We start from the raw sequence: 120,547 nt of genomic DNA on the forward strand, positions 1-120,547 counted from the left end.
TATAAACCTATATAGCTAAAAGCTATAACTTAAATAGTTATAAAGCTTAATATAAACTATATATTATTTATATAACCTTTAAAATAGGTATTTAAGTAATTATTTATATTTTTAAAACTTTACTTTATATCCTTTATTATATTTAGATTCCTTAGGTAAAGTTGGAAAATAGGTTTTACCCCGCACTTGACCTGATTTTTTATTTTCGCACTTTGTGGTAGTGGCCCACCGTAATGGTCAGCATCTAACGAGCATTGGAATGCGCCCCGCCCGATGGAGGTTCACGATTTAGGTGTTTCCTATTGCGAATCTAGGTGTACTAGCGTTCTGCTCCTAAACGGCTAGAATGCGCTTACAAATGCTCACCCGGAAAAAGTTGCTTCAAGTGGAACGCGCCAATCAAGGACTACAATGTCAGCTACTTCCTTATAGTCGAACGATGGCAACTCATGAAGTCGCCAATAAGTCGAAGTTAATAAAAAGGCGGCTCCAGTCCAAGTAACTTTGTCCGATGTTAATTGTCAAACAAACCCCTCTTCACCATTAGAAACTCGGAATTAACACTCAATCGACTCGAAACTCCGGGCTTAGGTTCTTTCAAGTTCTAATCATTTACATTCATATATACTGGTTCTTGGTAATACGGTGTAAGCTTGATGCCGACGGCGACATTGAAACTCAGGACGAAATCGAGGCACGGATGTTGGACGTGTAAAGGTTGGTAAATTGTGCTGCCTAGAGGGCATATACTAAACAATCCGCTTACCAACGAGCCTCAGCGCGAAAGGTCCAATGTGACCAAAGCGTGCCCACATGTCGGAGGTGTACCACAGCTCATCGAGAGTGCGAAGGTTACGGACTCCGCCTGTCATGGCCAAGAGACAACGATAGGAAGCGTGCGATTAGGCTGGATTTGCCGATTGCCAGTACGCGAAGACAGGTGCGACATGGGGACGGCAATCCACTCATTAATACGACCTTTAAAGATATTGAATTCTATCAGTATCTGTCCTCTCCAGACGTTCCAAAGCCTCCGTGCACCATCCTTCCTGGCCCAAAACTATGGAGAAGCCCTCAGTTAGAGGTGCCTCGCAAGGAACTGCTATTCTACTGTGAGCATATGCCAGCATATTCTGGATTAGAAGATATAGTACTCATATGATACACCGCATCAGTCCGAGAAGCTGCTCACTTTTCGCTGGTAACGTTTAGTGCAATCACGGCGCATATTCGCGATGTAATCATGCACATGATATTCACGCAAGATACGCTGTCAAGACAAGCCCTCTTTCATGCGGTACTTGGCTTTTCATCTCTTCACCGCAGTGGAGCGAACCGCGAAGCGATGGCCTTTAAGGTCGCTGCGCTGGCGGCGCTCTCCGCTTCTGCGAAAGAAGCCGCTCAGGGGCCAATTGAAGCTGCTCAGCATGTTGCCGCCTGTATGGTTCTGTGCGCTTTCGAAGTAGGTCTTGGCATAGCTGGGTGAGACTAACAATTTAATGTACTGACCTTGTATATAGATTCTGCTACCGTCGGAAAACTCTGGCGAGTGGCTTCTGTATATCCGGGGGGCGGTGGAAATTGTGAAGCGCGCTCAATTAGATAATCAATGCAATAATGGCGACCTCCTGGACTGGGTTTACTTCCACGATTCAATGTCTCAATTCACGCTATATCATTGGCGACACAAGAATCTGACAGCAGAGGTTACGGAGACCACGGTTAGCCCCGTGCTGTCAACTAGTCAACGCTCACCTTCAGTAGAGAAGAGAACTGTAAGTCTGTTGGGGGAAACCTCTATTAATAATACATACTTGCTAATCTCTGAGTATAGGGCTCACTCTTCCATAACCGTCCTCATGCGATACTAGACGTATTGTCCGAGATATGCGAAGTACTGCTAGATCCCCATGACCCTAGAAGCCATGAGATCGCGTACCAGGACCGTCTCAGAGCCCTGGAGTGGAAGGTAGACAATCTGCCATCGCTTCCGTCTTCAGTCATTGAGCTAGACGAGACGATGAATGATATTGAATACACGGCGCAGCTGTACCGGCTATCCACCCGCGTGTATCTCGCCCGTGCTTCACAAGATCCACAGCAGCCCGTTGCAGACCTGGACGCTATAGTAGAAAGTGCATTCGCCGGGCCTGTGCGAAACTGTTACTGTCGCCATTTCTTCCCATTGCTGATCATCGCGGGCGAAGCGCGTACAGATGAACAGCGAGTAGCCATCATGAACTTGATCGACCGAACTGAGAAGAACGGATATGTGCGTAGCATGAAGGCGTTCAGGGCACAGGTGCAATCGTTCTGGATACAGCAGGATCTTCATGCGGATGGCGAACCTATCCTTGACTATCTTGGGCTGATGAAGGGTATAGTTAGCTCCGACCGTGTTCTTCCGTCATATGTATAATTTCAACTTTCTATCAATCATAGATTCTCGTACATAATGAGCCCCATAGAATATACTGCGTCAGCCGAATAGCGTGTCATTTAATAAGTACTTACCAAAAATATGATTTTGATTTGTGTCTGCTCTGTCTCGGAACATGTGAATTTATAGAAGTCGTCAGCACATGGTCTCACTAACCGCTACCTAAGTAATGCCTGAACAGTGCTAACCATTGTACGCCACTACACTACTGACCTACGGCTTAAGAATTCATCTACGTACGAATACGCCGCGACTGCAATTCAACGTCTGGACCGGAACAGAAGAGAATATACGTCTGGAACATATTAAAAGACTAATTCTAGTTTCACCTTTACGACTGCTTATAACTAGGTAGGTAGGGCGATACGTGGTAGTGCTTATTAACTGACCGGGAAATATCAGTGCCAACAGCATAGACACAATGATATACACACACATAATTATCGTTCGAATACCATCAAATGGTGTCTTTTCATTTCACAGCCCCTATGGTACAGTGACCAAGTCTTTCCCTGTAAATCGAAATCTGGATTCAAGATGACTTCACGGGCTCGGCGCCCGCGCCTCCCGTTGCCTGAGTTTTCTCCGAGCTCGCCGGCATCTATTTCTACCAGGCAGTGCATTCGACACTTAAAAACTCTTTCCGATGTTATTACAGATCCAACTTCGGACCACCCTACCAGCCTCTGATTCGGTCATCTACGCCAACGCTGCAGGACCTGGCTCAGACAATGTTCCCTCAACGGTGTCGGCCGCGCGTGAACCCCTTACTGCCTCCCCGCTACCCCGCGTCGATCGTAACGAGCTCGACTCGCAGCGCCTATCATAATCCATCATGTTGTCGCGAACAGCCGGCGTAGCCACTGTGGGCTACTCGGACGCTGTAAATATACGTACGGAAGCCTGAGTACACTAGTTCGGCGTACCGCAGACCTTTTGGCATTGACTCAGTGCTATACAGGTCGATCGCCGGGACATATATACAATTGAATATCAAGTATGGCTAATAGTAGATTCAACACGCCATGACTGACATCTCGATATCTGGCCCCATAATACCATTTGTCGAATTACCCAATTCGACGTTGATAAATTAAACTGTCTTTTCTTATTGGCTGAGAGCTTCCCCGGGCTATCTACAGTTGAATCGTACAGAGTAATTTGCAGCCGAGGGGCTAGCCAGCGTTTCATTGCTCGATTGCTAAGATGCCGTGAGCTAGGTAGCGGGAACTATCGGTGATAAAGACTAAAGTGACGTCGCTGCTGCGGATTCGTACATACATAAGTATGTAGGTAGGTAAGTAGGTATTTATTCTGATCCTTTCTTCCCACTCATGCCCTGGCTACCAGCTTGCAAAAGAGTTGAACGAGTAGTGGCTATATTCGAGCTTTGGGACATGATGCATTTTACCTCTCGCCATCCCTTCACCTACATAGTTTCCGAGAATAAACCTAAATAGACTACGTAGATCGTTGAACCCTACCTGTGTAACTACTTCATTACTGCTTTCCAATTACAGTACTACTGCACCGCGGGCCGGAATGCCTCTGATGGCAATGGATTGACGTCAACAGCTGTTGTGATTATCCAGCATTCTTCTCTCATTGTCCCATCAGCAGCAAAAGAAGGAGATCGGGCGAATAATAGAGGCTCGATTGTTTTCAGGTGGAGCAGATCTGGACCCTGTAGATTCTCCAGGGTGCTGTGTCGTCTCTGAGTCCTTCAGTGCCCAAGATCTGCCTCTGATCTGCCCAAGCAGACCTGCCCTAGTGACCATGACACAAGATTGCGGGCTCTCCGCACTCGGATACTGTCATCCTATGGGGACAGAATGGGGATCATGACCCAAGTGTTCTGAAGTGTATACGGCCACTGATACGGCCTGGTTGGGTCGGTCAGAGTCGGTGGAAGCTTGGACCTGCTCGGCGTCTGGACTCACTCAGCAGGAGTGGCCAATTAGACGCCAATGCGTCCAGACCGCTTCCGGTCCATTATCTGATAAGACTACGCTAATCCCGATATGGAACAGAAGCAAAGCTTGTGGAGACAGACAAAATTCTGAGTAAGTCTCCATAATAGCTTGAATAAGAGGCTTCTGAATGGCTCGGCCGTTCGGGGTGGCCACTCCCAGAGTCAACCTTTTCCGGGTCTCTTACGGGGCAGATACAGGGGGTACTATGTACTATAGATACAGGGGCGAGAGGGGCAGATACAGGGCAGATACAGGGCAGATATACTTAGGGCAGATACCTAGGCGATTCGTAGTGGTTCGTGGCGATTCTTAGGCGGTAGAGTTGGGGAAACAATGCGCTAAGGCCATTCCTAGTCAATGGTCACAAGCCAATTCTGGCCTCCATGCGGCCTGTGCATAAATTTTTTTGGCTGGTCAATTAAGAAAAAGCACGCACCCGCTTCTTCTACTTTCTCTTTTGTGATCCCGACACTCCGCAATTTAAATCAACCTCTAATCACCTTTTGTTTTATCAGCCCAGCGACGAGAGGCATTCATTAATCTGTTAATTTGTGTCTCTGCCTCCTTCGATAGCATTCGTGCTTCAACAACCCTCGCTTTGCCGTCGACTTTTCCTTCGCATATCGTCGCGTGACCCGGATATCCGAACGGTATCCAACCAAGCGACATTTTGCCGTTGGATAGACAAACCTGCAATCCACATTGCAGAATCACCACACACCCAGAGTATAATCTCACAAGCGATCCGAAGGAATCTGTCCCATCCACAGTCGAAACTCGATTCGCTGCAACCATCTAAAACCCCCAAAAATGAAGGTTTTCTCCAACAAGTGCACATTCAACTACTCCTGGGAGGAAGTATCCACTGCCAACTGGCAGAAGTACTCTCCATGGAACGATAAATCCACACATGTCATAGCCGTCGACACATTATCGCGAAATGTCGACGAGGCAACTGGTATTCTTCGAACCGAACGTCTTATCACCTGCAAACAGTCCGTGCCCGATTGGCTCAAGACCGTTATCGGCTGCACCGACTCCAGCCAGGTCCTCGAGGTGTCTTATGTCAACCCTGCCGAGAAGACCGTCACTATGGTATCCCAAAATATCACATGGGCGAACCTCGTCAGAGTTCAAGAGACAGTCGTCTATCGGCCCATGGGCTCCACGCAGACCTCGTTCGAGCAATCTGCAAGAATAACAGCCTTGTGCGGTGGCTGGCAGCGGATAAAGAATAGCATTGAAGACTCCCTTGTCACTCGGTTCAAAGAGAACGCGATGAAGGGCAAGGAAGGCTTTGAGTGCGTCCTCGAAATGAGCCGTCGTGTTTTTGCCGAAGAGCGCGAGAGGGAGCGGCTGCTTAGCCAAGCCAAGATGCTTGTATAATCACAGCATCTACAACTCCACTCCCACCGCTCAATCATCAACCTCTTATCCCCATTCACGAACTGTGTATACAACGAACTTCATAGACGATGCGGCATTTTCAAGGGAGTCAAAGGGGTGATACGATTAGGTTGATGACAAAAGTTAAAAAGCATGGCGTTCCGGGATATCCACCTGATTTGGTTTTATTAGAAGTTTAGATTTTCTGCCATCGGCCTTTCTACGCCCTCCTTCAGCTGGGCACCGCCGTACATAGATGATAGAGATAGATGTTGGACGTTAGACACCTACTGGGTAAACGATAATCTTAGCTCTTCTCAAGGCATTTCATCGTTGAATTTGGACAGTGATATATGCAACTCATCGAGTGTCAAGTCTCACGTTTGCAGTGATACGATCAATTAACTTGTATGTTTTTTATCGCGGCATTTTTTCTCATAATACACAAGGGTCTGGAGGGTATCGTCATCCAACTTTCCCGTCCCAGCATCATCGTCTATCACAGATCTGGCGAACCGTGCACCCTCGGCAAACCGCCGGAAGAAGTACAGCTCCTCCACAGCATGCAGCAGGGCCTGTGCCTCGGGCTTAGGGACCTGCGGGCCAAGTGGTAGCTGCACCGTCGTCCATATCTGCAAAATCAAGAAAGTTAATAAGCGCCCATCCCATGCCTTTGTGTTTCCTGCATACAGGGCCACGTAAAGCTCAGTCAAGTTACACGCGGCAAACTTCGCGCATGAGTCGAGTTTAAGCGTCGCGGCGAGTATCACATGGCCCTGAGAAACATGTGGAATGCTGGCTGGAAATAGCCGGAGTTAGGGACTCGTTACCTCTCCGTTCTCGACCTTGACGTGATATGTCCGCTTCACCTCCTGGAAATCGGCCTCTGACTGGCCTGTGCGCGCCTCTTGTGACGGCTTCTTCGACGACGCTTCGTCGCCAGGCTCAGCATCTGAGTCAGAGAGCGCGATGCCTAAGAGTCCCGAGTCGAGATCGTGGGCTCCGTTCATTCTCGGAAACGGGCCCTTGCTTGGATCGTCAATAAGTGGTAATATATAGGTGTTCGTGGTATCGTCTGAGGGGCGCTATCTGAAATGATTGATATTGAGGATGTAACAGCAATGCCGGTTATGAGATATCAAGCTCTCATATCCTCGTGTGTTTGGGTGTGGATCGTGGTTATTGAGATAGTGAGGAGAGCTCAAATTGAAAGAGTTTGGAATTTGGTATGAATTCGGTACATCGTCATGCTCTAGTGGGGTTATGGAGGGGCATCTTTGTTCATCAACTGCCCCATCGACCTTCTTCAGCACCGCATTTCATACCAAACCACTCATATAATCGTAAAATCATTTTCAGTTGTGCTTATTATTATTATTCAACTAATTCATTAATAAACCGGGCTCACCAACGAACAAATCCTTTCCGGCGTTATTTAATAATCCCCAACGTCGCAATCCAGAGCTGGCACCAAAATGAATGACCAAGTTGGCCGTCTGGTTGACAAAGCCTGGGATAGGTTTCAACAAACACCAGCAGATCGCCGATTTAGTAAGTCTTGGATCATTGAATCGCTCTAGCCAATGGATATCTAGAATCATTAGTCGATTCTTCGGAGAGAATTAGCCATACCCATTATCCTCGAAACCCCTCACTAACAACTGTAATAGTGATAGCAATCGGTGGCATCCCCGGCTCAGGTATCCAAACCACTCCCTTTCATTTCTCACGTTTATGAACCTTGATAGATAGCTAATACCGAATAGGAAAAACTACTCTCTCACAAATCGTAACACAAGCCCTCAATACCCGGCACGCCAGCCAGCATCCAGGCGCAGAGCCCATCGCCGCATTTGTGCCCATGGACGGGTACCATTTAACGCGCGCGCAGCTCTCTGCGATGCCAGACCCAGCAACAGCGCACGCACGTCGCGGTGCCGAATTCACATTCGACGGGCCTTCGTTCCTATCTCTCGTAAAAGCTCTCCGGGAACCGCTCACGACGACCATCTTCGCGCCATCCTTCGACCATGCCGTCAAGGATCCCAAGGAAAACGACATCGCGATCCAGCCGGGGCATCGCATCGTCGTGTTCGAGGGGAATTACGTGGTTCTGGATAAGGAGCCTTGGCGAGAAGCCGCGGGGCTTATGGACGAGTGTTGGTTTGTGGAGGTCGATTTTGAGGTCGCGAGACGGAGGCTTGTGAGGAGGCATGTTAAGGCGGGTATTGCGAGGGACGAGGAGGAGGCTGGGAAGAGGGCCGATGAGAATGATTTGGTTAATGGGAGGCAGATTGTTGAGAATAGGGTCACGGTGGATGAGGTTGTTGTTAGTCGTGATGATGAGAGCTGGAGGCCTGAATGAGTGAGCTGTATCGTCGTCGATATTATAGTGATTATTAGAAGTACGAGATCAGAATTATATGTCAATCTAGGACTCGTCTACCAAAACTGGTTATTCTCAGTTTTCATCAATTGGCCCAGTATTGTGCTGCCTATTGACTCTATTTCACTTTGCATCTATCAAGAGATATCCCGCCTAAAGTAGTAGCAAGAAGAACTATCAGCCCAAATTTACTGACCGTGAACCGTTTAGACTTTCAGGCCCGTATACAGGCGAAATAGGGGAGAGGTTAAATTCTTTGAGGTTCTCAATGCTAGCATTGACTTAGCATCCGTTTAGAACCCATTCCGAAAACTAACTAGCTTGCAATTATAAGTTATTGAGTACCTATTCTCCTAAGGACTGTTGCATACCTTGGACAAGATATTCATAGAGAAGATTGAGACTCAATTGAGAATCTTTTGTATAATTCATGGCTTCATACCGCTATATGAATAAAGAACTACCAGTTGGATTACTAAGATATATGAATGTAGTAGGTAAAATGTGTTCCGATATATGCATATATACTCATCTTTATCTTATCGGACCCAGAAAAATTTCCAATATCGAAGACTCAGGTTCATTTGATCAGTCTTGTTCAGGTTTCGAGGGCGAGACCAGCAAACCCGACTTGACGGGCTCTACTAGTCGGTCCTAAGAATTACACTCACTTCATTCATCATGGCCGACGAAGTAACAGAGCAGCCGGCATCACCGGTAGACCTCTCATCTTCCTCCAAAAAGCGCAAGACTCAAATGGAGGAGATCGAGGTAGATCTTGCTCTTCCAGAGCCACCCTCGAAGAAAGCGAAACGACTACTGAAGAAGGGTAAACCACTACCTGTGAAACCGAACAGCGACGACGAAGCCGACGATGGCCTTGACGTACCCAAAACTAAAGACACAAAGGATAAAAAGCGATCAGATTACGGAATCTGGATAGGAAACCTCCCTTTCACTTTGACGCGGCCCGAACTCTTTAAGTGGCTAGTAGATTGCTCCGGAGGCATAATAAAGGAGGAGAGCATTACAAGGGTGAATCTACCTACCAACAAGGAGCGCAATAAGCAGGCCAGGCAGCAAAATGGAGATGTATCGCAACAGAGCAAACCCCAAAACAAGGGCTTCGCGTATGTCGATTTCGATACGGAAGGCGCGGCCGTCGCTGCTATGGCGCTTACAGAGACCGAGCTTGAGGGGCGAAAAGTGCTGATCAAGAACGCTACGTCTTTCGAGGGCAGGCCCCAAAAGGAGGCAGCTGGTCCTGCCCCCGAGGGCGGCGCAACAAATGGTACAGAAGTAAATGGCGCTGGGCCAACTGCTGCTCGACAGCAAAACAACGCTAGCCGGAAGATATACGTGGGAAACTTGTCGTTTCAGGTCACAGAGGATGACGTGCGGGCGCAGTTCGAGAAGTGCGGAGAGATCGAATGGGTGAAAGTCGCCACGTTCGAGGACAGCGGGAAATGCAAAGGCTACGGCTGGGTCAAATTCAAAGAAGCAGAGGCCGCGGCTTGGGCCGTGAAAGGCTTTGTCAAGATTAAAGAGGAGATTGAGACGGAAGATGACTTCAGAGATGCGGATGAGACGAAGGATGATGACGATGCTGATAACGAGAGCAAGGATAAGGCCCGGAAATTTCAGATGCGCAAGTGGTGGGTTAACAGGCTACACGGACGAGAGCTCAAGATCGAGCTCGCTGAAGATGACCAGGTCAGGTATAAGAAAAGGTATGGCAAAGGTGCTCCCGGTAGGAACGGGAATCCTCAGCAGAACGGGAGAAGACCAGCAAGGCGAGAAGAAGGGGCCGACAGAGATAATTCGGCGTCTACTAGGACTTCGTCTGCTCCAAAGTACGGTGAGGCATCTGTTGCGTCGTACAAGACTGGTGCGGTTCAGAAGTCAGAGGGCAAGAAGATCACTTTTGACTAGCTTATGACTTGGATAATACTATTATGCTCACGACAGGATGGATTCCTCGGTTCTTCATACCATTGGCCTCTTTACGTGTGCGTCGAGCAAGATTTCCGGACTAGATCATCCTGTGTTAATGCGATAAATGAAGCAGATTCCTGGAGCCCAAACACCGTCACTGTGCCTTTCGGCGTTTGGAAATGCAATTTCATGGACATGGTAACACTGCTGCTCAGGGATTGAAAGTATATGACATTTGGCCAACCTTATAGCCTATCGGTTGAAGCGATTGTGACAGATACGACGGACGATGCCCTTTGATCATCCTTGCTGGTATGGTTTTGGGTCGCCTAAGGCACTGAACGCTCAAAGGCAAGGCAGAATCGGGCACCGTACCAAGGCGATCAGCTAATAGGCATCTTAATTGTCAAGTGCTCGACGGCAATTTTCCCCGAGCTCTGCTAAGACCCCTAACGAACTTGTATGCCCGTCGCCCAGGTGACTGCGTTGACTATGTGACACAGAGAAAAGCCTACTTGGTTGAAGAGCAGCCCCTTATATCAGCGGCGAACCAATGGAGACGAGCCAAGCTTTGATGCTTGCATGTTGTCGCGTATTGCCTGCGTATGTTTAGAAGACTGCTGGTGACTCTCCGGTTGGCAGAAACCAGTATCGCTCATAACTCCCCATCGTGTAATCAATTGCGGCTGAGATCAATCTCCGTTGCGACCCGACTGAGAAGTTGACTATCAAGATCATTCCCCTGGACCGGCATTCCCAAAAGACACTGTCAGAATCGGCGTCGAGGGCCCAATGCGACCTCAGCTTACCCTCGTTGATATCCCGGGCTCGATACAGTCCACCACAAAGGGCGCCACCGAGGCTGACATAGAAACAGTGGCTGCCATCACCGATTACTACGCCCGACAGTACATACCAACGGACAGTGCAACCCCCCATCTCATTATGACGTCGAGACATAGAAATTCTCATGCTGTCGGGTCTCATTTGCCCGTGATTCTATCCCACCAATACCGAAAACCCCCGCGAGGCTCTCGTGGTTCATTTCGGCGATGGCTTGTAGGCCGATTGCGATCCCCACTCCTGCTTCTACGTCGCTGGCCACCAGCCGGTCTGTCGTTACCCGTATCTTCGTCAGGTTTCACAGCGGCATAGGCGGTCACCGTTTCACTTGGGAAGCCTAGGCCCTGATCACCATAGCGTTGCCGCATAGGGCTCTTGTTATCGTGGCGTTGGGATTGCAGGTGACCTTGCGGATAATGGTCTCTCGTGCTGGACTGTTCCCGATGGTTCCTCAAAGATGAGCTCGAACTGCTGATGCCGTGCAACTTCTTCTTCATCACGGATTTCCGCTGTCTGTGCTTCTGAAGGCTTGTTCGGGTGCTTATTAAGAAGCTTTTGTTTGGTAGCATTATGCTGCGTAAGATCGCCTCGTATTTCATTGAGGCCGTTATCAAGAAGCAGATATCTAACGCTTTCGCCGTGGTTAGGTTCCGTGGTCTCTGGCTGCAACAGGTAAACTATTGATTCATTTCTCATTGCCTGTGCTACATCTAATGGGGTCTTTTAGTTACCACTCTTCGCTTTGATGTCGACCCCCTTTTTGAGAAGCAGCTGTACTAGGGCATCGTTACCCAGCAGCGCGGCTAGATGTAATGCTGTTAGTTCTGGGCCGACTTCAAGGTTGACTGTAAAGGCTGGATCTATATGATTCTTTACACCAATGGTGCCCGGGCACATCGTATTAACGTCGGCTCCGTACTCCAGGAGTCATTCCACTATCGCAGTTGAACTTTGCAACGCGGCTATATGTAAAACCATACCCTTGCCACTAGCGTCGAAGATGAGGCAGGGCCGTCAACTCCAAGCTTGTCAAGTACTTCTTTAAAGAATTCTGTTTTCCCGAGCAAAACTGCGAAGTGTAAGGGTGTTAGGTATCCATTGAGGACTATGTCGGCATGAATGTCTCCCCTGATGTTGCAATTGACTGTTGTGGAAGCTAGTGTATCAGGGTCCACATTTTCGGCTAGAAGAAGCCGTAAAACATCCTCTGATCGGTGACATGTTGCGATATGCATTGCTTTAATTATAATTACGACTAGTTTATATATGATTTGTATGTAAAGTTGTTTATATAAATATCTTCGAACTTTAAGAAAAGTAAAACTTGACGATTTTATCCATGTTATACTTCTAGAATACATGGCTAGAAAAAGAGAGTGGCCAACAACCCCCGACAACCTGTCATAGCCCAGACCCCGAGTTAGGTCTGCGGGAGCCGGAAGCATCGCTGCAGTCAACTTTAATATTGCATTTGAAGTAAATGTTCGTTTTATCGTCCAAGTGTTTGCCACCCATTACAGGTGTTAAGGCGCTATCGACCTGGATGTTACCTATCTCAGTTGGTAGATCGATGGTGGGCGACAATGGTGTTTGCATGCAGAACAAACGCAGAAACCTCATTGGAGCCAATCTTATGCTTCAATTCTGCACTCCGCGGAAGGTTGACACCTGTTTGGTCAAGGGATCCCCCCTTTGTAAGCAATAACTGCGCCATGCCTTGGCTACCCAGCATAGTGGCTAGGTGTAATGGCGTCAATACGGCAAAAAGTTACACCCTTTCTCAGGCAAAGCTCGTACCGCTGCCTCATGACTCGAAATTATAGCCAAGTGTAATGGTGTGCATTCTGCTGTTGTATAACCCCATAAGGGCAGATAAAGGATGGCTTGACATTTGCTGTCGATAGTAGAGTCACAATCTAGGAGCAGCTGTACCACTGCCTCGTGCTTACACTTCAAATCACATCGCCGAGAAATGAGCTGGTCTTGTATCGCAAGTAGATGGAGAATCTCAGGCTGTGATGCTCTTGGGATGATGGCATTTGAATGACCCGTGACTCCCTCTGGGCCACTTGGCACGAAAGTATCATTGCTCATCTTCCGGGTGATATTAGAGCAAGCTTGTTCTTCCAGGATATTCAAACTAATACAACTCCCTATGGCTATGAGCTGGAGCGGATCCGATTGCTTCTCAACATGTAGTGGAGCTGAAAATGCATTCGGCAATTGATTAATAACTAATGGATTTGTGTTGCTACGCCTTCTCAGAGAAGCCGCATGTAATGCTGTCCACCAGGCAGTGTTGGATCTGTGTTTATCTGCCCCTTTGCCCAGTAGCATTTCCACCACCAATGTTGCTCAATGAAAGGCCATCCGATTGTACCGATCTCTTGTATCAGGATTTACACCATATTTGGTGACCAGAAATTTTACGACTCCCCAGTGTCCATTCAATGCGGCTAGGTGTAGAGGTATTTGCCAATGGTGGTCCCTCTTATCCCATGTCCCCGGCAGCCTATCCAGGAGCAACTCTGCTACTTTCAGATAGTCCCCCTCGGCGGCGATGTGCAATGCTGTTCTGCCGTTAGTATCTGCCTCACTGATGCCATATTCTTGGCCAATCGAGTACTCCACAATCATCTTTAGGCCAAACAAGGTAACCACTTGCATCCTTGTCATCCTTGTCATCCCTTTAGTAAAGCCTCCCTTGAGGGGAGCCCGAGAGATGGTTGGTGACGGAAGTGGAGTCCCAACTAGTAGAAGAAAAGGGAACCGTCCTGAAGGCTTACTTAGATGGGTGGCTTGCCACCAAGACTCAATACTCATAAACCTGCCATGCTATCCCCCCCTTTCAGAGTGCATCTCATCTTCCCTTGTCCCCTTTGCACCGACCCGTCATCCCGTTTTCAGTTTTTTAGTCTCTATATATCATTCATTTGCATAGATATTATACCCAACAGCTCGCAATGTCAGATCCGTTAAGCATTACGGCCGGCGCTATTGGTATTGCCGCCGCTGTTACTGCTTGTATCGATTGTTTCAACTATGTTCAATCGGGGCGTCACTTTGGACGAGACTATGAGACATGTGTGCTACTCCTAGAGGGTGAAAAAGTAAGACTGGCTCGCTGGGGTGAAGCCATTCAGGCGGACGAGGATGCCATGCTAAAGAAGCCGGATGCGAAACTTGAAGAGACTGAGATGGCGAAGAGATTCCTTCTGCAGATCCTCGTCCTTCTTGCGGACACCGAAAAGCTCTCAAAAAAACACAAGCCGAGTGCGAAGGCCGGGACCGATCTGTCAACCCTCACAACAAATGAGCTAGACCTTGCCGTCGTATCGTGGACCACCAAGATAAAGGAAATGTCAGTGAAGAGACAAAAAAATACCAGCTTCCTGAAGCGTACTGTCTGGGCTATATATCACAAATCGGAATTTGAGGAGTTGATTACCAACATCCGTCAACTAATCGACAACCTTGAGATGTTTACCCCTGTCCTTAAAACCCAACCTGAACCTGCCAAAGAACATTCTAGTCAGATCTCTAGCGAGCAGTCTCCGATGGGGTCCATTCCCGGCCACCAATATGTCAACGTTGCCGTCGATGGGATGGCTCGAATTGGCGACACTTTCAGTGGTTGCTGGCAAGGCGCACAAGGCGCATCCCATACATATCATGGTGTCGTGGTTAAGAGCTCAGGTAAAGCTTTCATGGGAAACAACTACGGAGGGAAAGGTTTCTGGGACGACTAGCCGAAGCTAGATTTTGGCCAGAGGATTGAAGGGCGGGCACGTCGTGTCGGGAGGCTGTCATCTCGAAGACGGAGAGGAGGAAATGGGGCGCTCAGTCTATTTTATACTAAATACAGTATAGTTGGGCTAGTAGTGGAGCTTGAGTACTTGACAAGGCGCACTTTATTCAACACGGGAGAGTAAACATGGGTGGGCTTATTTAGGATGACCCCTGGCGATTTTGTACAGTTTTGTATAATATTTCGCCATTTGACCGCCTGGGCGTATGCCTATATAAGAAGCCTTGGAGACTTATTCGAGGTGATCTAGATAGTTAGATATATAGATCAATATCGAGTCTCGTTTCTGGCCCTGTAAGTGCCCTGCTTATGTCCGAGATGCTACTATTTCCAGAGGGGTATGTCTTGGGCATGCCAAAACCTCAACTTGATACCGCTCTCTTACGAAAAACTGATAATTCGAGGCGATTCTCTAGTCCGTCGGTCATTCTCAAACGTTCAAAAACGACGCCGTTAGACGTGTGAAGTCCAACGGTCATTCCAACTAAGAAGAAAGGATAGCAGGATTTGCCGATACCTTCTTAATGTTGGATTTATAAAGGAAATAAAGTTTGGTATAATGAATGTTATGAGTCGGTAGATGCGGAGAAAAGCGGACTACTGAATGGCAACCCAGGAGCAGAGAAAGCAAAGGAAACGGCAAATGAGATACAATCTGGCATTGCGAATCTATCCGTGGCTCCCCAGGAGACCCGATTTTTTACTATACATTATTGCACTTCACAGCCGAATCAGCAACTTTGAGGCTGCATACTCCTACGATGGGTAAGAACATCAAGGTATACGCTTATCGTTCCTTCCTATCTGCTACAATCAGGCTCTTATCTAGCAGGGATATCGGGTCTATCGATGTTCCACTCGACGTCTTCTATAGCGCAAACAGGATTAGCAAGCATGAAATTGAAGGAGAATTCATACTACTGTCATCAATTGTCGAAAAGAACGACGACAGTACGATAAAATCTGGTGACCCAAGATACAATATCATGCTTCCGAGCTGGGACGAGGACAAGAAGATTGGTTATCAAGTGTCATGAACAGATATCGCGAAGTCTGCTTGGGACGAATGTGAAACACGGAGGAAAACCATCAATTTGGGATAGCTTTAAACTAGAAGGTGTCAGCTCTTCTGCATTCTCAACTTACTGGAAATACACGTAAAGGGAACCTAAGCTACAGCTGTAGAGCCATTTCTATCATTGATCTCTTGGGGGACTTCCCTTGGTTACGATGGAAACGGAGATCTTCACTTCCGTAATCACTTAGCCTTATGAGACAAATTCTTTGAATTATGCTTCATATCAGCCCATTATAGTGCGTTAATCTCGAATCTCTACAGCCTGATCTAGTCTCCTTCCTTCTTCATCATCAATATACTCGTTATCCTCTAGTTCTCTTTACCATTTTCATATAACGCATTAACTTGCGGCGTAACCTGCGTTATATAAAGAGGGATGAGCCGCTTTGTATGCTCTGGTGGCAAGGGGTTGGCGGTGAGTTTCAGTCGGGCCAAAAATCCACTGCTGAGAAGAGCTGCTGCTTGGCGATTGCAGTTCCTTACAGCTTGAAATGCGCATTGTATATGTCTCTCATCATTGTCTATCTGGGGACCCCTTATATAAAGGGACTACACCCGCGGCCACGCGTAGCCAGCTATACACAGCGCCACCCGCACCAAGTGCAACAGGCTGGGCCGTACTACTGATAGCCTACGTTTAGAACTTAAGTAAAGGTTCACACTCTTCCCCAATACATACGACAGCGTGTCACGTCCCTATACCCTTGCGGAGGCTTGGATAAGGTTACTACGTAGCATACCCTCACGACGTTAAACACCAGCAATCAATCAATCAAAGATATGCCGACAAAGAAGCCAGCGTCACTAAAGACTAAGAGAGGCACGCATTCTCAATACGACTCTCAAAACTCTTGACGACGAGATGAGGAGCTAATAGGGTGAGTGTATTCTCAGCTAACGTAGGTAGATAAGATTGACCAGGTACGCCATTATTCATCTAACCAAGATAGGATGGATGAACAAGGGTTGCTGAGCGTTCAATCATGCGACAAAGGATTCGGTTAGTTGTTCCAGCTAGTCGCAACTGACTAGGCGTAGGTATATAATTAGACACTCCGACACGCCACCCAAGAGTCCTACATTGTTGCTCGCACGTTTAATTGGTGATTTGAAGGGGAATTTGAAGAAATGGGATTCAGAATAACTCACAGAGAAGCCGGGAACTTTTGCTTGTAAACGAGCAAGAGGGCATGTTTAGCCCTTATTCAAGATCAGGGTCAAATCTGCAGGTATCGGTCTGCCTCAGCTTGTCGGCCATCAGCAGAGTCTTGGTGACAATAACAAGGTAATTATCTAATGGCTGACACTTCGGAGCCTGCATGCTGAAATACAGCTTTCGTGGTGAGTGGCGCTAGAGCTGTAGTTCTGTTTTCATCACCATATAGGCCTCTACTTACTCCGGATGGGGCGGGTTCCAGTGGTGCCCAAGCCCTCAGAGCATAATCCCATTGTATACCGAGTGCACTTCTTGCCGGCAGATAGCAACTCATTATGACGGGCAAGAAGGCTCTCCTGATAGCCAGCCCATTCGGAGGCCTGCGCGGGCCGATGAATGATGTCGAGAGAATGGACAAGGTCCTTCAAGGCATGGGCTTTGAGATGTTTTGGTGCAGCGGACGCGACGCGACTCGAGCGGGAATACTCATCAACAAGGTTTGCGCGGATGACGCCGTTGTCGTCTACTATTCCGGGCACGGCGGGTTAGTCGCGTCTACCGAGCCTGCCAACCGCTCGTTCGACGTCCCAGACCCGCCAACACCCACAGGTAGCGGGTTCGGCTGACCGATTGCCGTTCCAATCGCGCGAGTTGGTCAACGGAGCATTTCATATCTGAATGGAGGGCAACAGCACGAGATCGGCTGTCATCCTCGGTGGATTTCCAAGAATTGTAGATAAGGTGTATTCTAACATCCCAATATAGGTTAGGCCCGCACGATAACAGCTACAATCTATCTACTCTAGGCAGCTAATATCCACGTCGTATTTCGTTCCCAGGCTTCAGCTCAGCTGCTACAAGCATTCAATCCTACAATTGCTGCATCACACTTAATTTAAATAAGATTGCTTTGCCTCAACCCAAAGGATGCATTTCTTCAATTCTTCAATATTTTCTCTCCATCGGCCAACGAACCAGTTGATTGAAAGCCGATAGGAGAGCCAATCCAATATGGGTGAGTATGACCAAGAAACCCTTCGACGAACCAAGACAAGACTCTAATACTAACATGAACATCATGAATCTAGACACATACTCATGTCCCCAGGCCTTCACCATCTCGAGCCAGCAAGACATCGACGCCAGTACTACCGGCCTCGCACAGTGTACGGGCAATGATGTTTCCATCAACATCATATCACCTACTACTGATTTGATCTTCCCGCCAGGGCTCCTAGTGAACAACATCTCAGTCACCGGTCTGGAAGACCATCTGAACTTGGATCTGAATGCAACCGACCTTGTGGAGAACTTGTACATCGAAGAATTTTACAACGGATCCTTGATTTTACCCGTCCCAGTCGAGCCTTTCGGTGGAGCTGTCCGAGCTGTTACTTTGGCGAACAGTCGCCGCAGTCAATGGACCTACGATACTGTGCAAGTATACGGCAACGGGACAAGCGAATGGAGACAAGTCAATGGCTCCAGACTTACTACATTTCAGGACATCACGTATTTGAGTGTATTGCAGCTTCAAGACACAGCGATCACTTCTCCAACACTGAAGTCAATCACGGATTTGGAAAGTGATGGTGCGGTTTTGCGCGTCCCTCAGTTAGCCTACATCTACAACGCGACGTTCACGAATTTTTTCTTTCCTACTCTCTCATCCCTGTCACTCCAGGTCGGAGGCGATCTCATGGTTCAGCATAGAGTTCCCCTTGATGATGATGACCCCGCGAAGGACTTAGTAAACTCGCTCTGGGACGTGCAGTCTGTTGATGGCAATTTTGCCGTTCAGGATTGGTCTAATGGAACGCTGGATCTGTCAACATTAACCACTGTGGGAAAACAGCTGTCGGTACGCGATAGTATCAATACCAAATTCGTATTCTCAGACCTCAGCAGTGTCGGTAATTTGGTAATGGAAAACAATGGCGAGAGTCTCTTACCTGGAGATTTCCGAAACCTGGAATTTGCAGACTCAATTCAACTTAAAGGGAAAATAGATACGTAGGTACCCCTTTCTCAGTCTTACAACGGACATTGTTGTTTAATAATTACAGTTCCTCATTTGGGAATATCTTCCCATCCCTGAAACTTGTCAAGCAGTCGATTACCATCGAAGCGTCGAATAACGACTTCAACTGCTCACACTTGGTCTTTCAACAAAGTCAGGGTCTCATTGGCCAAGTAGATTGCAACGGACTTGATGGCGATGACTCGAATATGGACCCTCCATCCTCAGCGACCATGAGCGGTATATCACGGGGTGTCTGGGTCGGCATCGGTATCAGTATTGCAACCGCCGTGTTGTTGAATGCATGAATTTGTCGGTATTGTTGTGACAGCCCACGGGCTATTGCAGGTGGCTAGCCAGTCTGTCAGTTCAGTTGGTCAGTTGTGTGTGTGGCAAATGGTACGTACCTGCGCAGGCTTTCGAACTATATTGGATGACACACAGTGGAGAGAAAGAGGAAGACGAAGAATACCAAGCATTACCGCTCGATAGGAAATCTTGAGACGTGGTTAAATTGTTAGTTGGTAAAGGGGCCTAGGAGGAACCGTAGAGGTCATGGTGCGCTGCTTTTGGTCTGCCAAATAGCTCGAGCTTCCTTACTTCACATACGTTGGGGGATGAGTTTCATTCTTAAAATAATCAACTCTTATTTCCACTAGTATCCCTTGATTTGGGTTATATATTAGGTTGATATTACTACGCCTAATCATATCAAAATGAAAGAGTTAGACTCTTAACCCACGAAACCTAACCAGGGCCTTCAGCATATACCTCTTTAGGAAGTGTTGTCACGACTCGAGTGTCACATATAAGGCAAGGCTCATATGGGGCCACCATCTGTATAGGTAGGTATTATTGGTTATAAGATAGAGAACAAAGGCCTCTGCTAACTCATTGTAGTAGTCCCACGATCCCGGTCATAGCTGCCAAGCCTCCGTTTTGCCATCAGCGTGTTAACCCACTAGGGCACCGCATTAAGGAAACCAAAGCTCCTCCTGTCGAATGCCTTCGTAGCCACTTGCAACTTGAGAAGCTTTTGGATTATCATATGATAGACTCATGATGATCCTCTTCCGACGGACCATTATTCTGTAGTCTTATGGCAGGACAGTAGTCAGGATCTTAGACTATCGAGGGAGATTTTTCACCAGACGGTTCCGACGAAAGCACCATTTATAACGCTGACGCCGCATTTGCACAACGCTCAATTCAATTGCTACCTGTGAATCTGACAAGGCGCGGCTCTATATGGAGCTAGAATCATACATGTCGAGCAATCACCAACAAGATAATCACTTAGTATTCGTTGAGTGGCACGACTCTGCGCTCTCAATTTATCCTCCAGGTCCCTCCGAGGACTTATCAAGCATGTGACTGTTTATGAAGCGAGCAATATCATCCACACCCTGAGGTTCATTGACCCAATGCCCGCCATCTTCATATTCCTTCCACTCGACTTGAAGCCGCCGTGACTGGAGGGTATCCCTGAGGTCTCTGCCGTTTTTGATTGGCACGACCTCGTCGTCTTTGGAGTGCCCGAGGAAAACAGGTGTGCTGCGGTTCAATTTCCCATCCGATGCGCGTTCAAAGCTCTGGAAATCCTCCGCGCGTAATGCGGCCGGCATCCAGCTGCATAGTCCTATCAATCCGGCGAACCTCTTTGGCGCAGCAGCAAAAAGGACCGCTATGGCGGTCGCGAAGCCTTGACTAATCCCAGCGAGGAAGATTCTTTCCCGTGGCACTAACATCTCTTCTTCCTTAATGACCCCGAGGATTTGTTTGACGCTCTGATGCAGTCCAGGATGTTGCAGCTCCGGACGTTCTGCCGGGTTTTCCACGGACCACATGTCGAACCACTGCGACATGTCTGTGCCAAAGCGTTCGGACTGCAGTGTCGGGGCGCTGGGAAACACCCATCTGATGCCCGGGAAAAGGTCTGGCAGCGTTCGCGGCTGGTTAGCTGGCTCGGAGGCCTCGCTCTCAAAAAGCTCGTCGGCAAATTCCCTGCAGTTGCTGTCACGGCCATGCAGAAAGATTACCGTTTGCGTGTGCGCAGCCTTGGGCCCAACTGTGTATGTGGTATCGCTGGCCATTTTGGACGTCGTCGATCCTGAGTTGAATATTCGCAAAGCTTTCTTCTGTTCGTTCGTGGAAAGATGGGCTATACAGTACCAAGGTTTCCTCTATATAGACCCACTATGTGCCTACTGTTGGTGGACTATTAGCTAATGTTTGCTTACCTGAAGACAGTGCGCGACCGTCAAGAGCAAGTCCCTTATACTTATTCCACCTTGATCACATACATCAACTCTTCGCACCTTGAGTATTCGTCACGCCAGCATTCTATGTCTTGCGCTCGTCTTGCGCCACCGGCGATGAATTCTCATCCTCAGACTGAACAAGCCCACAAAGCAGGGAATGCAGTGGTGTATCCTATGTAAAGGAAGGCGGAATAGCCTCATTTCCCTATATGAGCTGCATAACTTGCTTCAATTGGTTGTACGGTAGAAGCCTGTAAGCGCGTCGTATATGTATGTGGGCGTACGAAGGTGCTCAGCGCGTGAACCACTCATGGAGGTTAAGTCAAGAATATTATTGCGACACTTCCGCCCCGAATACAGGTACTGTTGTCCCTATCGCTAGATGCGTAGTTCACGGTGCAATTGCTATTCCTTGGATCGCATATACAAGGGCGTGGTTCAGATGATGTGGAGTTCACCGCCAGGATCAGAACTGAGTGTATAATTGGGTTGATCATATTGCATGCCAACGACGGAGAGCCAGCGTCAGTATGAACCCAAATTCTCGGGATCCGCACGAGACACTGAGTTCGAATAAATTGCGACATAGTCGCGGGACGGGACGGCTTCCTTTGTCACAGGCAATTGACTCTTGCTCGCAAGCTCCCGGTAGGCGGCACGAGAAAGCATGACACTTTATTTTTCCACTTTCCATGCGACCACCACCGCGTTGCTATCATACGTCACCGCCTAATTCCTTCATCCGGCAATGCGCCAATAATCTACCATTAAAGGATCTTTATCCTAGCAACGTAATACCTTAGGGCCCTATCTTACGGTGTAGTGCTGACCTCTGCGCCGCATTCCCTCTGTATCTAAGACGTGTCTGGGGTTTTAAGATGCGGGGAGACAAGCGTGAGTTCTCCGCGCCAAGTTTCTACCTTCGTTAACGTTGCCGTCGGAAAGTATCTGTGCTGCGCTCCAAATAGTCATAGTTTCCGGCACTAAGAATAATGCTTGTAAGGTGTTCGTATATATAGAAAACGGCCGCACTGCGCCTGCTACCTATGGGTTGGATGCGCTCCGCTCACGCGTTCAGATGCGAGGTTCGATAGACAGTCTGAAATTCTATCATAGGAGAATGCTTCACCGGCTTGGCATTGTCCTAGCACTCGGGAGCCTCATTCAGGGCTGTCTAGGCACGACTCTTCTTCTTCCCCCCATAACGGCCTGCTCGTCGTTGACAGTCACGCCGCCTGATGGAACTACTCTTATAAATGTCACGGCGACAGAGCGCTACAACGTCACTTATGATCTGCCTACCTACAATGGCGTGGCCGGCCATGTCAATATCTGCGACGTTGAGGTGTTCTTAACGCATGACGATGCAGGCGACGCGGTTCGCTTTGCCATCTACCTCCCGCTCGATGGGTGGAATGGGAGGTGGCAGGGTACTGGAGGTGGCGGCGTGAGTTCATCCATCAAGGCCCCATTGCTGTCATGATGCAGATCTAACCGAAATCGCAATGTGTAGTTCGCCGCAGGCGAGTTTGACTTCGAACTCGTACCGGCCGTGACCAGTGGCTATTCGGCTGGAGCAACAGATGCCGGAGTCAACCTGGAGGGCAAGACGGAGCTCTGGTATAACTCAACTCAATCGGTCGAGAACTTTGGTATGAATTGGCAAGATATGACATTCAGGGGTGAATAGCAAAAAACTGACTTGGTATCTTATAGTACACTTGTCTTTTCACGAAATGACGCTCATTGGCAAAGACTTGTCTGAAAAATTCTACGGGAAGAAACCGGAATATAGCTATTGGTTTGGATGCAGTACTGGCGGACGCCAAGGGATGAGTGAAGCTCAGCGTTATCCAGAAGATTATGACGGTATCTTCGCAGGTGCTCCTGCAATCAACTGGGAGAAGTTTGCCGTGGTGGACTACTGGCCCCTCGCTGTGCAGAACCAGGTCGGCGAGGTCATTTCCTCGTGCAAGCTGAGTGCCATGCAAAATGCGAGCATTCAGGCCTGCGACCTGCTCGACGGCGCTGCTGACGGGTTGATAAGCAATCCGCTCAAATGTGAATTCAACGCAATGGAGGTGGTGGGCATGCAGCTACCATGTGATGGAGATAGTACAGTTATTATCACGGAACAGGACGCGATAGCATGGAATAAGATCCGGAATGGGCTAACAGATGAATGGGGCGAGTTTTTGTGGTACGGGTTAGAACCGGGCACAGATGTCGAAATCTTGGCAGCACCACCCGGCTTTGACATCTCTACACGATGGATCGCAGATTGGTTACTGCAGGACCCTGAGATCGATGTCAGCAACATCAAGGAGGCCGAGCTTGTGGAATTTTTCCGTCAGTCCGTGTCTGAGCTTGGCGATCTATGGGGTACCGATAACCCCGATCTGTCGGCCTATCGTGAGCGCGGTGGGAAAATATTGACCTGGCACGGATGGGCCGATGAAATAATTTCTCCATTGGGCACCGTGGACTACTGGAAACGGGTCGTGGAGCTCGCCGGTGGTGAGGAGAGCACGGATGAGTTCTACCGCATCTTCATGGCTCCTGGCCTCGGCCACTGTGGCAGTGAAAATGGCTATGGGCCTCAAATTCCAATCGACAATCTTGCGCCTCTCGTTGAATGGGTTGAAAATGGCAAGGCGCCGGAAACGATCTTATTCTCAGGAAATGGACAGTCTAGAAACATTTGTAAGTTCCCGAAGGAACTACAGTATCGCGGGAGGGGGAATATTAGTGACGCGGCGAACTGGGAATGTGTATGAGCCGGAGAATTATCGTGACATGTCGTCGAAACGCCTATATGGGAGCTCGCGGTATTACAACTTTTTATTCAACTTATATCCATCCTCTACTATAGATACCGCCATGTACCTAGTAGGTTCTTATCCGTTTATATGTACCCCTTCCGTCTAATAAGAGAATCATACTGTTCAGGGCGGGTGACTGGCAACCAAGGTCCATGAAAATAGTATCTCAAGAAAGTGAAATTTGAGAAATTAGGGTCTGATAATGAGATCTTGATGATTATGAATAAAGCGGAATGCCGCGGTGTCACTACTTCTAACGCAGTCAGGGGTAAAATAGCATGCTAGCCTAGCATATGAGAAGTAGTCATGATTGCAAACCTGCTTGCCTGTGATTTATCCAAGAGACTAAGAATGACTGAACAGCCGGTATGCAGAATAATACCGGTATGTCAGTTCAAAGCCCGGAGTTGGCCCACGTTGATACGATACTGATACATTATTTTAGCATTGGTTAGCGGTGTGCTATTCAAAATTACTTTATTCACCTTCTGTAGTTTCCCAAGTTGCTATCATTAAGAATCAGACAAGAAGTCGCAAACCATGTTGCACTCATTATACTTGAGTCCAAGCTGAACAGATTTGATAGACACATTATTCTTATTGTTGGTGCCAATGTAGCAACTCGAAAATACTGCGCAGTGAACATTCACTTCCTTGACCCAGTAAGAGTAGCACGCGGGACTAACTATTACAACAGGCGTATTCGTCCTACTTATTACTTTGACCAACAAGCCAATATTATGACTTATTAAGCACTGTCTAGTATCACTCTCATTCTCCTTCCTTGCTCCTGATTTCAGGACTCTCAGCTGAAAACATGAGAGCCACTGGCCTTTAAACACCCTCTCGCCCAACTACAGCTCATCACAAGTATTTCGGTCGATTGGTGCCATCTGCTTGTCTCCCGGTCTTTAAATGGGATCTGCCTCAAACAATATGGCCTCACGGGGTTGCTCGAGGTAACATAACACCATGCTGATTGTAACAATGTGAGTGGCATGCACTGAGATGCGCGGACTGTTTCACCGCTTTCGCATGACTTGGGGTACTAACGGCTATGCAGCGATGATCATCCGGAACCCTATATGACGCGATATATACGTTGGCGGACCCTCCGATACGCTGAGTTGTCTTCCAGAGTCGCAGTGGTTTTTACGTCAAGCTTAAACAAGCCTGAGATCGACTGTTACAAACACATTCGCCGCGCAACAGTGTTGCAGTGAACGAACAGTCTCTGTCCACCGTCTGCTTCTTTTGGCCTCCGCCGGTTCTCGCGCCCGAAGCAAAATTTCGCCGTGGTGCAGTGCGAGCCGGGGGCTTTACTCTGTGAAGCGTTCCTCGGTGCCGAATCTGGGGCTCTTATCGGATATCTGGCTGCGTTTCAAGGGTGCTTTGTGCCGGGGGCCATACGAAGTACTCCTCCTGCCACAACCCTGTCATAATACCGCATATATTGCGAACGAAGTATATGGTATCTTCATGTGGTTCGACCGACAGGCCTTTAGTGATATCAGTCATAACTCAGTGTTACTGGAGTCTTGGACAGGACAAACGTGCACTTCTCGCATGTAATACGCTCCGGTGGGTTTTATAAAGGGCCATGCATGACCTTGGTAACGCAAGATCGGCGGTATTGCATGGCGGCGAACTTGAAATGATATTGACGATTTGTGTACAGCGAGGTTCCTCCCTTCCTAGGCTGACACTAAGTACGCCGGTATTACTACCTAGCTAGCAGTGCAGTAGGCATTTGACGTTTTGACCCGATGGGTATGCCTGACTGACATAGGTAAGCACATGTAAAGCTACACGGCAATAATGTAACCACCGTAATAACGATGAATCGGAAGTGCTAGGCATAAAGAATGATTTCAAGCAATAGGCAAGGAATACACCAGTTTTTTTTTTGAATGTCCCTTATAATTACATTCGATTTGACTGGGCCGTTCGGACGACCTTAGCTCACACTACCTCCCCAATCTGGCATCGTGATGGATGCTGTAGGATTGCTAATAGTATCTTGGCGGCTTAATTAGTTACACCCGAGACACCCTACTCGCCTACCTAGTGTATTTGGCCATCAACTCCTCTGTAAAACTCCACAGTAATAGCATCCTTTCGCAGATGGAAGATTCGATCTCCTACACTAGAACATGGACTCTACGCTAGACTCAAAGATGTGGGCCGAAGCAAGAATAGTCAATACCTCTAGGCACTACGATGCGCAGCCCTGAGGGTTTGGCAACTTGAAAAACTTGGGCGAAACAGAGGAAGATATACGCCTCTCACCTTAACAGCATAGTTTAGATCTAGGGAATCTGGGGGACTGTTAAAGCGCGTTCCTGGCTAGGTACAGGCGTGCTGTAAGGCGCTATTACTATCCCTGTTCAAGTAACATACAGTATCGAGAAAAGATCAGCTTCGACTCATCTGCTGTCTGTCAATATCCCTGCCGGATACCTACATTACACATCAACCTTCGTACGATGGTACTGTACATACGCTACCAGCATGACGCTTTCAAAATTTGATTCGAGCCGCTAGTTGCGCGGGATGAAGCAGGCTCTGAAGCAGTTGGGGGTGTCGCAGTTCTCAACATGGGTGATCTTCATTCTTTGGGCCATTGACAGTCTTGCGACAAGAACTTGGGTATTAGTATACGTAAGCAGATAGTAATAGCGATGGGCGATACTTCCCCATTTTGGCCCTCGCCAAACGCACTTCGATCCATCGTGTCTCATTTGAGGCAAAGGCAGGAGACCAAAGATCAAGTCTTTCTATGTAGGGACCACGGCCAGCCCGCCTCTCTAATCCTTACCCGCATATGCGAAGGATCTCTTACATACAGGTGCGTGATGCCGGGACGCTAACTTTCGAATGGCCAAGGGATGCCCCCATCTAAGTGGATTTCTGTCAGCTCGTCCACATCAACGGGATCTTCGATGCCTTTTTTTCTTTTATACATTTCCCTTCATCCCTAGTCTGCTGCATTCCTCCTTTTTGTATCTATTCTCCATTTCGTACAACCCCGCATTCCGCCATCTACCTGTCTATCCTTTGGGTGCGGTTCTCCGATGGACAGCTGAACAACAGCGAGCTCGACCGGACCGGTTCGCTCGACATCGGTTCTATTGCCTACTTACACTGGATCGAGAGAAATGGATGCGGATCAGCAAGCCGCACCTGCTGGGGACATCGGGAATCATGTTTTGCCGAAAGTAATCGTCATTCTTACAGGTGTTATAGCCTTGCTCGCTCTGATAATTCGCCTTCTTGCGAGGCACATAATGAGGAAATTGGGCATCGCCGATATATTGCTGGTCATATCAATGGTACATCATGGCAATAGCGCATATAACTTGTTATGAAATACGAAGCTAACCTCTTATTGTTCTTTAGATTTTCTATATTGTTCACCATTACAACGCGTATCAAGCTGCGATCTACCCCGGGCTTGGTGTACACCAGTGGCAGTACAATCCCACGCTCGCTGCTGCGTCGCATTATGTAAACAGGCGAAGTTCTTGGATGTATGGAGTTGCATGGCTAACAATATTTCAGAACTTTAAACTTGGAAGTGTGTTTTTCGGCCTCAACATCGTTTTCTTGAAGATAGCTGTCCTAATCGACTGGATTCACACCTTTGTGCCAACAGGTACACGTAACGGCCTATTCTGGATCCTGCATACTCTAATATGGACTAATGCCGTTTTTTATTTGATTGGAACCTTTATCGAGGCATTCCAATGTCCGCCTGAGGATGTTAACACCTCAAGATGCAACCTGGACGTGCCCAAGTACAACGTGGCCTCGGGCGTTATCAATGTCATATCTGACCTCACCATTTTGATCGCACCGCATTGGGTTATATGGAAGTTGAATTTATCGACCGTGAGGAAGGTCGGTGTGTCGGTCCTGTTCGTGATAGGCGCCCTGTAAGTGCATCCCGTGCTTGGAAATGCGTGGCAGGTGGGCAGACTAACATGGTTTGGATAGTGCTACTGGCAGTGCTATAGCACGCGTAGTCTACGTCTCCTCGGCTTATCGGACAGGTGATATCTTATTTCATGTAGTGACTATCAATCTCTGGGCAATAGCCGAGCAGACATTCGGATACCTCGTCATCGGCATCCCAGCTATCCCGAAAGTCATACGTGATTTACCCTGTGCTAGACACTTGGGGTCACTCGTGCGATCTAAATCCAAACCGACGACGAACCCGAGTCGTGGCTATCCCAATCAAACAACTTGGCCAAACTGGCCATCGCGGCGATATCGAGAAGTGTGGGAGAACGGCGACGTCGATACACATGTTCTTGTAACAATAGAAGCTGGAAGAAACAAGGATATCACAGTACCCGACGTAGCTCAATTAGGGAAGGAAGAGAGCCGGACTTCTTCGGCAGATGGATTGGGAATGGCAGTTACTAGATAATGATGGATGACCTTTATACCCATTAACTCATAGTGAAAATAATGACAATAGATCTAATATACCCGTAAAGATTGGACGACTGTTCACTCTCCATGCTTGTATTCTTTCTCAGCTAGCTGCCTGTGCATTTAAGCATCGCAAGGCCCATCTGGTTGCAATTCATGAAGTACTCTTTTTCTGGACTCCCAGTTTGAACACCAATTCAGCTCCGTGGCCTGCCAAGAGAGATTTGGGCCAATGAGACTTGCTAGATTTCAGTACCTAGGTTTACACATAAGTTTAAAGGCAATGTACTATGATAACAGCCGCTACTTAAAAGCTACATATCTTTTCATTCATCAAGCCCATAATTTGTAACAAATTGTAGTACCAGTAATGTCTATATGTTAGCAAGGGTAGTATGAACCTAGACACCAAGGTTAGAAGGTTACAGAGCTAAAATGGTGTTCAAAGTGATGACTAGAGTAGAAATAGCGTATAATCAGAATTAGCGGAACTAGGGGAAGCAACTAACTAATGCCGGAGACCCCGGCGAAAACTAAGGGTGTTGTGCCTGATTTGCAACAACAGTTATAAGTATCATCCACAGATGAATGAGATCTTCACAGGCCCAAAGCGATCAAAAAAGACAGGATTTGCGACAGTGGGAATGCCGTGACGAGCAATTAGCAGGACGAATGGTTCAGCCCTCATCCGGCGCTCTTCATAAATCCTGCCTATCTAAGGGCTCAAAATTGCCACGGTATCCCTTCCATTGAACCTTGTCTAGTATGTACCCTTGCGTTGCTCCCAATATAGCTCTAACCGCCCATGATTCCATTGACCACAGCTAAATTTACACCACACTACTTAAGTAGTAGGATCTGGGAGGAGGGAAGCTATGGTCACACCATAGAATTGCCGAGCACTATCTTTACTCGGCAGAAAAGTCGGCGAAAGTGGCTTTCAGCAGCTTTCATTCCAACATAGAGAGCATCGTCAACCAGGTTCTATATTTCTAAAGACTCATTGATCGAGCTTCCTGGAAAATTTTCCACTCTTTCATACTAGCCGCGACGCCTGCACCTATCTGTTCGATACTATAACCGTACATTTTTACTCGCAAGTGTCCCAACTACCTATGTTGACGGTGATTGCCAGCAAGGGGTAAGGTCGCAAGGGATAGGTGAACTATCGTCTACGGAACATCGAGCCCTTCAAGGCTACGTTCCTCATATAGAATCTCTTTACAATTGCTAGGATGATAGGTTTACTCTGTCAGTGTGCACTGTTCAAAAGCCCATTTTCGCCAAGGGATACCATCAGGATGACCCGAGTGACCATCCCCGCGTTGTGTACGAGCTAGTACTGATTGTACTATGTATGTCGAGGTCGTTCAAGAATAGATGTCGTGGCGTCGGTCAGCTGACTTTATTGAGGAGGCAGGGACTATTACCCTTCAGTTACTTGTGGCGGTGCAAGTGAATGTTCAGCCCACGGGGTACGGAGTAGTAGGCAGCAAATTCTAACTTTTCAATTTCCTAAGATTACCTAATAAATTATAACACGTGCGCGTGCCGTGAGATGCAGCAAAGCGTAGGTGTACCACTTCCGTTTTCTTCTCGGTCAGCATATGAAAATATGGGATTATTCTGCTGGTACCGCTATGCACCGAGAAACGGAAGACTCCTTTTCATTTTCTAGCTGCTGATAGGTACAGCTTCTGAAATTTTGAAGCTCTTTATATCCCGAGCGGGAAGCTCAAAGATAGGAGGCTATGAGACTCTCCAGGGCGTCTTGTTTATCTGTAAATAACGAAATAGCATCATTTAATTTTGTTTCACTCTTCCCATCTTTATCCTTACTGAAAGCCAGGCGCCAGGTCGATTCGTCTTCGGTGTTGACAGCATCTATATCTTGTGCTTCTGATGATGCGGTCTTAAAAACCGAGCCCACGTCCCCTTTCCAAGTATTCGCAGGTGTTTTGGAAAGTTCATAGAGTAAAGGCGGGGATACGGTGATATGAGCAACACCCGCAAGCATCATCACCTCTTGAATCGAGGTAAGGCTAGCTGCAAGGACTTGCGTACGCTGTCCATGCTTTCCATAGAATCTATTAGTTGCTAATGAGTATGATGGACTTCTCTCCCAAGTATCCTGCAATAACATACCTTTGGGCCGAATTACCAACATGGAAACCTTTATTCTCATCCACGTATCTGTCAAAACAGTGAGCATATGTAACTTTATAGTAAGTCTATAATAGGACTCACGACGCATCGAAGTGAACTCGGAGATCATTGATATACAGGCCGATGTAAGTGCATCCAAAATTTGAAGCTAGAATAGATTGCGGTATGGAATTGACAGCAGTCGCAAGAGTGGCAATGCCTTGTTTTTCCAGTTCTTTGCAAGCTTGGACACCCTCCCATGTTGTGGGGATCTTAACGCACAACCTTTTAACGTCAAAGCCCGGATCGAGATCTCTTGAAATTGCGACAAACCCTGAAGAAAGTTAGACTCCGTGATCTTATATTCTTGAGACAACTCACGCAGAGCATTTGCTAGAGTCTTTTGTGTGTCAAACGAGTACTTGGGGTTCGTCTGAACATGAGAATATCCTGTCAGGTAAGGGGCAATGCTGTGAGCTAATTTGACTGTCGCTGCCTCAACGGCCACTTCTTTAACGTCGACGTCTGCGAAATCATTCGTCTTGGATTTCGCGTAGGCAATGGAATCCGTGATAAGTCGCTGGTTTATCAGATTGTCTTCGACATCGGTCTTAGTGAGTTCATTATACGCAATTGCCTTTAATTGTGATTAACAACCTGACTAGGTAGTAGATAATCATGATTATAGAGAGGGTTTGTTCACCTGATTAGAAGTACAATCGACAAATGGGCCTAATTGTTTGGCAACTGTGGAAGGGTAATTAATTAGCTGTACAATGCTAGCCTGGAGACAGTTCGCTGGAACTCATACCTTCAACATCCAAGGTATCGCAGTCAACCGTGGATAGGGTTCGTAGTAGATCTAAAAGGTTCTGTGACGTTGAAGACATTCTGAGAAGACTTCCTGGTTGCAGTTCATCTGGATGCACGGAAATGAGAATGAGAGAGGGGGGTTACTCATGACAATATCGGAAGCACTACTTATCTCACCATTTGCCTAGTCGTGTGATGTGAACTACATATTAAGTATGTAACACTAACCATCACCAACCTTACCCAATACTTGGGATGCCCAAAGATGAAAGATTATGGAACCAGTGCTACCAAAAGCAGCAAAGACCCCGCTCTCCTTAACAACGTACAGGCTTGGTTAGAACATAACCTCTCCACATAAAGATTCTATATTGCTTCACGGTCGCATAGCTGATGAAGCTCAGTTGGAGTTAGTAAAACCTAAGGCCAATTGTTTCTGACAAAGATCAATTCTCCGAAGAATCCATGCGCGGCAAGCTACGGAAAACTATGTATGTAACCTTAGGTTATCAACAACTGACGAATCTCTTCGACTTACCGGTACATCCGGACACGTTGCTATCTCCACCCATGCTATCCGCATATTCGAGATCCCTGGAATTATTTCAGCTCGCATTTGACCAATCACTTTCAGTACCTTAGGCAACGCAGGCTCGCAACCTACTAAAAGTACGAGCAATATGGTTATTCGTGAAGAAGATGTAGATCCTTGCATTCTTTTCACCGGTGGTGATGGGTATATAATTGACTAAATTTCCAACATCCCTAAATGCGCTCAGCGAAGGCACCACCAATAGTAAACACAGAACGCAATGGCTCCTCGACTCTCTGAGAAGGTTGCTATTGTTACGGGATCCTCCTCCGGCCTGGGCCGAGCCATAGCGCTTGCATACTCCCGCGAAGGAGCAGCCGTTGTATGTGCGGACTTAAACCGGGAAGCTCGGGCCCAGATCGCTGAAGAGGCAAACATCTACACCGACGACGCAATCAAGGCAGATGGAGGACGGGCTATCTTCGTCAAAACTGACGTTAGCATAGCTCAGGATGTTGAGAATCTAGTGGGTGAGGCTGTCAAGGCATTTGGCCGCGTAGACATGTAAGAGATGATCATCAATGCGGATGAAGCTATTAACATGCAATCCAGACTAGTGAACAATGCTGGCATCGCCATGGAATCGCGTCAGGCCCCGACACCAGTGCATGAAACACCAGAGTCCGTATGGGACATTACGATGGCCGTGAACCTCAAGTCAGTATTCCTTGGTTCAAAATATGCAATCACGCAGATGTTACAGCAAGAACCCCATAAATCTGGTCACAGAGGATGGATCATCAATATCGCCTCTGTCCATGGACTCGTCGCAGGAAGGGCTATTCGTAAGAATCTCTATCAATACCGATCAAAGCAGAATACAAGTATGTGTTGACCGACCCCAGCTTCATACGCGGCTTCCAAAGCAGCGGTGACAAATCTCACCAAGCAAGTCGGTCTAGACTACGCGAAGCACAAGATTCATAGCAATGCGATCTGTCCCGGGTGTAAGTACTACCGCACGTTAACAAAGGAACCCGCCCAAGTACTCATTTTTTGACAGATACTAAAACCGCAATTGTCAAGGATGCAATAGCCAACATCAACAATTTTGAAGCTATTGAAGCAGCGCATCCCATGGGTCTTGGCGTGCCTGGAGATATTGTGGGAGCAGCTGTGTTCCTCGCAAGTGACGAGGCACAGTGGATCACCGGTGCGACTCTGGCAGTTGATGGGGGTTATACTGCACAATGATCGGACATTCATTGTACGTGGAGCTTTTTGGAGATGACGACAAGGGGGATTATGAAGACTGGATCAACTAATTACCATTGATTATGATATCTCGACAACATGAAACTTACACTTAATGTGACGGCTGGTGCCAAAGTGACATATAGCTGGTCCATATACTCTGATTCTCATGGAAACCTAGCTTCTCGATCATAAAGCTGAAGAGAGAATCAATCGAAAGATGTCTCATGGCCAAAACCACAAGAATGAGGCAGGCTGCAACCGTCTCGACTCGGTGCGGGGAATCTTGTACATTGCACGCGCGTCAAGCGGGGTACATGTGCGGGCTTCTTTGGTCTCATAACAAGACCCGTTCCAAGAGCGGGATACTATTCCTAGTAACGATCCGAGGCCGTGGCCGGAGGGGACTCGCTCGGAGTTTGGACCTGCGCTTGGTCCAGCTAACCACCAAACCTCAATATATCAGAAGGGCTTATAGAAGGAAGGCGATCAGTTTATAGGCAGTGTCTTTCGCGTTTCTCACTCCTTCAATAGCGCAATCAAATATACAGCTAAGACTACGAAGCTCATATTACACCGCTAACATGATCGATGATAAAGTTGCAATGGAATGTAAAAACTGAATAAATGTGTCAATGAGTGTATTCTATAGAACTAGCATCACCGCTTGCTGTGCGAAATGGCAAAAAGCTCTAGAATGCTATCCTCTATCATATCCTTCTCCGATGGTATCACAAACATGCATAAAGCGACAGACATACTCGTCAACCCCCTTCCCCCAAGGCTATACAACCGCCCGCGTCATGACCCGCACGACAGCAAAGCGGATAAAGTCCCATCTGCGTCCAGCGCAGGGACTAGCCCCCCGTCCTCTATCACCCCTTATCCATCGAAAGCACAAATTTGCTTCCTTCCCGTTTAATTGAACGACCAAGAGACCTGTGTCCGCCCAACCGACATGTCGGCCAGCGACTTGAACACGGTGGAGGACACATCGATAGCTCCGCTCGCGCAACTCGGGCACTTGTCGACGACTTTGGCCGTAGCCGTCTGGCCGTCCTTGGTGATGGTGATAGTCTTGCCGCAGTTGCCATCGTACTCCGTCGGCGAAAGCGCCACGACGGTCTCGCTGTCCGAGCTCGTTTCGCCACAGGCGCCGAGCCCAGGCTGATAGTAGGTGATGTCGCCCGTGAAGGTCTGCCCAGCGGACCGCTGCTCCGTAGTGACGGCCGCGCTGGTGTTGGCAAGGGGTGCTGCGAGGGCGCTGCCAGCGGCGCCGAGGGCGATCAGGATCTGAGCGAAAGAAGGCATGTTTGTAAAATGGTGCTTTGTTCTAGCGACTGAAATTTTGCTCGTTGCGTTGAAGTTCCGCGGGGTGCGTCTGCGATAATGGGCGCAAAAGAATGTGGTGGCTAACTCAGGCAATAGTTGCGTCTATTTAACCCGAGAAAGACTGGGAAAAGGACTGGAAGTGAAAGTCTGGCGAGTACGGAAAAGAAAGTCGACCCGCGAAAAGTTGCGCTTAGGCAAATGAATGATTGTGGTGAGTTGACAATGGGATGTGAACTTGTAGATTTTCCAGAATTCAAGATCGAGAGTCTCCGTGTCGGCCTCTTATAGACCTGGAGGCCGGGTGTGGAACGGCGGACCTGACTTAGTGCCGTGATCGCCACATCAGCCCAACGGGCCACGGACCCGCTTCGCCTGAGTCGTCCTCAGACGCATACTCCATGACACCCGGGGTTCTTCCGCTTGGGATCAAGACGGACCGGCGGATGTCAATGGTCTAGAATCTCAAGGTGCTGATCACGGGTTCCAGTGATCTGAGATGACCGGCCTATAGGAATGGTTTCATTAATTCCAGTTTTCAAGCGATCGTCAAGGGGAGCAGATCGAGTCAGATAAACTGGGGAGACAAGTTTTGCTAAACTGACTAATGTGCTCATAAAAGTACGCGCAAGCTACCCAAAGGGGAAGTTTTATCCCTTAAAGAAAGATCAAATGCAGGTACCGAATCATGTTTATTGGGTCGGCATAGTAACACGTGTGCCTCACTTCATATCTCTATTCGACTTTCTGACAACTGATCAACGCCTAGTCTAGCGGGATCTCTGTCAAAATCCTCGTGGCTTCGGTGCCACTAGTCAGTAAACCACTCAACTATTAGAGCACGTACGTAAAACACACACTAAGTAGCCGTGTATGTAAAGGTATTGTTCAAATTCAAAGCCCAGAATGACTCCCTCGTCTTCGCTTGTCTTCGTGATACGTAACTTTTTCCATAATTAATATTTGATAATGCTATGTCAAAAATCGTCTATAAATGCTCGTTTCGTGAGTCAAGGCTCGCCGTATAGTCATTTCCCCAGTTACTCGTGGATTCCGAACCAGTTCTAGGAACAAGATGTAAACCAGGATATGAAATGTAGACTAATAAAATTAGTGTCATGGTGACCATGTTGGGGATACGCCGTTGACCGTTCCTAGATAAAATCTATATGCAAATGCTCCCTTACGCCGGCATTCAATGACATGACTCGTTCTGACATCAACCAGTCTTATGTGTATCTGATATGTGTGACTGACTAGAAGTGGCTTTTCCCAGCGGAGCTGCATCATCTAACAAGTTCACGTCTGAGAGGTCACCTTGTCTGCCCATTGTACGATACTGGTCCGTAGACATCTCAGAAGGCTGGCGTGTCAACGGCATCGGTCGAAATGTTGATGGGGGGTGATAACCGGTTGGATATGTGGCACCTTCGTACTCTGACTCCTTTGCAGCGTCTGCGTGACGTGGCACGGACATGTTCGAGTTAGAACGAGAATACTGCCAAGGGGCAGGTGATCCGGATCTTGATGATGGATTGCTAAACAAATCACCATCACCGCCAAACTCGCGAAACTCTTCCCGATCGCGGAAATGTTCAAAGTTCATTTGCGACTCATTAACAACTTCAAACGTAGTGTTGTTACCTGCACCGTCGATTCGTGAACGATGTGTAGACAGCCTCTGCATTCTGTACGTATCGCCATAGTGGTTTGCATCCTCGAAATCCGGATCTGCTTGGTCGCGAAGGATCTCCTTGAGGATATGGTTGGCCTTTTCATGAACCAAGGGTACCATAAGCTTTTTGTACAACGCCGGATGACCAAAACGCACCGCAACGCGATCATTTTTCGGCTTAGTCGGCAAGTTCTCCTTATCTATACGATGCAAGCCCTTCGAGTAGAAATACATCTCATCATCAAAGGTGCGCCGACAGTACCACTTGAAAGCTGCTATAATAGCGACTAGTGGAATCATCAGAATAACTTGAGTAATTGATTCGCGCCGAGCTATGATAAAGATGGTTGTTACTACGTTCGCAAGTAATGTTGCGAAGAGTAGCCTATTAACAAGGACGCGCCAGAATGTCCCACCACTTTCATGTTTCGTTACGAAAACGTATCTATATCAATAGTGTTAGTGGAGAATCAAATCGCACCCGAAGCGCCTACTTACAGCAGCAGATAGCTCTTTGTGTAAACATCAAGTGCGAAGTAGAGTGCGGTAACAGGGAGCACCAAGGGCTGGAAAGGTGCGAAAACTAAAGCTATTGTAGTGTAGAAGAGGAAGTTGTTGTAGTAGGCAGCGTAATCAAATGGTGGTGGCGCTGAGAGCTCAATGCGTTCGCGGGGGGTTGGACTAAATAACTTCCGCGTAACGTATCCTTTCGTCAATTTGAGAAGCTGTGACAGATCCAGTGCAGCTCCAAAATTGCGTTGAAGAAGGTAATTGAGCCAGAAAGGCGAAACGTCGCAGAATGCTGTGAGCAGATTACCAAATGGATCCGAGTTGACGATAGCCGACCAAACATCCCCATCGCCTTCAGCTTCCATTACAGCAGCGACGTATTTCCAGGCCGTGGAGAAGAGGGAAAATACGATAAGGTTGTTGAAAATGAAGAAGCCGTAAAGCTTTTGAGTGACGTGTCTTTCGCGAGCAGTCCTCGAATAATCACCGGCATATGCAGAGAGTCGACGGAAAATGACGGGAAGGACTAAGTAGAATAACGTTGTTACCAGAGGTGCAAGAATACCTTGCACCGCGCCCCAAGTTTTGGGATTCTTTTGAAGTTGATCCTGAAATGTAGGCCACACAGATCCAAGATTGCTCAAGTTGGCGAGGAAGACAGCTATGAGCGCATTAGGCACCGTCCAGACTACGGTAAGAACAATAACCCAAAAATTATTCATGAAGGCACCCCACCGCCGGCGGTGGCGGTCTAGAGGGAGATTCTCCCATATCAAATCGCTTGGCTTCGGGGCAAGTTGGATCGTAGTGTCTTTTGGGTGTTTATTCCTGGCAGCATATGCGACATCGTGCGCTTCTTCAATGCTTGGGTAACTGGCAAATCCGTAAGAGAGTGCTTTCTGTTGATCAACCGACTTCCGCTTTTCGACGATATCTGCCTTCAGTCGTTCGATTCGGGATGTAAGGTATTCAATTGCGTCAATTTTGGTAACTTCGCTATAACATGGGTCTCCTTTCTGGGTCTTGCATCGAGGCCGCTTAGCCGGTAACTTATCAGGATTCTTCAGGTACTTGGCGAGGATCGATTCCAGTTCTCTGACGGCCTCATCATGCTCTTCAATAAGCTCTGGGAGGCCTTTAACGTTACGGGCAACAATTCCGAATTGATTTCCAGAGCTGTCAACTTCGTCGATAAGTTGTGAGATACCAGTGTCAGTTCGGTGGGTGACAGGGATATCGGTAACCTACAACGATATTAGCGAGGCATCGGGTACAGTTATTGGAGGTGTTAGGTGGTACAATAGTTCCTACTATTGGGGCACAAGCCTTCTACCTGTCCAACGTACCATTAGTGTCCTCGCGTGCAAGCTTTCTTGATACTCGGGGCTATCGAAGTATCCGCGCCGAAGGTGGATAACTGCACGGTAGTTCCACCAGATAAAAAGACATACGATAATGTCGAACACGTAAGAGACTGTGACATGCGCCCAGCAGGCAGCTCCCCATACACCCAAGGGTGTGAGACGGATGAAAACGTTGGTATGATCCAGTGCGCCGTTCTTGGTGTTTTGAACGAGGTTGAGAGGGATATAGACACCTAAGCCGATGACGGAGAGAACCACCATAAGATTGCGAGACATCTTGGTGAATCGCAAGAAAAGAGTAGCATCAACACCTATCTTTTCAGCGAGCACTTGTTCGCGTGTTTTCACCACAGGCGATACCCAGCTGAAGACACCCTTGTCCACCGGCGGCGGTGCATGTTTTTCATCGGCATGTTTCAGCCGAGGCGCATATACAGTACCGTTGTACGGGCGAAGTATACAGAAAAGAAGGGCAAAAAGCACTACACTCTAGGTCAGTAATTTCAATTGCCAACTTTTAGCTCATTTGATGAAGCGATTGACATGATGAGAAGTTCCTAGGAACGAGACGAAGCCAAGAAGTGAGCTCGTCGTGCCAAGTTGCCGTTCATGAACACCAAGGAAATGTCTCTGGGTGTTGCTTACACGCTGCGCCGAAAGAATAACCAAAAGATGACCAGAACGCCTTTTCACTCAACTGTAAACCCGTTAGGCCCAACCGCTGGCAGTCGTGGTGACATGTGACGTACTGATGTATTGAAGGGGTTCTGTATAAGTTTGAGAAACTGGTCAGTCCCGTCACGCGGGACTATCCCCATGCCTGACGTATAGTGAGGCATGTTGGAATGTCAAACCCCAAGGGACGGGTGGATTAAGCGAGTGTCGAGTCAAGAGATAACTTTTCAACAATCCAGGCAAAGATATCTAGTTTCGAACTTTATAAAACGTCGAGATCGAAGAGACCAGTATGACGAGCAGTAGCGCGAGATTGATCAGCGAAGTGGGTGAGCCTATCGCCCAATGACGTCAAGCCTCAATGAAGAGCTCGGAGTGAAAACGATCAAAGTAAAAATAAAACGAGAGTGTAGGCGCAAATTAATTGGACTGGGCATGAAAGACGGACTGTTTGGCCTGGGAAACACAAAGTGAAACGAAATGAAAGAAAAAGGAACCTGTTTGCCCCTAAAGCCTGTGACAAGGGAGAACAAGGTGCTGATATTTTGTTCGGCAGCCCATGCCATGCCAGGGCACAAGGCCAGGGCAGCACCAGGGGTTCATGGATGACGGCGATTGGGAACCCATAGCGGACCCGTAGCTGACGACGGGCGACGCCACGCCTATGGATCACGGCTTTCCCTCCGACGGAAGACTGCGACACAAACTGCCCCATAAAGTTCCTATTCAGTGCTAACGGCGCTTGGATAACAGCTGGGTCATGGCCGGGGGTTGTGAATCGGGACCACAGGCGGCTCCGATCGGGTTAGAGGATCATGTTCTAGAACTGTGCAGCGCGTCTGAAGAGCAAGCTAGGAATTGGTTGGCTCTCAGGCATCGAGACCTCAGTCAGTAAAATTTATACAGCCGGGGCTGCCACGAAAGAATAGATACCTATGTATGCTACTCTTGTTGCGAAGCTATCGTGATATCTCATAGTACCCTTGGTACAGGTGGACAAAGGCTTCGATTGAATCCATGAGGTAGCCTAAGTCGCCGCTCTAGGTATCCCAGAACAGACGAGAAGCAGTTGACGGCGCGTCTCGTATGCCTACTAAGTAGTGCCGACGTCCGTTGTGGATTCCCCATTGACCACTATGATAGTCGAGGAAAAAGATAGCCAACAGATGTTTTTCAATTAGTCACAGAGCAGAGTCGATCCACAAAGAGGGCTGTGTACACGTACCTACACGAAGAGCTAAGAAATGCTTGTTTTTATTCGACTAAAGAGTCGAGATCTCTATCTTCGAAGGGTTTCCCTGTTGATATTTGTTTTTTGCAACTATACGAAGTATTCGATTAAGCAGCTGACATCAGTGTGAATCTATAATCACTGTAAGCATATGATGTAGTTTGCGAGAGTGGTTACACTGGGGCTCTTCGCTCAAGCACTCACTCACTGATTGGTCCTCGGATGTCGAGGCACAGCCCCAGAAAGTAATAAAACTTCTCGTATTCTAGGACTTTGTGTTATGCAAGGAGAAGAGGTTTGCTATGTTACTGATACGCAATTAGACAGCTATGTAAGCATGAATGACGAGGCTTCGAGTCTCGAGTCGGATACCATCATTTGTATCGTGGTGGCCGAGTGCCCCAAGCGCCTGCACCCAGCTCGGGTCTAGCAGGTAATCGTATCATGAATCAAATTAGATACCTATCACATCTATATAAGATATTCAAGGTGGCACGGGCTACCTACTTCTAAAAGTCATTGTTCAGTTATTGACACATCGGCGGCGCAAATGAGCAGTATTTATTCATACAGGTGCGATTCGGCCGACGCGCGCAGCCTAACCCATATAATTCAACTTACACGTGCGGTTTCATGAGTGATGGGATCATAGCATTTCGTTTCGTTTGCGCGGAAGCAGAGCTGTTTGTCGGTAGAAATCAATCATTACGTGGCATTTCCATCATCAAGACATACCTATTACAACGCTCATCATGCTGCTAATGGATGTAGGTATTCTTCACTGAGGACTCATTCGTTTGGCCGAGAGCACATAGAAGAAGGTTATCGTTATTGAATACCTACTGCATTAATGCCCGCCCCTGCTCACGGCTGCTTACCTACCTTAGGTACCAAGTATCTGGTTTACGCCAACGACTTCTACATATTAATTAAATCTCATGCGAGTTTCATGTAGCTTTTATTACTTCGTTTCACCTTTAGGCTCGGTGGGTAAAGTCAAGCTGAGGCGTAGTCTAGTCTGTCCATGACATACCCACGTGTCATATTTTGGCGAATCTTGACAACATACCTAACCTACTTACATGCCTATCTAATATGCCTACACACCTACCAGAACCTACCTAAGGTATCTGGTGACCAGGTTATTCGCCCGGGATCGGTTGGCTTGTCCAGGCAGTCCTCACATGCCGCGTATCCCGGGGTCCGGGTAAGAGGTATCAATGACGCTAAGCCGGGAGTGCCACCCTCTCCCGTCGCACGTCGCACATGCATGCAAGCAAGCAAGACATGCGTCGGTCCCGTCGTATTAATTACACATGCCAATGCGATTTGGGGTCTGACTAAAGGCGCGGATCAGCCATTTCGAGCCGTGCCATGTAACTTTGCTTTGAGCCTCATCGCGCATCGCGCATCACTCATACCTATAACGTTGCCGCCTGTGCGGGTGGAGAGTTTAACGAACGTCAGTGACATACCGGTATGGAGGGAAAGTCTATCGCCGCACAAAACACTATTGTTTGTTCTTCCATCTTGGCTTCATTATGAAGAGTGAGTAAGTAGGTAAGGTTTTGGCTTTGGGTTTGGTCTTAGTTTTGGCTTTGTTTGTGAACGCCTTGCTCTACTCTCTCTGTCTCTCACTCCACATCTCTATCCTTTCCTCTCCTTTCCCTTCCTTTCCTTTCTTCTTCACAGAGTTGGAGTTAAGCCTAGGTCATCCACATCCACACACACAAAGACGCTTGCGGCAGGGCTGCGACGTCTTTCGACACACGCATAGGTACATCTCTCAATTCTAATCACTATTACACTGAGCAGCTCAGTACCTACCTACGCTCAACCGCTGAAGCCCGACGACCCCTAGGCCAATTTGTGGCGGTGCCCACCCCAGGCGATCCACCGCAATCACAAGCCAGAAAGCCAGAAAACCAGAAAGCCCAGCGCAGGACCTGCAATCCCGCCAAAATCTCACGCGATTACCCACCTGGGCACTGTCGCCAACTTCCCCAGATCCACATCCGCATCCGACCACAGCTCACCTACACCACTAGTCGACAATGTCCCGCGATCATGGTGCTAGTGGACCTGGTCCTCAAGCTAAGACTGATGCGCCTGCGAAGCCAGAGTGCCGCCACCGTGATACCATCAACAACGACAGCAGCAACATGAAGCACAACAAAGACAGACCCCACAAGAGTCACGCCGGCACCAACGGCACCAACGGCGCCAGCAATGCCAGTCGTCGCCTCGCAGACCTACCCGAAGACATCCTGGAGCAGGTCTTCAAGACCCTAGCCGAGAGCACGCCAGGCGACCTCTGCAGCGTGTCACTTGTCAACAAGCGCTGGCATGACGTCGCCGACTCGGTTTTGTACGAAGACGTCCGCTTCGAGAAGCCTGAGCACCACCTCACTTTTGGCGAGTCGCTTACACGCCGCGAGCGCCGCGGATCCGCCATCCAATTTGCGAGCCTCGAGTATCCCACCAGCGAGCTGTCGCACTTAAGTCTCAACGGCCACATCGCCAACTCGCATTACACGCCAGCGCATTTCGACAGCCTCGTGCGCACCATCTCCACCATGTCCAACCTGCAGGAGCTCGAGGTGTCCGTGCCTGTAAACTTACTCGACGGCATCGGCGCCCTGTTCAACGGGCCCTTCGACCTAGCCTATCTCAAGTCATGCAGCCTGTTCTATCAGTGTCCAGACAACGCCTACTGGGATCTCCGCGACAACATACACATCTTCGCACACCCGACGCTCGAAACGCTCATCATTCGCAGAGCAAAGCTGGACTATCGCGGGTTCGACTTCATCGAGCGGCCCCACGAGCTTCCTCTGAAGAAACTCCATCTCATCGAGTGCGACATCAGCGACGACGCTCTCGGCGATGTTCTTGAACTACCAAAAGCAATGGAAGAGTTCGTCATGACGCAAAGCCCAGAGCCGACGCCCGAACTGGAAGAGAGCTCCGACAACATGGGCGACTACATCGTCGCTCTACGCTCACAATGCGAATCCCTGAAAAGTATCACAATCGACTTCCCCACGATGGGCAGCCGACGCTCACTCCGCATGCGCGACTTCACCGCACTAAAAGTGCTTCGCATCAACTGGGACTGGCAGCTCTTCGGGCGCAAGTCCAAGAAGCCGCGCCTTGACTCCTTCGGCATCCCGCCGAACCTGGAGAAGCTTGAGTTCTTCAACGAGCTCGGCACCGATGACGAGGTCGCGGAGTTGCTGGACTACCTCATCCAGACAAGCGATGTCGCGGCGAAAGCGGTCAAGACCACGACCCTCGCCAAGTCGGTCAACGCAAAGCTAGCGAACCAGCGGCCCATGTTACCAAGAAATCGCCGAGACAGCTACACCATCACGATAGCATAAACATGCAACGGACGGGGCGTTTGTTCATTGATTCAGTCTTTCAGCCGGTTATCCATTCAGCGTTTGTTTATTTATACACTGCCTTACTACTAGACAAGACACGACACGACCCAAACGACACTTTTCGCATTTTCCCAGTTTATCTCCCAAGATCTGGTTTAGACGGGGCGACAGTTTACCATTAGAGGATAGAGGAAGACCGAAAGAAAAGAAAAATGTACACCGAAGTACCTAGAGTGGGAATACCTAGATCGGACTTTTGAGACTAGATAGACAGAGGTGGAGATCTAGACTAGACAGCAACCTACGCTACTTTTTTTTTTTTCTCTCTTCTTGCGTTTGGTTTGGTTTGTTTTGGGAGGTTTGCTTTTCACTTTGATAGAAGTCTTGTAGGTTGGTATACATCAGCATTTCCGGGTTGCTGGTCATAGACTCAGTCAGCGATATAGACTGAAAAGTCCTGACTTTCTTCCTTCATACCTACTGCACGCTCCCAAACGAGTTACCAGCAATGATTGCTTCAACCTACTTCCTGATCCTGTACATCGGCCACCTGTTAGTCTACGTGCACCTACTACTACATAGTATGTATGTAAAGTATTTTGACCGCCTTTATCAATGCCGGTCACATTTACCAGGCAACAAACACTACCTACACTAAGAAAAAAGCCGGCAGTCCTGTGGGGCAAACTAGGTGCAGCTAGACCCTGGCAACCAATTAATTGATTCTAGGGTCCGAACGCAGGCCAGTTTTTCGAAAGAAAGAAAGCCAGAAAAAAAAAATCCTATATACCTACTACTCTGCCCCTCCTCCGACCTCAAGCCGTTGCCACGTAAGGAGGGGTGGATTACCTACAGTACCTAGTTTGGTGTAGGTACGTTGTACACGATAGTTTTTTTTTTTTTTTTTAATTGTCATTTTAGTTATTTTATTTCATGTGATTGGTGGCAACAAGACAACGCGTCTCATCAAAATACGTGAGAATCAAGTCGCGTAACAAAGAGTGTTCATGTATGTGCAAGATACTTACCAGTGCAAGCAAAAGTTTTCCTTCTCCGCCACTGGAACAAAGCTGCCAGTTCCCGTTGGCTTACCCAATTAGGTAGCGTAGAAGAAGACAGAGGCTCTAGGATGAGCAGGGAGGTTACTGGGTATGTGGTTAGTTGCTCTGGATGCTAGGTCGCATTGTCTTTTTTTTCTCCCATACAGGTGGGACCTAGCTGTACCCCGCCAATGGAGATTGGGTATCACCGAAGAGATTTTTTTTTTTTTTTTCCTTGAACCCCTCCTATTATGAAATCGAAATAAGTGTTTGCGTTGTCCAGGTGAACAAGTGTTTGTTCGGACACTTGTTTATAAGAGCGTGTTCTTCAGGTCGAGCTCCTTGATATATATTTCCTCCTCTTCTGCTCCTTTGCTTTCCCATTCCTCTCTTCCTTCATCCAACCCACCACAAACACTTCTCCATCATCACAACTGTTCCTTGCCCACCATGTCTTCATCCGAGGCCGACGTTGTTATCGATCCCCAGACCATCAAGGAGCTGCACCTCTTTGAGGCTGCCATCTCAGATGTCGACACCGAGGTAACTGCCAAGCAGTACCTGATGTCCCGCGACATCTTCGCTGCCCGACAAAAGACCATCGCCAAGATCCCCAGCTTCTGGGCTGTCACCTTCGACAACGCCGCCTCCGAGCTTGAAGCTGCTGTCACCCCCAGCGACCTTGAGGTCTTCTCTGCTGCCCTCACCTCCCTCGAGGTTACGAGACCTGAGATCCCGGCCTCGGCCAAGCCCTCCGACCTTGGTCTCGACAAGTTCGGCGAGCCTCGCTCTCTGCAGTTCACTTTCCGCTTTGGCGACAACGAGTGGTTCTCCGACAAGGAGCTTACCAAGATTTTCTACTTCCGCTACGGCAAGGACGGCTCTGCTGGCCTTGTTTCGCAGCCCATCAAGATCAACTGGAAGAGCCCCGAGAAGGATCTTACCCAGGGTCTGTCAGATGCTGCCCTGGCATTCTGGAACGCCCAGAAGGCCGACTCTTCCCAGAAGCTTGACGGTGTGCTTGCCAACGACGCCCGCCACGCCCGTGATGCTGCCGCCAAGAACCTTGCCGAGTACCAGAGCCTCGCCAAGAAACTCGAAAGCTGTGTTGAGGGTGCTCTAAGCTTCTTCAACTTTTTCTCATACCGTGGCCGCTGGATCAGCGCTGCTGAGCACGTCGAGGCCAAGGCCGAGTTGCTCGCCAAGCGCAAGGCCGCTCAGGCTGGCCAGGACATGGATGAGGACGATGAAGACGAGGATGATGACGAGGACTTCACTGAGGAGGCTGTCGAGACATTCCCTGCTGGCCACGAGGTTGCCGTCACCATCGCCGAGGATATCTATCCTAATGCCATTGATTACTTCATGGGCAACACCATTGATAGCGACATCGAACTTGATGACGATGATGATGAGGACGAGGAAATGGAGGGTTAAGCGCTTGGATTAATGATTTGATTTCTTTTGTTCTAACCTCATGACACGGCATGAAAAAGTCTGGCCCGTGAGCGGTGCAAGTGGTTTCTTTATTATACACTTAATGATGAAGGTCAGGCTAGTAGCCAGGAGGCTGCGATGATGATTTAGATAGATACCAGTTCAGCAAGCTGAATGTAGAGCGCCACAGCGGCTCATGAAAATATACACAATACATACCATTGGAGTTCTGTGGTTAAATCTTCTTCCTCTTGGGCATTTCGTGATCGCGTAATCGGTTTCGACCTTTCCCGGAAATCATATTTCGGCGAAATTGATTTTCCGTTGGGTTCTTGACAACTAGGTTATTGCTTACCACTCAACGCCGAGAATACAAAGTCTTCCCAGCTCAGATGTCCACCCAAATGTTAATGTGGCACGGGAGTATAGTAGATGTGCTTCTAGGTCTCTAAGCACATTTGTGCCGAGTACAGACATATCCTTCCACGATTGTGCAACAATGTTCCCTCCACACTGTTGCGCCGGTGCTCCAAAAAGGAATTGAGTCCAGGCGTCGTCTTTCCATACGAGCTTATTTCCGCTAATCATCCCACTTTCGTCAAGCAATGCGCCGAGTAAGCGAGGATTCAGCGAAAGGTCTCGCTGAGAATCACAATTCTTGCAAACCGCTGTCATTTTATTGGCATAGAGTGGTATCCCGCAACTACATCCTAGTCAGCTGTGAGCATGTCGCGGATAGGATAAGAGTAGCTTACCATTCAGTACAGTAGGTGGTAGCTTTGCGCCAGTTGTCCATTAAATTCATTTCGAAAACAATTACACTCAGCTTCCCACTGAATTTGCTCGATACATCTTGGTTTCGTACTTGATCTTCAAGTTCGGCAAGCGTATATAATGTAATATTCGGACCATACATAGCTAGCTGTAGGTCCCAGGTATCATCGGGGAAAGGGACAATGACGCTCTCTTTCTTGGCCATATCCTGGATCTTGTGGCGTAGCCATTTAGCCTCTAAGTATTCAGGATTAACATCAACCATAGAGCTGTATCCCAAGCCGATCTCAGCACGGCGATTGGAGCCCTCATTGAGGCTGCAAGACGGTTGGGAAATGAGCAGAATGGTCTGGTTAGGTACCCATGATTTCGCGGAGGGAATCTTTTCCTGCCAGAGCTTCAAGACGCTACTTGCAGTGTCGTCGTAAATGCCCACTTCGACCAAATTATATTGTGCTTCTCTCTTCCTCGAGGCCACACTCCGTCGGGGCCCAATGCTTCTCACACAGACGAGAACCTTTGCTGCTCCTATCTCATAGCCGCCACAGAGTAACGACTTCAGTGTCATGAGACCAGGAAGATGGTCACCGGGCCTAGTGCCGATGTCTAGCGGCGAGCGTAGCGAGAGGTCTTCTTCAGAATCGGCCTCATCTACGTGGAATTCTATATGGGTTGCGCCGTTGCGGCCTGGATATATCGTGGTAGCTATGGAGCAAAATGGAATGTGCCCTATCTCGGCCTGATTTCCAGCAGAGATTGCGGTAGCCCACACAGTTATGCGCTGGCCTAAGAGTGGCTGGTATCCGGAAAAGCTGTAGTACATCTTGATCTAGAAGCATAATGAGTTTGTATCCCATATAGGTTCCGTTGTTTGCACATAGTAAACTTACTGCCATCGCAGCGGTACCATCGGATAAAACAAGGAAATAGTATCCCACAGCAGAAGAGAAATTGACAAGCCTCCCGGTAATTCGGTAGTTATGCATTCCTGTCTGGAGCTCTGCGATGAGGCAAGCATCGTAGTGCCTTGAAGGTCGAAAGGGCCGTGAGAGTGGGTTCAAGGCTGCTTCTACCTCTGAAGGCGTGAAGCCGTCGCCGGGATTGATAGGACTAGAAGAGCGATCGGCGCCTCCCGAGGCCACCTCCCTCGAGTAGAAAGACTGAATAGAGGGGAAAGGGGTAGCCATTCTGATAATCGATTGCACCTAGACCTGATCTTTCGTAACCTAGTGAGGTCCCTTAATCTGCACCGCTTGCTACGAGAGTCTAAGTGTCGCTATCTATTCCTGACAGATTGCAGTTGCAGATGAATAGTGACGGGTAATCTCACTTCAGCAAACTTGACGACCCTGCCATTGTACAAGACAAGACAAGAAACAGGCAAGCACCATGCTTTCTGCACGGAAGACCAGCGTACCTGCCAACTACCTACTGACCCGAATCGCAACACAAGGCAAGTGCCTACGATATTCTCGTGCACTTGCCATTTTTTCCTGTGTAGCGTTGGCGACTGACACACCTTGCTAAATTGTCCCCGTGATGCCTGGGCTGGAAGAAGATGCTACCCGCACGAGTGAGAAAAGAGGGAGGACTGCGTTGTAGACGTATTGTAGATTCCTAATCGCAATCACCTACAGGCCATTTACGACATACCAGGTGCAGCTTGTAAACTATGCCAAGTGGCACCTAGAAAAGCCCTCGCTTGTCAGTTATCATGTCTTCCATGGTCGACCGGGCGATCGATATCACGAACATCCAGCTGTCTACTTAATTAACAGCTCAACCCGCGCGTTTACCCCGCGATCCACTTAGCGCCAGGTGGACGCCTAGCGGCACACGTTTAGTTAGGCTCTCCACGTCAACCATGTTAACTACACCGAGGATTAACATGTGTAAATAGCAATCCTTTGGATAGGTAGCTGATACAGACCTTGGTATATCAAACTACCATGATTAACTTGTTGCGTTGTTCCTAGTGAGGAGTGTGAGACTCTCTTTGCCAATAGGTACTACTGTAAGATGGCATGATGAAACATACATGGAGATAAGAATGAGGGACCGGACTGTCTTGATCTCATCTTGCTTGATGTCTGATATAAACCGATAAGCTCCATCAATTTCAACAGCTCACGTCACCAATACCAAGATTAGGTGATCGAAGCAGATTCAGCTATGCTCCACCTTATCGACAAGACACCGGCACCGGATGCTTGACGTGTCTACTCACTACTCACCCAGCTCAGTGAAGGTATCTAATAGCTTATTGTAATCTACTCATGTTGGCACTAGTAATATTGACATCGCATCAAATCATCCTAGAGATAGACACGTCGCCAGCGGTGCGTTGATAAGTATGTCCGCCCCACTGCCGCAATAGGCCGTTTGAGATGTATGACTGTCTCGTGTCTGCTCTTCGGTGGCTTGACCCCTCCTCCGCGACAGATTCAGGGGTTCAAAACATCCCCCACCTTCGTGGAACCCCCTCTATGGGGCAGCAATGCATGGCATTCTGCGCTTGTTCAGGATATGGCCCATCATCTACGTACTAGGTACGTAGAGAACTCGGCGGACTGATAGGTACCGAACTTTGACCGAAAATGGCTGTCAAGGTACAAGCGCTGAAGGCGGGGAACATGAGATGAAGTAAGGTTCAGATCACATACCGGTACATGATTATATGCTGGTATGACTTGCGTTGAAGATATTGCCTAGCTTGGAGGAGTATAGCCGGACGACTACACAGACCAGGGGGGAACCATCAAGGTCAACCAGGTGTGGTGGTGAAGTGAAGCGGTGACCGATGGAAGCGCAACCCAACACAAGGCACGAGGGCAAAGCCAGTCACTTACGACATGCGACATTGTTTGCTAATTGATATACCACCTGGTAGGGACGACGTGCATACACGCTACTAGGAATAGATGATGCATCTGGATCTATCCGTGTGGGTCGAGAGATTGGCCCACACAATGACAGGCTAGGAGGACTCATCATCCCCGCGGCCAATCTGCACGACCAGCTGGCACGAGGCGGTCAAGACAAAGATCTCCAACACTCCTGCGAGGGACCGCGTCGTGGAAGGGAGGCCGCTTTCGGATGCTTGATGAGTCGTCTCAGTAGCCAACATGGACAACAAACGTATAAATTGGTCCGCCGCCTTTGTCATTTCATGTGTGTCCTTCTAGATGTATACCCGTTACTCGACATCTGAATATACATAAACTCGCTTCACAACGATAAACCGACTCTTCAGTCTTGTATATCCTGCGTATTAGTACAGACAGGATTTACAATGGCCGCTGCTTCAGTCCTCATCCCCCTTTCCGTCATCAATCAGAACGGAGGTGTGCTCCCGCCCAGCGCACTTTCACAGCAAACCCCACGCCATGGACGGAGTAGAGGTATGAGCGTGAATGGAAAGAGTGCAGGCGGCAAGGGCTACCGAGTTGTTGAGAATGCCGACGCTACTGTAGCCAAAGCGGTAGCGTTCGTGCTGAAACGCGCGGTCTCGCAAGATGAGCTTGACTCTGAGGTGGAAGATGATTACCTTATCTGTGACACAGACGGATGGGTTGGAGTTGCAGACCTGGTACGTTTTGTTATCTTTCTTTTGAATAAAGACAGTGTGACTAACGCGATGCCATAGCTTGAGCAACCAAGAATGAAGGATCTCGGAATAACGCTCAACGACATCCATCAATCTGCGTCCTCATCAAAAGCGCGGTTCACACTCCGACAGAAACCTGAGTCAGATACAGCGAAGGCAGAGTCGTATCAGGTGCGACGAGAGTCGAAGCGCGACAGCGCATCCCAAGCTCCTTTGATACCAGAAGGCGAGCCACTGAAGGCAGATACCGAGAATCTGCCAGAGTACATCGTCTATGAGACGACCTATCAGAACTATCCGCTAGTGATTGCATCTGGTACGATCAAAAAGGCTGATGGTGCCTCGCACTTGTCCTTCCTGCCCGTTGCCGCTGCAACAGCAACAAGTCGCCCCAGCAAGGCGGATGTCAGCATTTGGATCCATCTTCGCACTGCGATGGAGCAGGCTCCGGAGTTGAAATGGCAGTTCACCACATCAGGCCGTATCGTGACCATTGCCGAGGAGCTGCCGCAGCGTCTGTGGAAGAAGGCAGTTGCTCGGCGCCCAGATATTGGACTGCTGTTCGAGGATGGCGTGGTGCACAAAGAAATCCCTGAAGGATTAAGAGGAAAAGGCGCGAAGGGAAAGGCGAAGAAGGGTAAAGGGATGCTGAGGCAAGAAGGCCAGGGACGCGCTGACAGCGAGTCTGACAGTGTTGAAGAGAGTGTTGAGGAAGAAGTGTAAACTGCTGTATTATATTATTATCATCCTTGGCCCGGACGAATCGGCTATGCACAATTGTGATAGCGCCCAAAGATACCAATCGGCCCATATAAAGAATAGAAGAACATCCCAGATATTGGGCAAAGTCACTTGTCTTCCACTTCGCCAGCTAATAGAGAATAGGACTGAGCAATATGGGTGAACTGGTACCGGCCTTTTGCCTGCAATGCTGGTTTGTCGAGGTTAAAGTCACCCGCAACTCTGTCAACTATGCAAGTTCATCTCAGAGCAGACCCAAAGCACGCATCGCTTGGAACCCAAGCTTACGAGCTGGGCGCCAAATTCTCCGATCACCACCATATTTCGCATATGCTACTCCTAAACCGAGGCCACCTAGGTGGGACGCGTGTGCGAAATACAACCCAGGATACCTCACAAAAATTCCAACCGCATCAAAAAGAGCAATCCACACCATTGCCTCGTCAATCCTAATTGAACCGGGGAGGAGGATTATGCCGACTTGGGTACTGGGGAACGACACGCCGACAATACCGAGCAAAGCGAAAAGTACACCACTAGCACCCAAAGATGGCGCCAAGTAGCCACGTCTCAACCACACTGCACTTAGGTGCTGTGCAAGTCCGCTCATGATTCCAGCAGAGAGATAGAACGCCGTAAGATGGGCATCACCTCCCTTCAGCACTGGCGCGGTCGATGCATGGGGCATGAGGTAGAACATGCCATAAAGATTGACGCCTAGATGTAGCAGCCCTGTATGTCCGAAAGTCGACGTGAGCAGGGTGAAGTTGCGGCTAGAGGCAGGCACATGTTCGAAATAAGTCGTCATCAAGGGTTGAGTGCTGTATGAGATATGAGCGGCTGCGGTCAGGCCCATGACGCGCGTGGTGAGCGAATAGGGATCATAAGCATGGTTGGGAAGGGAGAACTCGGATCGCTCAAAAGTTGATGGTCGGCCGGAATTTTCCAGCTCCTCGAACGATTCCAAGGCTTTCCCGCGAGCTTTGACGCGTTGCACATCGCGATAGACATCATACGACGCACACGAGAGATAGATGGCGCTGCAGGCACCGATGCTCCAGATTATTGGGCCCAAAGAGCGCAAACGCAGGCGCTGTACGTGAACACCACCATTTTGCATGCTGTACGATCGGTTCGGCGGCCTGGATTTGGATACGAGCCCCCTCAGTGGAATGGATTGTGCCCGAAACATCTTGCGTTGCCTTTTGAGACGGATGAGGTACAAAGCAGGCGAGTCAGCACACGTGGGATGCCTCGTTCGCTTTTCCTCCCTACCTACCTAGCTATGTAGGTCTGCCAAATTGGCTCCTGATGCTTTACCTGGGAACTGCTACCTACCTACCAAGGTACCTACCTTGGTTAGGTGTCATGTTCACCGCCACAGGCCACCCCGTAGCGCCACAATACCTACGTAGATGCCTTCCTACATACCTAGGTAGGTACCTGCTTAGCGAGCCTAGGTACCTAATTAATATACCTTCAACTTCGATACCTTCACCTTTAATACTTTCGCCGTCATTTTGCACAGAAAAGTAATCGCACGCAAGGAGTTTACCTAGAGATATTGATTCAGCTATATTATCATTTTTCTGACCTTGTCTCTCTTGCAACCGTTAGAAAGAGAGAGAGAGAGAGAAGTATATCGTAAGTCATAGCGGTTAAGATGACATGCACCCAGAAACAGCCTGATAACGGCAGATAAAGTTGGCTACAAATAAATGCCTGCTCTCTCATCAAAATTATAGAGCCGGGATGTGCACTGGGCTTGACCACTATTAACGAATTATGTTGGAATATTCCGTGAGACGTAAGATATTTGATGCGAAAAAGGAACACAAGTAAAATAAATCTATGTGAGAGTCAGCCCAAGAAAGCTGGAGCAGTAAAGGAAATTCTATAAAACCATACAGGTTCTCATGTCGTTGGCGCTGGCCCCTAAGCATTGAAAACCAATTCCGAGAGGAACCGACGTATTCCTTCGTCGCTCTCGGCATAGGCGATATTCCCCCATCTGGAAGCATAGAACTGATGATCCCTTTCCCTGATGCAACCCGCTACGATATTGTACAAGCGCGGCGGTCCAATTCGTTCATGAGGCAGCGTCGCAAGGCAGGCGCACACTAGGTGGCGTAGGCCCGCGTCGACCAAAGGGAACGGGTCTACACCATCGGCGCCGGGAAGAAGCCTGTGGCCGTTTGTCAGTACCCGGGGTCCATTCTGAAGCTGGAAATGCCGGGCATCGCTGACCGAAGGAAATATCCCGTCGCCTATGTGTTCATTTACTGTAATGAGCCCAAGCATGGTCTGCAGGGTAAGCTGAGTTAGCTATGATACAATTAATCCGCGGAGATGATACACTTACAATACCCATATCGAAGACGTTTTCGCGAACGGCGTGCCTACACATAGACTTTGTCAGCCAAATGGTGCATCCTTACATCTGAGGTTTTCCTAGGACAGGACTTACACTTTATCTTCAATGTTTCTCATCGACCCGAGGTCGATCAGTTGCAACATTGGAGTGACTACAATGCTCTAAGTTAGTGCTAATCTGACGAGTCGGAATATCTGCAAGGCTCTGTTCCTACAGGCAGTAGAGAAAAACAATGTGTTTATAGAGATGACTTACGCTTGTGCTCCATTCCGGGATCAGTTGGTATCAGGTCTCCAAGCATAACTGGGACCAGGGTTAGTTTTTAGAGTCATGCAATGAGTTATATGTTTGTATCGACTTACTGTTTCCCTCGTGCATATCATGATGAATCAGTCCGCTACGCGGTAGTCCCTCAATTTGCTCTATTATCGGTTGAGGGTTATCTCCGTCTGGCTTTGCAGGTGGCCAGCCCATAGCAATAATCATTCGGATTACTGTGGGTTGCATTGACGCAGTTAGAGGACCTACTGACCTAACTTCAGATGAGGTATTAGACTTACAACACATGAAAAACCTCCAGAGTATCCTGTTCGGAATCCGAAGTCTCCTTCCGCGAGCTCGACGGATCAACTTGAAGAGGGTCCCACTGAGGAATTTGTTAGCTAACCTGGACAGAACGGTATATGATCCATCTGCTTACTTCTCTATCCATTCCGTGTAAAGCCAACTATCGACTAACACTGCGATATTCAACATTAGTATCGAATTCCTATTGATTGGATTGGGGCGGGTAGGGGTCTAAAATGCTTGAAGCATTTCAACTATATGAGTCGCGTTGTTGCGCAGGGGGTTTTGGTGCGTTACTTACTATTGTGTGGCACAACACCATCGAAGACTCGACGTAGGGGGTCATTCTTTATTTCTACGCCACTAATAACATGTTTGGCCCATCGTAGCGCCTTGCTAATTGTTAATAAAGCTCATCATATAACATGTGGCGTGTAGGGGAAGATAGAGCAAAAGGGGATATGCCGATGGTATAAACTTACTTTTAGATATTCTCTTTCATCCAGCACCGGGTTCTCTAGCCCAGACATATCGGAGTCATCGGGATCACCATTATAACGAACCGTCTTCACTAAAATAGGGGTTTAGTATGTAAAGAGCTGATACGACTGATTGGGATAGATATCTCGATTGTTGGAAATGACTTACAGATAATGTATCTAGAACCAGATTCTGCAGATTCTCTATACTTGAGCTTCCATGTGATACCGAAGAATCCACTTGCAGCGACCCCAACCATTTCAAAACGTTTCTCTTCATCTCGTTCAAAATACTCTGTGAGGCGTTCTTGCTCCCGCCGGACCTCATCGATATCACAACTATAAGAATCGGATTAGTTAGCGATTGCGCGGATCATTTTTATGACAACTAACATCTGCTTTCATGTGCACTTGGAGGGAATTGCTAGGCTGTACATAGCAGTATACGGTTTGATATTTAACGTACCCGTTGTCCCGAAGAAGTTTAACAACTTCTGGATTCATTTTGTTGGCAGTAGGAGTGGTCTGTATGTCGAGCGACCGTCCGAGGATCTGGTTAAGTCTATTTAATCGTATTTTTTCATCCCGGTGACACTTTGATTTCAAGATTGTGCCTGCCCACCTGGCACTTCTCCAATTTTAAATCGATTCCGCTCAATGGATCCCCGATTTCTTAGACTGTTACTTTGATTACAGACAAAGCAGATCAATACGGCGCGATAACAATAACGTTGCTTGAATGACTTGTGTGTAAATACCTAGCACGCTTTGGGAACCCTTTCAACTTATCAACATCATTGTAAGTCCTTTATGAGTAGCGCCTTGTTTGCACTGATTACTACACAACGTATTGTAATGTAGGGCCTATCAAAGATTCTTTTCCCGATTTTCTAGATAAACCGATTGTAATCACCTATTGCGCGGCACATTAGCTGCTACTTATCGCTTTTTGTCATGACCGGACCCTGAGGTCCCAAATATAGAACTGTTGTAGACAAATAGAACTTGAGTAGCTTGGGTACCTGAATAAACCCTTAGTACTTTCAGTATGTATTGGACACATAACCTATGAATCAATTCCAAAAAATGGGAGGCACACCTTTCTCTCCTCTTGCTTTATCATTGGTATATTCCGTTGTGCTATTCAAGGGTATCCATTTCTCACATGGGTTTAGGTGCTTGTCAATCGATTACATCGACTGAATCAGAACCGGGCGAATGAGTTATATTTGATCAGCTCTATCATAGTATGGGAAGTGTCACTAAAGTATCTGCTGCTCTTTAGAGGTCTCATTGTTCATTCTGAATGTTCCATTCTCAGCCGATGTGTAACTTTACTACTTTTGCACCTTGCTAGCGCTCACCACAAGCTCTCCAACGAATTTCACGGTTTTATCTCCAGCAATATCACGGACTGGCACTTGCGCTCCGAATTTCTTGTTGATCCAGTTGTGCAACTCAACCGCAACTAGAGAGTCCACACCAAATGCATGTAACGGCTTATCTGTATCAATCTCCCCGGGGTCCACACCGAGTGCGCGCGCCAACTTCTTAGCTAGTGCCTCAACAACCACGGTGACCTTCTCTTCCGCTGTTTCGGCTAGGTTGAACAATAACGTAGGGTCATCGCTATCACCTGGGTGCGATGATTGAATGTTCATGCGAGACTTGCTAAAATGCGCCATTAGTGGTCGGTTCAGTGCCTCGGCTGGCTCAAGGTTGCGATGAAGTAAGTCCGCTGGAGTGACAAGACCGACTGTAAGCTGGCTATGGCAGGCTACCGACTGGTCTGAGCTGCAGCACATCTCCAACAGGGCAAAAAACTCTTCTTCTTCGATCGGCGCGTGACCTTGAGACTCTCCGAATCTTGTCTGGAGAGCTGCAGTTTCCGCTATCACGCCGATAGTTCGCATCACACCCAAATCCAAGGAGATGGCAGTCTTTCTATTGATGAAAGGAGACGAATTTCGGTGAGTGGCCAGAGCATCTTGAAACGTGCACCCAGCCGCATAATTAGCTTGTCCCATATTTCCCAGAATTCCCGCATTCGACGAGAGCAAAATAAAGAAATCAAGATCATGCGGGAGGAGTGCGTGGAGATTCCACGAACTCTGCACCTTCGACTGAATGGTCCCTTCCCATTGATTGTGTGTCATATTTTCAAATATGGAGTCCTAATAAGACGGTTAATGACTGAAAGAAATTCTGAAATGAGAGATATTGCATGCAGTCTAAATGAAAATTGGTGTTTAGAGACGGATAACTTACATGAAGAGCCATGGCAGCGTTGATACAGCCCCGAATAGGAGGCATTGATTCGCTGCATTGGGTTAAGAGGTTGGAGAGCGAACTTGTTGACGATACATCACATTTCGGGGTGATTATTGTGACACCGCTTTGTCGGAGCGACGCTACTACTTGTTCTGCTTTCTGAGACCCCGAGGTCCCAGATCGTGACGGGACGATGAGATACTTGGCGTTTCTAGTAGCCATCCATTTCAGTATAGATCGTCCGATACCTCCTAGGCCTCCAGCAATGAGATAGCTAGCGTTTTCTTCGAATTTTAAGTCAATTCGATCAATAACGAATTTCTATAGATTGAAACAAGTCAGCGTTTGTCCCATTCGCAGGATTCGTAACACAAATTACGTAGCATTACCTGTACTAGGACTGTGTCGTTGATCCTTATGACCACTCGTCCGGTGTTTTTGCCGTTTTGAATGTACCGAAATGCGTCTTCTACCTCGTTTATCTCGTAGATGCGTAGAGGATCCGGGCAACTTATCTTCCCTGATTCGGCAAGATCCATGGTTTCAAGTAAGAGTTGTCTTCCCAGGTCTTTTCTATGCAGCATCATATGTCTAAGATCGACCGCCGCAAACATAATATTCTTTGCAAATCCGCTCATAGGTAACGAAGAGTTGGCGTAGATATCCGCTTTCCCGATTTCGACGAAACGGCCGTACGGCGCAACACAATTCCAAGATGCCAGTAGACTTTCGCCGGCCAGAGAGTTCAATACGAGATCCACGCCGGTATCATTTGTCATCCGCATGATGCCCGCTGCAAAGGTAGTATTCCGACTATAGAATATATGGTCGGCGGGGATATTGTACTTTTCGATAAGCAGCTGTTTCTTAAAGTCGTATCCAACTGTGGCGAATATCTCAGCGCCAACTAGCTGCGCAACCTGTATAGCTAGCTGACCGGTGGCTCCAGATGCTGCGTGAATAAGTACCTTTTCTCCCTTTCGCAAACGTCCGACATCTATGAGTGAATACCATGCAGTCATAGCCGGTCCAACGGTCCCACACGCCGTCTCGAATGAAACTGAGTTAGCGATCTTTACAACCGCGCTCTGGTCTGCTCTTGGGCGGGCTCGCATGCATCCCATTGAACACATATAAACCCTATCGCCCGGCATTACAGATGTACATTCAGATCCCACCTTCGTAACCACACCTGCACAGTCAGATCCAAAATCGGCCTCTTCAAGTCGCCCCAAGGCAATAAAAACGTCACGAAAGTTGACGCCCCATGCTTTAGCATCGATTTCGACCTCGGTGGGGCCTAGGACCGCGGTAGCATCCGGGTCCTCATTGAAATGAAGAGTTTCCAATGACCCACGACTCCCGATACTTAGCATGACAGGTGGACCAGAAGACCAAGCTTTGGTCTTCATTTGAGGACGAAGAGAATCTTGGAGCATATTCTGAACGCCAGCCACTTCAACTAGTCTTCCGGATGAGATTATTCCATCCTGAATTATGTACTCAAGCTCAGGCAGCTGAAGCATAAAGGCTTTGTTGAAGATAGTGGATATGTGCTCGACGTTTCTGGCAATTGCATGGGGTGACGTATCTTCTAGGGTGAGCGAAACAATTTGCTTGTTGACCTGCTCCGCACGGAGGGATCGCAGAAACCCATCTTTCAACCCATGATAAGGCTTCGAGAGGGAATCGACCGCCTCGGACTCCACCTTCGCCACCCCAGTTACCCACAAGATCTTATTAGATCGTAACATCCAGTCCTGAATCAACCGAAACAAGGATGGTGTCACATCAGAAAGGACTGGGTTGCCTATATCGGCGAGCCAAATGACTATGTCTTCAGCCCCTATTGCTGCCTCCGCAAGCTGCGAGATAGTGAATATTGTCGTTTCATTCTCTGCGACGCCGTCTGCTAGATTGGATGCTATGTTCCTCTGCGTTTCGTTATCACTATCATTGACAACAAGTAACATCTTCCTTTTCGTGGCAGAAAGTGTTTCACTATCTTGTTCAACACGAGCTGAGATTATAATACTGGCCTGATGAGTGTCGGCACGTTTGCGGTCTCTGATAACCATGTTGTTCCCTGTGAATCCATTCTCTCTGAGAATTTCATCCCATTCCGGCTCAGAGAAAATGAGACTGCGAGGATGTGACAAGAAGGACTTCTCATTATCGTCGGACCACCAGTTTGGCAAGATCCCAAGACCGAAGTTCATAGGAATGCTCCCGGGCTCGACTACTTCTCGCAGAATTAGATGGCCTCCGGGCTTGAGAGCGTTTGCAAGCATTTGGATCAAAGCTCTAGGGCCATTCGAGATACTTCCAACATTGTTGACAATAATTAAATCATACTCCTTCGATCCGCAAGTTCCAGTAATATCCTGACCTTTTTTGCCGAGTGAGTGAAATTGGAAGCGATCTTTGAACTGCGCAAATCGCGCAAGAAATTCAGGGGCTTGTGTTGAAAGAAACACGTCGTTGTAAGTATATTGAGAGAAAGCAATACCCCCCGTCTCATTCTCGACTTCTTGAAATATAGAAAGTACGTGCTCAGTCATGTTACATGGACCAAAGCCAAGCTCTAGGACCTTTTGGTCTGGAATTTGGTGTGCTGTGAGTCGTAGGTAAGAGGCGAGCTTTTTCTGCCACGTATCGTCGAACGCAGCCTCATAAAAGTTCTGGACAAGTTGTGGAATGTTTATGTCATCGCTGTTGACTTCTCCCCGGACGAGATGAGTGAGACTTCGACTAACCTCAATGAACAGCTTCCACGAAGGCCTTTTATCTACAAGTTCTTGCAGCTGATTGTCTGAATCTAGGGTTGCTAGATTCTCTTGTGAAAGAGACGCCTCTTGAAGCTGCATCTCCATCCAAGAGACATAATGTTTCATGCCTATTGGCGCAGTCGACCAATCTGTTTTTCGTAGCTCATCTATGTCGCGCCATATAGTGGCATAAAGGGCAATTTTCAGCTTCATATAATCGCTCGCAAGCTCACCCTCATCACTTGAGAATTCATGAACCTTGCAATAGTTCTGCAGTTGATCCACGGTGATAAGGGATAGTTGCGGCCGCCTATTGATGGCGTGTATCCTCGTTTGTCTTTTGTCATCAACAGTATTTCCCGCAATAGACAACAATTCAAGACGCTGGACGTGACAGAGCAGCGACCCATCATCAGCGACTGCGGTTATGGAGCAATTGATGCCGGTTTCGTTCGGTTTCAATTGTGACACAGAATGCACTCCGAGCTGGCCCTTTCTTGGCCACCTATTCGCTGAGATCCATGCATCCTTTATAATGTGAGGAACCATTGTTGATAGCGGCTTTGAAATGCCTTGAGTCGGCGCCGTTGCAGAGATCTGAAAGCAGGCGTCGAGAACACCAGGATGGACAACCCCTTGAAATAGGCCAACCCCTGAGGTATCAATATGCGCTGTGCATGTGTCCCGGTTGTCCCATGCGATATCCGTTGCTAAGGAGAACGATGGGCCATATCTCAGGCCTTGATCGTCCATGAACGAGTAGAATTTGCTTTTATCGATGCGACTCGTAGAAATCAATTTCGCATGTTCGTGTTCACGAAAGAACTTATCCGCTGTAGCACGGGCTTCATAGCCGTCGTCTCCTTGTCCCGAGGTCGCGGTCAGCTCAGCATGGATTACTGATTTGAAGCATTCTGTCCAGTCGGAGGATTCAGCGGAAGATATGAATATTTGAACTTCGAAATTCGATGATGTTTTCTCATGTGCCCGTTGGAGAGTTCGACATTGTGTTATAGCTTCAACGTTCAGGTCCTCTCGGAGAGTGATGGGATTCATGAATGTTGCTTCCTTGACACGATATCCGTCAATTGCCGCGTTGAAACCAGCCCTTGATCGTAAGGACTGGCTCACGGCTTCAACGGCTATCATCAGCATTCCAGTAGCGGGAAAGAAGATTTCCTCGCCGATCTTATGATCCAAAAGCCAGGGATATTCATCAATACTTAAGCTCTTCCGCCAGCGTGGTTCTAGCGGATTCCAGTCGGTGACACGCGAGCCAAGGAGACTTGGCGGAACCTGGCCACGCAACCTCCAATTACGGCTCAGCCGTGATTCATGCCAATATAACTGGGAGTGATCGAACGGATACTCTGGCGCGTTTGCAACAGGCTGTAGCCCAGCTCGCTGAGGCATTGGACAATTCGTAGCCTGGATGGATACGGGGTACCCATCTGTAAACAGCTGACCCACTGAGCCCAGGACGCTTTCCAAAGGCAAGACTCGCCTTCGTAGAATAGAAAGATATTTGAAGTCTCTACCACCGGTGGTTTGAGCTGTAGTATCTTTGATGGAGCGTTGAAGTGCAGAATGGGGACCGATCTCAACAAAATGTGATATTGGCTTCATTCCGTCAGCCCGAGGTGCGGCGAGTACGGCATATTGTAGCGCGTCGACAAATCGAACAGGGGAAACCAGGTTGTTAACCCAGTACTGCGGCTGACATAGAGAATTGACATTAACTCTCAAGCCGGTCACAGATGATACCATCAAAGTAACCTCGCGAGGTGACTCTCCTGGGGTAAGGTTCCCCAGGCAACTTAGGTAATCCCCTGCGATGGGACTCATAGCAGGTGAGTGATATGCGACACCTGTATTAAGCTTTTGCGCAAATATGCTTTCCTTGTCTAAGTATCCCTTAAGAGTGTCAATAGCCCTCTCATCTCCAGAAAGTGTCACATTGAATGGGCTGTTAACACAAGCAATGCCTATCTCCCCGTTTACCTGGGCTCGAGCCAAATAAGACTGCACTTCAGTTTCATGAATGTTGACCGACATCATAGCCCCGGGCTTCGAAGTAGACCTGATAAGTCTTTCGGCTAACTGACCCCTGAAAAAGGCAACCCTACAGGCAGATTCAAAGGAGAGGGCGCCAGATGCGTACGCGGCTGCTATTTCTCCGGACGAGTGACCGATAACAACCTGTGGGCGAATATTGAATGTCTTTAGCAGCTCGATCAGGGCAATTTGAAGCGCAGTACAGATTGGTTGGCTCAACTGAGGCGCGTCAATACTTGTCCCGCTTTGAAGCACATCTAGTTTTCGATGTGTCAGTACATAGCGACCACATATAAAGAAAACGAGTCACTTACCACACAATGACCATTCCGCGCCGAGGACTTGAAAGACATCGCTTGCTTCTTCCAATTTCGCCCGGAAGGTAGGATAACAACACAAGTCTATACCCATCTTTGCATATTGCGCACCCTGGCCGGTGAAGATAAAAGCTAAGCCCGTGTTTCGTGATGAACGCACACCTCTCAAAGTGTGAAGGCTCAGAGAACCCGATGAATCATCGGTACTAACTATAGCGTATGACCGCCAGGCCATACGACTCCGGCGCTCAGCAAGAGTATATGCCAATTGACTAATGCAGGAAGCCGAACCACGCAATTGCGAATTGTAGAACTCCTCATATTGTTGATGAACGCGCTTCAAAGCGTCTTCATCCCTCGCTGACCAGACCAACAGCTGGTACTTAAGAATAGTTTCTTTCACTTCTGTTGTTACTTTCATGGAAGCATCTGTCGTCGGGTCAGCAGCGGAGCTTGGACTGGTTGGGTCCAAATCGCCACGACGTAACGTCGAGCAGCGACCGTTGGAATTAGCTGATACTTGGCAAGGTGTTTCCTCAATTTCAAATACTTCAGTTTTGTTCATGTGATCTACATTGTTGGAGAGTAGACTTGAAGGTCTCTTGCGGTGGGACGGTGAGTAGGAATCCGGATGGTGCCCGTTCATCTCCCCATTGTCCCCTGTAGCTAGTACTGAGGCGCGAAGTGATGAGCAAAGAGTTTTCGAACTCGCATTCCTGTTTAACAGCTCAAGTGTATGGAACGCATCATCCATGATAATGTGTCCATTAGAGCCTCCAAGGCCGAAAGAGTTGATGGAAACTCGGCGTAAGCCATTGCTCGGCCACTGTACGTTGGATTTTGGAATCTAATGGAATGTCAATGATCATAACGCACAACTAATTATAGCTGTCTTTCACTGACCTGTATATTGTATGATTCGGCATTAATCTTGGGGTTCACAACCTCTAGTAACGCAGTGGGCGGAATAATTCCTCTTTCTAGAATCATAATGCACTTGATGATACCAGCAAGCCCGCTACATCCCTCTAAATGACCTATATTCGATTTTATAGAGCCACTAAGAAAGTCAGCATAGTCTATTTACTTTGTGAGATTGACCACTTACATATACAGGGGCTCCTTCACTGATCGGCTCTTCTTGAAAACACGACCCAGGGCCTTGGTTTCTGTTATGTCGCCAATCTGCGTACCGGTACCTTTTAAAGTGTTAGACATGAGTGTTACTTTTCTGTGAGAATACCGAAGTTTAGCATACCATGAGCCTCAACATATCGCGTCAGATCAAAGCCCAGATTGCAGCTTGCATATACCTGCCGAATCAACTTTTCTTGGGCATTGAAGCTGGGTTGCGTGATTCCTGGAGTATGTCCATCTTGATTCGTGCCAGTTGCTCGAATTACTGCACGAATAGAGTCACCTGCTCGTATTGCATCGGAGAGTCTCTTCAGAACAAGAACAACTACTCCTTCGCCCCTCGCGTAGCCATTTGCCCGTTGATCGAAACTATAGCAGAGGCTATCCTTTGAGAGAAAATTCATATTTGACAAGTAGATGGACGTTTCAGGGCTCAAAAGTACATTGGAGCCCGTAGCTAGTGCCTTTTCAAAATTGGTATGTCAGAATTGTCTTGACATCCAAAACTATAGACTAGATGATTGCTCAGAGCTAGTGAAGAGATCTCTTACCATTGAACACTGCCCACTTTGCACACTGCGACAAGCAAGGTCCATTGCAATCATGCTTGAAGAGCAGGCCGTATTAACTTGAATACTTGGTCCTGTCAAGTCAAAGTACCAGCTCAGTCGATTGGCTAGTATGCACGGTGTAGTTCCCGTAGCGGTGTTCATGGGTGCCTGGTCTGGATCTTTGGCAACTATTCTCATAAAGTCTTCGGCCATGGACGAAGAGAACACAGCTGTGTCAGTTCCAGCGACACTTTCCACAGGTATACCAGCTGCGCGTCGTAAGCGATGAGATATGAGCAGAGTTCTTCAAAGACTCATGATTGAGGGGTTCATACCATTTTCCAGCGCTCGATAGGATGTTTCTAGTAGCCAGCGCTGTTGAGGGTCCATAGAAGCTGCTTCTGTTTCTCATCAGTTAGTGGAGAGCTGAGAGACAGAATATACTTCGCAGGTCTTGCCTTTAGCCGTGATGGAGAAGAAAGGGGCGTCAAATGCAGTTGGATCATCCCGTAAAAAGTGCGCCCCTCTCGAAGACAGCTAAATCATACATTAGCGGATTTAGACTGTGAGACCTTCAATCATAAGATGAATCGTACCACGTTGAGTCTATTGGAGTCTTGGTTATAGAAAGCATCAATATTTGCTCTTGATTCCGGCCAGGGAGTCATGACATTTCTGCGGCTCTGAAGCATTTCCCAAAGACTTGACTCATCTTCAGCCCCTTGTGGAAGCCTGAAAGAGAGCCCAACTACTGCAACCGGTTCCATTTTCTGAAGTACGTCAAGCGATGGTAGGTCTCTTAGTGGACACCTAGAACAATGATTTCTGAAATCAGGAGAGGGACATAGGATATCTTAGGAACTCTAACAAATATGAGGGAGCGAGCTGTTTATAACCAGCGATAAACTTGATTGAGTGCTTTAAATAGTATTATACGTACACGATGTCGCAGGCACGGTATATATGAGGGTGAGTTAGATACGAAGTGTGTACATGACTAACTCATAACTCTTATTCAGCCTGGTAAGAACATCAGAGGATATAGTGATGCGTGGCCAAGAGCCGCAGGTGTTCCTAAATCCGTGGCTATTATGTCGTAAGACCTATGACACTAAAATTGTTGTGCAATTCGCCGATCTTTAGGTTCACACCCCTATCATACATATGACTGTTCATCCGCAATAGAATTTCCACTGGGTGGGTGGTAGTGTTATACCTAGTGATAGGTAGACCGGAGATCCTTTTGCCCACACTCTATGTGTGCCAGTGTTTGATAGGGCGCGCAACCTACATATTAGGCGCCTATCTGAAGTGACCTTGATGTGACAACGTCTAATATGTCGTTTCAGCTGAGGAAGACTCCCCTGTAGCTAGCTAGCGTTGGCTGCTAGAAAAGGCGGGGACAGATCATCATTGCCAAGTGTAACTCAAAGCCATGACAGGTTTCCATCAACGTCGTTTTCATCTTGTTGGTTGAGGACATTGCTGCCTTGAGCTGACACAGCCGACAAGCGGAACTCACCAATACCGATTGCCTCAGTTGTTGAAGGAACCGAAATCCAGCTGCTACCTCGTTGCCAGTCGAGGTGTATAAGTTGCGATTAACACTACAAGAAGCGGGCCGCTTCTTTCGCCCCCATGCTTCGTGGGTGTTTGTAACAACTTGCATAATACCTAGCAGAGACTCTCTGTCTCGGCCTTAGAAGCCACGGCTAATTTTATCTACTTGGTAGGTAGGCAAGTGCCGAGTAAATAAGACAGTCGAACATTGACTTGCATAGACCTGCATTAACCATGACGACTAGGACTCTCGATAAGTTCCATACATGTCAACAGCCATGGAGCCGAGACCAGTGGAGCCAGGCGAGGTAATGAGCAAAAAAAACTGGCACTACCCTCCCCCCAAAACACCACCTATTCAACCAGCTAGAGGGTGGAGGTAGTGCCAGTTTTTTTCTCACCGCCTCGCCGGGTCTCACATCAGGTATTTGGGCACAGATTCAGACTTGATCTACTCAGCTGCATCCTTGAATGTCATACTGCTTTGTGTTTCTAAGTATGTAGCTGGCCGTGAGACCTAGTGACAGGACGCCCTCGCAAGCCATAAGATTAAGCCACACACCCACCATACCCCGCTATTTTCTGCAGGAAAACTATCTATAATACTTGTGGTATAGAGTCCGGGGCTAACCTCAAGACCGCCCTCATTCCGATGGCTCGGCTCAGGTCAGCAGAAGGACCTTGGGCGTCGAGATTGAGGAGGTCGAGGCGAAGCATAAAGGAGGCGTAGAACAGCTTACCGTTATACGACGGCCAAGTACGTAGTACCAACTAATGATGGTAACCCAGAATGCCAATGTCAGCAGAAGCAAGGGTGGGGTAGGAATATCCATGTCTGATTTGTCTATAATCGCTTGGCTTCACGGAAACACTCCAAGTACCTGCCTGTATAGGAGTCCCTCGAACACACTTGCTCTATTAGGGATGGTTTAGCCGTCAGCTCATTGTTGTACGTATCTGCGTAGGTTCTCAATCACGTAGCAAGTGCCATGCATGGATATCGTGGTATCTAGCTTGCCTCTTGAAATAGAAGAATCACGCCAATCTATGTATTAGCTACATTATTATAGATATAGTAGTTTGCCGCCCCCGAGAGTTTTCCCGTCTCTTATGCATGTCAATCTCCTAGCTGCATGTAGGACCACGTCGCTTTGAGATTCCTTAACTACCTAGCTGGTGTAACCACCGCTCTAAATCACTCATGATGCCTTCCCCTAAAGTCACATCGAAAATGCAATCCTGCCAACTTCCTCCCACTGTGAGGCATTCACCTGTCACACTCATGGGCGAGATCATTATGGCGGCGGCGGTAGTCTCCGCGCTTAAGGCAAATTGTGCCCTACGGAGGGACCAGACATTGGGTTCGACTGCGGTGTCAGCCCGCGCAGGTAATGTACCAAGACCAGTGATCATCCAAGAAGCCGGTCGCGGGCGTTTGGCTGCTTGTTTCATCTGAGCCTTCCAGTCGGGAACAAACTTCAGGGTACCAACGATGTCGTTTTTGACACCTGTTTCTAATTTTTTTACGATTTCTCCCCGTACTTTGGCTGCTGCAGACCACACGAGGTCCGCAATCTCAGTGGAGAGATCCTGATCAGCCACATCTCTCTCGAGAAGCGCAGAGCGAGTTTGAGAGACAAACTGGGGATCAAACTCATGATTCAGTTGTGTTACATAGTTTCCTAGGGTCTCATGTGGATCAAGCCATGGGAACTTGGAGGGGTTACGGGGCAAGAATCGTCTTAGGTCGACCGTCGTCACCCCCCGAAAAGCAGTAGTAGTCGTCTCCTTGCCTAAGCGTGATACAATAGAGACCAGTGTGAGTCCGTGGAAGAGGCCGGTGAGTGTCGTATGGTGCGCTCGGCAGGCCAGCAACAAATTGTCAAGTTTAGTATTATCGATAGTAAAGATACGAAACTGAGTTTTGTAAGGTGAGGTAATAATAGGAGCCCAGTCCGCCTGATAAGGACTCCTGCAGAGCAATTTGGGCTTGTTCTCTTCCCATATAGTGTTCAGCGTCCATTTAAGCTCAAGGGGTAGTGGTATAATATGATCAATTGGCGGTGCGAGCTTTGGTGTTGACTCGGGGAGTCGAATGACACGTGACTCGAACCCCTGAGCTGTCGTGGCTGCCTCCGGGGAGTTGAGGCTCTGGAACAGATGCCTTTGGAATATTTTCCCGCTCATTCCATCGCAGTGTGGATGATTCCAATTAAAAAGGATTTCGAGAATGTCCGAGCCGGATTGGTGCAGAATGATAATCCTCCATCCTGGCCTCACCTCCAGGTCGGAAAATGGAGTGTCAAGTTGGACTTCAGTTAGCTCCCGCAACGTCTCTTCGAACTTGGCTGGATCATCGACAAAGCGCCATTGAATGTGATTACGCAAATCAATGCTTTTCAGCTGAACCCATGTAGGTTTTGAAGACTCGGCTTTGTGAATGCCGACATGCAAAACGGCGTGTTTAAGAACGACATCAATGATTGCGACTTCCACTGTTTGCATGAGTTCCGAGCGCGCATCTAACCCAACAAGATGAGATGGTATTGCATAACGACAGGACACTGAGGTGCCACGGTATTGGTCCAGGGTGTACATGGCCAGCTGATAAGCTTCACTGTAAAACGCAACGTTAGCTTTAGCTGCCGGGCAATCAAACAAAGAAAGGGTATGACTAACTTGCCGCCAAGTTTTCGAAGAAGCTTGAGTGGCGGGTCCTTCTCCGACACCACTGTAGCGACCTGCTCGGCCATTTTGCAGACAGGTCGAGGTTGTGGGAAGATGGGAGAGGGATAGATCGGAGTCAAGCTTCTGGAGGATTGGTTAGCGACCCGATAATGGATAGGAGAATCGAGGGAGGTGAACTTTATTGTCTTGAAGGGAATGGGGTCGATTCCGCCGCAGGCGATGAAGAAGAATTAGCGGACAGATCATTAAAAGTGCACTGTCACATAGACCAAAGTACTATTACCACTGTTACTCCTATCACACATGACTGGAATGTAGTGGTACTTGCCAAGCACATCTCCTGACAATGATTGGCCAGAAGGCTTGGCTCAACCACCGTCAAGGGTCACCAACATGCTAACAGTCTTTCCGCCGTCGGGAAAAGAGGCCAGTGCATCGTCTTTTGAAGCAAAAGTCTGTACATAACGCAATGAGGGTTACAGAGGATACGTCGGAATCCTAGCAGGATTATACTCGGTCCGAAAACCAGTAGCCAAGGCGGCCGACATACACGGGTTACGATGTTGGTAGGTTGCCAAGGAGGGATGATCACGAAGGGAAAGGTATATGCATAGACAGGTAGATCATTCGCGGTAGGCTGGGGCTGAGGGCGGCATTTTCTATTCATGAAGAAATAGGCTGGGGGTGGGTTGCGGGCGAGGATTCGTTGGGTGTTACCTACTAAACCAACCAGCATACATTGAATTATGCAACGGCAATGTACGTCGCAACCGCACCAAAGGACCACGCCCATCATCACCGACGTTGCTTTGCAGGCTCCTTGGTGTCCAGCGCCGCCCTCACGATTGCATGCACCTCAACCCTAGTCGCGCCGTCAGCGCCAAAGACGGGGCCCATCAGCGGAAACCGGTTACCCCAATGCCACGGATCCTTCCGTAACAGTCCTTACTTCGTACATTGTCTTAATGTGCTGCTAATCGCTGCTTATGCGCCGCCCCATGAATTCCCAGTTCATGTCATGAATTTTCCCGTCAAGCTTTGTTCCGCCAGGCAGACTTGACGGTATACACTGCCCTCTATCACGCCCCCATTAATCCTTTCCAATGTTGTCGCTACTGATAGCAGAGGAGCAAGGGCCAAGCATGGAGGAACTCCTTGAAGGCGCTGCTCTTGATCCGCCGCCGGGACTTACATCGGACTTCATGAACCCGGGCGGAAGTCACTCACTCGGGTACGGTACCATCATCACAGGGGCTGTTCTCTCCACCCTTGCTGTTCTGTTGCGCTTGAGCTCCCGGTACACTCTTCGAAAATTTCATCTCGAAGATGCGTTTCTAGTCATCGCTCTTGTGAGTGTTCACTAACTAAGGGTAGTTGAACAGCTATGACTGATATGTTAACACCAAATGGTGCAGGGTCTCTTCGTTGCTTACATTCAAACGATCTATGACACTTCGATATTCCCTGGCGTCCAGGTGCACCAGTGGAATATTCAGTTAAAGACCCTTAAACATTGGCTTTATGTAAGCATACGCTTAAACGCTCAACATCTGGCAATTGCCTTGAAGCTCATCATTCGAGTAGGAAACCCATCTCGCTTCGATATACTATGGATTATCTATCTTGTTCTTAAAGCTTGCTATCCTGATGGATTGGCTCCGTATATTCTTGTTGCCCGGTCAACGTAACGCCATCTTCTGGTCCATTCACGTCCTCATCTGGAGTAATGTTGTGTACTATGTGTCGGGCACCTTCCTCGAAATCTTCCGATGTACACCCCGACAGAAGATTTGGGACCCCTTGTTCGTTGGAGGTGTATGTCCCATCGATATCGACGCCAACAACTTCGTGTCTGCCGTCATTAACCTTGTTTCGGACCTCGCCATCTTGGCCGTGCCTCAGTTTGTTGTTTGGAAGTTGAACATGACACGAGCGAAGAAAGTCGGTGTTTCTTTCATCTTTGGCATTGGAATCTTGTGAGCTCGTCACCATTGAGTCCGTCACCGTATGCTTTACATACTAACGCTTCTTGGGCAACTAGTGCCATTGCCGCCGGCATAGCTCGGTTAGTCGATTTGCTGAAGATCTTAGAGTCATCAGATGCCTTCTACTATATCACAGAAGTCGGGCTTTGGGGCATCGGGGAAATGACAGCTGGTTTCCTTATCATTGGTACGCCGGCGGTTCCTCGAGTCGTTAAAAGCCTGCCCTTTTCGGATTCTGTTGTATCACTACTCCAATCGTGGACAAGGAGTCGCATGCGCAACAGTGGTGACTCGCCTGGCTACTTACGAACATGGGGGAGGTCAGTGTCGAAGAAACGACGTGGCTTGTGGGAGATCAGCGATCTCGACACCTACGATCTAGCACCAGTGGGCACTTCAGCTCAACAAGGGAATCCGCCGCCGAACTCTATTACTAGAGAAGTGCGTATAGAAGTGACGGACGGGAAAAATGCCAAGGCAGATAAGACGAATCAAAGCTTGACATCTACGCAAGTATTAGAATAGTAGGAGGGGGCCGTCTGACTTGCTAAACAGTCAGGGGGGCGAATCTGAGGAACCTATACACTCTGAATAATTATTACAGTTTGATTCTCAATTGAACATACCTATGCTCTTGCCAGTGCACGTCAGACCGTATCCAGTAGACAAGGTGATTGGTCATCATACGCGCAGTACGACGCGACACGCGCCAATGTTAGTCACAACTCACTATTAAACACTTCCTTATTGACAGAATGACTTTGAAAATCAAAGCGGACGGAACCCCTCTTTCGTGTAACCTGTCATGAGGATGTCACACCCGCTTAAAGCCACTCATCCTGTGATATCCACAATGACAGCGACGGTATTTGAGATTGCGCTGCTTTTCTTGGTATTACTGCATATGCAAAGGCATTTTCCAGTGGGGGCCAGAGGCGCGGGGCCGAGTGCCGACTCTCACTGCCCATTCCGCAACGTATTTAGCGATGCCAAGGTCATCATATGCGGTAAGACTGAAGCATAAGTGAGGCGCGTGCCAGATAGATCTGCATCAGCTAGACCCCATCTTGTCGGTCTCACCAGTAACAACGTGAAAATACTTTGGCAGATGCACTGTCCATAAGCAGAGACTGTCGGAGATGTAATTAGCTTCAAGGGGGTGTGTGCCTATGAAGTGCACAACACAAGCTAACTTATATGTTGATGCTTTACTCATGAAGATTGAAATAGACGGACATAGAGAAGTTTACTAAAGTCTAAGGTCGTTTCATTTGCAAGACATGGAAGGCACTTCTCACTCTGACTCGTTGCTTTCCCACAATGGCACTATCATTACGCGCATCCAGGGAAACCGTGTGCGTCCCAACTCGACTAACACCCTTCCAACCTTTTACCAGAACTTAGAAGATGCTCTAGATATCCGTAGGGCGTCCCATAGCTTCTACTCAGTTGTACAAAACAACTGGCAGAATAGCGATGCAGTTGACTTCTGCTCTGGAGATATCCTCTCGTTGGGCAAAAGCCCGGACCGACGAGCCGAGTTTCTCAAAGAATTTGATCGACACCCTGATTTCAGCATAGGATCAAGTGGCGTACGGCTCATGGATGGAAATCATACTTACCTTGAACAGACTGAGCAGGAAATCGCTGATTTCCACGGTGCGCAAACGGGACTCATTGTAGGCTCGGCATACGAAGCCAACATAGCTGTATGGACTTCAATTCCACGTCCGGGGGATGTCATCCTTTATGATTCCCTAGTTCACGCTAGCACACACGAGGGGATAAAGCAAAGCCTGGCGATGAGCCACGTCGAATTCCCCCATAGTGACATCGAGAGCTTCCGATCTACGCTTCTAGAAATTCTAGATTCGCAGTCTCTTGTGCGCCAGGGTAAACGATCCGTAATTGTTGCAGTGGAATCCATATATAGTATGGATGGGGATGTGTGTCCGCTAGAAGAACTCCTAGAGGTAGCGAGAGAAGTACTCCCCGACGGAAATATCCAGTTCATCGTCGACGAAGCACACAGCGTCGGGGTGATTGGTCCTATGGGTTCAGGTTTGGTATGTAAGCTTGGGCTCCAAAAGGACATCGCGGTAGTGGTTCACTCGTTCGGGAAAGCTCTCGGTGCGACTGGAGGTACGTTACTACTCATTAGAACTCACCATATCTTCCTATTCCTCATGGCAATCTCCAGATGGTATTGCCAGCTATGACATAATCATCGTGAGATGTGAGTCTGAGCTAGGGGTCAGTAGCTGATTTTCTGCAGCTATTATTCTTGGAAACCAAACGGTCAAGAGCACAATAATCAACTTCTCGCGCTCAGTGATGTACACCACTTCACCATCATTTCCATTTGTGGCGGCAATTAAATCTGGGTATACGCTACTCAAGAGCGGTTGCATGAGCGAGGTAATACGACCCCTTACATGTACCTTTTCAGAGATGAGGACATAGTTAAGCTTACACTATTCTACAGGCGCAAGACCACATTCAAAGACTATGTGTACTTTTTTTCGAGACTCTCGAAAATCACCCGCTGTGGCCTTTAGCTAGGGAAAGGGAGCTGCTGTCGGTCCCCTTAGCCAGGGGCTGGGAAGATCGCCCTTTCCAAACTCATATAATCACTGTGTCAACACACCAAAACTACACGTACTGGCTCTTCTTCCACCTTCTATCACAATCTCTTTGCGTCTTCCCTGTGGAGCATCCCGTGGTGCCAGTAGGTCAGGGGAGACTTAGAATTATTTTTCACGCTAATAATACTGAAGCGAACGTCGAATTTCTGGTACATGCGATTTTCTTGTGGATAGAGGAAATGTTGGAGGTGACAGAAGGGAAGGGGGCCAAGAGAGTTTCTACAGCGGCTGGGCGGGTATATTCATGGATGAAGGAAGAGGGTCTTACAGGTTTCGGAATGATTTAGATGTTGTAAGGCCTGTTTCTGTTACCCCTTTTCTGCCGGTATCTTTTAGATGATCGTGCTTTGCGGCATCGCACAGCTAAGCATATCACCCAAGTTGTGAATTTCCTCCTCCATACATGATCCTATATCAATCATAAGAGTTCGAAGAAACTCTACGCTTGAGAATACCCATCTACTAAGGGTAGGTATCCCCTGCAAACCTGGAGGTGTTCGTCTCTGATTTGTTTTTTATTCGTACTTATTCGCTCTTTAAAATTGGGGCATTAAGATTGATAATTCATTTACTCTCATGACATTCAATAAGATGTTCAATCAAGTGTAACATAGCCTCCTCCTCAGGGAGTTTCATTTAACATGAATTTTACAAGCGCTATAAATGGAGAAGCTATAGTGACATCGTGTTTAACGGAACACTCGAAGAGGGCGCAATCAAGTTCTTCAGCTAATGAGAATGCCGATTCGGGGGGAACCACGTTTGATTCTTCGAGGTCGACTTTGTTTGCAACAATGACGACAGGTGGCCGCTGATCTGGCGGCAGCTGCTTTATCCTTATGATCGTGTCATAGAGTGTCTGAATTCGTTGGAACGAGTCTCGATCGGTAACGGAATATATGAGAACAAATCCTTCCGCATATCTGATCGCCTCGTCCACCATGATTGCGTAGTCGCTTGCCCCTAACCCTGGTGTGTCGGTAATCCGGAGTTGACGTTCCTTGCCGTAAACACAAATAGAGGTATAATAATCGAGTCCGAGTGTAGAATACTTCTCCGTTTGTTCCGGGTCACCATAACAGAGCTATTAGACATTAGGGAGTCAAAACCTGAGATTCTCATCAATTTCTGAGAGCAACTGAGACGAACCGTTGTTAAAAGTGTAGACTTGCCGACTTCGCACTCTCCTAACACGGCAATGTTGTGGAACTTATCTTTGTATGCGCTATCCTTGGCAGCATCTAATTGATGTGGTTCAATGAGGGCCAGATTTGGTCGAGTAGATTCTTTATACCAAATGCTGTTGGATACATCGTTAAGGGTTATCGGAAGAGCGATGACAGAAATATTGGAGATTTGACCTAAACTCAACCCGGATAACATACTCCAAAGTCCGCTGACTTGTTGAGTTGTAAACGAGATGTCGCACTCGGTACGTTTCACTCGTGCGTAGACCCATGACTGCGCAAGCTCATGTTCAAATGGCATAAGGAAGCTGGGTTCGTAAAGGGAGGCTGGTAATCCAAGAGCAGAGCTTACTGGGATGGGTAAGGATGCACTATAAGGATCTGGGGGGTAGAGGATAGTTTTGGACTCCGAAATGGTTGATGCACCGTCATCGTCTAATCTGATTACTCTTGTAGTTGACTTCATACTGGATGGGGATTCTGGGCGCCCGAAAGTGGTGGCTATCGAGGGCACGGAAGTTATTATCGAAGGCGCAGAACCCATAAGAAATGAGCCCAGATGATCCACCCGGGTGCGTAATTCTCTGTTTTCATTTATGACTCTTTCCATCATCCCGTGCAACGAGAGTTGGTATTGCTGAGCATCTGTATCAGACTCGCTTTCCAGCGGCTTAGCGCTCTGCTTACTATCGACTAGAAGCGGTGGGATAGAGCCATAAAATATACTCACCATTGCAGAATGTTCAGTACTAAGCTTATGGAGAGTTTATTTTCCTGGAGTCTCGTGTTGAACCTAGATATTCTTTCATCTTGGCTAGCTAACTTCCATCGCTGCCACAGCGATCTTTGCGTCCTTGTAGCCCATGGATTGACAAACTTTTCTAGCTCCGAGAAAGAAAGGACGGCCTGCGTCAGGCAAATGATTAAATGGTCTAGTCGGACGAGAGCGCGGCGCTTTGGTGGGTATTTCAGAAAGTCGTCAATCAGATCTGATACCGACTTGAGAACCATTCGCATCTCCGAAACGCTGAGGAGGAGGGCATGCGCGGATTGAGGCGGGTGTGCAGCACGCTCTACGAAGTCCCCGACTATTTTATAAATGCTCCCCGATAGGGCGATGAGACCAGCAACTGATGCCGCGATGCTCAAAGGGTCAGCCATGGCTGAGCTGTGGGCTGCAGGTACAGGGCGTTATACATTTGGTTTATATTGCAATTGACTAATCCTGGCGCATGGGACATGGGAAGATGTCAGACTTATAGCAGGGAAGAGCAGAGCTGAAGCTTCGCCTCGGCTGACTCTGTATGCCTTGCAAAGTTAACATTGCGACCTAGTTGCCTGGCTCGAAGCCACATGGTCTCGTTTGCCGCCTTGATAGCCCATCTACGCACTTAATTGGTAGACTCGACTTTGACTCCAATTCGCCCAGGTACCGAGCAGGTGGAGAAGGGGCTGAACGATCTGTAAAAACGTGTTCCTTCAGGTCTACGGCTCCTTACTCGGATACAGCTTCTCTCATGCCACCTTGTTGTGGTTCACGTATCTCTCTCAAGGCTTTGACTGTAACTATAACCATGATTCCCGTCGGTTGTTGTACGAGAGGCAGCAGAAGTGACAATTCAGTTAGTTCTCGGACAAGATAAGCAGCAGTATACTTATAGGTCTATATGATTTGACGAAGAAAACAGGCGCTTTGCTTTTTTATTGCCTGCGTTCTGGCAATATTTATGTCTGTAAGATATAAGGCATCTCAGATCTGTCAAGGATCGCAGCACGTTAGACGCGCTAACCTGAATGACGTAGCATAGCACCTAGGTAGAGTACTTGGACTCATTAATCTTTGCACTGCGCTGCTCATAGGTGAAAGCTGTAAGGACATGAACTGCACGGATGGGAGAAAAATGACTTGTGCCAACCTACGAAAAATAACAAATAACAGAGAAGAGATGTCTATGGCGGTGAGGTGATAAAACTGATGGACCGAAGGCCCTGAAGCTAACGCTGGGTACCTAGGTAGGCTTGCCCTGTACGGAACCCTGTAAATTAGCGCTGTAGCAGGCCTCCAGTGGGTATTTACAGGGTACAGCAGCTACAGCACCACCTGGCAGACCTGGCGAGCTGGGTACCTAGGTACTCATCTAACCCAATCCGGAAATTAGGCGAGTCCGTTGCCGGATCAACGCGCACAGGTGGATCTCGAGTGAGCCCAGCATCAACTTTGCCGTTTATTTGGATTGCCTTCATCAACCATTTCAAGTTCATAGTTTATTCAGTCCAAGTAATTCAATTGCATTCGCTTTGACAATACATCGGCCTAGCCCTTATGGATTGAAAATCTGAAGATCGGGTGTATCTATCCAATTGCCTCATTGAACCAGTCCTCTTCTGCATCTCTTTGGCAGAATGGCGACGACGCCTACACCACTATCTTCGACCGACAGCGCGAGCTTGAACATTGCTGCCATGTCAAATCCTACACCTACTATCTCGCGCCTCTTCAGCGCCGGCGCCGATACCGACAGTCCTTCTGATCCTGTCGACAGCCGTCTCACGAAGTCTGACCCTTCGCACTTCCCTGCTCAGAATGGCGAGGAAGATGTCAAGAGTCAAGATCAAGAAAATGTGTCCCCGAGTAAAGCTCGCCATAGCCGCATCTTATCTGGCAACGGACTGTCTCCCCTCAAGATCCTCGCATCCCAAGACACTACTAGTCCCGAGTCACAATCGCCTCAAAGGTCATCTGCGGTTAAGAGCCCCAAGAAATGGAGCCCCGACAAGCGGTTCCCTGTAAAAGTAAACAGCGCTGTATCTCCCGAAAAGCCAACGATACAACACCGCGAAATAACCCTCGAGGATGCCTTGGCCGAGAATAAGGGCCTTGCCCACGCTATCGACATATTCGAGGATGACGATACCATGATGGAAAATGCAGATGACGGGGTCAACGACACTTTCATGTCAATAGGCCAAGAAGGAGATCACGTCGTTGTCGACGACGAGCAACCCGGCCCAGACGACACCATGATCAGCACCTTTAGCACCTTCTCCGCCGTGCCTAACTTGACCATGTTCGCTCGGATCGGTCATACCCCTACCAAATTTGCCAATGTCGACGCTACGCCCACAGCGCGCAACCGCGTAGACTTGTTGTCCCAGCAAACGCCCCGGCCCGGTACTGCGATGCGTGAGTCTGGAAATACTACTAATCTTCTCGACTTCACCGAGCAGATACAAAGCTTCTCTTCCCGATATGCGGAGCAAATGTCGAATCTCCGAAGAGGCTCGCCCGCAAAGTCGTCGGCGAACACTATTGCCGTCACACCTAAGAAACGACACACAGATCTCCTTGACTTTGACATTCCTCCCCTGCCCACACCTCGCAGTATCCCCACTATCACTCCAAGAGAGTTGGAATCACTCAAGTCGGGCTTCTTGTCTGAAATCAGCAGCCTCAAGGCATCTCTAAGTGGCAAGGAGGCAGAGGCCCTGTCCCTTAAGACTGCCGTCGCAGATGCTGAGAAGCGCGTTGGTGAGTGTATGGAGGAGTTGCGTGAAGTCAAGGCCGTTAAGGAGTCTCTGGTTGAACAGCAAGAGAGCTGGGAGCAACGAGGTAGAGATATGGAATCTGTATTGCGCAAGGTAAAGGAAGAGATTGTCCGCAGTCAACGCGAGCGCGATCAGCTCGAGTCCAAGTTTGAGGAGAGCGAGAAGCGCCGAGAAGCGGCTGAGATTATGGCGCAAGAGGCTGAAAGCAAGATGGCGGCTATGCGAGCTGGTAAGACTAGCCCGGATGCTCCGTCAGATCCTGCCAACAAGTCGCCCGAGAAGAACAAACTCGCAGGTTCACGCGAGGTCGAGATTGCCGTGGAAAAGGTGTCCCGCGAACTGCATGCACTGTACAAGAGTAAGCATGAGAGCAAGATCACCGCCTTGAAGAAGAGCTACGAGAACAGGTGGTCTAAGAAAGTCCACGAGCTTGAAGCCAAGGTTGAAGAACTGATCGACGAGAACGAGAAGATCCGGGCCGGCCGGGACGCCACTATCACCAAGGTGGACCCGAACCAGTCTATCATTGATGATGAGCGCAAAGCCCAAGCTGTGAAAGATTCCACGCAGATCAAAGAGCTCAATGCAGAGGTCCAGAAGCTCAGTGCCGTCATCACTAGTGTCAAGTCTGATAACCAGGAGCTTCGACTGTTACTAGAGAAGGAGCGCGTCGAGAAGGGCGAATTAGTACAGCTGGCTGAAGAAATGATGTCAATGCAGAGCTTTGTCCAGACGGAAGCGCCGCAACCTCCCCCCTCTGCTACCAAGCCGCAATCTGTAGCGCCGAAGGACTTCCGAAGCAGCGTGAGAGGCGGGTCCGGGCTACGGCCTCCAGCATCTGCGAAGAAACCTACTGAGAGTAGGATTGGCGGCCCCGGTAGTGAACGCAAGATTGGTGGCCTCCCTCGCCCTGGTAGTGGAACGGGTAGCAGGAGCGGCATCATGAGCTCCATTGAGAAGATGGGCAGCTATCGTGGACGTGGCGAGTGAACATGGCGTGGATTTCGTTTTGCTTTCCGCGATTTCAAAAGTGAGGATCGGCAGCGGGTTTGTCTAGCTGGTTGAAGTGTTTCAATAATCTGGACTAGAGGAATGGCGTGTCATGGAGATCTTTGAACGACTAGCGACTTGCGCTGTTTAGATGCTAGTTACATTTGCACCTTGTTGGCGTCCTGGTTAGGTTTAACGATGAGATGCTCTCAATACATAATTCTTATGACCTTGAATTTTTGACACTTGTCCTTTGGTTTCACGCATTTGCTGTAATGACTTTCACATTAACTAACCCATTACCATTTAATTTAGCGTTGTGCGGTATTCTCGATGCTGTCAACATCTGACTAGGTATTCCCAATAATCTCAACTCCTAACACCATCTCTCTCATGATAAACCCACGTAACACAATATCAGCAAATAGCGATCGAAGATTGTAGCCCAAGCAGCACCCAATCCCTTCCTAGACACCGGAAAGAAGCCCTTGCGCACCGAGTAGATCGCAAGGATCCTGTCCCCAACGAATCTCCATATATCGCGCGTGCCGTACGGCCTCATACACCCTCTCAGCCTGACGTCGATAGCTTGCGAACGCCCATTCCATCGTCACCCTGCCGGTACTATTATCAACACGTTGTCTAATGTACTCGAGGTCGAAAGAACAGAGTTTCTGGAACTCCGCGCAGAGAAAGTCCCAATTCACCACTTCTGCCGGGCCTGAGATGAAGAGAACGCGGGATTCTGGGCTGGGCAAGCGGGCCGCCGTGCGGTTTCGGTTGGGGATGACGTTGGGGAGAAATCCGCTCACGGAGAATGCGCCTGATGCTGCGTATGATAGCAGTCTAGTCTTGCCTTCAACGTCGAAGAAGACGATTTTCGCCGCGGACGTCGCGTGGTTACCTCGAGGCGGGTGAATTACTGTGGCGAAGATCTTGCCAGTGTGTCCTGCGTGACGCACGCTGAGGAGGAGCTCGGCATATGTGCATGTTGGTGGGAGATTGGTGATCCAGACGCTTGTGTTTTGTTCCTCTGGGATGTTGACAGGTTGGTCATGAGCTGATGGGCAATTGCTCTGGTTTGGAGGCCATGTTACTTGTTCCAGAACTCCATTTGGACCCATCTGGACTATTGGCTGAGGAGTATTCAGAGGTCTTGAGATCATACTTGACCCGGAGTCGGGGCTCTCGGTTGGGAAGTGAGGATTGCATAGTGCTCTGGGCTGTGGGATAAGAGCGTCGTAGAGAGGAAGTTGATTCTGTAGATATTGAAGTAACAAGTATTTGTTCAGAGTTGCCTGTTGTTGATCTGGTGACGAATTTTGAAGCTCTGATACTGGAATCAAATGACTTCCATCTTCTTCTGAAGCCATGGTAGGCCTTAGTCAAGTTTGAGGTTCTGAATTACCGACTAGGAAAGCAAGTATTAGTAATGAGGAGATTCGCCCCCAAGAAACATGTAAAGGCTATTTCAGATGATAGACTGCGATAAAGTATGAAAAATTTCAACTTACACTGGTATTTAGATGTTGTTCAAAATGTGATGCTAAGAAGGGTTGTGGGCTAGAGTATGGGTGTAGATCCGGTGGTAGTAGTAAAAGAATCCAGGTCCTGTGAGGAAGAGAACGCGACTTGTTTTAAGCCAAACGCGCATCGCAGCCGTTTCCCAGTCATTGTATTCCTAAGGCATCATTTTTGACATGAGGCTCCCTCGAGCACATTCGGTTTCTATGATATGACTGCACTCTAGGTTGTGACAATTACATAATACAAGTCACCAGGCAGCTAGCTGTGGTAAGGGGCAACCTAAGCCAGGCTACTATATTGACAACTCAACCATACTTATGAGCTACTATTATTGGAAATAAAGTGAGATATTCTCGAAAGAATGATATTACTAGAATACTCTAGAGTTGTCTATAACACTAAATATTCTTAGCCTGTTGAACCTACACGCCTCATATTCCTGTTCTTTCATACGACCCTCTATTGTAGATTGTCAAAAGTCCATTAGAATGAAGTTCGTATGTCTTGGTCAAAATAAAGATCATTCTAGAGAATTCAACATAATCTCTTTGTTCGTTCATCTTCTGCGAAAGCATAGTTCAGTTTAAGGGACGGCTCATTCTAGGCTGCCAAATGTTGGGTATATTATACCCTCCAATAAGCAATCTCTCCTAGGTACAAGCATTTGATCTTGCAATTCAGCATATTCCAGAATATCCCCCTTTTGGGCATTTAATATTTTGAATGTGAGAACTGTATTGAAGCCTCTATGCTAAGGCGAGTCGGCTCGGATCGATGCCCTTCCCATATATATGCGAGACTCTCTTATAAATCACTCGAAAATGATACGAATTATATGAAGACTCTCGATTCTTTGACTATACGCTTCAGTATTCTGGGAACAGATAATCAAAAACAGTGCCGCTGCATCTTCCTCAAAGGCTCATCGTAGTTACCAAGTCGATCACGCTCACGCTAACATAATTCGTGTTACTAGGTGGAAGATGACCGGCCCCGATGATCAGCATCTTGCTATCATCGTCTTGGAAGAGCACCATGCTTCGCGCGTAAGCATTGGGCTGCGGCGTAGTGTACTCTACCCAAGAATTCGGGTCACCGAGGTTCTTGTTGGTAAAGATGTTGGAGGTGCTGCCTCCGCTGAGAATGATAGTGCCGTTGGCTCCGCCGATGCTAGACCAGATCACGAACGGCGAACTCGTGGTTGTAGAGCCGGCCGTAGATTTAAGGAGGTGGCTGGGTGCCGATATGACTTCTAAAGGGTCGCTTGTCAGCCGATAATGAACTCGGCATCCATCTGTTCCGCAAGCCTTTCGTGGGAATACACGTTAGTAGCAGGCCTTTATGAGATGGACCTTAAGAAAAATACCTCATAAGCGAAGATGTAATCATCATTCGGGAGCTTCGTGATAGCAGGCATGCCAGGCCGTGCCCCGTAGCTCCTATCATCATGGACGTCATCCACGAGGGAGCCCCACGACTTTAGGTCAGTTGTTGTCTGGTGAGCAAGCTTCTGACCGTATTTGGTATCCCGCTGATCAGAATAATAAATGACAAGTTGGTCGTTGTAGACCCTGTGAGACATCAGTTTGTAAACGAGAAGCCACTAAAGTCGACATGTGAGTTGACTCACATAAGGAGGGGTTCCCAGACAGGCGTCTCTCCATTCACCGGCCGGGCTACACCGCCACTGGCCACACTACTGATAAAAGACCAAGTGAGACCCTCGTCGCTACTCGCATAAATGTCGATCTTAGTCTGGCTAAGATCTGTCGGGATACTATTGCCCGCAACAAGCAGCGTGCCAGCCGGATAGCTTCCAATAGCAATTGGCAACTGATATATGAAGGGCTGATACCGTAGTCCCCATCCATTGACTGTGTCTTGTACTCGACTGATCTCAGTCCAGGTCGCACCCTCATCTGTCGATCTATAGATGGGGAAGTATACCTGAGGCGGCTCTGGGGAGTAATTCTCCCAAGTTGCAAGTAAGGCACCGGATGTCAGCTGCACAGTACGAGGGTAAAGCACGCGGGGGTCTACCCATCCGGCATTCGTGGGCGGCGAGAATATAACTTTATTGGAGATTGTCGCGGTCTGTCTTTTCACTACCGGCGTCGGACTTGCCGACACTTGTAGTGATAAAAGTCTTGTGAGACTGATGATGACACTGTGGAGCGGTCGCATGATTCTTCGAGGTTACCGTCGCAAACAGAATCCTGAGTATTATGATAGTGTATCCTTCATGTATATGATCTTTGGGGGATCACCACCCGGCATAAACTCAGGCTTTTATACCCAAGAGGGTGGATAATCAGCACTTTTGCCGCGGGGAGAAAGCAAGGCATAAACAAATGTATACGCACTAGACCCCTTGTCATCTACGACGATGCAACTCAGTAACTCCACGTGCAATATAATTCTAATCCATGAAATAAATGCTGTTGTACCAGATAAGCGCTGTTCTGGGTCGTCGAGGCTATTGGCGCCCCAAGCCAAGGCACCGGGGCAGCCCGCATTAACCCCAAATCGAACGGAGCGATGTGATATTCCCCGGAGCGGGACCAGCATCAACCACGGTAGCTTCCATGAGTGCGGAGAAGCATAACTAGGTTGGTTAGACTACTCGAATATTCGGCGTTTGGACTAAAAGAACTCGGGTAATAGGGCTGGGCGCGTGAGATTGGAGCGCATCCAATTCCGAGTTCCAAAGCCAAGGTTTCAAGACGGCCACATACTATTGATTCAGCTTAAGCTGGTCATAATCGGCTTTAGAAGAACTGATGATCGCTAGATTCCCTTCGGTTGCGGAGAGTATAAGCTGATAGGTAACAACAACAAGTAGCTGTAAAGTCTATGATAAGTTAGACATAAACAATTCATATACGGCTTGGAGGAGTAAGAAGAGGTAAGATGTTTGGACTGGAGTTCATTATGAGTCTATTGAAGCTATCGTGACTTTGAGGTTTTCCAGAAGCAAAAGAGACTTGATATAAAGAAATTCAGTATTTACCATTGGAGATGTGCCTTGAGAACTTTGCTAAACGCATTCTTGAGTCAACTAACAGAGCGAAACATGATACTACTCTTCACCAGCTAAGACAGCTATAATGCAGTCTAGATGTAGAATGTGGGCTCGCATAGTCTATCATGGAATGATGAATTGGTAATAAAACCTTAAATAACTAAAATACATTATTTAAAACCAACGCCACCATATATGCATACATGCTTCCCTATCCTTCATATGCAACAACCAAATCTGACAAATATTTAATGACCCTAACTCCTCTAACCTTGCTCTTTTATCGCCACCTTCTCATCCATATGCGACTTAAAAGCATACTCCAAAACAGCATCAAACTCATCATCCCAATCATGATCTTCTGCAATCTCCTTCAATTCACAACTGCCAGCATAACCACACCAAGTGCCTATGCTCTCACCGAAAATCTTAAGCAATGGCACCCGCTCGATAAAATGCGGCAACCCTAAAATATAATGAAGAATAAACTTACACCGATTCAAGTCTAGATCATCTTCAGAAAGGATTTTGGTAAGCTCATTCTGCGCCGTCTTGTTCCAGAGCTCGACCGAAGCTTTTAGCGGTGGCGCTCGCTTCTCCCAAACAAACGGGTTAGAAATGGTCAACCCCGAGACGTTAAGGGACCAAAGCGCTGTCGGGAGGAGCTCAACTATATCGCAGGCCGGGCATACTTCAAACTCGCCATCTAAGAAAATGACATGAGTGTGCTGGACCTGAAAACAGTGCATGCCGAAGAGACAGAATTTGTCATCTGAGGTGGGTGTGTCATCCGGAATAGGCTCGTCGTTGTCGCCGTAGCTTCGTAGGACTTCAATCACACACATTTTGTTCTCTTGCTTGCTATACTCCTTAGTTGGTGCGTTTTTGAAAATTAGTTTACCCCGCCAATGGTGATGACCGTGACAATTTGTTGTGTTTTGTGTGTCAATAGTACGTTAACTTACACACAGACATGGCAAGAATTTAAGCAAGAGAATTACATGGCTAGAAAGAACAATTCATTATCGAGGCTTCAGAGATACTCCGATTGTTACTATTTCAAGCTTGACAAAGAACCTTTGTTTAGAACAAGTAGGTGTTTGAGCTAGTGGAGAAGTCGAGAAGCTTAAGGGAAGTGAAGTTATTGTTTTTGATGATAAAGACCGTAGAAATGAGGTGTTTGTTTAGACTGTAGTCTATGGATATACCACTTGAGCTTGCTCTTCTAGAAGAAACGCATGCTGATAATCTAAACCCTATTTTCAGTTGGTCCCTGCGCCGAACTCAGGGCTGATAACAAATGCTATTGTTTCCAAATGCAGGTCTACTCTACGAGGCTAGAGCTCGGTCGACTCCTACAAGAGATCCGAAATAGTACGTAAAATCCCACAAAGGACTTTGGGGACTGGCAAAATCAGGCACAGGTGATTGCGTCTTATCAGCGCCACCCTCCTGGCTCTGGCTTGGTTCGTCGCTAGAAAGAAAGCAACCCTGGCTGTCAAGCCAAATTTCAATGCATTCAACCATTTTTATGGACACGTGAATCCGATTGTGCTTGTCGTCATCTGGCCCGTCTGGTTTGTAGCTGGACGGATTAGCCATTGCAGCTTCCGCAAGCCTTGCGGCTCTAACCTTGCTTGCTGCGGTCAACTTATTTTTCAATTCCATTAGCACAGGCTTGAGATTCATGGCTCGTCGAGCTTCCTTGAGATCCCAACCTTCTATGCAGACTACAAGCAATCGTGAGCTAGCGATAAGCATAAACATAACATCGGCGAGTGTGGTGAAAGGAGCGTACAACATCGCATCGGGACTGAAAGACATCACTCTGCTGACAAACGCACGAGCCGCTCGAAGGCAGTGTTGCATGCACTCTAGTTGTATGCGGCAGACTGTTTCGTTCTTTGGGGCAATATACGTCATGGGCAGATGCAGCTGGACAATAGCGCTATTGTGGAGATTCCAAAGCAACACTGTTTTCAAATGAGTATGGATGCAGTGAAAGCAAAGAGATATGAGTGGCATACGGAGTTTGGGATGATTGGAGGCTATATCGCACATAGAATCATCAAGTTCCTTTGTAATTTTTCGCAGTTCATCGGAAGCATCTTCTGAAATCTCCCGGCACCAGTTTCCATCGCAAATGCCTTGATACACGCTTGGGACTCGACCAATTAACTGTCGAAACTTGACTAGTTTAAGAAGGAGAAAGTCCGTTGCGAACTCTGACGATCGCTCAAGTGAGTCGATGCAATGCTGAACATAGCTATCTGAGAGCGGGTTAGGTCGACAGAACTGCAAAGAGTTGCTGAGTGGATGGTTAGCGAGAGAATATTCAGGATTCGGTACATTGTGGGCTGTCGGCACATACAAGGATGTAATGTAGTAGCAAGCTAGAAAGGCACGGTGCTCTTCGTTAATTTCACTTTCTTTCCTAGCTTTTTCATTTCCAGGGACAGTCTCTCTGGGAGCGTTTGAGTCAGCTGTGGTCAGCGCGCACTGGGGAAAATCAGTAGGCACCTGGTGATGCCAAGGCTATGTGCAAGGCCAATAGCAAGGTAAAGTAATTGTGTCGCCCTGTGATCGGAATAGAACTGAGGGCTTGTCCTGGTCAATCTATCAGCATCGGCTGAATCTTTTATTGGACTGGTAAGGAGTACCAGAGGATGTAAACAAGCAGACCCTGAAGAACCCCTATATCTTGCTCTTCCATGACTAGCATATGTTGTCCAATCCAGGCGTCTACACTTCTCCTTAACTCACGACTTTTGGAGGCAGTGAAATCGGTTGCGATCATGAGTATTACTCGGAATAACAGGGGCTTTTCAGTGCATAACCGACGAGCTGTGATATCATGCTCTAGTATCACAAATGGAAAGTGAGCTTTGAAAAGGTTGGTAAACTCCACAAGGGCCTTCTCTGCTTGTTCCCACGATATTCCAAACCCAGGGCTTGGTGGCGGATGATTAGGGTTAGATGACTTCAGTGGCAACGATCTAGGATGGAACGGTATGTTGTAAGCTCGCTGCTCTAGACTGCTACTGGAAGCTACGGGCCCGGCATTCGATGCACTATTTGTCGGCGTATCTCTAGAGTGTGCTAGGAGGTTTTGACGGCGCCCCCGGGTTGGTGCCGTGGACACATGTGCAGTGTTACTGGACTTGTATCAGTACTATGATACGAATAAGAAATGTGGTAGAATCACTTGCGATTTTTCTTTCGGCTTCACTTGCCTCGGCTTTCTTAGGCTTTGGGTAGCTGGGGGGATGCATGAAAGCTGCATTTGCTGACATCTATGGGATCTGCACTTTAGTTGAAATCCGCATTCATGTATCATCACCTTCATGCAAACAAAGGACATAGATATACACGCAGGAAAGCATATAAGGAATGAATGTGCACCTATTACAGCTGTCGCCAGTTTCGTAGTCGCAGCGAACTCTGGCCTTCGCGCACGACGCACAGGCTCGTCGTCGCCGGGGAGGACTCTGCCGCCGTGCCGGGGGAGCGGACATAAGTGCTTAACATAGGTAGGTAAAACTATAACAGACCGGACACACTTCGACGTAGATGCTCATGTAGACTGGCAAGTTGACACGAGAAACGAGAAACGAAAAAGAAGACGCGAAGTGGATTCTCGCCAGGGAGCGGTTTGCAGTGGCTGGCCCCTTTAGTGCGGTTCAAATCCCGCGGGGTAGAGGGTACCTAAGCTTGGCGGCTGCTCTCTGCCAATTCTACGTATATCGTTAGCCCGCCCTGTTGTTATTGATCTTCTCGATGGAGGTTTCTGAATAGCCTGGCTAGGTCAACGGCAATTAGAACACGTAGAGACGTGCCAGCAAGCTGATAACAGCAGGTTAGCGCTGCTCTACAGGATTAAGTTGATTACCTAGTTACATTGATCTACAACACAAGCAATTGATTGATTGTATAGTTGCCTTCACCAGTTCAATAAATGTCCCAAAGTTAATAATCGTGGCATTCGATGTAGTCTAGAGCTAGTCTGACTATACGAAGTGAAACCATTCCATTTCTCAACTGCTCTGATAGCAGGATATTCTCGACCTGGGCTGGAAGTACTAGCAAGCTTCCGCGCGAGCTTACATGAAGCCGGTCCATCTCAAAACATGACTAGGATCCCATAGTCGAACTTTTAGTTGACCTTCCCGAGGATGACAACACGTGAACGTTAGGAAATTAAGGAAATAAAGAAAACATCGACCATGTGGGCAAAAGCTAGTTTGTCTGCGATAAGATACTGCTTCCGAAACTCGCAGTACAAATCGTGCTGTTGGCGAAATCAAGCGCTGCGAATCAAAGCAAGGTGACTGCATCCCTTCTCGACGCTCAGGCAAATAGGGGTAAGGCGCAGACATAGGGAGGGTAGGATGGCCTCGAGGACACTAGCGATCAGGGCGGGGAAGTATGTGGACATGTTGCTGATTGAGGGACATGGCGGCGACAAAATCCGATGGCCGTGGTTCAGCTTGGTTGTCCCTGGTCTGGACGGCGGCTAGTGCCGCTGAAAGATGCTTTAGATACAAGTTAGACATTCTGAGTAGAAGCTCGCGAAACTCATATGCTTACCTCGTCTTCTGGATTCCGGCTCTTGATGCCCCTTTTCGAAACCATCTCCAAAACCCTTCTGGTAGGCAGTGATGAAGGCCTCAATTTGAGCTGTCTCAGGTGCTTCTTGACGTCCCTTCGCCAATCCAGCCATGAATCCATGATCATATCCTCTACCGTACCCATTTGTGAATCCCGTCTCACGTCCCTCCACGATTCCTTTCTCAAATCCCGCGTCATAACCAATTTGTACATTGGTATGAGGATATTGGTGTGCGTAAGGCTGCATTACAACTTTGTGGTAGTTTGGGACTAGGTCTTGTTGCTCACCAAGCACACCGAATCGGGGCGGGAGATTCTCATCATTGCGAGTAGAATGATTCATGACGTTTCTGCCGCCGCCAGTTCCGTTTCTACGAGCCTGTTCCTGGCTGTAGATTTGTTCATCTTGCCATCTATGAGTCTCTTGTCTCGCACGACGAAGTCTTTCTGCTTCGGCTATTTCCCTTTGCTCTTGGTGGCGTCTCTGTTCAATCGCATCAAACAGGAACGTGTCATCAGGTTCCTCTAAGTGCGGGATTCGAGATCGACGTCCCCCCTGGGGAGTTGGAATGGGTTGGGTACCTTGTCGCTCTTCGCTAGGTTCCATGGGTCGGCGTGAACTAGGCCCAGCTGATGGAGATGAGTCATCTGAAGCAGTTTCGACTGTGGCTTGCAAGTCATGGTCCATCCATCTGGAAGAAGGGCTTGACAAGGCGAAAGGATCTCCAATGTTGTCATCCGAATCACTCGAGTTGGGAGGGCTGGGTCTGTTGTGTGCCATGATGAGATTATCAGATGCTAGAGGATATGCTTTACGTGCTGAGTGTTACTTAGAGAGGTGATAGAGGCCAATAGTAAGAGGAATAGATGGGGATGGAGAGATGGAGAGATGGACAGAGGAAGAAAAGGAGAGAATGGGTGGAAATTGAGAAGAGGGGAACACGGGGTCTACAAGAGCAGAAGGCCACAAATTACATTCTCATTCTCCTCCTTCCTCAACTCCACAAGTTTCCACGACGATGGAAGGTGCAAACACGTACTCAGGCGTACTTAGGTACAAATCCAATATGATCAGGTGACACGATACGAAATGGGCGGCTTGACTGTATCATCTGCGGCTTGGTAGGCCCATTGTACCTGAAGCTCAGAGCTACAGGCACGGCGAGCCACAGGAGGGAGAGGACACCTTAGCATTGCCATTTCCTACTTCGTCATGACTGGGGAATAGTGAGGGGATACCGGGTGAGTCTTGGACAGAAGATGAATAGCAGAAGCAGAACCACAAACATGTCAAGCACCATACCTCTTGTCAGTCCCTTATTCTTACGTAGAGTGTATGATTCTTAGATCTAGTATCACAATACGTCGTTAACAAGCTCAACAAGATCACTTCGGGATCCAAGAAGTAATATAGAGGAAGGAACCCTGCTGTGATTAGGATCTGGTACACGACCTGTGCCGTGTGCGGCTGGTGTGCACCTGGTGACACGTTTTTGAATGCTCTTTCTATTCCAGTTGAAAGATGGCACTAAAGACAGGTACGAGGCCTAAAGAAAGCAGTAGGAGATGCCTATTTGACGTTTTACAGACACTAGTTTGTGCAGCCTTCGAAAATGGTAAGGGGGTCATACATCCCAGATAAAGGTAACATTATTACAGAATGGTCGTAGAAAACTAGAGGTTCACTCACATGATGAAAACAATGAGAATCACGCATACTATAATTTGACAAGGTAATTCTGAGGCCTGAAAGGACTGCCCATAGGTTTACCCCTGAGGCCTGCTAGCATTTGTTCGTTTCTCTCCACCTCAGCCTTTTCTATCTTGTGCATTTTTTTTAGCTATCTCTCAGTAGTCTGATACTCAGTCAACACATGTGGTACCTTCTTTAGATCTAATACTTGTGCTGTCCTCTTGTCTAATGCCCTTTAGCCTTATTATCAGGGCCTTCCAATTTAAACCGCTATTGAGGCCTAAGTTTTAACATAGTATAAAATAATATCATCTATTTAATATGCTAAGCTAGACTCATCATATAGTTCTCTAGTTCAAAGCAGTAATGAATCCGACTGTACTTTACGCTTTGTCTAAGGGGCCATGTAATGTTAGCTGAGAGAAGTTAGATTTTAAACTCTTTTAGGCTTCGAAGGTAGCTGAATACATGAAATGATGCATATAGCTGCTATATAGCCCCGAGACGCATCCAAAGAACTGTTTGACATGTAAGGGGGTCTAGCAAATATGCCTTTCCGGGTGACTGACACGAAGACCAAGCTCCTTGCGTTTATTTAACTGTAGAAGCAGGCATTTTCGTGCGTGCAGAACAGCATTCGCTATCTATTTGAACAAATGAACCCCGAATATGTTCGCTTGAGCAGAAATAGATCAGCTGTGTGCTGCCCCTGATGATGAGGAAATCTGTATTGGGTGCAATGGCCCCTGAACAAGTTCCAAAGTGGGGCGAAATGGCGCCTAATTGAATTCTAGTGGACATCACCTATCTATACCTAGGTAGGAGATAGCAACGAGAGCGTGCTGGCAGGGTCTCAAACCAAAGCCAACACTCCCCATGAAGAATCTACTCCGGGCACATAAAGAGCTATGTTGCCACAACTCCCAAGCCATTCTTTGCGAACTCATCAATTCATGTCTAGATACCCTAAAAGATTTTCCTGACTCTTCGCTTCCATGTATGCTGTGCTAACATCACTTGACCATGATGCGTTTGAATCTTGCGCTGCCCAACATACTACAAGTATCCATACAACATCCCCCCTATTAGCCCCACAGCCCCTTTTCCAGGTACTCGTTATATCGTCCACCAGTAATCGGGACAGAGTTAACAATGGCATTAAGCTCAGCCTTATCCTCTGCAGATAGCCCGGTTATCTTCGTGTTTTCTTCTACACGTTGGGTAGTTGTAGCACCCGGAATCGGCACGATGGTACCACACTCGGCTGAATCTGAGTTGGCCAAACCCCACGCTAGAGCCAGCTGAGCAGTGGTGACGCCCCTGCTCCCAGCAAAGGCATCGAGCTTGCTAACGAGCTCTAGATTCGTCTCGAAGTTCTACCTTTGGCTAGCTTTGGGATTTACACCAATCGAAACAGCTATAATCACCTACCTTGGGTTGAAAGCCATCAAAATGTAGTCGAACATCGCCTGCTGGGACGTCGCTTAGGTTCTTCAGCTGGCCGGTGAGAAAGCCGCGCCCCAGGGGTGAATAGGCAATGATTGGGATGTTGAGGGACTTGCAGGTTGCCGCGACGCCGTTGGTCAAAATCTCCGTGCTCCAGAGTGAGAACTCGACCTCAACGGCACAAAGGTGGATAGCGGCGTGCGCTCTCTTGATAGTCTTGGAACCGACCTCGCTTAAGCCGACCCCCTTAATGTTTCCTTCGTTCACAAGGGCTTTGAGCTCAGTGAAGGTCCTCTCAGTTGAAATTTTAGGATCAGAGCGTGAGGGGGAGAAGATGTCGATATCCTTCGCGCCACCCAGGATGCGAAGGGTATTTTCTACACTGGCACGCGTGCAACACTGCTGTTTGTTGGCTGAAGCGTTTTAGGGTCAGTACATCCCTTGATGGACTTAGAGGCGTCCTCTGGGTACTTCTCGAAGTAGCGACGTATCAAGGAGAGGTTCGCTGCTGGATCGGCAGTGCCGTAGAAGGCTGCACTTGACCAGAATGTCGCACCGTTTCTGATGGCCGCTTTCATGGTACCAAAAGCTTGCTTGTCATGTGTCTGCTTTACCCACCATGTCATTGCCATAAGGCCAAGGCCAACTGGATTGGTAGATAAGGGGTTAGTGGAAGTCATTGGGATCATTGAGATAGACTACAACCGAAAACTTTGAATATTGGAGTCGACGAAGTTATTGCGAGATTATCACGGACTCAATCAATTCCCAGAGTGCTATTTGAAAATGAAATGGTTGAAGATTTGAGGAACATTTCCTAGATGGTATACAGCTTCACTGTTGATTCTTTGTCTGATTACATACTGCAAATAATACGGGTAGGAAATAGCGGATTTAAGGCATACGCTTGATTCCTCGTCAGCCGGCCGGCGTCAGAATCCCGAAGTAATCACCGTGCCATGTGTGTGTGAGGTACAGCACATCATGAACAATTGAGAGTTGTGATGGTTTCCATCTCATCAACAGTTATTATTTCAGCAAGGCCTAAAGTCGCTAGCATCACCTACCCTTGCCTCCTGACTTTGCTTTCTACTTAATGTCAAGTCACTGCCTAGTCGTGTGTTAAGCCAAGTTCCAGCTCATCATGGAGATCTCTCGATCTCATCATATTCAACCCTCCGACATGTGGTCTTATTCGCAATCCGCTACCGCCGATGTGATCCCTTCATTAACACAATAAGACTTTTTTTTTTTTTTTTTTTCTTCGTCTCGGTCAACATTGAAGATTGGTCATTTACTGCCACTCTGGGTAGGTCACAGCTAATAAAGAATATTGTGACCCCGAGCCGGGATAAGACTTTATTTATGGATTCTTTCCAGGCGCCCGCGAATTGCGAAATTCGAAATCGTACTCATTAGCACATCAGGTAATTATTTCCTTTCCCCATAGCTAGCTAATCTCCCTATGTTTGCCGTTGCACGCCGGTTGCTCAGATTATACGAAATGAATTATGCTAACCTGTCTCTCCTCACTTATCAAGACTTAGTTGGCAAGGGCATGAGCTTTGGACTCAGCGCCACCTATCTTCAGAAAAAGTAACATCATTCCACACCCTTGTAGGGGGCTAGAGTCACAATCGAAATTCTTCCTTCACAACTGGCAGGACAAGAGGCGAGCACCTTCCCATAGCTAGAGAATCTTCGGAATATTGCTTCCACTACTGTGAGGCAGTCACAAGACTGATAGAAACCTTCTTGCTCGTCAGTTCCTGAGATTCGACGCTACTCTACACCCAAAATCCCTCTCCTAGTTTCTCTGACCTAGACTAGGCAAGTGCACGCAAATCTGTTACTTCGCTGTCTAGAGCACCTTCCGCTTCTACCCCTACTTCTGTGTCAATTGTCACAAGCAATGTCCATGACATCACCTCCTTCCCTATTGAGTGGACAGAATTAGGTGCAAATTTGCGTGGCTTCCTGAAGAGTTGGGAGAGTCACCAAATTTGCACATCGCCCTCCTCGCAAGGTAAGGACTCCTCTGGGTTGCCCATTCTCCCCTTCAAGCATACCATTCTCCAGCTCTTCGGGCAACAGCGCCTTCTAGAATTGCCTCTCCTCTCTAGAGTCATCCTTCAGCGACTGTCTTCTGAAGTCACCAGATTATTCTTTAGCCCTCCATTAATGCAACACGGCCCAGTTATCCTACCGACGAAAGTCACTTCGCCTGCTCGCGAACTCCCGGCTCAGTGCATGTTACCCGCGGCCTCGTCTGCGGGATTGTTTGCTTGATCATCTGCACACGCATCATAGTGACTCACTTGCCTTAATCTCGTACGTAGATCCTATATTCATATGCCTGCTCCCTACTGTATGTCTTTTCATCCAATCGTCGATGGAAAGTTGTCAATACTATGCTTTGTAGGATGCAGCAGCTACAGTCTTGCTAGCTACGGCGAAATTCCTTTGCAGCTGTTCGGGAAATATTCGCGCGCTCGTGAAATTGGTACCTCGCCAGTATCGCGTGTCGCCATAGGTAATAGCATTAAATCATAGAGCATCAGAGCCGCACACAGCTGAGGTAAGCAAGTGTGCTTCGTTCATGGGGTTAAGTGATTGTTTGAAGCAGTCTAACGTCCGAACCTTCATGTAATACTTCATCTTGTTGGGAATTCATGCAGACACCCACTTCGTTAAACCTATCTGCCTTCAAACCCGTAACCTCCGAAATGCTTAGAATCCAGGAGCAGCCCTAGTATTTGAACTGTATCTAGATCCCTTACTTAGGTGTTGTCCTTTTATGGTGTTATTGACTGCTCTTGACACAAGAGAGTTTCGGTGGTCCATGATGATGCTACCTAGTCGCGCACTCGCTCACACACTGACGACAGAATATGGCGCTCCTCGTTTTTCTCACAACTTATTAGTTCCAAGAGGGGATTCATGTAATCTGCGGGTAGTTGGAGCTATTGGGGAATTGCAACACACCGCAAGGTAGCTGCAGTGCTCAACACTACTCGTGTTGCTTCATACCTTTCTTAGCCCGAGATTTCTGAAAATGGCGAGTTCGGCGCCCTCAGTGCCATGAACTTGTATTCAAAAGAATAATACCTGAATATAGGACTGTTGACAAACCTCAATTGATCCAGTACTAGAGTGTCTAGATAGGGCAGCCTGAGCTAGCTGTTCAATGCAGCATTGCTCTGTCACCAGCCGGTTCGGGCCGCAACTTGATGTTGACAGCTGGCACGGCTTGACATCCCACCAACGTAGCTCCACGGTGTACAGATGAGATAGCTTGTCCAGATGGTTTACACAACGTATAGCGGCTCGAATCCTCCCCTTAATTCATAGGAACTCGAAAGTACCTAATCATCAGACGTACACAAAGCGAATCGCATCATACCCTCACAAGATAAGGAATCCAATCCCACCTGACGCATCGAACGAAACGACCCAGACCATCTGCCCATCATGGATCCCTACTCGGCCGAAGGCGAGCTAATCAACATCCACAACTATTTCCACCAGGGCCAGTACCAAGAGGTCGTCGACTTTGACACATCATCATTATCAGCCGAGAACGAGGTCCCCGCGCGAGTCCTTATACAGAGGGCACGCATTGCACTGGGGCAGGCTAAGGAGGTGCTCGCTGATGTGAAGGGCGAGACATCAGAGCCTGAGTTCGCTGCCGTGGCTGCCCTGGCACAGTCTGCTCTCGGCAAGACAGAGGAGGCCGCGCAGGCCATTGAGAAGCTAGCGCAGTCCGAGAGTGACAATCAGACCGTCCAGGTTCTCGGAGGTATCGTGTTGCAGGCAGCTGGCAAGTCGGATGAGGCGCTTGCGCTCCTGTCTAAGCACTCAGGTAGTCGTGAGTACATGTCTTTCATCATTGGCTCTTATACAGCTGGAGAAGACTTATTCGCATGGGAAGAGCAAGATTTTCCATCATGGGCCAAATAAGCTTGCGAACAAATACGACTAACACTTCACTCGCGTACAGTTGATGCCGCAGCACTTATCGTACAAATCCACCTCCAGCAAAACCGCACAGATCTCGCGATCAAAGAAGTAACAGCCGCGCGGAGATGGGCTCAGGATAGTCTCTTAGTGAACCTTGCAGAGTCATGGGTCGGCTTGCGGCAGGTAGGATTACTCAATCTCTTACATCCCACCTACCTATCTATCTATATCTCATCCCGAACTGAACCCCAGAGCCTGACCATATCTCCTCTTCTATAGGGCGGCGAGAAATACCAACAAGCCTTCTATGTCTTCGAAGAACTAGCCCAAGCCCCCGCAACATCATCGCTCGTAACTCTCGTCTCGCAAGCGATCTGTGAGATCCACCTCGGCCGCGTGGAAGAGGCTCAAGCTGCTCTCGAGCAGGCACTGCAGAAGCAGCCCGACCACGCGGATGCTATAGCGAACTTGATGGTGCTGACAGTTATTACGGGCAAGGACGCCACAGAGCTTACCAGGTACGCAATATCCCTTTTCCATCCCCATCATCCCTTGCGCAGAAGTCGCACAGCTATAGACTGACAAGATCCCTGAAAATACAGTTCCCTGAAACAGACGGCGCCTCGCCACGCTTTGCTCACAGATCTCGAGGAGAAGAGCGACCTCTTCGACAAGTCTGCCTCGAAATTTAGCGCTAAGGTTACGGCGTGAAGAGCGGCTATGAAACAATAAGAAAACGGAAATTCTGAAATGAAATACAGCAAAGGGATGAGATAACGTTATGATAGTAAGGCATTACTGGCTTCGCCCAATAGACCTTTAGACGTGTTAAGCATTTCCGGTGAAAAGCGATCAAGTGCGGTCCGGGATACCAGCTTATTGAAAAGGGAGGGAAAGCCACGTTGAAGAATCCAGCACTGGCAGGAGTTTGGCGGTAGTATAGCCCCTCAGCCCTACATCTACTACACTACCTTATTCATACTTTTGGTTAGGTAGATCCATCATTTGGTAGTAAACGCGTCGTGATCTTAGACATGAATTTCGAGCAGTTTATCAACAATGCCATTTCACATGTCACAAAGTGTATTCACAATGAAAACGAGACCACTGTTACAGGCATAGGACCGGTTGGGCAGCTAGATGTTAATATATGAGCTGAAGCCAAGTCGTAAATGTAGTAATTCATTCGCTCATCGCTCATTTATTAATGCTAAGCCTATGAAAGTAAAACCTAACCTGTGATCCTATCGGGAGAAGGTAATCGCCCAAAATCCAATTCCACGCCTTGAACATTTCGCAACTGCTGGAGAAAAACCAAAAAAGAAAAGGGTATTCCTTCCTATACATTTCCCCGCCAGTAAGCACGCGACTCCTGGATGACGAAAATTCTATCGAGGATGTTTTTCTTCTTTTGGTGGGATTTTTCTTTCGATATTCTTAGTGAGACTCCTGGCAATTCTGTCCTGGCTGATACCTGCGATATCGACTCACAGCTTTGGCATGCCAAAACTCGGCATCAAGCTTCGAGAACGCGTAGGGCGGAGAAGAGGCATTATACTGTGAGCTTATCTAATATTTCATAGATCTCATTATTCTTCTGTCCATCGCTGCTTAGCTCGTCCGCGGTCTTTTTTGCCCGCTCGATGAGTACCTCGAGGACCTTCTTGGTATACTCGAAGCTACCGGTACTTTTCATGTAATCCACAGCGTACTTCTTGACCGTGTGGCTCGTCGTTTTCTGCCTCAATATGTTGCTGAGACGCTGATCAAGTGGATCGGCACGTATGCTGTGAATGATGAGAAATGAGAATTTGCCCTCTGTCAAATCTTCACAATAGCCTTTGTTTCCTTCATATTCGGTGCTCATTAGATTACGGTAATCGTCTTGAATCTGGAATATGATGCCCAGTATGTTGACTAGTGGCACGCAGTCAATCTTAACCTTGGACTCAGCCTGCATAAGTTTGATGCCTAGTCGGAAAAGTCCACCTGTTTTGTTGCCCACCATTTCCAGATACTCGTCCTCGGAAGGGCATATACAACAGTCTCGCCAGTACAGATCCATCCCTTGCCCGCGATGGAGGTTGATCAACTCTTCCCAGAAGATGGCCGTGGCCATTGGATTGTTGAGTTTCGAAAGTTCCCGAAGCGCATGGAAATATACACAGTTGGCGGAGTTGATGGTCTGTGCTACGCCATACAGGTGTTGCGCTACGGGTAGCCCTCGCCGCAGCTCAGAATTGTCCTCGACATCGTCAATGAGCAATGACGCCGTGTGGAGCATAGCTACCACATTGGAAATGATATCAAGTGTTTCTTTGGGCACGTTAAGCCAGGTGTTGAAGGCGCTGATGAGCTTGGAACGAATGTCCTTCCCTGGCTGGCTCAGCAGGTAGTTGAAAGGAGCCAGGACGACCTTCTCCTTCTTCTCAGACCACGTCTTGCGTGCGAGGTAGTCGAAATCCTCTGTCGCATACCGCGAGGGATCCCGAAAGTCGGCAGACGTCATGGTGTCAGAATAGTGCTGTTGGGTAAGATGCGAGGTGGAAGGGTTATCACGATGTGTATGAGCGTGAGTATCAGAATGAGGATGAGAATGACTGTGAGTATGAGTACTTTGTGCTAACCAGTCGGACTCTAGAACAGGTCGAAGAACGGACCTGGCAGGGGGTGCAAGTGCGTTGTATGTGTAGTTGGTAGAAGAGGTCCTGGGAGGAATGCGGTTGGGTGAGGGCAGAGTAGTAGAAATAGTAGAAGCGTTGGGGCCACTGCCGTGGGCGTGGATGCCATCGTTGATGTTGGCCGCAGCCATCATGGATCGTACCTTATATGTTGCGATTCGGCTAACTGCGCTTGGGTGTTGGTATCGTGCCTGATCCGAATACTTGGGTGGGCTGCTAGGCCACGCGGTCTAGTGAGGTAGCTGGTACCTAGCCTGATACCTAGCACATCCTGATGTTATAAGTAGGTACTATGTAAGTACTTATCTATCTGCATACCTATGTCGGTAGGTACATACCTAGGAAGGAAGTTTGCAATGTGAGCTGGTCTCACTCGACGAGGTGTAGCTGCTGCCTTGCCTCATAACAGCAAACCCGGAGAAGGGAGTAGAAATGGAGGCTTTAGATAGTGGGTGAGCCAATGCGACCACGATAATGCCCGAGTCTGGGTTGGCATGCAGGTCAGACAGATACTTACCTACAACGTATCCGCCACCATCACAGGCTCCGAGGCAGCCGCCTTAGAATGGCGGGGTTTAGAAAGCACCAAGACTCCCTCGTTCCCACTTAGACAGGCCGCTTTCCGCAATGACCAGATCTTAGGTTGGCATTTATCGAGCAACTTGCAGTCAATGCCGTCATGAGTCTGGCTGATTGTGGGTTGCTTGTTCTAGCAAGTACCTGCAGCCGATCCAAGCCACCAAGCCGAATGTCGCAACTGGGATGTCAAGGCATGTGATAGAGGCCGCGATATTAGCGGTGCGGCGGAGACAGGCGGCGAATCAAGTGTCTTAGCCGACGCAGCGGGATGATTAAGTACTAATGAGGCCACAACTACGCGAACTAGGGCTAATATATTGTAGCTTTTCCAAAGTAGCTTTTCATATAAGAATGAAGATTGAGATTTGGAGAAGGACACGCGGCGGGGATCGTGTAGGCGAAAGGTAGAGATGACCGACGGCGTTTCACAAAGAAGGATCCCAATAATATATACCTACAGGTTAGTCTGAATCGGCAAGCTGCCTACTGAAGTACCTACCTGTTACCTACTTAATCTTCTGACATGGCACCGGACCGGCGACTGATGATGAGTGGTGAGCAAATCATATGCCGGCCGTCCCCCCTCCTTGGCCCGAAAGTAGCACCAGCGACGACAGACTGGCCATAATCATTGCCGATGTTGCGCAGGATACGACACTCAAAGCACGGCTTCAAGGAGATAACTAACAGTCTGAAGAAAAGTAATTTTCAAAAAAGCAATCTCTGGTGAGGGATTGTTGGAACAGCGAACATACATGTAAGACCCTAAACCAACCCTGAAGCAGCAGAGACGTACATCAGGAGAGTTATTCTAGATCTCCCTATTGAAGTATATACTGTTCCAAAACACGTCATTACTTGGAGCAGGATCAGCACAGTTTCATCAACCATAGAGCTGCTAACAAGACCCATATACATACACGTAGGGATGATGATGATTAGAATTGATGGGAAATCTCGCAAAAGGCATGGTATTTGATTAAGTACCGTACAGTGGCTAACAAGGCCTATTGTACGCTAATGTAAGTACCCCACGTCGGCGGATCAGCGGGGCATTTTAGTGTCCTTTTGTGCCGGCAGAGCTGTTTTATGGCAGCTCCCAGTGCACGGGGTGCATAAACCGTTGCTGTGTTAACCAGCTGTTTCATGCAAACGGTCCGCCAGCTCCTACATCTCGAATCTCGACGCCAGCTTTCCCCATGCTTTCTCTCAGGAACTTCGGTACTTGTCCGTGATACCCTCATATTCTTCCCTTCTTTCTACTTGTATTAACAGTCTCGCCGGTGACTGATCCGCAGCTCATCTTGGCATTTTACCCTTTTTTTCCCTGTACAATTCATTACCTTTCTAGAAAATCAACAAGTCACTACCAACTCAACATGGAGAACCTACTCTCTCTTGCATTCGATAATCTATCGTCATACGATAACGGCAAGATTCGAAAAGGTCTACGCCAGGTCGAAGGCCTTCTAGCCAACATTTGTCTGTCCCGACAGGAGACGAGCAGGGACCGCCGCGCCTCCATGGCTAGGGATCCAGGACAGGAACAGGAATCGCCTCCCAACTACAAAAACCTCAGCGAACTTGCCGATGATCCAGCTTTCTACGAATTCTTCAAGCTACAGGAGGGCTTTGAATGGAATGTTGCCGTTCGACTTGTGAACACGCTTGACCGTCTACTCGCAAAGGGCGGTGATGGATCAAACGACCTGCTTATTCTGAATGCGCTGGATCTTATACAGGGAGTAATGCTGCTCCATCCGCCCAGCAAAGCCCTGTTCTCACGAGAGATGTATATGAATGTACGGGTCCTTCTATGTTTTTAGGCAAAGTCAGTTATCGCTAACAACTCGTCTGAAATAGCTCCTCCTCGACCTCATTGAACCCGATTTCTGTCCAGCCATTCAATCAGCCACTCTCCTCACACTCGTTACGGCGCTAATTGACACGCCCCAAAATACGCGAACATTCGAGAGCCTCGATGGTCTACTTGCCGTGACCTCGCTCTTTCGTTCTCGAGGCACTAGTCGCGATGTCAAGCTCAAGCTCATTGAGTTCCTCTACTTCTACCTGATGCCCGAGACTCCATCGATCCCGAGCGCGGCATCCCGCGACTCTGTGCCAGGGTTATTACAGCGCAGTCCCAGCAAGCTCGCGAAAGCGTTTTCAAACGGCGGCAGCAGAGACGAGGACGGCCGACCGCGGTCCGCTGGCGAGAGTAGCACCCGCACCCAAGAAGAGAAACAAGCCTTGCTAGGCCGACATCTTAATAGCGTCGAGGAGTTGGTTAAGGATCTACGGCAAAATACCTTGTTCAACGGCGTTGTTTCTTGAATGTGCGCATATTGCCAACGATATGGCTAGGAGCTGTATCTCTAATTCCATTTGGTTTGGATGTTTTATTTGTTTCGCTTGGCGCTATCTTTGGTTTCATTGCACTTGAAGCGCTAGGAAACAGACTGGATCTGAGAATCATCGTCAGATCGACGATCATATTGTGCATATTGTCTCACGAGACTAGTAGGCTGGCGTTTTGTTATGGTGTTTCGGCGAATAGGAGTTGTTCTAAGTTTTGTTGCTGGGTTGATGTTCCATACAAGTCAGAAAAGTAACAGGCAGAGCGATAGAGTTACATGTTTTTCAGATTATTTGCTTTGCGCTCGTCTGAAGCTGTGGGTGTGTTGTTGTAGATACAACCCGCCCAAAATAATACATTAGAGAAAGATTCGCTACGTTCCCCCGATATCTTATCTTCTCATCACATTACTATCTGTATCACTTCGGTCCCTTATCCATGGGATTAACCTCTCCATCAGGATTCAAGGGCGACGGCGTTCCCAGACTTCCCATAAGTTCAAACCGACCCTCGGGAGAGTCTCCCTGATTACCTGGCATCTCTTCTACGCGCCCATTTCCCTCACTCCTTGCCATCTCTTTCTGCGTCTCGGCCCCACCAATCTCCACCGGTATCCTTATGTGATCAGGACCAAACGGCATCGAGGCAGCAAACCGGCCACCACCATCACTTGGTACTGAGCCCGCGGGAGGGGTGGTAGCAAGACTGGGGTTGGGCGGCATCTGCCCGTCGCCCTCTCGATCCCTGTAAGGGCCCGCTCTCACATCGCCGTAGTGGTAGCGTCCGTGCTCTTGCTCGTGCGAAGGCGCCCAGTCGGTGCCCCTTTCTGTGAGCGGCGAGCGCCCCGGTGTCATAATGCCTACGAGGAGCGAGTCACCTGCGTCTTCGCGTTCCGTTCCGCCAGCCCCCATGCTCTGCCGCATCTCGTGCGCCGAGGCGTTCGTCCCAGTAGTCCCTGACCGCTTCTGGCGTCGTCGGATACACAGCCACGTCACGGCTGCGATAACGGTCGCGGCCCCCACTGCAACGCCGACCCCTATGCCCGCTTTTGCACCACTCGGGAGCCCGCCGCTGCTACTCGTAAACGACGGGTCCAGCGCGCATACCTTAGACGTAGTAGCACCGATGGTCTGGTAGGTACAGATGGATCCTGTGTTGCAGCACCCGCCACCGTCCGTCTCTGCGCATGAGAACTGCGAGGTGGTGCATCCGGGCGGGAAATCAGGGGCCGTGGTCGAAGCCGATATGCTTGTGGACTGGACCGGGTCCGCAATGCATAAACCGATAGACGCGCATTTGAACCCGTAGGAACAGCATTGGCCGCCGAACGCCTTCTCGCATGAGAACCGCTCCCCAGAGCACGCACGGTTACAGCACGCCGCGAAGGTCGTGTACGAAACGAAAGATGTTACAGTGTTGTCATTCCCTCGACCCGTGGTGGTAGTTACGGGGATAGTTGTCGACGACGTCCGGTTACAGTAGAGTTCATCGGCCGCGCACAGCGAGCCGTCGCATTTCACGCCGAGCGGACAGCACTTCGTTTCCCAATGCTCGTCTAGATAGCAGTACCTATCGTTCGGACAACATGTCGCCGGCCCGTTCGCTTCCACGCAACTGTGAAAGCCCGGGTCGCATATTGAGGCATCTCTTGCCACGAGGCCGCCTAGCACAGCATGTCGCGGGTTAGGACTAACGGGCACCGCCGGCATGCCTTCTGTATCATACCAGCGCGGCGCGAAGCCGGCGAAGGGGAGGAGTGTCGCATCGTCGACCGCGCCGGGGCGGGGCACGGCGCTGAGAGCGGGAGTTATGGAGAGGAATGCTAAGGGCAGCAACAGAGACGCCGCCATTGGAGGATTGAGGGAGGGGGTATACCACAGGATCCTAGCCTTATCACTAGTATTGATGATTCGACATGGAAACGCAGGGCGGGGTCGGAGTTCAGACAGGAACGGTACATCAGTATCCCATCGATACTACTGAGAAAAGCGATGGATGCGCATCTGCGAAGAATATACCCGTCGGACACTCTGGTTCTCAATTGAGCCGACCCATTGGGGAGACAGAAAGGAAAGCTGAAGTGGCTGTTGGTCCCGTCCGCACAGCCTGGCTTATGTATTTCGCAGTCAGACGAGAGAGCCACAGCCCGCCAGCCATCTGTGCGGAATATGCCCACGGACCCGCGGGCGGCAGTTGGTAAGAAAGGGTAGCATCCTGTTGAGAGGAGGGTTGCGGTTACATGCAGCAACCCTTACTTCGTAGGTCGGGCTCATCGGCGACCTGACTTGGCCCTGTCGAAAGCTCCCCTTGGCTTTTCCAAGTCAGCGCGGGAGGAGAAAATTTTACGTGCGACAATTCCAAATGCAAAACCCAATGATTTTCAACAAATGAAAGAGATGCTCTTGTTTTCTCAGTGACATCTTTCTTTTTGTTCATGTGATTATGCGTATCATTTGCACCCTTCTCCTAACAGAACTTCGCCGATATGCAGCGAGTTGTGCTACATAACGCCACCTCCACCAAAGCGGCGTCTAGACCAATCCGAATCAAGAACCCCCCAAAACCCCCCTCTGCGGGCTCTGTTGCCCATAAAATGAACACTGGGTGGAATTTGGGTTGAGGGCAAGAACAAGAAGAAATAAAATGAATGTTAAAACTGCTGCCTCAGGCATGGGCTGCGATATTCCGTCTTTACCTGTGTCTGATACGTCCATGATCGTGGGTGTTCTGTTGGCATATGGCTAACCTCAATAGATCCTTGTCGTAGCTGGGCTAGTGGGCGCTGAAGCTTTGCTACATCATTCTAATGAGCACTTAGTTCAATCGAACTGGTACAGCTGCTTCGCCAGAGTTTCCATTTGTGTATTATCTGCAACTCGGACTGCAACTCGTACAAACCACGCAGACAAGCCTGCCATCCAGTCATATGTCCCTTCTATTCTTGTGAGTAGGATCATTACCCAAGAGATGAACACAATGAGTGCAGAGGGACGGAGCCCCCTCATGGCGGGGAGGAGCTCCTCGGAAATAAGAGGCGAGCGAAGCCAGCCTTCAACGGCATTCCAGCCTGCCCAGCCGACCTCGTCGTCTTGAGCGCCATACGCCTGTGCTGTCGCATAGGCGAGCAAGTTTATAGCACGTCTTATCATAGGAGCCTCACTCGCTGGCAGCAGTCCGGCAGCCTTCAATCTAGCTTCGAGCATATTGAGAACCAGCCAAGTATCAGCGGGAATGAAGCCTGGATTCGAAAGCATGGTGTTGGTATCATGTTCCTCAATTGCCCTTAGCCCAATTCTGACCTTATCAGGAAGACGAAAGAGTGAGTCTGGTGGCAGGGTAGATTGCAGTTGTATCATCAAGTCGGTACAACCCCGAAGTAGCACGAGGTGTTCGATAATGTCATCTATTGTGAAGTGATGATTACCATTATCTTGAAATCTGATTAGGTCGCGTACTGCCTCTTGTTGACCAAGAAGTCGACTGCATGCTACGATCGCATTACTATTTTCTCTTGTTGGTGATGACACAGCAGTGCGGTATCCTGATATTGCGCCGGCGCAATAAGAGGCAGACGCCTGCAAGTGATTGCGTCTCTCGTCAGTGTTGGGAGTCTTACGTGCCTTTTCGATGGCCGAAATGCATAGCAGGCTGTACATCAGAAACGGGTGCTTTTCAGCTTCGAGGACGATTGTGTCTACCCAGAATTCCGTGCTCTCATTACCCCTGTTAAGAAACAAACCTGAATGCCGCGTGTAATGATGCATATACAGGAGAGACCGGTGATCTAAGAGTGGTGCTTGGATATCTTCCGGGACCCTGTCCACTAAGTCACTTGGCGACAATGAGTTGATTTTCTTGAAGGCCAATTGACTTTCTTTCTGGGTCCAGCATTGCAAGTGTTTCGGCCCCTCGACCTCGAAATAGCGGATTTTGTTTCCCCTGAAGAATGTCTGCAATCTCGCGCCACGGTATCTTATGGCCTTTGAGTTAGGCTCGCCGTGGATATCACTCCAGTGTTGACACATGCGTTTGACGGATGTGCAGGCATAACTGCATTCGGCGGCATCACACTTGAAGCCGGAGAGAATCGGCAAGTTCGGAACGGGTCGCGAGTCTGAGGCTGGAACGCCGACGCGCTCAGGCGGCGTTAAGCGCAGCGAACGCAGCTGATCTAGTATATCACGACGCTTGGAGCGTAAGATATGATGGTTTTGGAGATGACTAGAAAAAGCACTAGGCTGGATAGCAAATCGACAAGTCTTGCAAATCACAACCCCATAGTCCGGCAGATGGGTCAACAGTCCGCCCAGACCGGCATCCGAGTTCGATAGGGGCGGCTTGACGGATCGAGTCATCATGCCATATACAGAGAACAGACAGTCACGCACTCTCAATATCGGCAGAGAGTCTGGCACATCAGTAATGGGCTGGTCAATAAGCCTGCGATTGTCGACATTGGCCAAAGTCGATATCTCCCTAGTTCGCGCGCCGTCGCTTATGTAATTCAATGGGTCGGTATGGCACCCCATGTTCCACTAATAGACCCTCCATACCACGAATCCTTGGTCATGCATTGAGCGGGTTTACCTACTGCCCTCGAAGAAGCTTTCAATTAGAGGTTTCAAATTTGGATTCAATTTTTGCTAAGTGGACTTCTAAGATGGTACAGTTCGGCGGGTGCCATACTGCGGGAAAGCCGGGGCTGGCTTGCAGCAGCCCTCGTCAAACACGATGTCTATATATATCTGGCATACCGAGCATCATGTATTCGGGGCCCTCTAGCATTTATACTTGCACACGCTCATATTCTCATAGCAAAGGCAGCAAGCGTCAACTTTGCTGAACGCTTCGTTACCATTGTTCTTCCTACTCTTGCAGTTGGCAACGTCGCAATGACTCTACCCTCATATTCAGACACAGTCGAAACCGTTGACGGCATCTGCCGTTATCCTCGTACGGGCATCAAAGTCATTATATCTGGCGCTGGGATAGGCGGTTTGTTCTCTGCCCTGGAATGCTGGCGCAAGGGCAACGATGTTGAGATCTTAGAGCAGAACGACAACCCGTCCACTCTGGGCGACTTCTTCGTCATTGGCCCTTCCGCACTGTCGACACTGCATTATTATCCCAAGATGCTTGCTGAATATAATGCGAGTTCGTGGAATTCACCTTTATGGTGGTGTGATCCAGCTGGGAATAAGCTCGTTAGCGAATTTCCTGAATGGAATCGTCCTGGAGCTGCGCCGCATGCTGCCAAAGATGTTCCAATTGTTGGTTTCATCAAGCTCCGTCCCGAGATTATTCATATGATGGAAGACCAGATTAATCGTAAGCCAATTGACTCAATCTATATTCTCTTATATCTCAAGAATTCTACATAAGAGGGCAACAATTGCCATATGGGCTGGAATGTCATCTCGAAGCTCTTCATATTAATCCTAGAAATCATAGTAGCGCTCATGGTGAGCTTAACTGACTTTGAGCCTTACAGGTCTAGGTATTTCAATCCATTACGGCCGTAAGACCATCAGTTATGAAGAAGACAGTTCTTCCGGAGAGGCCCGTGTCCTAACGGCGAGTGGTGAAGTCTTCACAGGTGACGTTGTCGTCGCTGCTGAAGGCATTGGTACCAAATCTCATGAAATTGTCACAGGCCGTCGAGTGCCTTTCGTGGATAGTGGATACGCAATCATGAGAGGCGCATTCAGTCCCAGTCTCATTGCGTCCGGCTCAAAAGGGGCTAAGCTTTTACTTGAGCCCGGGCAAACCCCCGAGGTTCGCACCTACGCTGGGTGAGTAAAACAAGTGTGAAGTCGACACAAAAGCGATCACTAATGTACCATGCAGCAAAGACATGCACCTCATAACGCTGTTTACACACGAGAAAGTAGGCCTTGCATTTACGCACAAGGAAGACGGGAGTGCCAAAGAATCGTGGAGCAACACCATCCCAGCCGAGGACCTCGTCGCGATACTTAGGGAGCGCACCAACTGGGGTGACGAGATCATGGACTTTGTCAAGCAAGTACCTGCAGACACCCTTATCGACTGGAAGCTTACGTGGCGTGACCCCCAACCCGTATGGGCGTCTCAAGGAGGTCGCATCATCCAGCTGGGTGATAGTGCACACGCTTTTCTGCCATCATCGGCCAATGGAGCTACACAAGCAATGGAAGACGGCATATCACTCGCGGAATGCCTCCACCAGGGCGGCAAAGGCCGTGTGCCATGGGCAACTCAAGTGCACACGAAGCTGCGATACCAGCGCGTGTCGGTGATCCAGCAGCTAGGCATCGTAACACGCCATACACTACATCACATTGATATGAGTCTTCTCGACGAGGGGAAAAATCCGTTCGAGAACGTCTTTCGTCTTGGTCGCTGGATTTGGCAACATAATCCGGAGACATATGCCCAGGAGCGGTTCACAGCCGCGCTCGATCATCTGCAGACGGGCGCACCGTTTGAGAACACAAATCTGCCCAAGGGACACGTGTATAAGGATTGGGATGTCGAAAGCGAATTGAAGAAGCAAGATACTGGCGTGCTGCCGGATTTAATGTCCAATGGTGATTGGAGCAGTTAGATAGCGACCGATTGGGATATACCCCTTAATTCTATAGACAAGGGTTGAATGTCCTCGCTTTCTGGGTCATTCACTAGATAGCTGGAGGTGGACTCAGCCATGTGAGTTTCAAATATCAGATTGAAGACAACACTAAAAATTTCTCCCCTTACAATCCTCAGCCCTGTCTCGGTTCCCATGGACAACCAGGGATTCCACGTCTCTCTGGGACCATTAAGCCTTATCACTTCACTGAACGATGTTATAACTGTAGAAATGGTATGAGAGCCGTGGCTCAGGGGGTCTACCAGCGCATCCTGGACGAAAAATGGGCTCAAACCCAGTTGCATACTACATGGACTGGGCCATTGCTCCAACACCCACAAGAAACGACGGTGTCTTCTCATAAGCTCCAAAGAGAAATATCACGAGGGAGCCGAAGAATAAATCACGTATCTCTTCAGTAAGGACATCATATGGGCTTTTATATACCCAGACCATCGAGTGCTACGCAAACTAGGTGCCCCCTTCATGACAGTGATCGCTCACTAAAGTCGAGAATGACTTGGTGGTATTAGCCACAGTGGCCTTGTTCTCGGATATTGTCGCCGATGGGGGGATAGAGGAACTCCATAGTATGTCTCAGAAGCAGTTCCACAAGAAGGGCACTTCTCGCTCTGAGGTCTGCGGCGACGATTCTCGTAATGGTTTATTTGCGATAAATGCTGTCTCTGAATGGTTTCAGAAATATCTCTTCGCGGCAAGAATATAACTCAGATGTCTACCGCAACCGACAGAATACTTGGAATTTCAATCAGTTGACTGAAGAGGTGTACAGGTGAGGCGACCGTGTTGAAAAGAGATTCTTACAATCTCCTCCGGTGTTAATAGCGCGATACCTTGTACCTTCCTTACGGATTCGACGTTGACCCATGCGTTTTCATTTAGCTTTTCGGGCATGGACATACGACCAGGTGAGTATCAACATGCCATTCCGAACGGTGAAAGAGCACCCAAAAGAGTATCTCAACATGAAGGATACGGACGGTGGTGGACGGACTACTGAAAAATGAATAATATAATGCTCAACCAAGAATGGAAAAGAAATAAATGAAAGTTCTATCTTGTTGTATTGTTCTACATGCCAGTCATTCCCATCGGCTGTCCGATGCCTAAGTACCTATTATCGCTGAAGCATAAAACAAATTCTAAAGTATTATCGATCGCGAATATATTTATTTACATGGATAAGCCGATTAATACCAGTGCCGCTAGAGGATACATTATGTTGGCTCCTCGGCTGGGAAAGCCCTTCGCACCACTATTAGCTGGCACACCGCAGCACGGTCGCTTATATGTAACGTTGTTCATCTGAGCGGCGACCTCAAAGACGGAGCCTGGGAAGCCTCCATAGTTGTAGTAGTCAACATTGAGAAAGTTTGGTGGGCGACCCCACTGCCTGAGGCACTTCTCGGCGGAAAGCCCAAGGCTACCAGTTCCATTTGCATTATTTGTGACGTTGAGTGATGTGCGAGCAGGGACGAGTAGGTCCACGCCCAAAATTGAGAGCTGGGTATTGAGATTGTGATTAATGAGGCTAAGCCGATTGTTCGCACTATTCGGATCGAGGTCAGGTGGCCGTTGTACCGTGCAAGGGAAGGTGGTATCGATCGGATCGAAAGGCGTTTCCCACATCTGGGAGAATTCGTCAAGAAGCCAGGGATATGCCGTCTGGTTGGCCATATAGTCCATAAACATGACCACCCTCTCACCAGCCAAGATCATATCGGTCAAGGTTGGCCAGCTGCTCAAGTTCATTGGAGCGTAGGGAGGTGTATATACATATCGCAGAATGCCTGACTGCTCAATGTATGGCACGTACAGGTCAGGTGTCGAACTATTCATGATCAGCAAAGGCCATCTACACACGTAGTACTAAGAACGAAGATAAATTGACCTACTAGTTTCCATTGCCCAGGAGAATAGTGACAACGTCGAAAGGATGGTCGACAACCCAATTCTTCACCTTGGTCAGCCAGTCTGTGATTGGACCAGCATCTAGAATGTCACAGCTTGTGTGGCAGAAGTGCGGCTTGGTATCATTGCTTGGCCACTGGATTTGCGCTTGCAAAAAGCGCACACCATCGTCTAGCTGCTGCGTTACACCATATTGTTGGTTCGCGGCAATGTTGTTCGTTGTGATGAATGGCGAGTTGTGGCAAGCGACCTCAGTGATATTGCTATATTTACGATCGCAGAACTCGGGGTAATTGTTACAGGGCCGCGTGTTTGTTGCAGCAGGCGCCGAGGATATTGTCGACGTGGCGTTTCCGGAAATACCGGTTGTTGCCGGCTTGTTTGAACCGTTGAGGAGCGTCAGTGAGTTGCTGGATGTCGAGTGAGTTGTTATCGACTGTGTACTATTGTCTGTAATAACAGAGCCGGTGCTATCCGAGAAGGACGCGAAGCTATCGGTTTCTTGTGTTCGCTGAGATGTATAGGACTGATAGAGGCTCGTGGGTGTAGTGCCCTCGGTCAAACTCAGAGTCGAGTCAGTCCGCGTTGTTCTGTCGTCGGTGATGGTGATCTGAGCGAGCGTGCCCGCAACAGCGAGGAGCCACCACGCTCCTAGCCGAAAAGCCATTGGAAGTTAAACAGCGAACGGTGGTGAACTGGTGGAACGGAAATCAATATGGTAGGGATTTGGATCAAGTGTTTGGCATATTGCACAGTCGCTTCAACGAGAGTGACGATTAGCAATAAATGCGAGGAACAGTACCAGATCGTATCTCTCAGGGAATGAGTGTAAAGCTGGTTGGCGGATACGGGAACGACCAAAAGACGAAGCCCGCTCGTGACTTCATAACAGGACTTTGACTGAACCGGATGTGGTAGTCGTTGGGTCACTTGGCACTTAACGTTCACTATCTGCGAGACCAATTATGTGTACGTACACATGCCATACTCACCATACATATCCTACCGTAAGTTAGTCTAGCTGGTGACCACGTAGACTTACCTAATGATTTTCCAGCGACAGACTGTCGGCAATATTAGCCGTTGATTTCGACGAGGGCGCAGCAGAAGCACAGAAGCGCAGAAGCGCAGAAGCGCAGAAGGGGGTGACTACGAGTACATTTGAGTACTTCCGGGTGGATCGCTGACCCCGGCCGACGTCTGAGCTTGAAAGTGCCGCGGCTAGTCCTTCTGCTAGTGAGTAATGCGACGAAGGCTGTGTTGTGGTAGGTACTGTGTGTGCTGTGTGTGCTGTGCTGCTGATTCTCATGCTTGTTCCCAGCAGATTCCCAGCTCGCCAGCACGATGTGCAGAGAGTAAACGCGTCAGCAAACGAAGCCAGTCGCTGGGATCTACTAGGATCTGCTAGGATCGGCTGCGAGGTTTTTCGGGGTTCCGCCCACTTACGTCAGTCTCCCTTTGGTGCTCGCTGCGATTGGCTCATAGCGGGGCCCGCAGATGCCCTGTAATCCCCTGCGGCAATCTTTTACGAGGCTCTAGACTTAGTGGCTAGGCATCCACTGCCGGGGGCCGATCTACCCTGTCTGACCCTGCTACCTAGCTGAAGGCGGTGCTGAAGCTGGGCATATGTTACCGGTACCGTATCATCAAAACAACTCGAAGTCATTCAAGTCATAGAGATATGTAGAAGCACGGCACTTCTTGAAACTGCTTTCCCCTACCTAGGTACCTTAACGCACTTTCGAGCTCTACGGCGCAAAAATCAGGTAAGGTTAGAATACATTACGTTCACATCTCACCCTCCCAATCAAGGAAATAAAGTCCAGCAGACTACTGTGGCGCATGGTAGACTTCGTGCTTACTTGGGTAGGTATCTGCTTAGGTTGTAATATGTGATGACGATTATCGCTTTGAGGAGGCTGATCAGGTACACCTGCAGCCCACTACATCCCTGATTACATACATCTGAACAGGGAGTGTACACGAGTGAGAGGCCAGGTACCTCCATGTACATCCATCATGAGTAAGAGGGTTTCGTACAATTAAGTTAGTCCGTAATGGCCATGGTAGTCCGTTGATCACCATGTCATCCATTTCAACCAGGTATTTTCAGATCAGGGTCTGGGTGTTTGGCGCGACATCCATTGCATCAACCCATGTTCGTTCCCCTCCTGAATGGCGTCGATAATGTGAAAAAACAAAACAAAAGAATACACCACAATATCCTCTCACCATTTTGAATTCGTAAGGAGGCTCAGAGATTCGAAATTCAGACCGAAGCCGAGCCATTCGCGGTTGCAAGCTCGAGGGGGCCGACTGCTCGGAGTAGCCCACCATGGCGCTATTTCGCAAACGTCACAAGTCACCGAACGTTATAGAAAATGATAAGGAGAGTGGGAGCCCGGTGAACGCAGAGGTTGAAGCAAAGCTCAAGAGAGCGACACGAACAAGACGCACTACCATCGGCATCGTGGCATTCTTTTACCTCTTAGCCATAATCTTCTTAATCTTGGTGAGGCAGGCCCCCTCTTGCTCCAAGTAGCCCAGTAGACTAACGACGGACGCAGGTCGAGATTGGAAACACAAGCGACAAACCAGTTTTAAGGGATACATACAGCTTCAAGCTAGATCTCAGCAATATCCTACCCCAAGCGGCGCCCAGTGGGTTGACACTTCAGAACTCAGTCGCTAGAACCCTAGGGCTTCATGATTTCTACCAAGTAGGCCTATGGAATTTCTGCGAGGGGTATAACGATGGCCAGTAAGTGACTGCAGATATGGTGGTGGCCCAAGTACGACGTGGACTAACGTAGTGATAGTGGAATCACTAAGTGTTCGAAACCGAATTTCGCATTTTGGTTCAATCCCGTTAAGATTATCCTGAGCGAGCTTCTTTCGGGCGCCTCTATCGCGCTCCCTTCGGAGGTCAATGACATCCTTAACATTCTTCGCATTGCCTTTCACATCATGTTCGGGTTCTTCTTCGGTGGCCTCATATTGGATGGAGTCCTACTGATCATCACACCAATCGTCCTTTATTCGAGGTGGTGGAGCCTTCCAGTCGGGCTGCTCTCTGGCCTTTCAGCTCTGGTCGTTGTCGTCGGTGCCATCCTCGGCACCGTGATCGCCTACGTATTCCGCGCAGCATTGAACTCTCAACCGGATCTTGGTGTGGAGGCTTCACTTGGGACCCAGATGCTGGCATTCCAATGGACAGCAGCTGGTTTCAATTTACTTGCCTTCATATTCCATGCCGGATTAGGCTGTTGCTGCACATCGCGCCGAGACTTGCGGACTGGCCGCAAGAGAGGACGAGAGATGCAGGAAGCTGCTAGCCCTGCTAGTCCTGCTAGCTAGTCGATATACAAGATTCGGCGTATATAGACGGGAAGATGTTGAGATTGAACATGATGACAATTCTGAATAAACATTCCAAACTCCTAAGCAGGTCTTCATTCGTTTCTCGGAGGACTTCAGGATATTCACACAGCTAACTCCTATTTACTAATGATAACATTGGCGTGACTAGTAGGAGATGAACTGGACAAAGATATAACAATAGATTTGGGTTGATAGCATACAAAGCACTTCTTTATAAGTTGCTAAATAATTGCAGGCACGTGAATAAATGAATGAATGAACAATACATTGCATTTACCATTGGAGTCCGCACCTACATAGGTAGGCATTATGGCAGCTGCAGCGCAACTGGCAGTGATCTGCCCAACTCACCCGTGTAATCACGTGATATATCTAATTCTGGCCCTAGCGCGTCTGACTACTTCAAAGCACGCTCCTCCTTCCATCCTCTGTCAGCCATCCCTCTTTCTCTCTCCATCTCCAACTCGTTTATGAATCTTTCCTCAACGACACCTTTCTTCCGACCATCGCACCGTTTGTACAAGGCTAACCGACATCGTTCCTCCTATCGGTCGAGTAGTGTGCGTTCTTCAATTATCTGACGATCCACCCGCCTCGTGTTCTCTCGTCTCCGATCAGAGCGGCCCAAGTCGGTAGTTGCCTGTGGGCTCCGGTCGCATCTTGGCGCGCAGCCACTACTATACGTGAAGAGTAACGCGCGCTCATTCTTTCGGCCGATTCCTCGCGATTGTGCGTGAGCATTGTGATAGCATCCATAGGGTACGGTGGGAGGTCTCGGACTACATAGGAGACGAGATTCTTGCGGTGCTGTGGTGTCATTTTCGCCTCGTGTGGCTTGTTGGGATTAGAGGGAATTTGCCTTTTTCTTCGTTCTTCATCGAGCTGACCTGGTGGCTTCACCCACCCGTGGCTTTGTACATTCCTCCTTTTTCTTCTATTCAGAGTGTGAACTCTCATTGTTCTTGAAGTACAATCAGAAATTGATACCCATCCCTTCATGTCATATTGCCAGCGAGCTCTTAAGAAACAAAATACCGCGCGCAGAGACTACGCAGTTGCATACCCTCATTTCACACACCACAAGTTTATCAAAACTTACTAGCTTGCGCAACGACTCCATCCGTACAAGTGCCAACAATATTTGAGCGACTTAACTAACTATCTAGCCATTCTACGTCGTCGTATCATAGTTGTTGCGGTTTCCCAGCCCCAATTTCACCAGTCTTACCCCAACAGTAGTATAAATCACAAAACATTTAGGATAATTCACCATGACTTCTTCTGTGTTCTTCAAGTTCAAGTCGCAAAAGGAGCCGACAAGGGTTGAGTTCGATGGCACTGGCATCTCAGTATTTGAGCTCAAGCGTGATATCATCATCAAAAGTGGTCTAGGCGATGGCACAGATTTTGATCTCGCCATCTATACAGATGATGGTAGTGAAGGTATGTCTTGCCCGTGATTCTATGTTGTAGCCTACTAATTCTCTATAGAGTATGATGACGATACTACCATTATCCCAAGGTCCACCACTGTTGTGGCACGTCGTTTACCCCCACAGAAGCCTGGTGCTGGTCGCGCAGCTCGCTATGTTTCGGGGAAAATGCCATCGAGTGCAAAAAACTCTGGTCGCAAAGAAGCCACGACGAAAGTGACGAAGCCCGCAACGACAGGCCTATCACAGATGAGCACAGCTCTAACTGAGGAGGAAAAGATGATGGCAATGTTTCAGGCCGAATCTGACCAATGGACCGCACAACAAGAAGAAATGTCTACGTAAGTATCACATGCATCCATTTACATTCAAGCACTAACATTGGGTGTAGGAAAACGGCAGTGTATAAGCCAGGTGCCAAAAAACCTGCAAATGTTCCCGATCATGAACCTCCAAACGGATATATCTGCTACCGCTGCGGGCAGAAAGGTCACTGGATTCAGTTATGCCCGACGAATGACAATCCTGAATTCGACAACCGCCCTCGGGTCAAACGGACCACGGGCATCCCTCGCTCGTTTCTTAAGACAGTGGATAAGTCAGCACTGCAGCAAACTGGTGCTGATGGCGAGGAAGTGAAGCCCCCTTCAGGTTTGATGGTTAACGCAGATGGCGAATTTGTGATTGCTGAACCTGACAAAGCAAGCTGGGAACAATTCCAAGCCAAGACAAAGTCGTCGGCCGAGGCACAAAAGGCGGCCTCTGCTGAGGACAAGGAGCTAGAAGAGAGAGGATTATTGTGCTCCATCGACAACAGGATGTTCATAGACCCAATGAAGACACCGTGTTGTGAGAAGACGTATTGCAATGACTGCATCACTAATGCCCTGATCGAAAGCGACTTCATCTGCCCTGGATGCCAGACTGATGGAGTGCTCATTGATGATCTAAAGTCTGATGACGAAGCTTCCGCAAAGATTGTGGAGTTTCTTAAAGAAAGAGAGACATCAAAGGTGAAAGAACGCTCGTCTAGTCCGCCGGTAGTCAAATCTCAGCCACAATCCCCTGGTGAAAAGAAAGAAGCAGTACAATCAGCTCCCACAAAGACTGAGCCTCCTCCCACCCCAGAGAAAGCTATACCAGCGAATGGCGAAGTGAAACCTCAATCACCGAACGCACCAACAAAGGCCACTGTCACACCTAGCTCTTCAGCCGAACCTAATGACACATCTAAGACTACGGAACTTGCGATCAAGAAGAGACCAGCAGATGAACTAATGGAGAACCCCAAAATTCCTAAGGCGCCAAAGGCTATGCAACGTGCTCAAGAGGCCAAAGAAATGCAAAATATGATGTCTGGTATGAATGGGATGGGCGGAATGCCCAACATGATGCCTTTCCCCATGATGAATGGATTTGGTCAACCTAATATGAACATGGGCATGATGGGCATGAATCCGATGATGAACCCTATGATGAGTATGAGTGGACCGTTCAATCCCGCAATGATGAACGGCATGTTCGGCGGGAATTTCGGCATGAATGGTGGCGGTATGAACAACGTGGGATTCATGAATATGAACGGGGGCATGAATGGATTCAACAACAACAACAACAATAACAGCAACCAGCAACAGCCCCGACCCAATTTTACGACGCCTAACAACGATGATGAAGCCTATTTCCGGAAACCTGTCAATCCTGGACGACACCAAAACCGACAGCGCAGAGTGCGACCCAGCGACTATAGAGAACTATAATCTTGCATAGCTTCTCGACCATTCTCTTGTAGACATGCATATCATCACGTTTTCCATCCATGTATAATAGTAGCGATGCGCATTTATTCGGCGTTTCGGCGGTAAACGAAAGGAGGCAACCACGACTGATCCCAAGGGGATAATGATGCCACAGGCGCCTGGCGTTTAAGACGGGAAGGGACATGACCATACACATCAATCTCAAAACTGAATACCCTGACGCGCTCCGAGCATCGGGTATTTATATTCTCACATTATTCTGTTTGCTGCTTAATGCTGTTTTCTCCCTTGTTTTATACCGCGGACCAAGCCGCGCTCAAATGGCGAATTATTCTTTCGGATACGCGAGGACATTGTGTTTGTTTACAGCAGGGCATATATCAGACTAGCCACTGCTCGTTAGTTTGGAGGGGAGGAAGGGAGGGAGGGGAGAAATCTGGCCTGGCCGGGGAGTCAGGGGAACGCCATAGTGGGATAACACCGCCTATCCCGTACCAAATAAAATGATGAACTGTAAACGCTGTTTGACTTGCGTGAAATTGTGATATTGTGATGTACTAGCTGTTTATCACGTGTCTCGTGACCCAGGTCATTTCTTGCGCTGTAGGAGACTTGCCATCATGTACACTTAATTCCATCCAATATACCTACTCGAATGTCTTTTCGTATACATGCTACCAAGGGAGACATGCCTTTTCCGCCAATCCCGCTTACACATGACTGCTAACTGCCGAACTGCCGGCTCAGACATACCTACTCGCTTCAGTACCTACAATCTAAATAGGACCTAGTACTTCCACATTTAACAATCACAAGTCACAAAATTATTAAGAACAGAGTGTGATGGTTTTCTCGTTATCGTAAAATAGATTCAAACGTCATCTATGAACTTATCTAGACATGAGTGAAAAGCAGGTGAGAGAGAGACAACTAACTAGCATCCAAGGTAGGGAAATCCGGCAGCTAATCAATCAATCTTGTCCAGTTTTCTCAATGCGCTTATATATGCATCTCCATCCCATTCTTGCAGATCAAGTTAAAAGAAGCGGCAGCAGCAGATCTTGGTGAGTGAAAGTCTAGGAAATTCCAATTCAAAGATCGCTGGCGCTATGTGGCTGGCCCGGACGGAATCCGTGGGTCTCACTTTGACGTGGGGTTTGTTGCCGGAGCAAGCTGGGAATTGGCTCCGCTTGGCTTGGGTGGTGATTGATGATATAAATATATACAATGAAGAATGATCCCAAGCCAAGGTTGCTCAAGACAGCAGTATGTCAGAACATACGAAACAAGCACACGATGTAGACTAAACCCACGGGGGGTTCGCGTCTAATCGTGGGGGCCGCAGCATCGGCCCAGATGGGCTGGACGCGCAGGTCGCAGTGGCGACAGGCTATAATTAGCAATCTAGCGACACAGTCGGACCGCAGAGGGCGACCAAGATCCAGCTTGGTTCCTCGCGGGATCCTATCGCTAGAGCCTATCGGCGCTGAACCGCGCGGGTTGCAATGGAACAACAGGACGAAGGGATTGCGAAGATCCCTCTCTGCCCGTAAAATGAGCGAACGGCCAAGAAGCTACATTGCTATCAACGGCCTTCCAGTTGCTGGTTGCAGCGGTGGTGGGGTGGGCAGGGCATGAAATATTAAAACCCTTGTCCTCTAATCCCAAGATTAAGGCAAAATCATTAAAATTCTTCCTCGGTTTCATTAATTTCTCTCCATTCGCCTGCCGTAGATGAGGGTCTCATTTACGAGCGCATAACGATGCCATTGCGGCGCGAGGAGCGCGATACGTATTCCTCCTCGTCACCGGAGCTTGAGCATGAGCTGTCATCGTCACTGTAGCCGCAGCGGGAGCCGCCGCAGTCAATCTTGACACGGTCACCCTTGCGCGTGATACCGTAGCGCTCGCATGTGCAGCTGCTGCAGTCTGAAGCGGGCGTGCTGTAGCCAGAAAGGGATGATGATGGCGAAGAGCTGCCAGATCGGTAGGAGAGGCTCGATCCAGATGAAGATACGGGCGAGGTGCTGAAATCAGTGATGTATTCTTCGTCCTCAAGGTCAGCGCTTCCGAAGCGCGCAGTCAGCTCGTCAATGTGCTCATCATCGTAGTAGTCGGCGTCCAGGATGTTTCGGGTCGCATGGGGAGACATGGGCTTGGGTGCTACGATCTGCGAAACTGACAATGGGCGGCCCTTGGGGATATCAAGAGCAAGGGAGCCGCGCTTTGAGGACCTGTGCTTATCACGGGACGATGATGAAGAAGAGTGCTTTGAGCTCTTGCTTGAGGAAGACTTGGATGATTTGCTCGACTTGTCCTTGGGGACATCGAGGATGTTGAGTTCTCGGCCAGTTGTGGGCTCGACGGTTGAAGGCTCACTGGGGTTGTGAGAGACGTGGTAGCCGTCAATGATGTAGTAGTACCAGTAGCGCTGGCCGGCTTCGAGGTTGCCCTGAAATCGGAAAGTTCCCTTCCATGATCCGGACTTGGAAGAAGACTTGTCCTTGGAAAGGGGGATTTGACCGACGTAGTTGTCCCATGAACCGAGCAAGTGGACGGACTTGACACCGGAAGAAACGCGTAGCGAGAAAGACAGCTGGATGGTCGCCATTATGTTGGTGTTGTTATCGCAAAAAATTGACGTTTCTTTAAAATTGGAGTTATTCAAGGGACTCGTTTGAGCAAGGAAAACTAGTTTCTAGATTCTATTAGGGGTATTCGGTGATGATTAGGGGGGCAGTTGACCGGCAACTGTGAATATTGAGTATGATTTTCTGGAGTATAGGTGAAAAATTAATTGAATATTATGATGCGAGAAAGAGCACAGCTCGATCAGGCGTAAAGAGAAAATAGAACAAGGGAAGAGAGAGAAAACAAGAAACTAGTTTTGAGGTATTGGATGCTTGCCGAAGAAAGAAAGAGAGGAAAGGGAAACAGAAGGGCGGATAGGCAGGCTCTAATATACATTTGGGGGCCCAAGGTTGCGACCCCAACGACCAGTTGCAGCGGCCATCACACGAGGCGACGTTGGCAGCAGCCTGCCGGTACAGCTTCCACCATGCATGAGTTCGGAGCTAACGACGAAGCCAGGGAGCTCAGATCGTGATGGCACAGATTTGCCCTCCCATTGGGCCCAACCGTCAGCCAAGCCAATACCAGTCATTAGATCAATTCCATAGAGGCACACAAATGCACAAATGGGAAGAGCACTTCGGTGCAAGTCAGCCGTACTGCAAGTCCGGCGGTTAAGCAACGTGGGGTGCGAGTGGGGAACCTTAGACATGGATTCTACTCTGTAATGGGGAGCAGGGAAAAAAACAACAACATGAGTGGGGGATATCAGAAATAGCAGCAAGGGAGGGCGAGAGGGGTCTTTGCGAGAGTGTACTGTAGAAAGCGCAGGCACACATGCACACACACACAACTGAGTGTAGGTAGATAGGCAAGCAGATTGGCGGAGGATGACAAGGATAGAACTAGCCGGGAGGAGATGATTGGGCGTCTAGACGCGCACAGTGATTGGCCATAGGCGATCTGCAGAGAGCCAATGCCACCAGCAGCTTGCGTCCCATCACATCACGGCCTGCATTGTGCCCGCCAATGACGGCTGTCAACCTCGATGCTCGGGTTTGTGGCTGCATGTTAAGCAAGGATAAGCAAGCACCGCGCCGACAGTTGAATGGAACCCTACCTATCTCTCACGGCCTCTTCTATCGGAAGCTGAATGTTACCTACCATATGGAGAGGGATAAACGGCATTCGCCATGTGGGTTTGGGCCGGACAATCAAGAAAATAAAAAGCCCTTGGCAGGGATGACTGCGGTATTCCAATTGTATGTAATGTAAGCAAGCATATGCTAACTCGTGATGTCAACGACTCTTGTTATGCAGTTGGGATCATGCAGGCAGTCGTAACGACTCAATTGGTGCGCAATGTGTTTATCCACTTGGTATGAATGGGCTGACGGACGCGAGGAAAAGGGAAGTACTTCGTATGGAGGTCGGAAAGGGGGATATGATTATTGTTCCTACTTTGTCTCCGATCAGAAACAAGGCATGTATTCATCTGAAGGATCTGGCTTCTACACAGCAGCCTTTTCTGCCATAAGGATCGGTCTACATCGAGCTTGGCATTGGCGGATGCTCAATGGCAGTGTTGCCAGGTCTTGTATATGTGACAGAAAGCTTCCGAAGCCATCTAGAAAGAAGCGAGACACTGCCTGCAGGGAACAGTACTACCGTACTCGGTATATCAGAGTGCATGGCGATGCCCCTCTTCGGTGACCCAATTCCTCAAGGCTCTCTCGCTAGTCGGGCGACGGAAGACACCCCTCACCTCGATGAAGCCAGCGACATTGGTCGACGGTGTGAGTGGGCAACCTTGTCGGGACGATGCAGGTCATTATCTAGCCTCGGCGGGTATGCGGACGAGGTCACACGGAAAAACAGGACTTGCTCTCTCGAGGCATTCGGGCTACACCGTACGCGGACTAAGCAGGTGCTGCAATGGCCCATATCTGCGATGTCAGTGGTCAATGGCCTTGTGAGGCAGAAGAGAGCAACTCTTACTACAATCTGAGATTTACATGGGTAGGCTAGATATGTAGGCAGAGAGAGAGAGGCGGCGAGAGGCAAGGGGGAGTTGCTCTTTCCAGCCACTACCGTGCATGGGCTGCGCTATTCTCTAATTGGCTAGCCTGATGTAGGCAGGCAGTCGTGGCAGTCAAGGCAGTCGAGGAGGGGAAACGAAACAGAAAACAGAAAACGGGAAACAGTCACCGGGCTGAGTAATCAACCACCGGTGCCTGCCTGCCAGAGTGAGACTTGATTCGGCAATTCATCTCGACAGGTCACATGATTAGAACAGGCAACGATAGCTTCAATGCCTAAGTCATAGTACTGTACTTATACATATAGAGTAATGCCACGGCGAATCTATCACAATGGCTCTACGACCCTACATTTCGTCAATGGTACATTCATCGCCAAGCTTCTATCAAGACTCATCTGCATTTCATATTTGCACAACGAGTCGGGGCTCGAAGACTGCGCTGGCTAGACCTTGAGTCTGACAGGGTCAAACCTAGCTCGCCTATAATCCCCGATTCGCAGCACGGCGTACATGTAATTCCTGTACTTTGGTAATCACCATTTGCATGCCGCATCCTTGAACCCATTTCTCGGCAGATTGTGTGGGCCTGTTTACCTACTTCATGCCTCTTCCTCTCATCTGCCGCGTCTATCTCGCTATCTACTTTCCCAATCTGGTATGAGCACGCGGGGGGGGGGGGGGGGGGGCCCCCCCCCCCCCCCCCCCCCCACCCGCGGGCGACCACGAAGGACGCGCGGAGCCCCGGTCCGGAGCCCCCCCCGCCCCC

General features: G+C 48.5%; 44 protein-coding genes across 44 annotated transcripts; 21 read left to right on the plus strand and 23 right to left on the minus strand.

The window, feature by feature from the left end:
• Window positions 1-312: 312 nt before the first annotated feature.
• F5B22DRAFT_616779 (fungal-specific transcription factor domain-containing protein) lies at window positions 313-2,549 on the plus strand. Its single transcript, XM_047975606.1, has 5 exons — window positions 313-717; window positions 780-1,112; window positions 1,176-1,462; window positions 1,521-1,775; window positions 1,835-2,549. The coding sequence occupies exons 1-5, from the start codon at window positions 657-659 to the stop codon at window positions 2,417-2,419; spliced, it is 1,521 nt and encodes a 506-aa protein (XP_047828325.1). The 5' UTR covers window positions 313-656; the 3' UTR covers window positions 2,420-2,549.
• Window positions 2,550-4,590: 2,041 nt separating this feature from the next.
• Window positions 4,591-6,166, plus strand: F5B22DRAFT_616786 (MSF1 protein). Its single transcript, XM_047975607.1, has one exon. The coding sequence runs from the start codon at window positions 5,224-5,226 to the stop codon at window positions 5,797-5,799; it is 576 nt and encodes a 191-aa protein (XP_047828326.1). The 5' UTR covers window positions 4,591-5,223; the 3' UTR covers window positions 5,800-6,166.
• On the minus strand, window positions 6,096-6,995 carry F5B22DRAFT_326819 (uncharacterized protein). The gene is made up of 2 exons (XM_047970751.1): window positions 6,630-6,995; window positions 6,096-6,431 (listed from the first exon to the last, which is right to left on the minus strand). Exons 1-2 carry the CDS (start codon window positions 6,807-6,809, stop codon window positions 6,201-6,203), a joined length of 411 nt encoding a protein of 136 aa, XP_047828327.1. The 5' UTR covers window positions 6,810-6,995; the 3' UTR covers window positions 6,096-6,200.
• A 47-nt stretch (window positions 6,996-7,042) lies between these two features.
• On the plus strand, window positions 7,043-8,542 carry F5B22DRAFT_326815 (P-loop containing nucleoside triphosphate hydrolase protein). Its single transcript, XM_047970750.1, has 3 exons — window positions 7,043-7,350; window positions 7,470-7,499; window positions 7,566-8,542. Exons 1-3 carry the CDS (start codon window positions 7,275-7,277, stop codon window positions 8,162-8,164), a joined length of 705 nt encoding a protein of 234 aa, XP_047828328.1. The 5' UTR covers window positions 7,043-7,274; the 3' UTR covers window positions 8,165-8,542.
• A 194-nt stretch (window positions 8,543-8,736) lies between these two features.
• F5B22DRAFT_326863 (uncharacterized protein) lies at window positions 8,737-10,610 on the plus strand. The gene has a single exon (XM_047970752.1). It carries the CDS (start codon window positions 8,867-8,869, stop codon window positions 10,115-10,117), a length of 1,251 nt encoding a protein of 416 aa, XP_047828329.1. The 5' UTR covers window positions 8,737-8,866; the 3' UTR covers window positions 10,118-10,610.
• Window positions 10,611-11,341: 731 nt separating this feature from the next.
• On the minus strand, window positions 11,342-11,860 carry F5B22DRAFT_648993 (uncharacterized protein; the record flags this gene model as incomplete). The annotated part of the gene is made up of 2 exons (XM_047979105.1): window positions 11,342-11,640; window positions 11,695-11,860. 2 exons carry the CDS (start codon window positions 11,858-11,860, stop codon window positions 11,342-11,344), a joined length of 465 nt encoding a protein of 154 aa, XP_047828330.1.
• Window positions 11,861-13,318: 1,458 nt separating this feature from the next.
• F5B22DRAFT_648994 (ankyrin repeat-containing domain protein) lies at window positions 13,319-13,639 on the minus strand (the record flags this gene model as incomplete). Its single annotated transcript, XM_047979106.1, has 1 exon — window positions 13,319-13,639. One exon carries the CDS (start codon window positions 13,637-13,639, stop codon window positions 13,319-13,321), a length of 321 nt encoding a protein of 106 aa, XP_047828331.1.
• A 169-nt stretch (window positions 13,640-13,808) lies between these two features.
• Window positions 13,809-14,967, plus strand: F5B22DRAFT_616799 (small s protein). The gene has a single exon (XM_047975608.1). It carries the CDS (start codon window positions 13,927-13,929, stop codon window positions 14,710-14,712), a length of 786 nt encoding a protein of 261 aa, XP_047828332.1. The 5' UTR covers window positions 13,809-13,926; the 3' UTR covers window positions 14,713-14,967.
• Window positions 14,968-17,861: 2,894 nt separating this feature from the next.
• On the plus strand, window positions 17,862-19,819 carry F5B22DRAFT_326932 (uncharacterized protein). Its single transcript, XM_047970754.1, has 3 exons — window positions 17,862-18,020; window positions 18,094-19,018; window positions 19,072-19,819. The coding sequence occupies exons 1-3, from the start codon at window positions 18,017-18,019 to the stop codon at window positions 19,331-19,333; spliced, it is 1,191 nt and encodes a 396-aa protein (XP_047828333.1). The 5' UTR covers window positions 17,862-18,016; the 3' UTR covers window positions 19,334-19,819.
• A 404-nt stretch (window positions 19,820-20,223) lies between these two features.
• F5B22DRAFT_326912 (lysophospholipase II) lies at window positions 20,224-21,408 on the minus strand. The gene is made up of 2 exons (XM_047970753.1): window positions 21,329-21,408; window positions 20,224-21,232 (listed from the first exon to the last, which is right to left on the minus strand). The coding sequence occupies exon 2, from the start codon at window positions 21,116-21,118 to the stop codon at window positions 20,360-20,362; it is 759 nt and encodes a 252-aa protein (XP_047828334.1). The 5' UTR covers window positions 21,119-21,232; window positions 21,329-21,408; the 3' UTR covers window positions 20,224-20,359.
• Window positions 21,409-22,406: 998 nt separating this feature from the next.
• Window positions 22,407-24,063, plus strand: F5B22DRAFT_648998 (tannase and feruloyl esterase; the record flags this gene model as incomplete). Its single annotated transcript, XM_047979107.1, has 3 exons — window positions 22,407-22,733; window positions 22,800-22,938; window positions 23,003-24,063. The coding sequence occupies 3 exons, from the start codon at window positions 22,407-22,409 to the stop codon at window positions 24,061-24,063; spliced, it is 1,527 nt and encodes a 508-aa protein (XP_047828335.1).
• A 2,959-nt stretch (window positions 24,064-27,022) lies between these two features.
• Window positions 27,023-28,620, plus strand: F5B22DRAFT_326973 (uncharacterized protein). The gene is made up of 3 exons (XM_047970755.1): window positions 27,023-27,440; window positions 27,508-28,043; window positions 28,105-28,620. Exons 1-3 carry the CDS (start codon window positions 27,267-27,269, stop codon window positions 28,541-28,543), a joined length of 1,149 nt encoding a protein of 382 aa, XP_047828336.1. The 5' UTR covers window positions 27,023-27,266; the 3' UTR covers window positions 28,544-28,620.
• A 1,414-nt stretch (window positions 28,621-30,034) lies between these two features.
• On the minus strand, window positions 30,035-31,788 carry F5B22DRAFT_327059 (putative transaldolase). Its single transcript, XM_047970758.1, has 6 exons — window positions 31,505-31,788; window positions 31,397-31,440; window positions 31,075-31,330; window positions 30,796-31,027; window positions 30,694-30,741; window positions 30,035-30,635 (listed from the first exon to the last, which is right to left on the minus strand). The coding sequence occupies exons 1-6, from the start codon at window positions 31,581-31,583 to the stop codon at window positions 30,284-30,286; spliced, it is 1,011 nt and encodes a 336-aa protein (XP_047828337.1). The 5' UTR covers window positions 31,584-31,788; the 3' UTR covers window positions 30,035-30,283.
• Window positions 31,789-32,233: 445 nt separating this feature from the next.
• On the plus strand, window positions 32,234-33,406 carry F5B22DRAFT_327085 (NAD(P)-binding protein). Its single transcript, XM_047970759.1, has 4 exons — window positions 32,234-32,602; window positions 32,651-32,883; window positions 32,944-33,045; window positions 33,102-33,406. The coding sequence occupies exons 1-4, from the start codon at window positions 32,319-32,321 to the stop codon at window positions 33,290-33,292; spliced, it is 810 nt and encodes a 269-aa protein (XP_047828338.1). The 5' UTR covers window positions 32,234-32,318; the 3' UTR covers window positions 33,293-33,406.
• A 595-nt stretch (window positions 33,407-34,001) lies between these two features.
• On the minus strand, window positions 34,002-34,837 carry F5B22DRAFT_327030 (RlpA-like double-psi beta-barrel-protein domain-containing protein-containing protein). The gene has a single exon (XM_047970757.1). The coding sequence runs from the start codon at window positions 34,601-34,603 to the stop codon at window positions 34,211-34,213; it is 393 nt and encodes a 130-aa protein (XP_047828339.1). The 5' UTR covers window positions 34,604-34,837; the 3' UTR covers window positions 34,002-34,210.
• Window positions 34,838-35,539: 702 nt separating this feature from the next.
• F5B22DRAFT_327005 (uncharacterized protein) lies at window positions 35,540-39,119 on the minus strand. Its single transcript, XM_047970756.1, has 5 exons — window positions 38,920-39,119; window positions 38,816-38,867; window positions 38,153-38,652; window positions 36,795-38,050; window positions 35,540-36,741 (listed from the first exon to the last, which is right to left on the minus strand). Exons 1-5 carry the CDS (start codon window positions 39,007-39,009, stop codon window positions 35,841-35,843), a joined length of 2,799 nt encoding a protein of 932 aa, XP_047828340.1. The 5' UTR covers window positions 39,010-39,119; the 3' UTR covers window positions 35,540-35,840.
• Window positions 39,120-41,059: 1,940 nt separating this feature from the next.
• On the plus strand, window positions 41,060-42,034 carry F5B22DRAFT_327388 (uncharacterized protein). The gene is made up of 2 exons (XM_047970766.1): window positions 41,060-41,624; window positions 41,892-42,034. The coding sequence occupies exons 1-2, from the start codon at window positions 41,101-41,103 to the stop codon at window positions 41,935-41,937; spliced, it is 570 nt and encodes a 189-aa protein (XP_047828341.1). The 5' UTR covers window positions 41,060-41,100; the 3' UTR covers window positions 41,938-42,034.
• A 96-nt stretch (window positions 42,035-42,130) lies between these two features.
• On the plus strand, window positions 42,131-43,459 carry F5B22DRAFT_638030 (uncharacterized protein; the record flags this gene model as incomplete). The annotated part of the gene is made up of 1 exon (XM_047977526.1): window positions 42,131-43,459. The coding sequence occupies one exon, from the start codon at window positions 42,131-42,133 to the stop codon at window positions 43,457-43,459; it is 1,329 nt and encodes a 442-aa protein (XP_047828342.1).
• A 747-nt stretch (window positions 43,460-44,206) lies between these two features.
• On the plus strand, window positions 44,207-46,242 carry F5B22DRAFT_327384 (uncharacterized protein). Its single transcript, XM_047970765.1, has one exon. The coding sequence runs from the start codon at window positions 44,953-44,955 to the stop codon at window positions 45,937-45,939; it is 987 nt and encodes a 328-aa protein (XP_047828343.1). The 5' UTR covers window positions 44,207-44,952; the 3' UTR covers window positions 45,940-46,242.
• F5B22DRAFT_327285 (uncharacterized protein) lies at window positions 45,958-48,638 on the minus strand. The gene is made up of 3 exons (XM_047970762.1): window positions 47,604-48,638; window positions 46,695-47,542; window positions 45,958-46,642 (listed from the first exon to the last, which is right to left on the minus strand). The coding sequence occupies exons 1-3, from the start codon at window positions 47,898-47,900 to the stop codon at window positions 46,291-46,293; spliced, it is 1,497 nt and encodes a 498-aa protein (XP_047828344.1). The 5' UTR covers window positions 47,901-48,638; the 3' UTR covers window positions 45,958-46,290.
• Window positions 48,639-49,646: 1,008 nt separating this feature from the next.
• F5B22DRAFT_327337 (putative tRNA 2'-phosphotransferase 1) lies at window positions 49,647-51,174 on the plus strand. Its single transcript, XM_047970763.1, has 2 exons — window positions 49,647-50,302; window positions 50,360-51,174. Exons 1-2 carry the CDS (start codon window positions 50,006-50,008, stop codon window positions 51,041-51,043), a joined length of 981 nt encoding a protein of 326 aa, XP_047828345.1. The 5' UTR covers window positions 49,647-50,005; the 3' UTR covers window positions 51,044-51,174.
• F5B22DRAFT_327338 (uncharacterized protein) lies at window positions 51,175-52,448 on the minus strand. The gene has a single exon (XM_047970764.1). The coding sequence runs from the start codon at window positions 52,251-52,253 to the stop codon at window positions 51,306-51,308; it is 948 nt and encodes a 315-aa protein (XP_047828346.1). The 5' UTR covers window positions 52,254-52,448; the 3' UTR covers window positions 51,175-51,305.
• A 3,370-nt stretch (window positions 52,449-55,818) lies between these two features.
• On the minus strand, window positions 55,819-64,347 carry F5B22DRAFT_638034 (polyketide synthase PksD; the record flags this gene model as incomplete). Its single annotated transcript, XM_047977527.1, has 13 exons — window positions 55,819-56,655; window positions 56,750-57,073; window positions 57,142-61,230; window positions 61,261-61,832; window positions 61,890-62,274; window positions 62,308-62,739; window positions 62,796-62,952; window positions 63,001-63,091; window positions 63,151-63,493; window positions 63,581-63,849; window positions 63,916-63,981; window positions 64,039-64,117; window positions 64,177-64,347. The coding sequence occupies 13 exons, from the start codon at window positions 64,345-64,347 to the stop codon at window positions 55,819-55,821; spliced, it is 7,815 nt and encodes a 2,604-aa protein (XP_047828347.1).
• A 1,954-nt stretch (window positions 64,348-66,301) lies between these two features.
• On the minus strand, window positions 66,302-67,893 carry F5B22DRAFT_649010 (uncharacterized protein; the record flags this gene model as incomplete). The annotated part of the gene is made up of 2 exons (XM_047979108.1): window positions 66,302-67,757; window positions 67,820-67,893. The coding sequence occupies 2 exons, from the start codon at window positions 67,891-67,893 to the stop codon at window positions 66,302-66,304; spliced, it is 1,530 nt and encodes a 509-aa protein (XP_047828348.1).
• A 1,077-nt stretch (window positions 67,894-68,970) lies between these two features.
• Window positions 68,971-70,338, plus strand: F5B22DRAFT_649011 (uncharacterized protein; the record flags this gene model as incomplete). The annotated part of the gene is made up of 4 exons (XM_047979109.1): window positions 68,971-69,177; window positions 69,244-69,351; window positions 69,413-69,804; window positions 69,870-70,338. The coding sequence occupies 4 exons, from the start codon at window positions 68,971-68,973 to the stop codon at window positions 70,336-70,338; spliced, it is 1,176 nt and encodes a 391-aa protein (XP_047828349.1).
• Window positions 70,339-70,890: 552 nt separating this feature from the next.
• Window positions 70,891-72,866, plus strand: F5B22DRAFT_327628 (5-aminolevulinate synthase). Its single transcript, XM_047970768.1, has 4 exons — window positions 70,891-71,955; window positions 72,089-72,231; window positions 72,299-72,541; window positions 72,591-72,866. Exons 1-4 carry the CDS (start codon window positions 71,094-71,096, stop codon window positions 72,630-72,632), a joined length of 1,290 nt encoding a protein of 429 aa, XP_047828350.1. The 5' UTR covers window positions 70,891-71,093; the 3' UTR covers window positions 72,633-72,866.
• Window positions 72,867-73,080: 214 nt separating this feature from the next.
• Window positions 73,081-74,806, minus strand: F5B22DRAFT_638037 (P-loop containing nucleoside triphosphate hydrolase protein; the record flags this gene model as incomplete). The annotated part of the gene is made up of 3 exons (XM_047977528.1): window positions 73,081-73,542; window positions 73,608-74,304; window positions 74,376-74,806. The coding sequence occupies 3 exons, from the start codon at window positions 74,804-74,806 to the stop codon at window positions 73,081-73,083; spliced, it is 1,590 nt and encodes a 529-aa protein (XP_047828351.1).
• An 800-nt stretch (window positions 74,807-75,606) lies between these two features.
• Window positions 75,607-78,426, plus strand: F5B22DRAFT_327612 (uncharacterized protein). The gene has a single exon (XM_047970767.1). It carries the CDS (start codon window positions 76,049-76,051, stop codon window positions 78,179-78,181), a length of 2,133 nt encoding a protein of 710 aa, XP_047828352.1. The 5' UTR covers window positions 75,607-76,048; the 3' UTR covers window positions 78,182-78,426.
• Window positions 78,427-78,648: 222 nt separating this feature from the next.
• Window positions 78,649-79,554, minus strand: F5B22DRAFT_658138 (uncharacterized protein; the record flags this gene model as incomplete). Its single annotated transcript, XM_047980102.1, has 1 exon — window positions 78,649-79,554. The coding sequence occupies one exon, from the start codon at window positions 79,552-79,554 to the stop codon at window positions 78,649-78,651; it is 906 nt and encodes a 301-aa protein (XP_047828353.1).
• Window positions 79,555-80,123: 569 nt separating this feature from the next.
• On the minus strand, window positions 80,124-82,175 carry F5B22DRAFT_616873 (Sialidase). Its single transcript, XM_047975609.1, has 4 exons — window positions 82,072-82,175; window positions 81,339-81,994; window positions 81,075-81,279; window positions 80,124-81,015 (listed from the first exon to the last, which is right to left on the minus strand). The coding sequence occupies exons 2-4, from the start codon at window positions 81,890-81,892 to the stop codon at window positions 80,623-80,625; spliced, it is 1,152 nt and encodes a 383-aa protein (XP_047828354.1). The 5' UTR covers window positions 81,893-81,994; window positions 82,072-82,175; the 3' UTR covers window positions 80,124-80,622.
• Window positions 82,176-82,996: 821 nt separating this feature from the next.
• On the minus strand, window positions 82,997-83,590 carry F5B22DRAFT_658140 (uncharacterized protein; the record flags this gene model as incomplete). The annotated part of the gene is made up of 1 exon (XM_047980103.1): window positions 82,997-83,590. The coding sequence occupies exon 1, from the start codon at window positions 83,573-83,575 to the stop codon at window positions 82,997-82,999; it is 579 nt and encodes a 192-aa protein (XP_047828355.1). The 5' UTR covers window positions 83,576-83,590.
• Window positions 83,591-83,835: 245 nt separating this feature from the next.
• F5B22DRAFT_616878 (uncharacterized protein) lies at window positions 83,836-86,361 on the minus strand. The gene is made up of 7 exons (XM_047975610.1): window positions 86,133-86,361; window positions 85,940-86,023; window positions 85,391-85,885; window positions 85,251-85,337; window positions 85,102-85,194; window positions 84,758-85,038; window positions 83,836-84,703 (listed from the first exon to the last, which is right to left on the minus strand). Exons 1-7 carry the CDS (start codon window positions 86,243-86,245, stop codon window positions 84,060-84,062), a joined length of 1,797 nt encoding a protein of 598 aa, XP_047828356.1. The 5' UTR covers window positions 86,246-86,361; the 3' UTR covers window positions 83,836-84,059.
• A 719-nt stretch (window positions 86,362-87,080) lies between these two features.
• Window positions 87,081-88,306, minus strand: F5B22DRAFT_616882 (uncharacterized protein). Its single transcript, XM_047975611.1, has one exon. It carries the CDS (start codon window positions 88,117-88,119, stop codon window positions 87,265-87,267), a length of 855 nt encoding a protein of 284 aa, XP_047828357.1. The 5' UTR covers window positions 88,120-88,306; the 3' UTR covers window positions 87,081-87,264.
• Window positions 88,307-89,885: 1,579 nt separating this feature from the next.
• Window positions 89,886-91,157, minus strand: F5B22DRAFT_658146 (NADP-dependent oxidoreductase domain-containing protein; the record flags this gene model as incomplete). Its single annotated transcript, XM_047980104.1, has 3 exons — window positions 89,886-90,407; window positions 90,463-90,890; window positions 90,914-91,157. The coding sequence occupies 3 exons, from the start codon at window positions 91,155-91,157 to the stop codon at window positions 90,117-90,119; spliced, it is 963 nt and encodes a 320-aa protein (XP_047828358.1). The 3' UTR covers window positions 89,886-90,116.
• Window positions 91,158-93,598: 2,441 nt separating this feature from the next.
• F5B22DRAFT_327822 (coatomer epsilon subunit-domain-containing protein) lies at window positions 93,599-95,569 on the plus strand. Its single transcript, XM_047970771.1, has 4 exons — window positions 93,599-94,345; window positions 94,478-94,620; window positions 94,717-94,955; window positions 95,040-95,569. The coding sequence occupies exons 1-4, from the start codon at window positions 93,949-93,951 to the stop codon at window positions 95,146-95,148; spliced, it is 888 nt and encodes a 295-aa protein (XP_047828359.1). The 5' UTR covers window positions 93,599-93,948; the 3' UTR covers window positions 95,149-95,569.
• Window positions 95,570-95,989: 420 nt separating this feature from the next.
• F5B22DRAFT_649021 (isoprenoid synthase domain-containing protein) lies at window positions 95,990-97,249 on the minus strand (the record flags this gene model as incomplete). Its single annotated transcript, XM_047979110.1, has 1 exon — window positions 95,990-97,249. One exon carries the CDS (start codon window positions 97,247-97,249, stop codon window positions 95,990-95,992), a length of 1,260 nt encoding a protein of 419 aa, XP_047828360.1.
• A 1,416-nt stretch (window positions 97,250-98,665) lies between these two features.
• On the plus strand, window positions 98,666-100,133 carry F5B22DRAFT_328046 (putative cell division control protein). Its single transcript, XM_047970773.1, has 2 exons — window positions 98,666-99,499; window positions 99,561-100,133. Exons 1-2 carry the CDS (start codon window positions 99,077-99,079, stop codon window positions 100,029-100,031), a joined length of 894 nt encoding a protein of 297 aa, XP_047828361.1. The 5' UTR covers window positions 98,666-99,076; the 3' UTR covers window positions 100,032-100,133.
• A 311-nt stretch (window positions 100,134-100,444) lies between these two features.
• Window positions 100,445-102,388, minus strand: F5B22DRAFT_327812 (uncharacterized protein). Its single transcript, XM_047970770.1, has one exon. It carries the CDS (start codon window positions 101,901-101,903, stop codon window positions 100,473-100,475), a length of 1,431 nt encoding a protein of 476 aa, XP_047828362.1. The 5' UTR covers window positions 101,904-102,388; the 3' UTR covers window positions 100,445-100,472.
• A 484-nt stretch (window positions 102,389-102,872) lies between these two features.
• Window positions 102,873-104,408, minus strand: F5B22DRAFT_638045 (uncharacterized protein; the record flags this gene model as incomplete). The annotated part of the gene is made up of 1 exon (XM_047977529.1): window positions 102,873-104,408. The coding sequence occupies one exon, from the start codon at window positions 104,406-104,408 to the stop codon at window positions 102,873-102,875; it is 1,536 nt and encodes a 511-aa protein (XP_047828363.1).
• Window positions 104,409-104,945: 537 nt separating this feature from the next.
• F5B22DRAFT_638046 (uncharacterized protein) lies at window positions 104,946-106,639 on the plus strand (the record flags this gene model as incomplete). Its single annotated transcript, XM_047977530.1, has 3 exons — window positions 104,946-105,381; window positions 105,545-105,845; window positions 105,901-106,639. The coding sequence occupies 3 exons, from the start codon at window positions 104,946-104,948 to the stop codon at window positions 106,637-106,639; spliced, it is 1,476 nt and encodes a 491-aa protein (XP_047828364.1).
• A 1,080-nt stretch (window positions 106,640-107,719) lies between these two features.
• Window positions 107,720-109,449, minus strand: F5B22DRAFT_327855 (PLC-like phosphodiesterase). Its single transcript, XM_047970772.1, has 2 exons — window positions 108,580-109,449; window positions 107,720-108,515 (listed from the first exon to the last, which is right to left on the minus strand). The coding sequence occupies exons 1-2, from the start codon at window positions 109,260-109,262 to the stop codon at window positions 107,858-107,860; spliced, it is 1,341 nt and encodes a 446-aa protein (XP_047828365.1). The 5' UTR covers window positions 109,263-109,449; the 3' UTR covers window positions 107,720-107,857.
• A 794-nt stretch (window positions 109,450-110,243) lies between these two features.
• On the plus strand, window positions 110,244-112,242 carry F5B22DRAFT_616899 (SUR7/PalI family-domain-containing protein). The gene is made up of 4 exons (XM_047975612.1): window positions 110,244-110,361; window positions 110,466-111,107; window positions 111,163-111,356; window positions 111,415-112,242. The coding sequence occupies exons 2-4, from the start codon at window positions 110,931-110,933 to the stop codon at window positions 111,950-111,952; spliced, it is 909 nt and encodes a 302-aa protein (XP_047828366.1). The 5' UTR covers window positions 110,244-110,361; window positions 110,466-110,930; the 3' UTR covers window positions 111,953-112,242.
• An 869-nt stretch (window positions 112,243-113,111) lies between these two features.
• F5B22DRAFT_328108 (DWNN domain-containing protein) lies at window positions 113,112-115,306 on the plus strand. Its single transcript, XM_047970775.1, has 3 exons — window positions 113,112-113,419; window positions 113,468-113,750; window positions 113,801-115,306. Exons 1-3 carry the CDS (start codon window positions 113,248-113,250, stop codon window positions 115,167-115,169), a joined length of 1,824 nt encoding a protein of 607 aa, XP_047828367.1. The 5' UTR covers window positions 113,112-113,247; the 3' UTR covers window positions 115,170-115,306.
• Window positions 115,307-116,862: 1,556 nt separating this feature from the next.
• F5B22DRAFT_328100 (uncharacterized protein) lies at window positions 116,863-117,953 on the minus strand. Its single transcript, XM_047970774.1, has one exon. The coding sequence runs from the start codon at window positions 117,778-117,780 to the stop codon at window positions 116,917-116,919; it is 864 nt and encodes a 287-aa protein (XP_047828368.1). The 5' UTR covers window positions 117,781-117,953; the 3' UTR covers window positions 116,863-116,916.
• Between the last annotated feature and the right edge of the window lie 2,594 nt (window positions 117,954-120,547).

The sequence above is a fragment of the Xylaria bambusicola genome (genome assembly GCF_022495145.1).
Source record: "Xylaria bambusicola strain CBS 139988 unplaced genomic scaffold F5B22scaffold_39, whole genome shotgun sequence".
Classification (NCBI taxonomy): Eukaryota; Fungi; Ascomycota; class Sordariomycetes; order Xylariales; family Xylariaceae; genus Xylaria; species Xylaria bambusicola.

Bases quoted from the DNA above. Each gene is read 5' to 3' on its own strand.
- F5B22DRAFT_616779 (XM_047975606.1), top strand. From the start codon at position 657: ATGCCGACGGCGACATTGAAACTCAGGACGAAATCGAGGCACGGATGT. The intron at 718-779 runs GTTGGTAAATTG...AACGAGCCTCAG, and splicing joins CGGATGTTGGACGTGTAAAG to CGCGAAAGGTCCAATGTGAC. The intron at 1,776-1,834 runs GTAAGTCTGTTG...CTCTGAGTATAG, and splicing joins CTTCAGTAGAGAAGAGAACT to GGCTCACTCTTCCATAACCG.
- F5B22DRAFT_616786 (XM_047975607.1), top strand. From the start codon at position 5,224: ATGAAGGTTTTCTCCAACAAGTGCACATTCAACTACTCCTGGGAGGAA.
- F5B22DRAFT_326819 (XM_047970751.1), bottom strand. From the start codon at position 6,809: ATGAACGGAGCCCACGATCTCGACTCGGGACTCTTAGGCATCGCGCTC. The intron at 6,432-6,629 runs GTAACGAGTCCC...TTGATTTTGCAG, and splicing joins TCAAGGTCGAGAACGGAGAG to ATATGGACGACGGTGCAGCT.
- F5B22DRAFT_326815 (XM_047970750.1), top strand. From the start codon at position 7,275: ATGAATGACCAAGTTGGCCGTCTGGTTGACAAAGCCTGGGATAGGTTT. The intron at 7,351-7,469 runs GTAAGTCTTGGA...CAACTGTAATAG, and splicing joins ACCAGCAGATCGCCGATTTA to TGATAGCAATCGGTGGCATC. The intron at 7,500-7,565 runs GTATCCAAACCA...AATACCGAATAG, and splicing joins CGGTGGCATCCCCGGCTCAG to GAAAAACTACTCTCTCACAA.
- F5B22DRAFT_326863 (XM_047970752.1), top strand. From the start codon at position 8,867: ATGGCCGACGAAGTAACAGAGCAGCCGGCATCACCGGTAGACCTCTCA.
- F5B22DRAFT_616799 (XM_047975608.1), top strand. From the start codon at position 13,927: ATGTCAGATCCGTTAAGCATTACGGCCGGCGCTATTGGTATTGCCGCC.
- F5B22DRAFT_326932 (XM_047970754.1), top strand. The intron at 19,019-19,071 runs GTAGGTACCCCT...TAATAATTACAG, and splicing joins CTTAAAGGGAAAATAGATAC to TTCCTCATTTGGGAATATCT.
- F5B22DRAFT_326912 (XM_047970753.1), bottom strand. From the start codon at position 21,118: ATGGCCAGCGATACCACATACACAGTTGGGCCCAAGGCTGCGCACACG.
- F5B22DRAFT_326973 (XM_047970755.1), top strand. From the start codon at position 27,267: ATGGATGCGGATCAGCAAGCCGCACCTGCTGGGGACATCGGGAATCAT. The intron at 27,441-27,507 runs GTACATCATGGC...ATTGTTCTTTAG, and splicing joins TATTGCTGGTCATATCAATG to ATTTTCTATATTGTTCACCA. The intron at 28,044-28,104 runs GTAAGTGCATCC...TGGTTTGGATAG, and splicing joins CTGTTCGTGATAGGCGCCCT to TGCTACTGGCAGTGCTATAG.
- F5B22DRAFT_327059 (XM_047970758.1), bottom strand. From the start codon at position 31,583: ATGTCTTCAACGTCACAGAACCTTTTAGATCTACTACGAACCCTATCC. The intron at 30,742-30,795 runs GTGAGTCCTATT...CTGTTTTGACAG, and splicing joins CGAGTTCACTTCGATGCGTC to ATACGTGGATGAGAATAAAG. The intron at 30,636-30,693 runs GTATGTTATTGC...AGCAACTAATAG, and splicing joins GTTGGTAATTCGGCCCAAAG to ATTCTATGGAAAGCATGGAC.
- F5B22DRAFT_327085 (XM_047970759.1), top strand. From the start codon at position 32,319: ATGGCTCCTCGACTCTCTGAGAAGGTTGCTATTGTTACGGGATCCTCC. The intron at 32,603-32,650 runs GTAAGAGATGAT...CATGCAATCCAG, and splicing joins GCATTTGGCCGCGTAGACAT to ACTAGTGAACAATGCTGGCA. The intron at 33,046-33,101 runs GTAAGTACTACC...ATTTTTTGACAG, and splicing joins CAATGCGATCTGTCCCGGGT to ATACTAAAACCGCAATTGTC.
- F5B22DRAFT_327030 (XM_047970757.1), bottom strand. From the start codon at position 34,603: ATGCCTTCTTTCGCTCAGATCCTGATCGCCCTCGGCGCCGCTGGCAGC.
- F5B22DRAFT_327005 (XM_047970756.1), bottom strand. From the start codon at position 39,009: ATGCCTCACTATACGTCAGGCATGGGGATAGTCCCGCGTGACGGGACT. The intron at 38,653-38,815 runs GTAAGCAACACC...CCTAGAGTGTAG, and splicing joins TTATTCTTTCGGCGCAGCGT to TGCTTTTTGCCCTTCTTTTC. The intron at 36,742-36,794 runs GTAAGTAGGCGC...CTATTGATATAG, and splicing joins ACAAAGAGCTATCTGCTGCT to ATACGTTTTCGTAACGAAAC.
- F5B22DRAFT_327388 (XM_047970766.1), top strand. From the start codon at position 41,101: ATGACATACCCACGTGTCATATTTTGGCGAATCTTGACAACATACCTA. The intron at 41,625-41,891 runs GTGAGTAAGTAG...TACACTGAGCAG, and splicing joins TCTTGGCTTCATTATGAAGA to CTCAGTACCTACCTACGCTC.
- F5B22DRAFT_327384 (XM_047970765.1), top strand. From the start codon at position 44,953: ATGTCTTCATCCGAGGCCGACGTTGTTATCGATCCCCAGACCATCAAG.
- F5B22DRAFT_327285 (XM_047970762.1), bottom strand. From the start codon at position 47,900: ATGGCTACCCCTTTCCCCTCTATTCAGTCTTTCTACTCGAGGGAGGTG. The intron at 47,543-47,603 runs GTAAGTTTACTA...TTATGCTTCTAG, and splicing joins ATGGTACCGCTGCGATGGCA to ATCAAGATGTACTACAGCTT. The intron at 46,643-46,694 runs GTAAGCTACTCT...ACTAGGATGTAG, and splicing joins ACCACCTACTGTACTGAATG to TTGCGGGATACCACTCTATG.
- F5B22DRAFT_327337 (XM_047970763.1), top strand. From the start codon at position 50,006: ATGGCCGCTGCTTCAGTCCTCATCCCCCTTTCCGTCATCAATCAGAAC. The intron at 50,303-50,359 runs GTACGTTTTGTT...GCGATGCCATAG, and splicing joins GGGTTGGAGTTGCAGACCTG to CTTGAGCAACCAAGAATGAA.
- F5B22DRAFT_327338 (XM_047970764.1), bottom strand. From the start codon at position 52,253: ATGTTTCGGGCACAATCCATTCCACTGAGGGGGCTCGTATCCAAATCC.
- F5B22DRAFT_327628 (XM_047970768.1), top strand. From the start codon at position 71,094: ATGGAAGGCACTTCTCACTCTGACTCGTTGCTTTCCCACAATGGCACT. The intron at 71,956-72,088 runs GTACGTTACTAC...GATTTTCTGCAG, and splicing joins AGCTCTCGGTGCGACTGGAG to CTATTATTCTTGGAAACCAA. The intron at 72,542-72,590 runs GTAGGTCAGGGG...ATAATACTGAAG, and splicing joins TGGAGCATCCCGTGGTGCCA to CGAACGTCGAATTTCTGGTA.
- F5B22DRAFT_327612 (XM_047970767.1), top strand. From the start codon at position 76,049: ATGGCGACGACGCCTACACCACTATCTTCGACCGACAGCGCGAGCTTG.
- F5B22DRAFT_616873 (XM_047975609.1), bottom strand. From the start codon at position 81,892: ATGCGACCGCTCCACAGTGTCATCATCAGTCTCACAAGACTTTTATCA. The intron at 81,280-81,338 runs GTGAGTCAACTC...GATGTCTCACAG, and splicing joins GTCTGGGAACCCCTCCTTAT to GGTCTACAACGACCAACTTG. The intron at 81,016-81,074 runs GTATTTTTCTTA...TTCCCACGAAAG, and splicing joins ATTACATCTTCGCTTATGAG to GCTTGCGGAACAGATGGATG.
- F5B22DRAFT_616878 (XM_047975610.1), bottom strand. From the start codon at position 86,245: ATGTCCGCTCCCCCGGCACGGCGGCAGAGTCCTCCCCGGCGACGACGA. The intron at 85,886-85,939 runs GCAAGTGATTCT...ATACAAGTCCAG, and splicing joins GTGAAGCCGAAAGAAAAATC to TAACACTGCACATGTGTCCA. The intron at 84,704-84,757 runs GTATGCCACTCA...ATTTGAAAACAG, and splicing joins CTCCAATCATCCCAAACTCC to TGTTGCTTTGGAATCTCCAC.
- F5B22DRAFT_616882 (XM_047975611.1), bottom strand. From the start codon at position 88,119: ATGGCACACAACAGACCCAGCCCTCCCAACTCGAGTGATTCGGATGAC.
- F5B22DRAFT_327822 (XM_047970771.1), top strand. From the start codon at position 93,949: ATGGATCCCTACTCGGCCGAAGGCGAGCTAATCAACATCCACAACTAT. The intron at 94,346-94,477 runs GTGAGTACATGT...ACTCGCGTACAG, and splicing joins GTCTAAGCACTCAGGTAGTC to TTGATGCCGCAGCACTTATC. The intron at 94,956-95,039 runs GTACGCAATATC...CTGAAAATACAG, and splicing joins GACGCCACAGAGCTTACCAG to TTCCCTGAAACAGACGGCGC.
- F5B22DRAFT_328046 (XM_047970773.1), top strand. From the start codon at position 99,077: ATGGAGAACCTACTCTCTCTTGCATTCGATAATCTATCGTCATACGAT. The intron at 99,500-99,560 runs GTACGGGTCCTT...CGTCTGAAATAG, and splicing joins CACGAGAGATGTATATGAAT to CTCCTCCTCGACCTCATTGA.
- F5B22DRAFT_327812 (XM_047970770.1), bottom strand. From the start codon at position 101,903: ATGGCGGCGTCTCTGTTGCTGCCCTTAGCATTCCTCTCCATAACTCCC.
- F5B22DRAFT_327855 (XM_047970772.1), bottom strand. From the start codon at position 109,262: ATGGCTTTTCGGCTAGGAGCGTGGTGGCTCCTCGCTGTTGCGGGCACG. The intron at 108,516-108,579 runs GTAGGTCAATTT...GATCATGAATAG, and splicing joins CTCCTGGGCAATGGAAACTA to TTCGACACCTGACCTGTACG.
- F5B22DRAFT_616899 (XM_047975612.1), top strand. From the start codon at position 110,931: ATGGCGCTATTTCGCAAACGTCACAAGTCACCGAACGTTATAGAAAAT. The intron at 111,108-111,162 runs GTGAGGCAGGCC...CGACGGACGCAG, and splicing joins CCATAATCTTCTTAATCTTG to GTCGAGATTGGAAACACAAG. The intron at 111,357-111,414 runs GTAAGTGACTGC...ACGTAGTGATAG, and splicing joins GAGGGGTATAACGATGGCCA to TGGAATCACTAAGTGTTCGA.
- F5B22DRAFT_328108 (XM_047970775.1), top strand. From the start codon at position 113,248: ATGACTTCTTCTGTGTTCTTCAAGTTCAAGTCGCAAAAGGAGCCGACA. The intron at 113,420-113,467 runs GTATGTCTTGCC...AATTCTCTATAG, and splicing joins TACAGATGATGGTAGTGAAG to AGTATGATGACGATACTACC. The intron at 113,751-113,800 runs GTAAGTATCACA...CATTGGGTGTAG, and splicing joins CAACAAGAAGAAATGTCTAC to GAAAACGGCAGTGTATAAGC.
- F5B22DRAFT_328100 (XM_047970774.1), bottom strand. From the start codon at position 117,780: ATGGCGACCATCCAGCTGTCTTTCTCGCTACGCGTTTCTTCCGGTGTC.